Below are 133,244 nucleotides of genomic sequence, written 5' to 3'. Positions count from 1 at the left end.
TAGTTTGCTTCGATTTGGAGAAACTGCTTTGCTGAGGCCGTAGCAGCTGGAATTGACAAGAAAAATCCATAAAGCAGTACTTAGATTCAGAAATGGACCGTGGATCTTTACAGATCACATTCCCATACTCTAAGAGGGTTGCATATGGTAATGTATTGGTATTGCAGAAAATGCTAGCAAATGCTTTAATTCAGATTTAAAATCGTCCCCCGCTACGGAGTGTCATTTACTATCACAGCAGTGCAGTATTTCGTAAGCTCTTTCACATTTTCTAATGCTGGAATATTATAAAGAAGACAAAAAATAGCAAACGACATCCAATTTACAATTCTTTAAAAAAAAAATTTAATGTTTATTCATCGTTGAGACACAGACAGAGACAGAGTGTGAGTGGCGGTGGGGGCGGGGGCGCAGAGAGAGAAGGAAATGGAATCCGAAGCAGGCTCCAGGCTCTGAGCTGTCAGCACAGAGCCCGATGCAGGGGCTTGAACTCCTGAACCGTGAGATCGTGACCTGAGCTGAAATTGGACGCTCAACTGACTGAGCCTCCCAGGGCACCCCTATTTACAACTCTTCTTGGTAGGTATAGTTTCATCTATAACAATCAGAAAATCATTTCTACTAAAATTACATTTGGGCTTATTTTTGTGAGAATGTTCTCCTTCGTGGTCATGCAAACATTTTTGTTTCTCGTTTCCATCTCACATATTTATGGGAATGTAACTCTTGTGTGTTTCATGTTCTGTTTCTGTCAGTTTAGAAAAACACTTTCTCTAAAAGTAAACAATCCATTTTAAAATTACGTTTGAAAGTGGAATTATCAACCTTAGCTCTCTTTAGGGTTCAGTCAGCTTTACAAATATCAGAAACAACCAATAACAGTTCATATCAAATCGCTGAGGCAGCACGAATTCAAAACTGATCTTCTTTTCTAGGAAAGACAGTAGGTTCTTGTGAGCACCTTTTGTGTGCCTTCTCTCTTAGAGCTTCCACATCTGTTCAACGCCAAACCTAATTCCTTTAGTGTTTAGCCCCAGATCCCGGGATGTGTCTTAGGCAGGGAGAGATTCAAGGTCAAAATCGATCCATATTTCATCAAGCTGTTCTATCTCTGGGCCAGATCAAAAAACACCCTGATTTTGAGTTATTTTAAGGAGCATTAACAGTTAGCACGACTGAGGCCACACCTCAAGCACAGATAAAACGATGCTCCACAGATGACACAGTAATACATCTAGTTTTCCAGCCTAAGTTCTGGCTGGTTCACCTTTTTCTCTACTAACCATTTTAGTTCCATTTTCTTAGGTTTGCCTTCAACAATCTTTTAAATCCGTGCATATGACTCAAGGTTTTTTATTTTTATTTTTATTTTTTTTAACATTTATTTTTGAGAAACAGAGAGCATGAGTGGGGGAAGAACAGAGAGAAAGGGAGATAGAGACTCTGAAGCAGGCTCCAGGCTCTGAGCTGTCAGCACAGAGTCCAACGTGGGGCTCGAACCCGTGAACCCTGAGATCAGGACCTGAGCTGAAGTCAGATGTTTGACTGAGCCCCAGGTGCCCCCAAATTCAAGGTTTAAAAAAAAAAAAAAAAGCTTTTCACTTAAGTCAAAACCTGAGCCACTTCAAAATGAGTAAAATCAGTGAAATACTTATCAAGTTTTCATTTTCATTTTTGGAAGTTCATCATTATAGATAATACACATTGGTTGTTGGGGTGTCTGGGTGGCTCAGTTGGTTAAGTGTCAGACTCTTGATTTCAGCTCAGGTCATGATCTTACAGTTTGTGAGTTTGAGTCCCGAGTTGGGCTCTATGCTGACAGCATGGAGACTGCTTGGATTCTCTCTCTCCCTCTCTCTCTGCCCCTCCCCTGCTTGCTGTCTCTCTCTCTCTCTCTCTCTCTCTAAAATAAAAAAAAAAAAACAAAAAAATTTTGAAGAGCAGGATATCTGTGGGTTGTACAGGGGAAGTTGAATGGTGGAGGCACTTTGGTAAGAAAAAAGGTAAACTAGCGAGTCAGATCTTTCTTGCTTTCCTTCCTGTTCCAATCTGGGGTTTTAAGAGTACCCAGAAATTAATGCAGGATTTGCAATAGTGGCTGAGGAATATTTTGCAACTCATATTTCATATTCATATTGCATATTGCATATGCAACTCATATTTCAATTCATATTTCTCTTAAATCTGCATATATGTACGCATAGATGAAACACGCATTTGACTTAAGGAAAGGACTGGGAACAAGCAAAATACGGTTTTAGGGATTGATTTAAAAAATTATTGAGGGCAAGTAGATACCACTGGCACCGATATGGTTGGAGAAAATAAAAGTGAACAAGCCAGAAATTTTGACCAAAAAAGCAGGAGCATTTTTTGTGCGACATGTCATGTCACAGGGAGACCTGATTTTAACTGTACTGATCATGATGACATTCTCTAGATCAAACACAGTATTTTCTGGATCTGCCCAAAGCTGAAACGTCTTGGAAAACCACATCACATTTGACCTTGTCATCAGCCTTGGACATGTGATAGGAGTGCTGACTATGGGCTTCACATATATTTAATTTAGATACTGGAAGGCTGAAGACCTAAGCAAGACAGCGGAAGGTTCCCAAAGAGCAAATCATGGTCCCAAGTGGCAAACAGAGTTACTTTTTTTTTTTTTTTACTTTTTTTTTATGTTTATTTCTGAGACAGAGCATTAGCGGGGGAGGGGCAGAGACAGAGGGAGACACAGAATCGGAAGCAGGCTCCAGGCTCTGAGCTGTCAGCACAGAGCCCGACACGGGGCTTGAACTCAGGAACAGTGAGATTGTGGCCGAGGCCGAAGTCAGACGTGCGACCAGCTGAGCCACCCAGGCACCCCAATCTTGTCCATGTTTTAAGAGAGGCAGTTCTGTCTCCACTCAGGCATCTGTAAGAGGCCTTGTCCTCCAGGAAGCTTTCCTTGCCTTGCTGAGGGGGCCCAGGGGCACAGCCCCTTTTCCAACTTCTGATTGTTACAATTCCCTGTGAGTCCTCTGCTCCCTGCATCTCACCCCTTGTGAATATCGTCCTTCCTCAACTTCCTTCAGATTTTCTTTTGCTTCCAAACCCTTGCTCTGGCTGGGCTATAATGATAGTCATCACAACCCAGACGTGGGCTTAGGGTCCACCTTGCAATGCAGGGAGGGGCAGCTGCCAGCCGCTAAGCAGAGGGTGGGTCTCTGAGGCAGTGTGACTGGTCCCCTTCCATGGCGTTTCTCATCTGCCACTAAGTTCTCATGGCAACAAGGGCTCTGCAGCCAGACTCCAGCATCAGAGAGCTAGTCTGGGGGGGGAGGGGGGAACGGCAACAGGAATTAACTCCCGCAGGAGCCTGGTGAGCAGAGGCGGGTGGCCCTCCCACAGTGCTAACCCCCCAGGCATCCTCACAGTGTCCTTCCTGGGAGCCGGGCCTGTAAGAGAAGCCATGCAACCCCAGCGAGGTTTTGGATGGAATTGAGATTAAGCATATGCTGTTTCTTGGGCGCCTGTGCTGGGTGAAGGTGGCATTTCTGGAGGCCTCAGCCAGGACAGCCCCCACCGCCCCTGCAGATCCAGGAAAGGCTCTATTCCCAGCCAGCCCCCCTCTCCTCTGCGGGGAGCCCAGGGTCCCACTGACCAGCCCTGCTTCACGGGTCCCCCAGGCCTGTGCTGAAGGTTGGGAGAGGTCTGGCTCTGCTCTGACCCCTTAGCTTCAACATCATCCTATTTCTAAGTCTCTTTGAATTCTTTTGAAGTCATCTCTACCCCCAGCGTGGAGCTAGAACTCATGACCCTGAGATCGAGAGCCACATTCTCTATAGAGCAAGCCGGCCAGCCAGGCGCTCCCTAAATCTTTTTTTCTTTGTTTGTTTTTAAGTTTATTTATTTTGAGAGGGAGGGAGAGAGTTTCAAGCAGGCTCCTTGCTGTCAGCACAGCGCCCAGTGTAGGGGTTGAACCCACGAACTGTGAGATCATGACCTGAGCCGAAATGAGGAGTCAGATGCTGAACTGACTGAGCCACACAGGCACGCCCCCGCCAAGTCTCAAATAGGGATGGGGGGGTTCTGTGCAGTCCTGCTTTGCTGGCCAGCTGACAACCTGCATCGCGTGATTACATTGTGTGTAACCTCCTATGTATCATGAGGCCATCGCTTCAAAGTTTACTCATACACCACTCACTGTGGCTGCAACACTCATTTCTTTTCTTTCTTTCTTTCTTTCTTTTTTTTTTTTTTTTTTTTTGAGAGAGAGAGAGTGCGTGGGGGGAGGGCAAGGGGAGAGAGAGAATTCCATGCGAGCTCCGTGCTCCGCGCAGACCAGGATGTGGGGCTTGATCTCATGACCACAAGGTCGTCACCTGAGCTGAAATCAAGGGTCGGAAGCCCAACCGACTGAGCCCCCCCCCCAGGCACCCGTCGTGTCTTTTCAATACAATTACTCTCAAGACACTTTTCTCCGACAGGACACTGTGTACAAGGGCGGGGTGTTTAACTCGCTTTATGGGGATACTGGCTCACCATATGGAAAAGAATCAGATTCCAACATCTCATAATATTCAGAAATAAATTCCAGATGGCTGGAAGACCTAAGCATGGAAAGTAAAAGCGTTAAACCTCCCTGAGAAAAGGGACACCCAGCCAGCTCAGTCAGTGGAGCCAGCGACTCTTGACCTTGGGCTGTAAGTTCGAGCCCCACGTGTGTGTAGAGTACTTAAAAATCTTAAAAAACAAAAACTCTCTCTGAGAGGAACGGACAGTGAACATCACAAAGGAAAAGAGACCCCAGGGCACCAGGGTTAGTGAAGGGCACACAGAACTGTGGAGAAATAAAGGCAATATGTTTGCAGTACACGTAGCAGGCAAATGATTTGTATCCACCCTAAAAAGCTCCTAGTCGCAAGGAAAGAGACAAGCTCAGTGGAAAAGCGGGCCAAGGTCATTTTAGTCCGTTAACAAGAGGCTCAAATGGCTAATAAGCACGAAGGATTGGCCTGACTAGCAAATCAGTCGGTTCACTGAAGCAGCTGGAGGGGTGAGACCTGGGGGGAGGAGTGCAGGGGAGCATTGGGAGGATGGAGATGTTCTGTCTGGATCGTGGAAGTCACGTAGGAGGATACATTTGGCAGAGCTATTTATCACATGTATTCATTAAAAACAAATGCATCTGCTGCTAAGTTAGGTCTCACTGAATTTGAGAACAAAAACCAGGATGCTGCTTTTCACCCCTTAGATCGGCCAATTTCAGGCCAGATAAGGGTTGGTGAAGCTGCAGGGAACGGAGTCTCCCACTGCGATAGACAGACCGAAAGTTAGGACAGCCACTGAAAAGCCAATGTGGCAACACGCTAACACTAAAATCTGCACATTTGGATCCCGTTTCTAGACCTGTCGCCTAGAGAAATCCTTGCTCAGACACGGAAATACCGTACGCGGATGTGCTCTCTTCCATCACTCGCAACAGAGAAGAGTAGAAAACACACGGAACGTTCATCAATAAGGAGGGGTGGGGAGCAGTGTAGACACACGGCGGAATGCAGTGGGAGTGGGTGGACCAGACCCACTGTGTGTTAACATGGGGTGATTCTAAAACAATGCCGAGTAAAAGCAGCCAACTGCACAATGACTGGCACGCCTGTTCCGTGAGTGCTCAAAACGCACGCACATAGCGATACCAACAACTGTGCTCCTGCCGCGCCTGCCCACACTTTCCAGCGGCTCCCGGGACTGGCAGGAGATATGCTCCTGGCTCCTGCGCGCTCCTAACGCTGTGCTCCATTCGCTACCAGGGGTCCTCTGCACCCCCTGCAGGCGGGGCAGGAGCGCCCGCGGCACCGCCGTGGCTTCGGTAGTTCCCGACCGGCCCGCCGCCGCCACGTGGCCCGGCCCGGCCGTTCGACACCGGCTCTTCCGGGGGGGAGTTGCGGGGGCCGATTCCGCGGGACCGTGTCCGGAGCCTACTTGTGCCCCCGCAGCACGAGCCGCACAGCCAGGTAAGAGCGCGGCCCCGGCTGCTGCGGCTTCCGTCTCCACCGGTAAGGGCCTTGCGGCGCCGCGGCCGTCGGCTCTCACCACCACCGGCTGCCCCGGAGCGGCCGCGAAGAGAGGCCCCGGGCTCCGCCCGCTGGAGGCGGGACCCGCGCTCCACCCGGCGCCGACGCCAGCGTCTACAGCTCGCCGGCAACGAAATCCCTCGCGCGCATCTACGCTCGGGAACGGGCGGCACTAGGGGTGCGGGAGCGCGAGGGCCGGACACCGGCCTCGTCTCGGCGGCGACGCGCGCGCACACGCGCCCGGGCGGAAGTGCGCACCAGCGAGAGTCCGTCAGCCCCGCTGCACCTAGAGCGGCCCCGGAAGTTCTCGGGGCTGGGCCTCGGCCAACTTCCGGCCGCGGCGTGCGGGCGGCGCTGCGGGCTTTGTCGGCGGGCCGTGCTTTTACCGCTGGTCGCCGGGTGAGTGGGTCATGTCCGGCGGGGGACGGGCGCGGGGGCAGTGGGGTCCGCCAGGCCGGCAGGTGTCGTGGGTGCCGCGCTCGGCTCTGGGCGCGGCCCGCCCCGCGCGGGAGTCCCGGAGCCGGGGCTTCGGTGAGCCCGCCTCCGAGCAGCCGTCGCGGCCTCCCCCGCGCGGCTGCCGGGGCCGCACCTTCTCTCCCTGGGGGCCGTCATGGGAGCAGATATTCGGGTCCCAGGCCGTGGAGCCTCCAGCTTAAGCGCCTTGCGCCGCAGTGCTCAAGTCGGCTAGCTCCTCCGGGGTGACCTGGGGGAGGAGGTGAGGGCTGCAGGTAGCGCTGCTGTTGCGCTCTCAGCCTGTCCCCTCTCTCTGGGGCCTCTGTGCTGGTGGGGGTGCAGAGCCAGCACCCCGTGCCCTGGCGGGGGTAGGGTGCAAAGGGAATTGGGCCTGAAGAATTCTCTGGCGTGGAGAAGTGGTTGGCTGCGCTGTTCTAGCTCTTTCCTAAGGGTTCCCATCCCTCTAGAAGTCTTTATCAATCCCAGTGGCTGACTGCTGATGTCAGGAACGGTTTACCCTCGCCCCCTCCGTCCCCCCCCCTCAGAGACTGGTTACTTCATGGTGTCGGGATCCTCGGCCGGGGGCACTCCTGAGGTTTCCCAGGAATGTTAGCGGGAGGCAGGCTTGGAACTCAGCGAGTTTGTGTGTAGAGGTTGTGCTCATAATCGCTCTTTGGCATGTCTTTTTTCCCCGTGAGCCAGTCCCAGTGAATGATAGAGATAAGTGTCTCTTGCCCGCATGGGATCCGAGATCCTCATCTAACCTAGTCTTCAGGTGATAGCTTGCTCTCTGTCCACAGATACGGAACCTTTGACCCTGTTAGAGATGTAGTATTGTAACTGTGTTCACGACGCCAAGAACCACAGAATCTCTCTTATGGGAAACGTGGAGAAAAATTAGGGGGAGGGATTGCTCTGTTTTTTCACAAGCCTGCACACGCAGCCCCAGCCTCTCCTGAAGTGCTGGGGATGGATGGCTGACTCCTGGAAAGGTCTTGGGGGTGATGTGGAGACAGGACGGAGCTGAAAAGGCCCAGACAACAATCGTGAGCCACAGATGGAAGGGGCGGTGGGGGAAGCAGCTGACCCAGAGGGGGGCAGTGCCATCAAAGCGGTTCAGGGAGCCGTCAGGCATGTCCACTGCCGCCTCAGGTCGTGGAAGGTGACCGGTGGAAGGTCACTGGACTTGTCAGGAGAGGAGAAGGCCATCAGTATCCTCGGGCAGAGCCCGGGGAGCAGGAACCAGAGGACTGTGGGGTGGGGAGGAGGGGACAGCAGCTAGTTTGGCCTGAAGCCAGTCACCTGCCTGGACCTCCTGGGTAGTTGTGAGGCGAACACGAGGAAACTAGAAACAAGACATCTTGCGGAGTGACCGGCATGTACCAGCTTCTCCGTTTCCTTCCTAATTACAGAGGTGCAGGCTCTCCAGGAGCTGTGCTTCGTGTCTCAGTCAGCTAGCTCGGACAGCGTAGTGCTTCCTTTCTTCAGGCTGCAGACAGCGACTCTGGGAGCCTGTGAGCCCAGGGCCACGGTACCCTTGACCAGTGCCTGCCTCAGTGCCCCTCTCTTTCCACCCCAGGGCCGTTTGGGATTGCTCACAGGTTCCTGCTCCAGGTTAAGATCCCACTTCTTTTCCAACTCCAAGGATTTTCCCTTCTCTCTCAACGTCAAGTGTGTATTTACACGTGTTACATTTTACCCAGCAGATTCTATGTGTTCTCACAGAAGGGTGGGCCATGTTAGCTCAGTGTGTTGTGGGGTCAAAAGCATGCTGTATTTTTACTTCCTTTTGTTCATTTCACTCAGGTTTCTTTAAGTGAAAGTGTATCAGTGTAATTTTGCTTGAATTCACAGAGGAAAACAGCTAAGCAGAAACCGAAAGAAGGCTGATTTTCAGATAAATGTTTATTCAAAGCAAGGTTTAGCTCTCTGATGTTAAGAAAAAAATATGAGGGGCACCTGGGTGGCTCAGGTCATGATCTCACGGTTTGTGAGTTTGAGCCCCTTGTCAGGCTCTATGCTGACAGCTCAGAGCCTGCTTGGGATTATCTCTTTCCCTCCCTCTCTCTCTGCCCTCCCCCCTGGCATGCACACGCGTGCTCGCACTCTCTTAAAAATAAACGTTAAAAAAATTCTGAAGACCATTAAAAATCATTTTTTTTTTTAATTTTTTTTTTCCAACGTTTATTTATTTTTGGGACAGAGAGAGACAGAGCATGAACAGGGGAGGGGCAGAGAGAGAGGGAGACACAGAATCGGAAACAGGCTCCAGGCTCCGAACCATCAGCCCAGAGCCCGACGCGGGGCTCGAACTCACGGACCGCGAGATCGTGACCTGGCTGAAGTCGGACGCTTAACCGACTGCGCCACCCAGGCGCCCCAAAAATCACTTTTTTTTTTAATGTTTATTTCTGAGACAGAGACAGAGCATGAGTGGGGAAGGGGCAGAGAGAGAGGGAGACACAGAATCCGAAGCAGGCTTCAGGCTCGGAGCTGTCAGCACACAGCCTGATGCAGGGCTCGAACTCACAAACTGTGAGATAACCTGAGCCAAAGTCGGACGCTTAACCAACTGAGCCACCCAGGTGCCCCCCCCTTTTTTTTTTAATAAAAAAAATTTTTTTTTTTGAAACGTTTTTATTTTTGAGAGAGAGAGAGCTTGAGCGTGGGAGGGGCACAGAGAGAGGGAGGGACAGATCCGAAGTGGTTCCAAGCTCTCAGCTGTCATCACAGGGTCCCAGGCAAGGCAAAAAACACATTTTTAAAGCTATTTTCTTGTAGACAGATGAAAGCGTGTTTGCAAGGAGTTCAACAGTCCTTTTAAGCATAAAAATCAGAGGACGTTACTTTCAAGACAAACAAAACCCCAACATTTTACTGCCACCTTTGTTAATTAGGATAAGTAAGACTTAATCTATAAGCTTACTTCTGTAATACTCATTCTACGTGATCTAAGCAAAGCATCCCGTAACGGCGACAGATAACACTTGGGAAAAAAAATCTTTTGCGTTAGGGACATGGGCCCTGGAGGAAGACAGATCGAGATTTGAACCTCAATGCTGCCTCTTACTAGTTTAGTGACCTTGGGCAATGGACTTTCTCCCTTAGCCTCTGTTTCCTCATCTGTAAACTAGAGTAAATACCCAGGGAACCCCTGCCTCATAAGGCTTAGAGGAGCGCGTGAGACAGTGGGAGTCAGGTGCTCGGCACTGTGCCTGGTGGGGCTCGAGGGGCCCTAATAAATAGTGCCCCTCCTCCCCTTCTGAGCTCTGAACCAATGAGGCATTTGAGCCCACTGCCGCCTTCCCACTGGCAGAGGCTGGGCCAGAGCAACAGTCAGACTGTGGCGCCCTTTGCCGGGAAGCCCTGGCGGCTCAGAGGGGAGGGGCCGGCCAGGCCGAGCGAGCCCGCCTGCTCTTCCCCAGCCCTCGGATCCTGCTGACTCCCTCCATCTCCGGGGGGCAGACAGCCCCAGGCAGGTGGGCAGAATACCTCAGGGAACGTGCTTCCTCAGGACACCAGGGGCGCAGCTTGGCACCCCAGGGGCATGGGGATGGATGTGCCTTTCGTGTCTGATCCGAATAGGGATTTGGTCACTACCTACGGTGGTGAAACCCTTCAGAGAACGAGGTGACATCTGTGTGGATGGACTGGAGCGTCGCAGGATATGTTGTAAATGGGACGGTTGCAGATGGTGAATGTGGTGTGATTCCGTTCTTATTTTTGAAAATCGTGTGTGCCTGAGTAAGTGGATATGTTTTTGCACAAATGCACGGCATTTGTGCAAGCAAAGTGTGAGCGAATGCGTATAACCAGAACAGCTAACGGGGGCAGTCGGTTGAATTGGTGGGGGTTTTTACTGTGTCTATATCGTCTACACTTTATTATTTGAAATACTCTTACAGTGTGTATCTTATGTTTGCAGTGGCTAAGAATTAAAAGGATGCAAAAGTAGAACAGGATGAAAAACTGAGCCGTATGGTCCTGATTTCATAAAAATACTAGTGCAGAAAAAATACCAGAGAGAAAATGCTAACTGGTAATCTTAGGTTTAAAGGTCATTTTATTTTTCTGTGTTCAGTCTTTGCATTGTCTCCATTTTCTCAGTTGGCATAATTTATCTCATACCTTTAAAAACTGACTAGTTGAAAGTAATTTTTGTAAGCAGGAGCAAGATATTTTTAAATCATGTTAGTGAGTTGGCTCAGGAGAACACGGTCAGTGAGCACCAGCAGGCCGGCCTCGCGTGGCCCAGGTCCGCGCTGTGCCGAGCGGCGCTGCTCCGGGGAACCGTGTTGGCAGACCTCACGCAGACATAGTGCCTGACACAGACTTGTGCGCAGCTCCTTGTCCTCAGCGCCAGTTACTGGTATGTGGGCTCAGTTTCTTTTTCATCATTGGGAGCATCGCGTCTGAGTTCGGGTTGTTTATTAGCGTTACTTAGGCATTATTCAAGGTGCCATAACAGAAATTCAAAACACTTGACTTCTCGTTCCGTTTCACCTACCTAGGCGGCTCTGGCCCTCAAGGCCTCTGGGAGCCTGGCTGCTTTGCCACATCCACATGTCACCATGGGTGGAGGTAGGGACCCCGCACACATCCGTTCCCTTCCCGTGTCATTGGCTGGAACCTGACCTCGGGACTCTACTGAGTGCAGTCGTTTGCTGGGCTGTCACGTGCCCGCTCAGATGTTAGGTGGGAAGCAGGGGTGCTGGGCAGTCTTCGGTCGGCCATAGCTTACCCTCTCCCCCACTGCTCTTTGTCCCACACACCAGTCACTTCCTCTGGCCCAGATGGGCGGGCGTGGCTTTCTTCACCAGGCGCCAGTGCGGTCGTTTGTACTCAAAACTCACGTGAGTCCTGGCCTCCCTGAATGCTACGCCTGCACGGGTTCCCAATGGAATCTGCCAACGTGTCCTGAACAGGCGGCCACTGAAGCAGTTCTAGGACCCGTGAGCCAGCAGTCCCACTCCTGGGTGTATACCCGGCAGAAGCGACCTGCATCTACGGGAGTGTTTACCGCAGCTTTAATTGTCGTCCAGACCACAGACACCTGAGGCGTTCGTGAGAAGTGGAGAAGTGAATGGTGACCTGTTCGTGCAGCGGTATGCTGCGTGTCACTGGAGAGCGTGAGCTGTCGTTGCCTGCCGTGGTGATGACTTTCACGGGCGTGGTACTGAGCCAAAGCAGATAGGTTTCTGGGGGAGCGATGGAAATGTTCTGGAAGTAGACAGTGGTGGTGGTTTTGCCATCTGAGGAATATTCTAAAAAACACTTGCTTGTGCACTTCAGGATGGTGAGTTTAGGGGTGCATAGGTGGCCCAGTCAGTTAAGTGTCCAACTCTGGATTTCCCCTCAGTCGTGATTTCATGGTTCGTGGGATCGAACCCTGCATCAGGCTCTGCGCTGACAGCAAAGAGCCCGCTTGGGCTTCTGTCTCCTCCCCAACTTGTGCACATGCGCACTCTTGTGCTGTTTCTCAAAATAACACATGTATAAGATTGTGAGTTATAACTCAAAAAAATGGGTGTGTGTCGAATAAAAAGCAGACACAAACACGTATGATTCCATTTAAATGAAATGTCGTGTTTGTATTTTTTCATTTTTAAGTAAACTCTGTGCCCAGCATCAGGCTTGAACTCACGTGCCCAAGGTCAAGAGTTGCAGGCTCTGCTGACTGAGCCATTAAATGGGCAGAGTTCTTTACTTACGGAAGTGGTTGCCCTTGGAGGGAGAGCCTTTGGGAAGACAGAAATGTTCTGCGTTGGCCTGGTGTTGTTAAACAGGTGTCACAGGGAGTTCGTCGAGATGTGTGCGCTTTGTACAAGTTGCGGTTCGCATCAAAGAGAAAATCGTGTTGAGAGGACGCCCTTCCTGGGCCAGAGAGCACGTGTTGCCTGGTCGCTCACTCTCCTTCTGCTCCTGTTCCACCCTGCCCCCAGCTTCGCCCTCAGAGGCAGGTCCTTGTCCTTGATGGCCACGTTGAAAATGGGTCTGGAGGGCATCCCTCACAGGTTTGCGCAGCAAGGTCTGCTTCCCACTGGTGCAGATTTGGGACAAGAAGTGATTGTTTGGGGTCACCTTGGATGGAGCTCCCTGGAAGTGGACTTACTGTGTAGACTTCTCAGGTGATACATCCGTGAGAGGGCTGGATCAGGCGGTGGCGTTGAAACTGAGGCTGCGGCCATTCCCAGTGGAGCTGTGGGGTTGGGACCACACTTCAGGTGCCCCAGATGGAGACAAGGACACACACTCTGGGTTCCTGTGATTGGCCAAGCATTGGCTGTGGTGTGGTAGGCATCTGAGACGGCCGTCCAAGATCCCTGGCCCCTAAGGTACACACACCTCCTCCCAGCTGCCTCGGAGGGATTTTGCGGTTGTATTTAAGGTCCTGAGTCAGCTGGTGTAAGGTGGGGAGGCTCTCAAGGTGGACTGGCCTAGTCATGCATGCCCTTGGAAAGTAGTTTTCTACAGCTGGTGGCAGAAAAGAAGTCAGGGGTTCTATGCACTGTTCCTGCCTGAAAGATTCAGGTGTCCCTGGGGGCTGACAGCAGCTTCCAGCTGACAGTTGGCAAGGACTCAGGGAAAGTCCTGTGGTTGTAAGGAACTGATTTCTATTGGCATCTGAATGAGTTTGGAAACAGGTTTCCCAGCACTTCGAGATGTGACCTCAGCCTGGCTGACACCTTGTGTGGCCCTGAACCGGGGTCTCAGTCACTCTGGGCTGCGCTCTGACCTTCAGAGGTGTGAGATGTCAGATGTGCCGTCTTGTGCTGTGTTTGTGGTGCATTGTCACAAGTGACGGACAACTAAGAGTGGGCCTTCAAAGGGAGGGTCGTGACCTTGTGGGGAGGCAGAGTCCTGCCTACAGTTGGTTCCCAGTGTGAGAATTTCAAAGCTGGGGATGGGAGTGGGCATGGCACCCTGGCACCCCTGACTGCACAAGCTTTCCCACAGCAACAGGCCAGCGGGATGCAGAGCTCCATGTAGGCCATCAGCACCCTGTGCCCCTGCATCCCCTTCCAGTTCTTACCCTCTCCCTAAAGGTCATCAGGGTCTTAGTTCTCCCACACGGATCACTTTTGTCTGTTGTTTTTTTTTAACTTGGTATAAACAGGACCCTACAGTACGAACTCTCTTGTGACTAGCTCCTTCTGCTGAACGTTGCGTCTTGAGATTCATCTTTGCTTTTGTATTTAGCAGGTTTCTTTCATTGCTGCGTATTATTCCCTTGTGGGAGTACTCCTCAGTCTATCCATCTCTGTTGGTTATTTTGGAGGTTATGAATGGTGCTGCTGTGAACATTCCAGCTCTAGACTTGGGCAGGGGAGGCTTGATGTCATTGAGTGGATGAGAGGGGTGGGTTTTAGTGCCCAGGTGGTGCCCAGGTAGTGCCCAGGATCAAGGGCAGTGTGACCGTATAAGAAGGGAGGGCCTGATGTGGGTATAGACAGGTAGGCTGGTAGATGCAGTAGGAGAAAGTTGACATTCTCATCTCATTGCTTCTGTCTTACTGAAATAAGCAAGGGCATCAGCTGAGAGGGAGGAGGGGGAGTATTGGACATTTGAGAAGAGAGGACAAAAGGGGTGGTCTTGTAGGAGGATGAGGAAAGTAGAGATTGCTGGTGGCTCTCAGGACCCTGGTAGGCAAGGGGTTGTAGATGTACAGAGAGCTCAGTTGGTGTAGATGCAGACGCAGAACGGGAAGCAAGTGGAATTTAACCCACATCGGGATTTTCCCACGAACGTGTGGTAGAGGAGGGGCAGGGAGAGTTAGGACTAATATGCAAGAAGATGGTTATAAAATATGACCAAAGATAAACACGGTACCATAGACCATGTGATCTAAGCTGGGTACAGAGGAAAGGGAGGACAGTGAAGGGGTGGCAAGGTCGATACATTTGTTTCTTTGGAAATATGTCTTAATTTTTTAATGGATCCAAGCCACATCCCTCCCCATTAGTCTGTCCCCAGAGTTGGGTGTTGGAGGTGGAACCCCAGAGAAGCTTTCTCACGTGGGTGAGGCAGGTGGCTGAGATGCATGCTGGGATGTCCGCATGTTGGGTGGGGAGTGTGAGCGGGGGAAACATTCCTCCCTCCCACTCTTTGGATGTGTGTTATCGTCCACTGCTCCAGCAGATTCCTGTCTGTTGATAAAGGGAAAAGATGATCTTTTCTCCTTTATTTCAGATTCTGACCTAGGAGCTTGTGACAAAGAAGGTGACTCTGGAGCCCGAATTTCTGAGGATGGAAATCTGCCTAAGACAATGTCAGAAACACTCACAGTGATGGATTCCCCTGCCACTGAGTCTCAGACACTCCCCGAACCCGGATTAGGGGAGCTGTTAGGAAACCCAGAAGGGCAGAACCTGCGGAGCTGTCCCCCTCAGGAGGGAGGTTTCAGGCAGGTGACAGTTACCCACTGGAAGATCCAAGCAGGAGAGGCAGCTCGGGTGGGCAGTAAATCAGGAGAAAGCCCAGTTCTGAGCTCAAACCTCCTCCTCCTCCAGAGAGAGCTTGTGGAACAGGAAGCCCACCAGTGTGAGACTTGTGGCCAGACCTTCCCATTTAACTCAGACCTTGTAGGACATCAGATTGCTCATTCTGGGGAGAAATCTTGCAGGTGTGAGGAGTGTGGGAAAAGCTTCAGCCAGAGCTCCCACCTTGCTGAGCATCAGAGAGCTCACACTGGAGAAAGACTCTATGTGTGCAACATGTGTGGGAAGGACTTCACTCACTACGCAGAACTGGCTGAGCACCAGAGGGCACATGTGGGAGGAAAGCCGTTCCGATGCGTGCAGTGTGGGAGAGCCTTCCATCACAGCTCAGACCTGGTTCGGCACCAGCGAGTTCACACCCGGGAGAGGCCTTTCGAATGTAAGGAGTGTGGGAAAGGCTTCAGTCAGAGCTCCTTGCTTATTCGCCATCAGAGAATTCACACAGGAGAAAGACCCTATGAATGTAACGAATGTGGAAAGTCCTTCATTAGGAGCTCAAGCCTTATTCGACATTATCAGATCCACACAGAGGTGAAACAGTATGAATGTAAGGAGTGTGGGAAGGCTTTCCGTCATCGCTCAGACCTCATTGAACATCAGAGAATTCACACTGGAGAGAGGCCCTTTGAATGTAACGAGTGTGGGAAAGCCTTCATTCGAAGCTCAAAGCTTATTCAGCATCAGCGAATCCATACTGGGGAAAGGCCTTATGTATGCAATGAGTGTGGGAAGCGTTTCAGCCAGACGTCAAACTTTACTCAGCATCAGAGAATTCACACTGGAGAGAAACTCTATGAATGTAATGAATGTGGGAAAGCTTTCTTTCTGAGTTCGTACCTTATTCGACACCAGAAAATCCACACTGGAGAGAGAGTGTATGAATGTAAGGAATGTGGGAAAGCCTTTCTCCAGAAAGCCCATCTCACTGAACATCAGAAAATCCACACTGGGGATAGGCCCTTTGAATGTAAGGACTGTGGGAAAGCTTTCATTCAGAGCTCCAAACTGCTTCTACATCAGATTATTCATACTGGAGAGAAGCCCTATGTATGTAGTTATTGTGGGAAAGGCTTTATTCAGAGGTCAAACTTCCTTCAACACCAGAAAATTCATACTGAAGAGAAACTCTATGAATGTAGTCAGTATGGGAAAGATTTCAGCTCGACCCCAAACTTTAAAAATAATCAAAGTGTTCACCAGGAGGGACTTCCCTTGAATAAGACCACCATACATTTGGGTGAGAAGTCTGCAGGTCACGGGGAATGTACAGCTGACTTATAAAATAGTCATTCTCCAACTCAGTGGGTGATGTTTAGAAGGGAGCGGCACGAGTTCACATGATTCCGTTCATGTGACTTGGGATGTGTCGGCGTTTTCCAAAGTCTTAGGCAGGGCTGCTTTCAGAGTGGGCTGTCCCCTACTGCCATGCAGCGGTGCTGGGCTGCTGTCCTCAGCTAGGAATGTGTGACCTCAGGAGAGCCACGAGACTGCACAAGTGACTCTGGGCTGGAACAGTGCTGGGGGAGGAGCTAGGTCTCAGAGAAGGTTCTGTATTTTATTGCACAACTACAGGTCACCCCCGAGTTAAAGCCTTTTTAAGGCAGAATTCTGAATCTAATCTCAGTACTTAAGAGAATATTACACAGTAAATTTTGATCTATTAAAGAGGCAAGTTGAGAAAGATCTTTCTTCTTTACAACCACAAATTGGCTCCCTGTTGTCCTTAGGATACTTCCCAAGCTCCCACTCCTGCTTTCTAAGACCTTTTTGCTTCCTGAAGTGGCATCCACTGCATAACCACCTGCCACGTGATTGGTGTTGTGGCAACGCTAACTGGTCGACGCTCCCACTTAGCCAAGCTGCTCCTCGTCTTTGTCCTTGTTTGAATGCTCCCTGCCCCACACCCGACTGACTCCTCAGGTATCGTGTCAGGCTCAGCCAGCTACTCTCCCTCTGTGCTTGTGTTGCTGGGAGCACTTCTGTTACTGCTCTTTGTTCTGTCAAAGTTACGTTGTTTATCTACTATCTGTTTCATCCTTACCCTATTGGTTCCTTAAGGACGTGACCATAGCTGACTGACTTATGTGTCCCTGTATCTGGTGCAGGACAATAAAGAGCACACCCCACATCTGTGTGTGATTGGCACCTCTCTTGCTTTGTCCTTTCTATACTGCTATGTTCGAAATTTTTGGTTCTTGTTTCGTAACAGCATCATTTACTGGTCTACAGGAAGTATCTTGTCTCTCAGCCCTGTTGATATCTTCTGCTTGTACTTAGAAGTTGTAAGCAACAGCTAGTGTAAGACTAGCACACCTCATATTTATTGCCTTTAGAGCTCACCCTTGACTTGTCCACTTGGTTTTGGGGAGTGCTGTCTTCGCTTGGTTGCCTGTGTATCTTTCTGATCCACTCTGATCCACTCTGATCCAGCACGCTGCACGAGGTTTTGTCTCGGTTCCATGATTGACCTCATCGCTTCTGGTCTCCCCACCTGCTTTCTGGCTCACTTTGTCATTTATTTGAAAATGTAGTGATTTAGAAGGACCAGTGCTGAACCCTAGGAAAACAGATGAAGCTGTTCAGTCTGCTGGGGAAGACAGATCACACACAGCGTTAAGTGCTGAAGTAGAAGTCCCCGGTTGTGTGGGACACAGGTAAGGAGGGGACTAGTTGGGCATGGAGGGTCTGGGACAGCTTCACAGAAGAGGTGATGCCGGGACTGAAAGAACCGTGACAGCTCGAGAAAGAGAGTGACCTGGAGAGGACCCTGCAGGACAGGGAGGTGGCGGACTCCTCTTTTGGCAGCTTTCATGGCACAGTAGTTAACAGCGCAGAACTTGACGGTTGTTTGCCTCTGAATTTCTTTTCTCTGACATGAACCAAAACGACCGGTTTTGAAATGACATAAACCAATTTTGTTTTGCCTGTGAGGGCAGATTTTGAGTTCTTAAATTCCAGCAACCCTAGAAGCCTCCAGGGGTAAGTGATCAAGAGGGGCATACAGCGCTGCATCTTCTGGAAAACTCCTCATCACTAGAGATGTTTCACGTGGTACAGAAGAGAGAGTACCGGACCACTCAAGTAACCTTTGGTGAGGTCCAGTTTGCATACAGTAAAACGCCTATTTAAAGTGTACAGAGTTTTGAGAAACCGTATACCTGTGTAACCACCGTTAGAATAAAGAAAAATAACATTTTTATCACACGGCATTGTTCCCTCTGGCCCTTTCCCAGTTAATCCTACCCTAGTCCCAAGTAACCGCTTTCCGTCAGCGTGGATTAGTTTTGCTTGTTGTAGGGCTTCACGTTAAATGGACCCGAACAGTGTATAATACCGCGTGTCTTCACTTCTTTTGCTTTAGCATGTTTTAAGGACTCAACCGAGTAGTTATGTGTTTCGGTATCTCTCTGCTGAGTAGTGTTCCGTGGTATGGACAAACCATTTGTTCTCATCCACGTGTTGATAGAAATTTGGGTTTCCAGATTTCTTACGAATAAAACTGCTATGAGCATTTGTGTAAAAGTATTTATTTGGAAGTGCCTTTTTATTTCTCTTCAGTGAATGCCTAGGAATTTACTTTCTGAGTTATAAGTGTGTTTTTAACTTTATTTATTTTTATTATTTATTTATTTAATGTGTATTTTTGAGAGAGAGAGAGAGAGAGAGACAGAGCGTGAGTGGGGGAGGGGCAGAGAGAGGGAGACACAGCTCCAAGCGGGCTCCAGGCCCTGAGCTGTCAGCACAGAGCCCGACTCGGGGCTCAAACTCATGAACCGTGAGATCATGACCTGAGCCAAAGTCGGACGCTTAACCGACTGAGCCACCCAGAAGCTCCAGTGTGTTTTTAACTTTATGAGAAATTGCCAAAAAGTTCTCAATAGTGGTTGTACCATTTCGTACTCCTGCCACACTCCTCTGAAACGTAATCCATTCCTAGTTGTGTGTGATGGTGTATTTGCGTTTCTAATTTGTATTTGTCCGCCCAGTGATAGCATTGAGCATCTTTTCGTGTACGTGTTGCCATTACCTGTCGTCTTTTGTGATGTGTCTACACACCTTTTGTCCATTTTTAAAAACTTCTTTTAATGTTTTATTTATTTTTGAGGGGGGGAGGGAGGGGCAGAGAGAGAGGAAGACACAGCGTCCAAAGTGGCCTCCAGGCTCTGAACTGTCAGCACGGAGCTGGACACGGGACTCAAACTCACCATGCGATCGTGACCTGAACTGAAGTCACGTGCTTAACCGACTGAGCCACCCAGGTGCCCCACCTCTTGCCCATTTTTTAAATTGGGTAGTTTGTCTTATTACTGACTTGTAAGAGTCTTTTCTATATTGTAGACAAGACTCTTTTTTTCCAAATATATATTCATTACAAATACTTTTAATCTTTGGCTTGCCTTTTCATTTTCTTAATGGTATCTTTTTTTCTTTTCCTTCAAATTTGTATTTAAATTCTAGTTAACATGTAGCGTAACAATTGGTTTCAGGAGTAGAATTTAGTGATTCATTACTTACATATAACACCCAGTGCTCAAAACAAGTGCCCTCCTTAATAGCCATCACCCATTTAGCCCAAGTGGTATCTTTTAAAGATCAGATTTAAAAACCATTTTATTAAGTCTACAGTTTACCAAACTTTTCTAGTTTGTGCTTTTTTTTTTTTTTTTGAGGAGGAGGAGGAGGAGGAGCTTGCTTTATTGGGGGGGAGCACCGCACGTGGCCAACACGTGAAGGCAGCCCAGTAGGCACCCTACACATCAGCTCAGAAAGGGACACGGGAAGTTCTGCTAAGAAAGATTGACTGGAACGTGGGTTCCTCCAGGCGGCTTCCCAGCCTCATCCTTCTGAGGAGTCAGGACGCTCCTGGCTGTTTCCTTGAAGGCAAATGTGGTCACTACAGGTAGAGCCCCTCGGGGGCCTTTTTTTTTTCCTGATTCTCTTTTTAAAATTTTTTTTAATGTTTATTTCTGAGAGAGAGATAGAGCACGAGCATGGGAGGGGCAAAGAGAGAGGCAGACACAGAATCTGAAACAGGCTCCAGGCTCTGAGCTGTCAGCCCAGAGCCCGACGCGTGGGGCTCGAACTCACAAACCATGAGATCATGACCTGAGCTGAAGTTGGACGCTTAACCGACTGAGCCACCTGGGCGCCCCGGCCTTCTTGTTTTTTATAAAGAGCATTTTCTTTAGCCTTTTGAAGTCTTCCATTTGTTACTTTCATTCTGCATTCTCTCTAGGCCATCAGACCACCCTCCGTACAGATTGCCTTGATGTCAACCCTGGAGAGGTCATCTTTAGCCATGATCAAGTCGTCCAGGGTCACATCATCGGCCGGCGTCCTCCTGCTCATGTGGATCTGAAAGATGCACTTCATAGTCTTTTCATGAGGCGAGGGGAACTCAGTTTTCCTGTCAGTGCGGCCTGGTCTGATAAGTGCTGGATCCAAAGTTTTTATTTGCTCTGTGGCCATGATCACTCATGTGACCCCTTGAATCAAATGCACCCAATTGGTTCAACAGTTCCAACATTGTTCATTGAATTTCTCTTTCGCCACCGGAATTTTGAGTCCTGTCTTTTTGTTCCAATGGCGTCAATTTCATCAATAAACACGATGGATGATGCGTGTTGTTCTGCGACTCAAAACAATTCCCGAACGAGTTTGGGCCCATCACCCAGGTACTTCTGAATAAGTTCAGGGCCAACCACTCTGAGGAAAGTGGCTGAGGTTTGGTTTGCTACTGCTTTGGCCGGTAAGGTTTTACCTGTGCCGGGTGGTCCATAGAGAATGACCCCCTTTGGGGGCTTTATACCCATCCCTCCATAATATTCAGGATGAGTGAGAGGAAGCTCCACAGATTCCTTAATTTCCTGAGTTTGGTTGTCCAACCTCCCAGTGTCAGCACAGGTTTCCTGGGGGGCCTTTGCTACCTTCATCACTGTGACCAAGGGATCTGTGTCATCGATGACCTGTACCTTGTGGTTGAGCAGGACTGAGCAGCCTGGTTCCAGGAGGTCCTTGTCTACAAAGGAAAGAATACTGACGCAGTGTTCTGAGCCCGCAGATGTGGACACGATGGCACGATTGCCCTTGATGATCTCTTCCAATGTTCCTACTGACATTGGGGTCCCCCTCAGATCGTCCACCTTTGATCTTTTCTCCTCTTGCTTTTCTTCTAAAGGCTTCGTTTGTTCCTGATCTCTAATGAACTCGTTCTCCCTGAGAAGAGAGTCTTTCATTCTCTCTCTAACCTCGGTAGTTTTAAGCAGCACTGAGTGTGATGTGTCACCGGTGGCAGCTTGCTGGCAGCATCTGGTCCCTTCTTTTTCCCCACTCTAGTTGGCACAGGAGGTCTGTATTTCTTTTTCTTGTCCCTGTCATCCTTCTTGCCACCTCCAGGGCCATGACCACCACTCTGACTGACCTATCTTGCTTTGGCCACTCGAACCTCCACTATGGAAAATGCATCTCTTGTTTATGTTTCTTGAGTTCTGTCTAGGTTTTGAAAAATCTATTTTCCAATTGTTCTTGTTAGTGTGTGGAAATACATTTGATTTTGCTATGCTGACCTTGCATCCTGGAACCCAGGTGGATTCACGTACTGGTTCCTTAATGATTTTCTAGATTCTCTGGCATTTCTTATGCAGATAATCAAAGAATTTTCCTTCCTCCTTTATAATTTTTTTTAATTATTTATTTTTTTTTTTTCAACGTTTATTTTTATTTTTGGGACAGAGAGAGACAGAGCATGAACGGGGGAGGGGCAGAGAGAGAGGGAGACACAGAATCGGAAAAGGCTCCAGGCTCTGAACCATCAGCCCAGAGCCTGACGCGGGGCTCGAACTCACGGACCGCGAGATCGTGACCTGGCTGAAGTCGGATGCTTAACCGACTGCGCCACCCAGGCGCCCAAAAAAAAATTTTTTTTAACGTTTATTTATTTTTGAGACAGAGACAGAGCATGAACGGGGGAGGGGCAGAGAGAGAGGGAGACACAGAATCGGAAGCAGGCTCCAGGCTCTGAGCCATCAGCCCAGAGCCCGACGCGGGGCTCAAACTCACAGACCGCGAGATCGTGACCTGAGCTGCAGTCAGACGCTTAACCGACTGAGCCACCCAGGGACCCCCCTCCTTTATAATTTTTATAGACCTTATCCCCCCTGCTTTATTTCGCTGACTACAGCGTCTTGTACGATTTGTGTTAGAAGTGATGAGAAGACATCCTTGTTTTGTCTTGTCTTGATATCAGGATAAGGTTGCTTTCCAAGAGTGGTGAAGCATCCTACCCACATCTGTTTTCTGAAGTCGTTTGCATAGTAATTTATTTTTTCCTTAAATGTGTGATAGGTTTCACCAGTGAAACCCTGGGGATTTCTTTCTGAGAAAATTAGAAATTCAATTTTTTTTTTTTTTTTTTTGAGAGAGAGTGCATGAGCAGGGGAGAGGGGCAGAGGGAGAGAGAATTAGTTACATTTTAAATGATTTCCCTCCTTCCTGGTATTGGTGATTGGTATCTTCTACTTTTTGACCAATGTGGCTAGATATTTACCAATGTTATTGCTGCTTTCAAAGAAACAGCTTTTGTTTTCCTTGATTTTTCTCTATCGTTTGTCCGTTTTCTGTGTCATCGAAATAGAATCGTTAATTGGTTTCCTTCCGCTTTGAACTAATTTCCCCTTTTCTAGCTTATGGAAGTGGAAGCTTACATCATTCATTGTAGATCGTTCTTCTTTTCTCACGTAAACACTGAGAGCAGTTTTCCTCTAAATACCGTACCAGCGGCACTCTGTAAATTTTGATATGTTGTTTTCGTCGTCATTCCTAGTTTCCTATTTCTCTTGGGAGTTTTTCTTTGACTATGACTTACGTAGAAGTCTGTTTAATTTCCAAATATTTGGGGCATTTTCCAGTTATTTTTATTACTGATTTCTAGTTTAATTCCGTTGTCTAATCAGACAACATGTTCCATGTATTAACTCTTTTCGATTTAATACTTGTGTTACAGCCCAGATGGTGGCTTATCTTGCTGAGTGCCCCACGTGCCCCTGTGACACACTTGCATCCTGCTGGTGTCAGGTGTTAGGATTCTGTGCACGTCAGGTCTGATAGGCTTGTTCATGTGTTCTGTATCTTTCCTGATTTTCTTTCTACTTTTCTGTCACTGAGAGAGGTATGTTGGACTCACCAATTATAATTGCAGATTTGTCTTTCTCCTTTGATGTTGTCAAATTTTATGTATTTTGCACCTCTCGTTTCAGTTACATAAACATTTAGATTTGCTGAGTTTTTAAAAAATTTTTAAATCTTTATTTTAGAGAGAGAGAGAGAGAGAGAGAGAGAGAGAGAAAGACAGAGTGTGAACGGGGGAGGGGCAAGGGGAGAGGGAGACACAGAATCTGAAGCAGGCTCCAGGCTCTGAGCTGTCAGCACAGAGCCCGATGTAGGGCGCAAATTCAAGAACTGTGAGATCATGACCTGAGCCGAAGTCGGCCGCTTAACTGACTGAGCCACCCACGCGCTCTGATTTGCTGGTTTTTTGATGACCCTTTTGTCATTTAAAAGTATCCATCTTTGGGGCACCTGGGTGGCTCAGTCGGTTAAGCGGCCGACTTCGGCTCAGGTCATGATCTCGCGGTCGGTGAGTTCGAGCCCCGCGTCGGGCTCTGTGCTGACAGCTCAGAGCCTGGAGCCTGTTTCCGATTCTGTGTCTCCCTCTCTCTCTCTGACCCTCCCCCGTTCATGCCCTGTCTCAAAAATAAATAAACGTTAAAAAAAATTTTTTTTTAAATAAAAAATAAAAATAAAAGTATCTATCTTTGGTGTTTTTTAAAGACCCAAAATTTGATGCTAATGCAGCTGTTATAGGCTTATGATTAGTGCTTCTAGGATATAGTTGTACTTTTTTCTTTTAATCTATGTATGTCAGTGTATTTAAAGTGTATTTCTTGGAGGGACGCCTGAGTGGCTCAGTTGGTTAAGTGTCCAATGCTTGGTTTTGGCTCAGGTTATGATCTCATGGTTTGTGACTTTGATCCCTGCATTGGGTTCTGCACTGACAGTACAGAGCCTGCTTGGGTTTCTCTCTCTCTGTCTGCCCCTCCCACATGTGCGCGCGCGCTCTCTCTCTCTCTCTCTCTTTCAATAAAGTGATAAACATTTTTTAAAAATAAAGTGTATGAAAAATTTTTTTAATGTTTATTTATTTTTGAGACAGAGACAGAGCATGAGTGAGGGAGGGGAAGAGAGAGAGGGAGACACAGAATCCGAGGCAGGCTCCAGGCTCCTAGCTGTCAGCACAGAGCCCAACACGGGTCTCGAACTCACAGACCATGAGGTCATGCCCTGAGCCGAAGTCAGACACTCTACCAGCTGAGCCCCCAGGCGCCCCGGGCTTGCATTATTTCTGATGAAAATGTTGCAGTCCTTCTGCCTTTGTTCTTTTCATAATGTCTTTTTTGCCTCTAAGTGCTTTTAAGTTTTTATCAACGAGGGGCGCCTGGGTGGTTCGGGTGGTTAACTGTCTGACTTTGGCTCAGGTCATGATCTCATGGTTCGTGGGTTCAAGCCCTGGGTCGGGCTCTGCGCTGACTGTGCCTTGCCTGCTTGGGATTCCCTCTCTCTCCCTGTCACTCTGCCCTTCCCCAGCTTGTGCTTCTTTCTCAGAATAAATAAAAAAGGAAAAAAAAAAGGTTTCATCAGTGGCTTTCAGCCATCTTGGTTATGATGTGCCTTGCTGTGTTTTTGTTATTATCCAGATTGGAGTTTATTGGTTTCGAATTTGTTGGCTTTGGATTTATTATCGTCAAATTTGGAATGTTTTCCGTTACAGGCTCCGTGTGGTGGTGGGTGGGGTTGGGTGGTACAGCAACTTAGTCTTTCCTGCACTGGGGGGTGGTGGTGGTGGGCACGTGCCATGGACCAAGTTGTTGGGAAGTGGCAGAAGGGGGGAGCTGAGCACATGTAGTCCTAGGTGGGGAAAGAGGGGGTTGGGGCTAGAGTCTACGGACCCCAGGGTATACAGGGACTTTGATCAGGACTTGGGCTAAGAGGTCTCCCACTGCGCTGGACCGCTGGAATCCAGTCATTCCTTATGCCACTGTCCCCGCACCAAGGGAAGGAGCCAACGGCATGTGCCTGAGCGTGTGCCCTCCTGGGTAGGGTCTCCCGTCTGTGAACCGGGTCTGCTGTGCTTTCTGTGTGGGGTCTGTACCCTCTCCCAGCTCTTCCTGGGGTGGCTCTAGCCCTCTAGGTCAGCCCTCTGGGGGTCCCCCACTCCCACTTGGTGGGCTAGGTCTCCCCAGCTGCCTGACATTTGGCAAGTACCGGGATAACGGCAGCTGTGTCCCGTGCAGAGGGAACGAGGTAGAGACCTCAGGAGAAATAAGATTGGCCCTGGCTATGGTTCAGCATCACCTGGGGGGTTTTAACAGCCCCTGGGGTGGCCCTACTGGAGCCCAGGCTGATGTAATTAGCTCAGGCACCCTCCACAGTCACGTTTTTAATCTACTTTTTGCGATAACGATAGATTCATGCTCGTGTGTAAGACGTAATACAGAGTTTCCGTGTTCTGTTTACCCCAATGGCAATGGCAGCATCTTGAAGACCACAGTGCAACAGTACAGCCAGGAGATTGACATGGACATCTTCAAGATCCAGAAGATTTGCTTTCCAGGAAGAACTCACTATTTTATATCCGTACTCACTTCCTTTCTGCCTTCAACCCCTCCTTCTCAGCTAGCAACCATTAAGGTTTTCTGTGTCTATGATTTTGTCATTGCAACAATGTTATATAAATGGAACCATACAGTATTATGGACTTGACCTGTTGGGGCCAGGTTACCTCCAGCTTCCATGGGTATAAAATCTGGTGTAGGTAGTAGCATAAACAGACATTTATTGGAGTAGAGCAAAGCCCAGAAATAAACTCTTCTATATATAGTCAGATGATTTTTACCATGGGTGCCAAGAACATTCCGTGGGGAAAGGACAGTCTTTTCAACAAATGGTGCTGGGAGTACTGGACATCCACATGCCAAAGAAGGGACATTGGGCCCTTATCTAACACTATGTAAAAGTTAACTGCGGGTGGGGGCAAAAGCAACGGCTGGCTCGGAGCAGTAGCCTCGCAGTGGCCGTCGAGGGGTCCTCCAGACAGTGTTGCCCCCGCCCCAGTCTCCAGCATGGGAAGTATCTTTGCAAACCTCTTCGAGGGCCTTTTTGGCAAGGAGAGAGACGTGCATTCTCATGGTGGGCTTGGACGCTGCAGGGAAGACCACCATCCTGTACAAACTGAAGCTGGGTGAGACGGGGGCCACCATTCCCATCACAGGCTTCCACGTGGAGACCGTGCAGTACGAGAATATCAGCTTCACCGTGCGCGACGTGGGCGGCCAGGACAAGATCAGCCCCTGTGGCGACACTTCTTCCGGAACACACGAGGCCTCATCCTCCTGGTGGACAGCAAGGTCAGAGAGGGCATGAAGGAGGCCCGTGAGGAGCTCGTGACGATGCTGGCGGGGACGAGCTCAGGGATGCCGTCCGACTGGTGTTCGCCAGCAAGCAGATGTGTGCGCCCGTGCGCCCCGGCCATGCGGGGTGGGAGGCAGGGAGGGGTGGTCCCCGTGGACCGCTGACCGGAGGTCGCCGGGCCTCGCCCACCAGGACCTCCCTGAGGCCATGAAGGCGGCCGAGTCTATGGACAAGCTGGGCCTGCACTCGCTGCGCCACAGGAACCGGTACGTTCGGGCCACCTGTGCCACCAGCGGGGACAGGCTCTATGAGGGACTGGACTGGCTATCCAATCAGCTCCAGAACCAGAAGGCAGCCCCCCCCCCGCCCCCACCTCCGTCCACATGTGCTTTCACTCCCTCAGCCTGCAAGGGTCAGGTTTGCCAACGAAACAACGACCTCTACTTTTTTCTCTCTTATTTTGATAAACACTGAAGAAGCTGGAGCCGTTCAACTTTATCTTGGGGAAATCCTCAGAACTGGTTTATTTGGTGTCGTGGAACCTCTTACTGCTTTCAAGACACGATTGGTAATCAACTGTTTTGTATACTTATTTCCAGTTTTCATTTCAACAAACAAGCACTGTAATTATAGCTACTAAAGCCTCTTAACTAGTAAAATAAATAATAAAAATAAACATCAAAATTAATTGCAAATGAATCAAAGACCTAAACTTAAGAGCTAAAGCCATAAAACTCCTGGAAGACATAGGGGAGAAGCTTGACGACACTGAATCTGGTGATGATGTCTTGGATACGACACCAAAAAGCACAGGCAACAAAAACAAAAATAGATATATGGTACTTCATCAAAAATAAAAACTTGTGCATCAAAGGGCACTATCAACAAATAAAAAGGCAACCGAATGGGAGAAAAATATTTGCACATCACATATCTAAGAAAAGATTAATACCCAGAATATATAAGGAACTCCTAAAAACAGCAACAACAAAAAAGAATTTGAAAATGGGCAAAGGACTTCAATAAACATCTCTCCAAAGAAGATATTTGTGGGGCTTTTTTTAAAGTGTATTTATTTATTTTGAGAAAGCGTGAGTGCCAGCAGAGGAGGGGCAGAGAAAGGGAGAGAAGAAAATCCCTAGCGGGCTCTGCGCCGTCAGCACCAGAAGCCAATATGGGGCTCAAACTCAAGAAGCCGTGAGATCTTACCGCTTCTCAACCTTTTGGCCAAGATCAAGTGAAGAAGCCGTGAGATCTTGACCTGAGCTGAAATCAAGAGTTGGACACTTACCCAAATGAGCCACCCAAGAGCCCCTCAAAGAAGATACTTGAACGGCCAATAATCACACGAGAAGACATTTGATATCCTTAATCACTATGTGAACGAACATCAAAATCACAATGAGATGCTACCTCACACCCACTGGGATGGCTAGTGTGAAAAATAAGTAACAAGGCTGGCGAGGATATGGAGAAACCGGAACCCTCGCGCACTGCTGGGGGGAATATAAAGGTGCGGCCCCTTTGGAAAACAGTATGGCTGGTCCTCAAAAATGTTTAAATAGAATTACCATTCGACCCAGCAGTCCCACCTCTGCGTACATAAGGAAGCGAAAGGAGGGACGTGCAGAGATGCCTGCACACCCAAGTCCACAGCACCGTTATTCACCACAGCCGAACGGTGGAAGCCATCCAGCTGTCCTCAAGGGATGAGTGGATAAACAAAAGGTGGCTTATCCATACAATGGAATACTACTCAATCTTAACAAAATTCCGGGCACAGGCTGCAACATGAGAGGGGAGGACTTCTGCCAGGTGAAATAAGCCAGTCACGCAGAGCCCAATATTGTACGATTCTACTTAATGTGAGGCATTTACCCATTAAGACCAGAGGGCGAATAATGGTTGCCAGGGACTGAGTGGGGGGTAGTGGCTGTTTTATGGATACAGAGTTCCTCTCTTGCGAGATCCGGAGTTTGGAGCTTAAATGCAAAACACTGTGACGTACCTAATACTAGCGCACTGTGCAGTCAAAACTAGTTAAGACGGTCAATTCTAAGTTACGTGTGTTTCAGTTAAAAATAAGAAGGCATAGGGGCGCCTGGGTGGCGCAGTCGGTTAAGCGTCCGACTTCAGCCAGGTCACGATCTCGCGGTCCGTGAGTTCGAGCCCCGCGTTGGGCTCTGGGCGATGGCTCAGAGCCTAGAGCCTGTTTCCAATTCTGTGTCTCCCTCTCTGCCCCTCCCCCGTTCATGCTCTCTCTCTGTCCCAAAAATAAATAAACGTTGAAAAAAAAAATTTTTAAAAAAAAAAAAATAAGAAGGCATAACTGGCCGGGCGGGTTGGGAGCGCGCACCGGAGGGCGCGGTGGGCGGCGGAGCGGGCGTCCAGATGGCCCCAAGGGAGGCGGCCACCTGCCCACCACGAGGGTCCCGGAGGGACTGCGGGCTCTGGAGACGGGCCCCGGGCTCCAGTGGGTGACTGATGGACACTGCAGGACCCAGGGGGAAGGACGCGGCCTGAGCGGCTGGACATGGGCGGGGGGCGCCGGGTACTGAAAGCTTCGAGAAGCGGCGCCATGGCTGTATTAGTCGCGGGTCCACGCACCGCCACGCACACCTGGCGAAGGGGCCGCAGACGCCGGAGCGCCAGCCACTGTAGAGACGCGGCGGAGGGCTGCGGCGGGGAGCGAGGCTGGAAGGTGGAGGGGCTCCGCCGGGGGGTGGGGACAGCTGGGGGACGGGGAGGGGGCCCGGGGGACGGTCGCGGCGGCCGACTGAGCGGCCACCTCGCCCCCCTGGCCGCCCGCACGCACCACCGAGACGTGCTTCCGGGCGGGGCGGGAGCGCCGCTTCCGGCGGCGGGAGGAGCACTTCCGCTGGGGAAGTGGGCGGTGGCCTCGGCGGGGCGGGGCGCTCCTCGGGCGCGGACAGAGGGCGTGCCCGAACGGCTCCGCCGGGACCGCGACTGTCGCGCCAAGGGCGCAGTGTCCCAAGTCCCCGGCTCTCCACGCCCAGCTCTCTGCTCCTCCCCGGCGGCCCCACCGGGAAGGTGGCTGTCCCCAGGTGGGAGCCCTTTCCTCCCGCCCGCGCTCCGCCACCGCAGACGCCTAGTGTCCTCGCGGCTGGCGCGCCCCGTTCCCGCCCTCGGGATCGGCGGCCGGCGCCTCACTGTCTTCCCCACCCGACCAGCTGCCCTCAGAGTTGTCCACCCCGAGGGACCTTTCCAAAATGGAACTTCTCTCGGTGCTCTCCGGGGCTCCTCCCTCTCCGCGCTCCTCGCCAGGCCGCGGCCTGGACGGCTGCGGTGCGGGGGGCCTTGGCTGCGGTTCCGGCCGTCGTTCGTGCGGTGCATCCCCTTCCCCTCTGTTTTCAGCTCACGGGGTCTCACCGGTGGTGGCGCGCCCTGGGCGCCCTGTTGGTGGGGCTGCGCTCAGTACTTGGCGGGGATGGTCATTAAGCCCCGGGGGAGCTCAGTGTCTCCTCTAAGCTCTTGGGGACGCGGGCTTGATGCTCTGTGTCGGGCGTTTAGAGACCGTCGTGGGTCTTTTAGTGAAACCTTCAAATATTTTGCTCATTTTAAGCTTTCTTTTTATTTCTGTTACTCATTTGTAGGATTTCTAGTTCTGGATAGGAGCCTTTTCTAAGATACGTGTATTGAGACTTCTCCGGCTGCGACTTGCTTTTTCATTGAAATGACTTTTGATAGGCAGAAAATTAAAAAATTTCTTTGTTTATTTATTTTTGAGAGAGAGTGCGAACAGGGGACGGGCAGAGAGAGGGAGACACAGAATCCGAAGCAGGCTCCAGGCTCTGAGCTGTCAGCACAGAGTCGGACGTGGGGCTCAGACTCACAGACCACAAGATCATGGCCTGAGCTGAAGTTGGAGGCTTAATCGATTGAGCCACCCAGGCACCCCAAATGTTGTGTTTTTAAGGGAACTTGTTGGCATACTTTTACTCCTCGTGGCTCTTTATGATACTGTTAATGTCTGTACGATCTATAGTGAGATCTCTTCCTTTCATCCCTGATGGGTAACTAGGCATTTTCCTCCAGGTGGTTTGTCTTTTCTCAGGGCATCTTTGGGACTGGCCTCTCCTGCATCTTGGGGCTCTGTCCTTTACTTGGCAAAGACACAGGTGCGCACGGCAGCAGGAAACTCGGTGACTCCGAGGAGGATGGCTCTCAACAGAGCTGGGGGCAGAGGCTGGCACTGAGCAGACCCTGGCTGTACAGTTTAGGGGAGGCTGTGGCTGAGTCCCAAATCCAGTGAGCAACAGACAAGTTCTAGAGGAAGAATAGTGAAGAGTGACAGGCTGCCCCACCCCTGCTTTGGGAGAAGGCAGTGACGGGTCCCTGTCTGTGGGAAGGTGCGTGAGAACATTCACATGTGCAGGGCGCAGGGTTCGGGCTGTCCTGGTCCTGTCTCCGTGTGAGGACAGGGCATCCCATCTGGTGCCCACGCCGGCCACGCGTCCCCATCCGTGTCATAGAACCCCGTGCTGACGGTGCCGTCGTGCCATTCAACCTCCCCAACTGAATTCACTCATGGGCACCGCGTCGTGCCTTCACTCGTCTACAGTCACACTGTGTGCGCTTTGGGAACGTTTGTTCCCAGTGTTATGTGGCCAGACGCTGGCAGGTGGTCAGAGAGGCCTGTGTGGGCAGGCTCCTGGGTGGCTCAGGCGGGTAAACCTCCAAGTCTTGATCTCAGTTCGTGAGTTCAAACCCCACATTGGGCTCCATGCTGGGTGTGGAGCCTACCTAAAAAAAAAAAAAAAATCCGTATTAGGGACGCATTTGTATGTTGACCTATTTGTGGGTGAAATGACAAGGTGTCGGGGATTTGATTTAAAATTCTAATAAAAAGAAGACAGACAAAACCATATTGGCAGAATGAGCTGTTGAAACTAGTTGTGTCTGAAAAGTTTCTTCTTTTTTTCTTATTTTACCAGATGTTTATATTTTCAGGTCATTAGTATGTACTGAAGATGATTGAAAACAGCCGTTAAGTCCTTAAGTGACAGTGCTGGGCCATTCGGCTTGGTCAGCGGCCTGAACACAGCACCACAGACTGGGTGCTGTAAGCCACACGTTTGTTTCTCGCGGCTCTGGAGGCTGGGAGTCTGAGAGCGAGGCGTCGGCCCGGTCGGGTGCGGGGGAGGCCCCCTTCCTGGCGTGCAGACAGCCACCTCCCCGCTGTGGGCTCAGGGGGTGGGGGGAGCTCTAGTGTCTGATCTTATAAGGGCACTTAGCCTGTTGGGGGGGCACTTAGCCTGTTGGGGGGGCCCCACCCTCATGACCTCGTCTAATCTAATCACCCCCAAAGCCCCACCTCCAAGTACCATCCCATTGGGGTTAGGGCTTCAGTGTAGGAATTTGGTGGTGGGGGGGGGGGCAACTCATTCCATATCAGAATCTTCCCTGGGTCAGTCCTGGCCCACAGACCAGCTGGGGAAGGCCTTGCTTCTGCAGGACAGGCGCAGCATGGCTACTGAAGCATAGGGCCTGGGTCCTGAGGCCCCCAGAATGAATGGAAATCCGCCCAGCGGAGTGCGTGGGTGTCTCTTATTCATAGAATCCAAACGTTTGTAGCAGCGTTTGTGTTTCTTTTCCAGTTCAGCGCAGTCGGGCAGGGGAGTGCCTGGTTTCTTGCCCCCGACCTGTGGAGCTGTGAGGGCCTTCACGGGACATCCAAGTGCAGGTTCCACCGGCCCGTTCCCCATCTTTGGGCAGTAATCGCTAAGGCAGGCGTGCTACGGACTTGAGCCGTATTCTGCAGAAACCGGCTGGCTGTGTGTCGGGGTCACCGGTTTCTGGTTTTTGGTCTTTCACTTCATGATGCGATGGTGTGGAATTAAGTATGAACAATGCAGAATTATGCGATTAGCTACATTCCTTCTGATGACAGCTATGGACCGATCCCAGTGGGCCACCTTGGTGCTTCGTGGCAGTGGGACGGTGGGAGCGTCAGGCTCCCAGTGGCCCCTCACTCACCTGTGCCGGCTGCCGAGGCCGCAGCTGTGGGGCGAGTCCCAGTCTGTCGTCTGTGCTCCGCTTTGGGGCTGTGGCTGGAGAGGCCCTTGAGGGAGCAGTAACGGGCACGTTGGGGGCTCAGGAGGCTGGTGCTCCTGTGCATATCCGCGCGTGACTTCCTGAGCAAACCACCCTTCAGCACAGCTTGGGGAGGGAACCGCGGCGGTGAAGCAACAGAAAAGCACCGTGAGGTCTGCATGTCAACATCCCGTCACCGGAACCGCTAACGGTAAAGGGGCGCAAGTCCAGACGGACACAGGAGTGCTTAAACTGAACAAATTTGGGGGGCACCTGGGGGGCTCAGTCAGTTGAGCGTCCGGCTCTGGATTTCAGCTCGGGTCATGATCTCGCAGTTTGTGGGATCGCGCCCCTCCTGGGGCTGTGCGCTGACAGTGCGGAGCCTGCTTCGGATTCTCTCTCTCCCTCTCTGCCTCTCCGTCTCAAAATAAACATTTATAGTAAAGCGAACAAATGTTTCTCTTCTTTTTCCTGAAGCCTCCCCCACTCTTCACTTGTTTTCCCGTGGAACCCTGTGTTCCAGGACCTTGGCATTGATACTTGGTAGGGAGACCCCACCACGGACCCAGCACCGGTCACGACCACCTTGAAGACAGGACGGAGGCAGCTGGCGGGGCCTACCAGAGGCCCGTGGAAATGTGTAAGACCCCTCAGCCACCTACGCCGGGCAGGTGTGAGGGTTCGAAGGCATCGGCCTGTTGCAGCAAAGTCACAAAACTGTCATTCCTCTTTGTCCCCAAAGTCTGTTGTTCGGGTTGTATTTCGGCTCCGGAGCACAGAGGTCGGTTTTCGATGATCACCACGTCCAGAGTGACGGGGTTCTGGAGGCAGGTGGCCCGTAAGGTGAGCCTGGCCAGCAACATGCCCCTCCCCCACCACACTGCCCCTTCTGCCTGTGCTCGTCTAGGGCAGAGGACACGAGTCCACTCGGGCAGGATAGGTGTGCCACTGGGGGCTGGCGGGTGAGCCATGGCCTTCCCTCTCCGTGGGGGCCACATTCAGAGCCGCCTGTAGGTTGTCCATATGGAGCACAGGCTTCCCTCTGCACGTGATTCTGTCCTTGGCCCCCTTGGGCAGCGGGCCCGCAGAGCCTAGCACCCCAGACCCCCCATTTGGGTCCCAGAAGGCCCAGGCTGGTGTGTTGGGTCTCCTTCATCCCTGTCCTTTGTGACACTTGGAAATCCCTTCAGCCGGAGGCCCCTGGGATCTGACTGTCCGATGTGAAGGTGCAGACGTTCACCCGTCGGGGAGGGTGGAGTGAGCTTCTGGGTCCCTCGACCAACAAATCAGGCAACTTTTGTCTAGAAAGGAGAGCCAAGTGCATGTTGCTTTAGTGAAGTTTATTCCAAGTTACAGTTCAACATCAGCCTCACCCGATAAAGTATCTCTGTGGGAACCGGACAAAAAGCCAGAGCCCCCACCACCACCCGGCTCCGGCCCGACGGCTATTTGGTTAGCGGTTCAGCCTGACCCTAGCGCTCATCCCGTGCCAGGTAAGTAACACATGACCTTGGTTTGTTTTCCTCGCGGTGGTGGACTCGTGCGGCCCATGTCCTTCTCCATGGTTTTGTCTCCATTCTTTGAACAGCCCTCCTTGTCCCCATTCTTTGAGCAGCTTCATGGGGTTCCAGGACACGCGTCCTGCTGGAGGACATCTCCTGGGAGCCTCCTGTATGCACGTGGGTCGTGTCAGTTTCCTGGGGTGGCTGAAACAACAGAAATGTGTCGTCTCCTTCCGCAGTCACAAGCCCGAGGTCGAGGCATCGGCAGGGCCACGCTGCCTCAGAAACCTCGAGGGGAGGGTCCTCCCTGCCTCTTCCTGCCTCTGGTGTTCCTTGGCTCATGGACGCACGGCTTCGGTCTCTGCCTCCGTTGCCATGGGTGTTTCCCTGCATGTCTGTGTCTTCACGTGGCCATCTTCTTATAAGGACACCGATGCTGTTGGGTTAGGGCCACCTTATCCGGGGGACTGCATCTGCCAGAGCCCTATTTCCAAATCAGCTCACATCCTGAAGCTAGGACTTTGGGGGACACAGTTCAATCCACACCCTCCATGCAGAATAGGGTCCCAGAATACTGCCGGCTCAGAGTAGGTCTGCTTTAATCTAGTAGATCCAAAGTTTAGATCCACCGCAATCTCTGGCCCAGCGGCCATGGCCGCCCTCCCCATCCGGGATGAGGACTTTTGTCCTTTGGGCTTCAATGTCACCTGCCTCCCTGACACCTGGCCGGTGCCGCGGTGTTCCTTCCTTATTCTGTTGAGTGGTCGGCCCTTTTCTTTCAGCTCTTCGTAAAGTTATCCTTTTTCTACTTTACTTGTTGTAAACATTGCTGTCTCCTAATCGATGGTGTGTCTTAGCATAATGTCTTTCACGTTAATGTTCCATATCTTTGCGTGGCGATACTTTATGCCTTGAGGTTTTCTTTCTTGTCGAAAAATGCTTCCTAATCTTCAAGATTACGGAATGCTTGCACTACTTTGTTTTTGCTTTTTGAAAAGAGTTAATGGATTTCCTATTTTTAGAGCATTTTTAGGTTTGCTGAAAAAACTGATCAGAAAGTAGTTCCCATATCCCCCCACCCCAGTTCCTCCTGTTACTAACATCTTGCATTAGTGTGGTTTACTTGTTATAACTGATGAGCCAATACTGATACGTTCCATAGTTAACCTCAGGGCTCACTCTAGGCCCGCACATTCTGCAGGTTTGGACAGACGTGTAATCCGTGTGCCCGATACTGAGAGTGTCACACGGAGTAGTTTCACTGCCCTGAACCCTCTGTGCTGACTGTCCCTCCCGTCCCCCCGACCCCTGGCCCCCACTCGTCTTTTACCGTCTCCACAGTTTTGCCTTTTCCAGAATGTCACAGACTTGCAATCGTACCGTGCGTAGCCTTTTCGGACTGGTTTCTTTTACCTCGTAATATACATTTAGGGTCCCTCCAGGTCTTTTCACGGCTCGACAGCCCATTCCTACTTAGTGCCGACCCACATCCCGTTGTCTGGATGGACCACAGGTTGTCCGTTCACCTGCTGACGGACACCTCGGCTGTTCCAGGGTTTGGGGGCTCTGAATGAAGCCGCTGTGAACACCCATGTGCAGGTTGTCGTGTGGACACAAGTTTTCAACTCTTTAGGTAAATACCAAGGAACTTGATTCCAGGATCACGTGGTAAGAGTGTTTAGTTTGTAAGAAACCGCCAAACTGGTCTTCCGAAGTGGCTGCCACATTTTGTGTCCCCTCCAGCCACGAGTGAGTGTTGTTGCTGCTTTATAACCTCACCTGCATGTGGTGGTGTTAGTGTTTTGGATTTTAGCCATTCTAACAAATGTGTGTTTACTTTTTTTTAATGTTTGGATCTTTAGTTACAAAGAACTGCTTTCTAGACTAGCTGAAGCAGCCACATCAATAACAGACAGGCTGTAGGCAGAGGCAAGGAAGAACACAGCAAGGAAGGCAGGCTGATAAAAGGTTCCGTTTACGGGGAAGAGCTAGTGATCTAAACTTGTACGCAATTAATAATTGCTTCAAAAATACATAAAATAAAAATGACAGAACTACAAAGAGAAATAGACAAATGCCTACTCTGATGTGTCTCATTATTTCATGGAAATCAGTGGGCTAGAGGGTCTTGAGGACGGGGTGTCTGGGCAGAAGAGACATTGGAACTTCAGTTGCCAGAAGGAATGCCCAGGACGAGGAAGTGTGGGGCATGCCACTGCTTGTTAGCTTCATAATTGCCAAGAAACTCTATCTTGATGTAACACTTCAAACTAGAATAGGGGTTTGAACAAGGTCTATATGTTGCATTTAGTGGAAATGTGTCTTAAGTCTGCTAATCCATATCAATGTCCCCTTCCTCTTTAAAAAAAGAATTACTTCCCACTTATTTCTTGGGAAAAAGCAGTCATTTGCCCTATGGGGGTTTGGATGACTACATCCCTACTCTCTCTTTTAATATGTTCCTCTTTCCCCTGTATTTTGTATGCATTAGTAGTCACATCCAGAAACTTGATCAGATCAGTTTGTTTCTCATCAAGAGTGCTCTGTGTTGCATTGTGCAGGATTCAATGGCTTCATACCAGAAGGCACTTAATATCTTCTAGCAAAGTTTGGGTCACTCATGGGTTCAGAGGGTCAGCTGAATCCTCCATTATTTTCATCAGTCTTCTACCAATTGGCTTTCACTACCATTATGATATTGCCGATTATTTCTTCTGCATTTATTAGATGGAATTCGATACATAACTTCCCTCCACCAATTTGTTTATCCTGAAATACAGTTCATAGGGGAAAGGCAGAATGGATGTATTTTTAGAATAATGGGTTATTGTACTAGCAACCTTCAAGATGACCCATGGAATGGGTGTTAATACTGTTTTAAGCTCGTGCATTTTATTATATTTGATATGTTTCTATTCAGTGCAGCCATTATTCTTTTTGATGTTGAAATTGTTGACTTGTTGGCCATTCAGAGCCTTTCACTTTTGTCACCCTGTCCCTCTGGCAGGTGTCTCTCTGGGAGCAGCCTTGCTTTGTGGCACAGGAAATCCTAAACTCATTTTGTATTACCTACTTCCCCAAATCTTAAAGGAGCCCTAGTTCCTTTTAAACAGAAATGGTGTACTCTTCCAAGAGTGTGTTTACTGCTGGGAGGGGCCCAAGAGCACTGCCCACCCAGGTCCAGAACACTTAAAGTTTCATGGCGGGGGTGGGGGGTGGGGGGTGGGAGAGCTGGCCAAAGCATACAGCTGGACGAGGACGGGGTTTCCGCCCGCTTCCTCCGAGTGGTTCACCCTCATCGTGCACTGCCCGCGACGACTGAGAACTCCGTTTTAAAACCTGTGATCTGAACTCCTGCCTCCACCGGGCCCAGGTCCAGCCTGCTTCCACCCGCCCTCTCCATCCCTAGGGCCCTCCCATGCGGGCTGTGAAAATTCACAAAGGGAAACCTCGTTTCGAACGGAGTCGAATGGAGCCGGGAGGCCAGCAGGGGGAGCTCCAGCTGCCCCACCATCTTGTCAATTGCAGACCCAAGTGGGACCTGGCCGGTCACTACTTCCCAGCCCACCAGGGGCCGCCCTACCGGGGGCTCAGCCAAAGCGCAGCCACTACGCTTTCAGCTCTGTTTACTCCAAAGGACTTTGTGTTTACGACAGCACCGCCCAGCTCCCCCTTTCCTCTATAAAAGAGTGTTCAGCTCCTTTGTTCTGAGGCCGCACCTGTGGTCTAGCCCTCCCCTGCTTGTGTTGGATTGCAATTCTCTGCTATTCCTGAACAAACCTATTTCTGCTGGTAACCTTAATTTTTAAGGTTAACAAGGCAATCAGGGGCTGCTGTTCGGACCCGTGGTCCGTGGGCCACCGTGGGGAGGCTGCTCTGCAGTGCCCCAAAGGCCCCACCGTGTCTGCACCCTCCTGCCAGAAGTGCACCAGCCACCCTAGCCACGGCCACCTCCTGTTTGGGCCTCTCCAACACTGGGCACCAATGTGCAACCAAAGACCCAGAAATTTCAAGAACCTTCCCTCGGTGCTGAGGATGAAGCCCCTAGCCCTTGGGCCAGTACTGAGGGTGTGCAGGGCTTGGGCTCTCCCAAGAGCTGCTGGACAGCCCCCCCCCCCCAACATGGCTGTGGATGAATATAAACCACAACTGTGGGACGTCTTAATAACCAGCCCCTGCACGTTGAGACTGACAACTAAATGCGGTGTGTGGCCCTGGCAGAGGGGGTGGCTGCAAAGGACACCGTGGGGACAACTGACACCATTTCAGTGGGGTCTGTGGCTCAGCTAATACTGTTTTCTCTGTACTAAGTTTCCGGGTTTGGATCATTGTTCTGGGGTAGCAGAACATCCTGTGCTCAGGAACACGAAAGGACTTAAAAGTGAAGGGACACGGCATCTTGAGCCTGATGTCAAGTGGTTTAGGGGAAAATGCAAACTCGGCTGCAGGGACTGGAAGCAGACTGCTGGTGAGTAATGGTGACCCGGGAGTTCTCTGTGCTCTGCAGCTTTTCTCCAAGTTGGAAATCATGTTCAAATTAAAAATTACCCCCAAACCTCCAACAGGTTCAACATAAACCCCCTATGGTCCGGTGGCGCTGGAGACACCCCTCCCCCTCGCAAGCGGGCCCTCCTGACCACAGCGCACCCCACGCTGGCCCTCCTGGCTGGTGCGACTCCTTTCCTGCTCTTACACCTTTTGTCCGCGCCGGCGACCTCCGTCTCCGTCAGCCCTGGTGGGAGGATACTGGTGCGGCCGACTTCTCTGTCCTTGCGGAGCAGCTGCGGTCAGCTGCGGACTAGAGGCATGCCGAATCCCCGCTGACATACAGGGCGAGGGGCGCATCAGGCTACTCTGAGGCTTGGAAGCCGGAACGAGCGGCCCCTGTGCCGCCGGAAACGCTGCAGCGGGAAAGCAGGCCGTGCCAGAGCCCGGTGAGCGGGTCACACCTTTATTAACATTGCATTCACCAAACACCTGAGCACCGCGCGCCCTCGCCTCCGCACGCCCTCCACCGCCGCCAGCAGATTCCGGCTCCCCTTGGGGCGGCTTCCCCTGCAGCGTCAGTGTCCACGGTCTCCTGCGTCTGGGGGACGGGAAGAGCCTGGCCCCGGGACAGACTTGGCAGAGGGAGCGGTATTCTCTGAGGCCCCGTATAACGAGGCCCGCGAAGAGACCCGGGAGCGTGGGCGCGACGGGACCAAGGATGGGACCCGGGATCCCGGGCGGGATGGGGTCGAGGACGCTACCCGAGAGCCGGGGTGGGACGGGGTCGAGGACAGGAAGTGGGAGCCCGCGCGCAACGGGGCCTGGAATGAAGCCCCTGAACCCTCCTTCGAAGGGGCCTGTGATGGGGCCCTGGAGCCCACCCGCGGGAGCCATGTCGGGGTCTGGGAGGCCCCGCGCGATGGGGCTGTGGAGGCGGCCAAGGACCCTTGATGCGAGGCGGGCCGCGCTGGTGGCGGTGGCGGCGGCGGTGGCGGCGGCGGCCGCCAGAGCGGCGGGCCCCCTGGGCCCCGGCGCAGCCAGCCATGCACACGCGCCAGGTCCCAAGTGTCCTCGTGCTCGCGCCGCAGCTGTTCACGCTGCTCCAGCAGCTGGCGCCGCGTGTCATGCAGCAGCTGGGCCCAGCGAAGCAGCCGCAGCAGCTCCTGCCGCAGGCGCGCGTTGTCAGCCTTGATGGCCTGCGTGTGCGCGACGAGCGCGCGCGCCGCCTCTCGCTCCGCGCGCCGCCCCAAGAACTGCACGCGCTGACGCGCCTCGCGCTCGAAGGCCGCCTTGTCCTCCAGGAAGCGCCTTTTCACACGGTGAAGCAGCTGGGTGTGATCCACGCGCATGTGCAGCAGCTCGCGCTCCAGCGCCCGGATCCGGGCCAACTGCTCCAGCTGCAGCTCCTGCGGCGGGGGCGCGGGTCAGCGCCCGGGCGCCGCGCACCCCCACCCCTCCCGCCGGGCACGTCCGCGGGCGCGCGCGCACTGGCCTTGTAGGGCTGCAGCTCCTGCACCTGCCGCGCTATCCGCGCCGCGCGCGCCTCCATCTCCAGCAGCTGCGCGCGCACTCCGTTCTCGCGCCCGCGGTAGAGCGCCTCCAGCTCGGCCCGCTGCCCGTGGATCTGGGTCAGGTCCACGCGGTTCTGCTCTTCCAGCCGGACGACGGCGTGGGCGCAGCGCTGCGCGCGCGCGCTCATGTAGCTGGCGTAGAGCCGGTTCTCCTCGCGCAAGCGCAGCGCCTCGCGGTCCAGGAAGGCGTTCTCCTGCAGCACCTGGTCCACGCGCGCCTCGCAGGCGTCCAGCTGCTCCGAGAGCAGCGTGTACTCGCGCTGCAGGTACTGCGCGCGCTCCGACAGCGGCGGCTCGGCCCCGTCTCCCGCCGCGCCCGGCCGGCGCCCCGCGCTGGTCCCGAGCTTCTTCTTGGGAGCCATGGGCTGGGGCCTGGGGCACCGGCACGCGTGAGAGCGCGGCCCCCAGGCCGCTGCTCCAGCTTAGCCCTTCCCTCCCACCCCCTCCCCGCCCGCCCGAAAATTCTAGCGGGGAGGGACGCGTCTCAGGGACATGAGATCGGGGGAGGCAGAGTCAGGGGCATGGGGGTCCGGGCATCGTCTCCAACTTTTACTCTTGGGCCTTTTCCGGGCCGTGGCCGTCGGTCCGTCGGGGTGTGCCCACCTTCAGTAACTTTGGCGTTCATCCTGCACGGTCTCCGTGGAGACAGAACTTAGTCGCCCTCCCCCACTCCCACCCTGTCGCTTGGGCAACGGCCCGGCTTCCCCTTCCGGCTTCTCCCCACCCCCACCGCCCGCCACTCCCTCGCCCCAAGTGCGTGACAAGCCCGTGTGCGCGCCCTGCAGAGGTCCGATCTCAGATGGGCAGGATTTTGGCTTCCGGAGGAGGACGCAGGACTTGCTTCCGAATCCGACCTAGCAGCAGCCCAAGTAGTCCCCACTGTTGGCGTGCTGGGAGACTTGGGCCCTTCGCCCAGGAACCCTCACCGCCGGCGCCCCCATATGGGGAAATGGCGCCACAAGTTTCCGACCTCCAGCCGTGGGCAAGCCCCCCACCCCCACCCCGTGTGAAATGTCCATATCTTGTGGGAACAGAGCTTCCCCACAGCTTATCATCTCTCTGGAGATCCTAGTTTTCTTCGAAGCACTTCGTGATTCTTTTCCCTCTTCCTGGGGGCCTCGGTGGGAGTTAGGGTTACCGGGAAGATCGTGTCCATTCGGATGTCATCCGTTGTCCACTGTATTTCTCCCTGGGACTACTTCTGTGGGGTTCCTAAGCCCACACGTGTGCACCTGTTCAACTCATCCCACTCACTCTTTTTTATTTATTTATTTTAATGTTTACTTATTTTTGAGAGAGAGAGAGAGAGCATGAGCAGGGGAGGGGCAGAGAGAGAAGGAGACACAGACTCCAAGGCAGGCTCCAGGCTCTGAGCTGTCAGCACAAAGCCTGACACGGGCTTGAAATCACGGACTGCGAGATCATGACCTGGGCCGAAGTCGGACGCCCAACCAACTGAGCCACCCAAGCGCCCCAGATACGGTGTTTTTAATAGGAAATTGGTATCTAACTTTACAGGAGTGTAAGAAAAGACCAAGGAGAATCGGGGGGAAAGCACCCGGGACCCTGCAGTGGGGGCTCCACGGAGCCAGTGAGGATGTCTGTTCTATCTCCAGGACCTGGCGCTTCCAACCAGGGGCTCTGCTCCCGGGGCAGACGCCTGCGCTCCTCTCCCTGGCCACCCTCGAGGCCGCGCCGGGGCCACCGCGCCCATTTGCCAGATTGCTACACAGGCCGCGAGGAGCGGAGGCCTGCTCCCCACCCCACCCCCCCGCCCCAGCCCCTCCCGGGCGTGTGTGTGTGTGTTTGTGTGTGTCTGGTTGGCCTCGGTCTTTTAATTTCTGGTGCGAGGCGAGGGACTCCATGCGCAGAGGATTTTAAGTCGTCCCAGCCCCCGGACTTCCCGCGGATTTGTCCCCGCTTTACGGCTGACAAATGCCTCCTCCCAGGACAGGTCCGCCGAGCGTTTTGTTCTCTTCTGCCTCCGCGTTCCTCGAGACTCGCTTCTTCCCAATTCTGCAATGTCCACGGAATAGTCTGGAGAGCCGCGGTGGCGGCCGCCCCCGCCCGCGTGCAGCCGGATCACCCCCATTCTGGGCGCAGCCCGGGCCTCGCCCGCAGCCCGCGTCCCGCTCTCCCCGCCCTCAAGCCACGCCCAACCCCGGATCCGCTCCGGCTCCGGCCCCGCCCCTCCCCCGCGCCGGCCCCTCCCCCGCGGCTCCCCCACTTCCGTCCCCGCCGGAGTCTCGGCCGCGGGGCGCTGGGCTTCGCCGCCCACCCGCGCCGTTTAGCGGAAAGCGAGGACCCCGTTTCCTCTGCTGCCTGGCGCTTGCTCCGCGCCGCAGGCCTCGGGGCGCATGGATGGTTCCAGGCACAGTGCCTGGCCTGGAGGCAGGCCGAGATGTACCCCCAACCAGGGGCCTTTCCTGTGTTGGCGCAGGGGTGCCTCTGGCGTCCACCGGGTCCCAGCGCCGCGCACAGAGACAGCTAACCTCCGAGGGCTCAGAGTCAAAGTCAGGCTTTACCCATGATATTTCTCCCCCCTCCTTGGGGTTCTTCCCCCCTCCCTCCGTGAATAGGGTGGTGGGGCCAAGACTGTGTCTCCCTCAGACTCAGGCTGAGGAGGGTGTGGGGTGAGGGGTCACTCACCTCTTGGGAGAACACCGAGCTGGAAAGACACTGGGAGAGAGGGGGGTGAGCTAGCTGTCCGCTCAGCTTCCGCCCAGGCTGCCCCTGCCCCAGCTCTCTGCTGGGGGCTTGCCCCGGACCCCCAAGGCAGTTTCTTGGGTTGAAGCTCACACGACTAGGCAGGGTACTCAGTACCCACCGCACACGCGGCCACACCCCCCACCCGCAGGCGAGCTTCTCAAGGGCCCACTCACCTGCCCCCGTCTTGCTGTGGCTTCTGCCTTGGACGCCCTCCCTACTCAGCTTCTGAGACTTGGGGTGAGCCCCCTTCCTCAGGAGTAGCCGGTGGGGTTGGGCTGTGCTTGACCCCCGGGGTGAGCGCTGCCGGCAGCCTCCGCCCCTGTTTCACAGATGGAGAAACTGAGGCACAAGGTGATTTTTGTCCCAGGACCCCTGGAGTCACGAGGGCTGTGACTTGGGCATTGGTGGCCTCTTCCCGCCGTATTACCACCTCTTGCCAAGGCTTTCCCCCACCCCTGCCCTGTGTCCTGGTGCAAGGGACAGAGCCAGCCACGTCGCTGGACCCACCCCACAGCAGCCTGAGGCCAGCACATACCAGCCCACGACCCTTCCACCTGCCAATGCCAGCTGGACCTGTAGAATGGGCCGGTTCTGGAAGCTCAGCTGTGGGTGGGAGGCTGACACTCAGGACAGCCAGATGCTGAACAGTGGTCAGAGGAGGGGACTCTGGGAGCCCGGTGGCAGGGATGCTCCAGCCCCACCCCAGCAGTACCTCCTCTCTTGACCAGAAGCACGGGGTGGGGGGTGGGGCGCTGATGGCGATCACCACCACAAAGGGGATGGTGGGCAGGAGTAAAGTCCAGCAGGAGAATCTGTCTACCCAGTGTGTCCTCCGGCTGGGGTCAAGCCCTGGGGAGCCCAGGCCTGGCTGTTCTCTGGGCCCTGGGGGGGACCAAATCTGTCCCCTCGCCTGTGTCCTAATTTGGGTACCACCTGCGGGCCTGCCCCTCCACCCCCAGCCCCGGGAATTGGCTTTAGGCTGGGCACCAGGCAGAGACCCTTCTTCCTCAAGTGGCCTCCCCTTCACCCCAGGTACCTTGCAACCGGTGCCAGACCCACACCAGCCTCACAGCCCCAGGTGGAAAGCCCAGATCCGGGCCACGAGGTGCGTTGGCTCCCACAGCCACGGCTGCCCCTGGAGGAAGCGCTCTGCCCTCCCGACACACGGCACAGGTGCCGTGAGGGCCCTGGCCGGCCTGCCACAGCTTCACGGGGGCCAAAACAGGCCCGGGCCCGCAGGAGTCGCTGGTGGGTGCAGGGAGCCCACGAAGGCCAGGTGGGGCTTGTGGTGCTGCTGCTGTGGTGAGCCTTGGGTCTGGCCTGCTCAAGGTCAGCGGGGTCACAGCTTCGGGGCAGGCTAATGAGCTTTGAAAGGCCTCTCTGGGACCCAGGGAGGGCCTGTGGGCTTGGCCCCCTCCCCTCCACACACTGAGGGGGTCAAGCCAGGTAGGCTGGGGCTTGGGGTGTGGCCTAGGTCAGCCGGCATGTCCCCCCTCCCCAGGAATGCCCACTACCTCTGTTTGTGAGGAAAAGGATGACAGACAGAAGGATGCCCAGTGTCCGGAGCCCCCCCTCAGGCCCCAGTGGCGATGCCCACACCCACGTCTGCAGGCTGGCTCAGAGATGCCCCTGAGAGACAGCTCTGAGGGGGAGCCCAGCCAAGGGCACACCTCCTCCGGGACCCTCATTCCCGAGTCGGGACTCGTGATCTCAGAGACAACCACATCTATACCCTCAACGTGGCTTCCTGGAGTGACCTGGAGTACCTGAGTCCATAGCCCATGCCAGGACCACAAGAGAGGACAGGATGGCTTTGGAGACCCAGGTGCTGGAGGACTGTACCAGGCCCATTCCAGCAGCGTGGGAGAGGCTGTGCATGGGACAGTGGCTACAGCTGTGACGCAGGTGTGGACACAGCTGTGCTATGTCTCAGACTTTGACCCTGAGGGGTGGGGGTGGGGCGCACGCACATGGACTATGAGAGGACGCGGCCTGGGAGGTGGGGACCGAGTGAGTTTGGTCTCCTGAGCTACAAGGAGGCCGGCAATGGATGAAGCAGGAAGTTCCCGCCACATCCTTTCACCCTGGGGACTTTGACCTGCCACACGCCCGCTCCCTGCTGGCTCTGGGCCTTCTGGACAAGGCCTCCCCAAGCTGCCATGATTCTCTCACGTGTCAGCTAAAAACGAACTACACAGTCCACTTTTTAGCTAATTCCTAATAAATACTCCAATTGATGACGCACTCCAAACGAAGCCGAGGGTTACGACCGCGTGCAACAAAATTGGTTGTCGGCTAACAATCGATGAGAAAGTAAACTCTTTTGCCCAAATTTACATCCTCAGGGGTAATGTTTGAACAAGGCACCGTGGGGCTTTGCAGACATGCGGCCCCATGAGAATACACGTAACAGCAGCTTTAAAAGATACCAACTAATGGATGAATCAAATGCCCATTGAAAAACTGTCTTAATAATTACATGTAATGAAGTTCACTCAGCAGAATTCTTCATGCTGAAGCTCCCTGATGTCGGTCTGATTTTGCTTAGTGACTACACTCTCAGTGGCCAAATGGCAGGGTCAGGAACGCCTCTAGCTTGGGGTTCGTGGGGGAAGGCAAGGAAAAGAGGGACCGGCCTGTCAGTTGTCACATATCTTTGGTGCTCTGATGCCAGCCGCCCTCAGCAGGTGCACAGGACTGGGAAGAGGCTCCCGCTAACCCAGCTCATGAAGGATCCTGCTGCCCTCTCCGGGCCTTGGGCTCTTCATCAGTGGGACCGGGTCTAATTTCCTGCAGGCTGGGCAACTAGCTATCAGCCCTCCCTCCGTGCCCATCCCTGTGCCTTCTCCTCTCCCCTCAGTCCTGGTGGCCTTATAGCTTTTCCATCCGTATTTATGTTTGTTCTTGAGTATATCTGGGGAATGCTCCCACTTGTTCAGTAGATTTGCCATTTCAGCTAAGTTACCAAATCAATTGATGTGAGGTTGTTCATAATAAACTCTTGTTATCTTCCTAACGTTTGAAGAATTTGTAGGAATGTACTGTCTTTCATTCCTGACATTGGTAATTTCTTAGCTCTAATGAGTCTCCTTAGATTGTATTCAATTTACTCAAAGAATCAACTTTTAATTGTATTGTTTTTTTTTTCTCATGCTTATACACTGCATTTCAATGATTCTTACTCTTATCATTACTTCATTCTTTCTACCTATTTGGGGTTTAATTTTGTTGTCTTTTTCTAGCCTTTTAAGGTGGAAACTAAAATTTTTGTCTTTTCTAACATGAGCATTTACAACTATAAATTCCCCTCTAAGTGCAGCTTTAGCTGCACCCAGCACATTCTCACTTCATGTTCTCATTATCTTCCAGCTCAAAATAGTTTCTAACTTCCCTTGTGATTTCTTCTTTGACCCACTGTTTATTTAGATGTGTTGTTTAACCTGCAAATTTTTGGGTGGATTTTCCAAATATATTTTGTTATCTATTTCTAATTCTGTGAGATCAGAGAACATACTTTGTGTTATTTCAACAATTTTAAATTTGTTGACCTTTGTTTTATGGTACTTAGAATATGGTTTATCTTGGTGACTATTTCATACACAATGGAAAACAGTGTGTATTCTGTTGTTGGTAGATTGTTCTATAAATGCCAACTAGATCAAGTGGGACAGTCATATTGTTCAGGTCTACTATATCTTTATTTTCTGCTTGCTTGCTCTACTAATTATTGAAAAAGGAGTGTACAATCTCCCAACTGACTTGATTATTTCTTCTTTCAGTTCTGTCAGGTTTTACTTTAATGTATTTGAGAATGTATTATTAGGTTCATACATTCTCAGGATTATATTATCTATTTGACAGGTTGACACTTGTATCATGATGAAGTATCCCTCTTTCTCCTGGTAATATTCCACGTTCTGAAGTCTACTTGGTCCGATATTAATATAGCCACTAAAGCTTTCTTATGATAAGTATTTGTATGATCTATCTTTTTCCATCCGTCTTAGTCTATTCAGGCTGCTGTAACAAAATACCACAGACTGGGTGGCTTATAAACCACAGAAATTTGTTTTTCATGGTTCTGGAGGCTGGAAAGTCCAAGATTGGGGCACCAGCCTGGCTGGCTCAGTCAGTGGAGCCTGTGACTCTTGATCTCGGGGTCATGGGTTTGAGCTACACATTGGAGAGTAGAGCTTACTTAAAAAAAAAAAAGAAGTCCAAGATCAAGGGGCCAGAATGGTTGCAATCTAGTGAGGGCCCTCTTCATGGTTCATGGCCAGCACCTCTCTGTGTTCTCACATAGTGGAAGGGGTTAGGGAATTCTCTGGTGCCTGTTTTATAAGAGCACAAATTCCAGCATGAGGCTTTATTATCATGACCTGAGCACCTCCTAAAAGCACCACTTCCTGATATTACCACAATGTCTCAACATATGAGTCCTGGGGTGAGGGGCACCAATACTCAGACCACAGCATCATTCATTTAACTTCTCTATGTCTGTATACTTAAGGTGCTTTCTTGTAGATTGCATATTCTTGGATTCTGATAAAAAAAAAAAAAAGGTTGTGGGGTGCCTGGGTAGCTCAGTCGGTTGAGCATCTAACTTTGGCTCAGGTTATGATTGCGGTGGTCTGTGGGTTGGAGCCCCTTATCGGGCTCTGTGCTGACAGCTCGGAGCCTGGAGCCTGCTTCGGATTCTGTGTCTTCCTCGCTCTCTGCCCCTCCCCCGCTCATGCTCTGTCTCTCAAAAAAGAATAAACGTCAAGAAAAAAATTTAAACAAAAATAAGGTTATGCAACTGCTGCCTTAAAATTTTATCTATTTACTTAAGTAATCTCTAAACCCAATGTGGGGCTTAAAGTCATGACCCCAGATCAAGAGTCGTGCATTCTTCCTACTGAGCCAACCAGCTGGCCCCAATTGCTGCCTTTTTGTTGGAGCATTGAGACCATTTACATTTAATGTAATCATTTATATGGTTGGGTTTAAGTATACCATCTCAGTATTTGTTTTCTATTTGTCTTATCTGTTTCCTCTTACTCCTTTTTCTACCTTCTTTCTGATTGAGTAATTTTTTTTTAAATTTTTTTTTCCAACGTTTATTTATTTTTGGGACAGAGAGAGACAGAGCATGAACAGGGGAGGGGCAGAGAGAGAGGGAGACACAGAATCGGAAACAGGCTCCAGGCTCTGAGCCATCAGCCCAGAGCCCGACGCGGGGCTCGAACTCACGGACCGCGAGATTGTGACCTGGTTGAAGTCGGACGCTTAACCAACTGCGCCACCCAGGCGCCCCTGATTGAGTAATTTTTAATATTTCATTTTATCTAGACTATGGGCTTATTAGCTATGTCTCTTTAGGTATGTTTTTATTTTATTTATTTTTAATTTACTTTTATTTTATTTTATCTATCTTTAAATAATATTGTAATTCTTCACATGTAATTTAAGAACCTTACAATAGTATATTTCCATTTTCCTCCTTTGCATATTGATGTAATACATTTTACTTTTACAGGTTATAGATCTCACAATATGTTGTTATTCTATCTACTTTAAACAGTTAACTATCTTTTTAATGTTTTATTTGTTTATTTTTAGAAAGATAGTGCACATGCAAGAGACATGGAGGGTAGAGAGAGATAATCCCAAGCAGGCCCTACTCTGCTACTGAGAGCCTGTCGTGGGGCTTGATCCCACAAACTGAGATCATGACCTGAGCCAAAATCAAGAGTTGGACATTTAACTGACCGAGCCACCCAGGCACCCTGGTTAACTATCTTTTAAAAAATTATTTTTAGTTGTGGTAAAGAAAAACACAACATAAAAGTTACTACCTTAACTATTTTAAGTGTAAAGTTCAGTAGTGTTAAATGTATTTATATTAAGTATATTCACATGTTCACAGATCTCCAGAATTTTTTAATCTTGCAATCTGAAGCTTGATACGCATTAAACAATGACTCCCCATTCTCTCTTCCCCACAGCCCCTGTTAATCACCATCCTACTTTCTGTTTCTATGAGTTTGACTACTTATTTATTTTGAGAAAGAGGGAGAGAGAGGGAGAGAGAGAGAGAGAGAGAGAGAGAACCCAAGCAGGCTCTGTGCTGGCAGTTCGAAGCATGGCGCAGGGCTTGAGCCCACGAACCCATGAGATCACAACCTGAACAGAAATTAAGAGTCAGACACTCAGCTGACTGAAGCACTCAGGCGCCCCACACAGTGTGTGTCTTTTTGTGATTGGTTTATTTCACTCAGCATAACGTCCATGTTCACTCATGTTGTAGCATATAACAAGATTTCCTTCCTTTTTGAGGGTGAATAATATTCAATTGTATGTATAGCCACATTTTGTTTATCCATCCACCAACGGACATTTGGGCTGTCTCTACCTCTTGGTTATTGTGAATAATGTTATGAAGAAGGATGTGCTAATATCTCCCTGAGACTCTGCCTTTAATTCTTTTGGATATATACTCACTTTTGGAAGTGAGATTGCTAACTCATAGAGTGGTTCTAATTTTAATTCTTTTAGGAATAATCATACTGTTTTCCATATTGGTTACACCACTTTATAATCCCACCAACAGTGTCCAAGGGTTCCAGGTCCACATCCTCACCACCAATTTTACCATTTTCATTTTTTGTTTGCTTTGCTTTGCTTTCCTTTGGCTTGGTTTGTTGTTTTTGTTTTTGTTCTTTGCCATCCTAATAGGCATGAGCTGGTATCTCATTATGGTTGTAATTTGATTCGAGAAAGACTTTTGATTATATCGTTGAGTTATCAGATCTAAGTGGGGCAGTCAACTATCCTTTAATGAAATTTAGTAGATGAGAAAAATGTCTTTTATATTTACCCACCTATATCCCATTTCCAGGGCTGTTGTTTTTTTTTTTTTTTATGTCAATCCAGATTTTCATCTAGAATTATTTTTCTTCATCCAAGAAAACTTTATTTTATTTTATTTTGTAGTGTGGGTCTGCAGGTGTTATATACTTCCAATTTTTTTTCTTTGACAAAACTATTGTCTTCATTTTTGAAGGATATTTTCTCTGAGTATATAACTCTGGATTGGCAGTGTTTTTGTTTTGTTTTGTTTATTTTTCTTTTTGTTTTTAGTGCACTAATGATGTTCTTGCTTTGTCTTCTGGCTTAAAATTATTTTCTGACAAGAACTCTGCAGTCATAGTTACTTTTGTTTCTCTGTATTTTTTTTTTTTTGATAATTGTAGTACTTTTATCACTTTTTCAGCAATTTAGTTATCATGTGCTTATTATGGCTTCCTTTGCGTTTTTCCTACTTAGGTTTCATTGAAATTCCTAGATTTGTGACTGTATGATTTTTCCTTCAAATCTGCAAAAATTTCAGCCATTGCTCTCAATGATACTTTCTGCATCGCTCTCTTTTGTTGATATGATCCCACAGGTTCTTCGGTTTAGTTTTTTTTTTTTTTTTCCCCTCTGTTTCAACGTGGATAGTTCCTATTGCTGTGTCTTCAAGTTCACTGATATCTCTTCTGCTGTTAAGTTCACCCAATGAATTTTCGCTTCAGAGATTTTATTTTTCAACTCTAGCAAGTTCTTTTTTATAACTTCTCATCTCATCATATTCATGTCTTTCTTTAAATCCCTGGGCATGTTTATAACAGCTATTTCTTAAGTCATTGCCAATTCCGTCATCTCTGTCACTTATGGGTCTAGTTCTGTCAACTGGCTTTTCTCCTGGGTCTGGGTCATGTGTTCCTCCTTCCTCATAAGCTTTGTAACTTTTTTATTGAGGTGAAATTCACATAAAATTACCTACATTAAAGTATACATTTCAGTGGCATTTGGTACATTCACAGTGTTAAGTAACCACTACCTCGGTCTAGTTACAAAACGTTTTCATCATCCTAAAGGGAACCTGTATCCATTAAGTAGTCACTACCCATTCCTCTTCCCAACCCCTTCTCCCCCCGGGAAACCACCTATCTGCTCTCTGTCCCTATACACGTACTTATTCTGAATATTTCATATATGTGGCATTGTATGTGTGACTTTTTGAATCTAACCTCTTTCACTTAGCACAATGTTTCTGAGACTCACCACATTGTAACATGTAGCCAAACTTCAGTCCTTTTTTCTAAAATTTTTTAAATGTTTATTATTTTTGAGAGAGAGAGAAAGCATGAGTGGGGGAGGGCAGAGAGAGAGAGAGAGAGAGAGAGAGAGACATGGAATCTGAGGCAGGCTCCGGGCTCTGAGCTGTCAGCACTGAGCCTGACGCGGATCTGGAACTCACAAACTGAGAGATCATGACCTGAGCCGAAGTTGGAAGCTCAACTGATTGAGCCACCCAGGCACCCCTTTGATGTTTCCCTTTAAAGAGTGTTGAGGTTTTTTGGCAAGCATTTAAGCTATGTTTGTATAATCTTGTTCCTTTCAAGGCTTGTTCTCCACACTCATGATGGGTGTGGAGTAGGCTTTAGTCTAGAGCTGGTTCAGTCACTTTACTGAGATGTGACCTGTCTCGGCTCTCTCCTGAATGCTCTGGTGTCCAACGTGGCTTCTTGGCAGTTAACGACCTCCCTACCTAAGTGAAACCTGAGAATTGTTCAGCAACTCCCACACCTCCAGGCCCCACCCCCTGCCGCCAAGTTGTTCTTTGCCTGGACTTGATGGCAGTAGGCCAGGTTCGAGGACCCAGGGGATCCTATAGGACCAGCCAGGACTCTCCTTGGCTTCATGAAGGATACAGGACGGAAATCAAACATGAGTCAACAGGAAGTGAGAGCAGACATTATTGAAGATACAGGGAGACCAGATACAGACAGAGCATCTGGGAGACTCAGAAAGGAAAGGACCATGAGTCTCATCTTTGTCTGGGGTTTGGGTTGTCTTTTGTTTTATTTAAAAAAAAAAAAAGATTTTTTGTTGAATGCTCAGCTGACTGAGCGCCTATTTTTGTCTCATTTAAAATAATATTTTTTTAATGTTTACTTATTTCTGAGAGTGGAAGAGAAACAAAGCACAATTGGGGAAGGGGCAGAGAGAGAGGGAGACACAGAATCTGAAGCAAGCTCCAGCCTCTGCACTGACAGCAGAGAGCCTGATACGGGGCTCAAACTCATGAACCGTGAGATCGTGACCCAAGCTGAAGTCAGATGCTTAACCGACTGAGCCACCTGGGCACCCTGTTTTATTTTTAAGTAAACTCTACACCCAACGTGGGGCTCAAACTCACAACCCCAAGATCAAGAGTCACATGCTCTAACGACTGAGCCAACCAGGTGCCCCTGGGTCTGGGGTTTCACTGAGGATGGTGGTCTGGTGTAGGTGTCCTCTCCGGCATCCAGGAACTGGTCAGAACAAACACCAGGGCATAGGGGTTATTCCTGAGAGCCAGGAGGTCTTGGCCTGGAGGTCTGACTTGTAGGTCTGGCTTGGAGGTCTTCGTTTGGAGGTCTTGGCATGGAGGTCTGGCTTGGTGGTCTGACTTGGAGGTCTGACTTGGAGGTCTGGCTTGGAGGTCTTGGCATGGAGGTCTTGGCATGGAGGTCTTCGCATGGAGATCTGGCTTGGTGGTCTGGTTTGGTGGTCTTGGCATGGAGGTCTTGGCATGGAGGTCTGGCTTGGAGGTCTTGGCTTGGAGGTCTTGGCATGGAGGTCTCGTTTGGTGGTCTGGTTTGGTGGTCTTGGCATGAAGGTCTGGCTTGGTGGTCTGGCTTGGAGGTATGGCTTGGAGGTCTTGGCTTGGAGGTCTTGGCATGGAGGTCTTGGCATGGAGGCCTGGCTTGGTGGTCTGGTTTGGTGGTCTTGGCATGGAGGTCTTGGCTTGGAGGTCTTGGCATGGAGGTCTGGCTTGGAGGTCTGGCTTGGTGGTCTGGCTTGGAGGTCTGGCTTGGTGGTCTGGCTTGGAGATCTTGGCATGGAGGTCTGGCTTGGAGGTATGGCTTGGAGGTCTTGGGTTGGAGGTCTTGGCTTGGAGGTCTTGGCATGGAGGTCTTGGCATGGAGGTCTGGCTTGGTGGTCTGGTTTGGTGGTCTTGGCATGAAGGTCTGGCTTGGTGGTCTGGCTTGGAGGTCTTGGCATGGGGGTCTTGGCATGGAGATCTGGCTTGGTGGTCTGGTTTGGTGGTCTTGGCATGGAGGTCTTGGCATGGAGGTCTGGCTTGGTGGTCTGGCTTGGAGGTCTGGCTTGGAGGTCTTGGCATGGAGGTCTGGCTTGGTGGTCTTGGCATGGAGGTCTTGGCTTGGAGGTCTTGGAATGGAGGTCGTGGCATGGAGGTCTTGGAATGGAGATCTGGCTTGGTGGTCTTGGCATGGAGGTCTTGGCATGGAGGTCTGGCATGAAGGTCTGGCTTGGAGGTCTGGCTTGGAGGTCTTGGCTTGGAGGTCTTGGCATGGAGGTCTTGGCTTGGAGGTCTGGCTTGGAGGTCTGGCTTGGTAGTCTGGCTTGCAGGTCTTGGCCTGGAGGTCTTGGCATGGAGGTCTTGGCATGGAGATCTGGCTTGGTGATCTGGTTTGGTGGTCTTGGCATGGAGGTCTTGGCATGGAGGTCTGGCTTGGTGGTCTGGCTTGGAGGTCTTGGCATGGAGGTCTTGGCATGGAGATCTGGCTTGGTGGTCTGGCTTGGAGGTCTGGCTTGGAGGTCTTGGCTTGGAGGTCTTGGCATGAGGTCTGGCATGGAGGTCTGGCATGGAGATATGGCTTGGTGGTCTGGTTTGGTGGTCTTGGCATGGAGGTCTTGGCATGGAGGTCTGGCTTGGTGGTCTGGCTTGGAGGTCTTGGCTTGGAGGTCTTGGCATGGAGGTCTGGCTTGGTCTGGTTTGGTGGTCTTGGCATGGAGTCTTGGCATGGAGGTCTGGCTTGGTGGTCTGGTTTGGTGGTCTTGGCATGAAGGTCTGGCTTGGTGGTCTTGGCATGGAGGTCTGGCTTGGTCTGGCTTGGTGGTCTTGGCATGGAGTCTTGGCATGGAGGTCTGGCTTGGTGGTCTCACTTGGAGGTCTGACTTGGAGGTCTGGCATGGAGGTCTGGCTTGGAGGTCTTGCTTGGAGGTCTTGGCTTGGAGGTCTGGCTTGGTGATCTGACATTGATATTTGGAATACACATGTAATGACTTCGTCAGGTCATTCTCACCCAGTCCTTCCTTAGACATTCTCTGTTCTAGAGAAATCATGAACTCCTTGTCCCTTACAAGGAGGATGTACCTGTTTGCATTCTGAGGCATGTGTAGAGTGGGGTGCGGGCCCTACCAAGAACAGAAGCAGCGGGGCGCCTGGGTGGCTCCATCGGTTAGAGGCCTGACTTCAACAGGGGTCATGATCTCAAGGTTCTGGAGGTTCCAGTCCCACCTTAAGCTCTGTGCTGACAGCTTAGGATTCTGTGTCTCCCCTCTCTCTGCTCCCTCTCTATTCGTGCTCTCTCTCTCTCTCTCTCTCTCTCTCTCTCATGTCTCTCAAAAATAAATAAACGTTAAGAGAAAAAAAAAAAAAAAAAAAAAGAAGGGAAGCAGGAAAAGGAGCAAAAAGCAGATTTGTATGGAGTCCTTCAGCTTCCCCGTCTCAGCCTGGGGGGACCTTCTCCCACTCCTCCCCAGACACAGGCCGGCCCTGGAATCGCAGGACCTTGTTTGTTCCTGTTTTGCCAAGATCGCGGTCCTGCGCCGCTGGGTGCCCAACCTACAGACAGTTGTTTCACATGTTTTGTCCAGTTTTCCAGCTGTTTCCCGGGGGAGGGCGCGTCCAGTGCTGGTGACTCGGTCGGAACGGAAGAGCGGCCTCTCTTGGTCCTTCCGGGTTTCTTTCCCCTGTTTGCTCTCCGCGCCCTCCAACTTCATACCGTGTTACGACTGAAGTGGCACACACTGCAGGTACACGACTGAGACACTTCAGACCTAAGTGTGCACCCTGAGCGCGTCCGCACAACCCAGCGCTTCTGAGGCCTTGGGAAGCTATGGGGGGCTCGCAACCGCGCCCCTCGGCTCCCCCCGCCGCTCCACGCTGTGCGAAGCATTTTCTGCAGCTCTGGAAAAACGGAATCACACAGCGGGGCTCGCGAGAAGTCTGGCCTAGTGGGCCGACCGCCTCCGAGGTCCAGCGTGTGTGTTCGCAGGCGCTTCTCCCTTGTTTGCTGAGCCCCGCGCCACCGTAGGCGCAGCGGCCTGTTGTTTATCCACTCCTGTCTCAAATTCGGGTCGTTTCCAGTCTGGGGCTGCTACGAACATTCGTGCGTGATTCTCCGTGTGGACCCAGGTTTTCATTTCTCTTGGGCAAGCACCCAGGGAAGAACGCCGGGGTCACGGTGAACTTACGCTCAAGGAACTGCAAGGAGGCGGTCGGGAGGGAGAGAGCATGCCTGGCTCCGCAGTCCGGCTTCAGAGGCCCCAGGGCCCAGCCGGGGTGGGGGGCGCAAAGGGGCAGCGGGACCAGGGAGGGGGAGAGGGACGCCGCGGGGCGGCGGGGCCCGGGGGGGGGGTGGGGGGAGAGGGGGGCGTGGGGAGCGCAGCGGGGGCGGGGTTACGGGGTGGGAGGAGGGTCGGGGGTGCTGCGGAGGCGGGGTTACGGGGTACGGGTAGAGGCGTGGGGACCGCAGCGGGGGCCTGAGAGGGAACGGGGTGCGGAAGTGGGGGTGGGAGCGCGGCGGGGGCGGAGCCAGGAGGCAGTAAGGCGGGCGGGGGCGGGGCGGCCGGGAGGGGCTCTGGGCCTATCCGGATCGGGCGGGGCTTGGGCCGTAGATCCCGCCCCACGCCAGCGCCGCGGAGGCGCAAGGGAGGGGTATCACCACGCCCTCCCCCCCCCCCCCCCCCAGTTTCCAAGGCAACCGGCTTCAACAGTTTCTGCGCTGCCGGCGTCTGGAGGCCCCCGGGCGCCCACCTGTCGGCATGTGCGCCGCGGAGGTGGACCATCAAGTTGCCCAAAGATACCTGCTCAAGCGGCGGCTGGGGAAGGGGGTGAGCCCGGCACCTGCAGGGAGGGGGAAGGTCCCGTCGGAGGTCTGTTCCCTCCGACGCGGCCAGGGATCCCTGGGCTCACGTCCTGTTTCCTCGGTGGACTGGAGGGTGGCTTGGGCAAGCCACCGAGCCCCTCGGGCCTCAGTTTCCTGTAGGGGGGCTCTAACAGCGCCCACTGCAAGTGAAACTGTCGCCTGGCTCTAGGTCCACAGCGGCCTCAGGTCAGAGGGATCGTGGACAAACCCTTTCCCCCGCCCACGTCCCCTGCTCCCAGCTGCCTCTCCTGGGGCCCATAGAACACTAAGGAGGCCGGGCCCACCCACTCCAATCACTAAAGGCGATGGGTGGGTCCCAAGCCTGGCCCAGGAAGGGCCTGAGCGGGTAAATGGGCATGGAGTGAACCACACATGAGCGATTGTGCGTTTGTGTGTGACAGTATGTGGGATTGTGTACAAGAGTGTTTGGGAAGGTGTGTGGCTGGGTGGGTGGTACTGGGGAGAAGAGAAAGCACGGTCCAAACAGCCCAGACAGCAGGTGCAAAGGCCCTGAGGTAAGAACCTGCTGGTTGTGGGGAAACAGCAGAGTTGATGTGAACTGGTTAAGAGTAACTATGGGAGGGCTGGGATCACCTGTGGCTTTGGGGAACTGCAGAGATTTCTGGGCATGACACGGAGTGGTAGCCGCTTTACAAGGCTCACCCTGCCTGCTGTGTAGAGGACAGACTGTAGTGTGGGCTAGGGAGGCCAGTTAAGAGGTTAGTGTAGCGATCCAGACAAGAGATGGGGGAGAGGCGAGAGTCCCAGCTTGGGGGAGTCCCCCAGATGGGGGAGAGGCAAGAGGTCAGATTCTGATGAAGTTTGGAAGTGGAACAGGATTTGCTGATAGGCTGGATGCAGGGTGTGAAAGAGGGGAGAGGTGCCCGGAACAGGCTTTGGCTTCCACCCTGAATCTCCCTTTTGTAACCTTATTTCTTCCTGGAGCCTTGCTTCTCATCACCATCTTCTGGAAAACCGGGGGGGGGGGGGGGGAGCGGGGGGGGGGGCTGCTGCAGCAGCCTTAGCAGCCCACAGCTGTGGGGACCTTGCCCGGAGCCATAGGCCCTCACCACACCCTCACTCCCTCCCCGGAGCCTCAGGCAGCCTGCTGGGCAGGGGAGGGCTGGACAGGAGGCTGGCCCCGTGCCCAGCAAGCTTACCACTGTCCTCGCAGGCCTACGGCATTGTGTGGAAGGCAGTGGATAGGAGGACTGGCGAAGTCGTGGCCATCAAGAAAATCTTCGATGCCTTTAGGGATAAGACGGACGCCCAGGTGAGTGGAGAGGAGGCATGAGGACAAGGGCAGGGGTGCAGGGTGGGGGGACCCCTTCTGCCTTGGTGCCTGGAAGCTCCAGTGTATTTCTGAAGCCGATTCACAGCAGGTCTCTGTAATAGCTCAGACATGACCTGAACCTGTGGTCCAGCAGGTGTGGGTGACGTCTGTCAATCCCTGTGGATCCTTTCGAGAAATGAGCTTCCGGGGAGCCTGGGTGGCTCAGTTAGTTAAGCGTCTGACTCGTGATTCCCGCTCTGGTCATGATCTCACGATTTGTGAGACTGAGCCCAGCATAGGGCTCTGCTAGCCTTGGAGACTGCTTACGATTGTCTTCCTCTGCACCTCTCCTGCTCACACAGGTGCTCTCTTTTTGTCTTTCCAAAAAAAAAAAAAAAAAAGGAGGCGGGCTTCCTTCTCGCCCCATACTTATGCTCAAATTTCTGTCTCATTCCAGAGAACGTTCCGGGAAATCATGCTGCTCCAGGTGAGCAGCCCGGGCCACCTGGCAGCCCCTCCAGGTGCAGGTTCTCCCAGCAAGGTGGGGGGGAAACCCAGATCTGCGTCTCCCCCAAAGCACACAGCCCCTGGCTCTCTCCTCAGCAACTTGGGGACCATCCTAACATCATCCGCCTCCTGGATGTGATCCGGGCAGAGAACGACAGGGACATTTACCTGGTGTTTGAGTCTATGGGTAAGTGAGGCCTTCTCACCCTCCAGCCTCACCTCAGTCCTGGTCCAGGACCCTCCAATGGCCTGGATCCCTTTACATGTCCCTCTGCGGTCGGGTCACCACAGTGGTCAGTTGTCACCCAGAACAGTTTCTTGGTGTGGCTGGTGCATGGTCAGCGCCTGGGCCTGGCAGTGACCCCTCGAGCCTACCTCCATGAGGCTCCTGCTTTTTCCACTGTTTGCAACTGTTTTTCCTTTTTCTACCCATGTTATAAAACAAAGCAACATGAAATAAAGTATTAAAAATCACCCCAGAAACTGTTATTGCTGTGCTGACAAAGACAGAGCAGGCTTGAAGAAGCCTGCTAGAGCCACTGGGAACCGTGCGTACCCAGGACGGGGTTAGGAACAGGGCTCTGAGGGTGGCCGGTGCCACCTGGGGACCGCGACCGGGGGAGGGCTGAGCACCCCACAAGGGTCAAAGGTGGGGCAGACTTGTCCACTGTCCCCAGGGCCCCCAGACTGACCTGCGTGCTCCCTCAGACACTGACCTGAACGCCGTCATCTGTAAGGGCCGGCTGCTGAAGGACGTCCACAAACGCTTCATCATGTACCAGCTGCTGCGGGCCACCAAGTTCATCCACTCAGGAGGCGTCATCCACCGGGACCAGAAGGTGCCACCCACGGTCCAGTCACGGCTGCCCCCCAGCGTGTGTACCCACCATTAGCCCTCAGCCCACCTCCTCTCCTGCAGCCGTCCAACATTCTCCTGGACGCCAGCTGCTTGGTGAAACTCTGTGACTTTGGTCTCGCCCGCCCTCTCGGGGGCCTCCCTGAGGGGCCTGACGGCCCGGCCCTGACAGATTACGTGGCCACACGCTGGTACCGGGCTCCAGAGGTGCTGCTGTCCTCGAGCTGGTAACAGCGTCGCCCCCTCCCCCTGCAGTACCCCCTATGTCTTCTCACCCAGCCAAGGCCCCAAGGCCTTCCTGTGCCCTCACTTTGTGCCCTCACCGGCCCCTCCTAGCACCCCAGGCCCTGCCCCTTTGAGTGTCTCTCCTCCTCCCTCCACATCTACCTCTGGGGCCCCCCCCCAAGCCTCCACCCCTTCCTGCCCCAGGTACACCCCTGGGGTGGACATGTGGAGTCTGGGCTGCGTCCTGGGGGAGATGCTTCGGGGGAGACCCCTGTTCCCAGGCACATCTACACTCCACCAGCTGGAGCTGATCCTGGAGACCATCCCGCCTCCATCCAAGGAGGGTGAGTATGTGTACAGGGGCCTGCTGGGCACCGGGGATCCCAAGGGTCAGAGCACACAGCTCTGGGGGCACAGCACATGATGGGCCAGGACTAGTAGGGAGGAGTCTGGGGAAGAGGGGTGGGGAAGGTCCAAAGTTTCAGGAAAACCGGAAAGGGCAGGCCCCCCCCACACATGGTAGGCCCAGGGAGGAGCTGCTGGGGGCTTTGGGATAGCAACTGGACAGGTCTGCAAGGCGGGCAGGGCCTGGCCACAGGTCCTTGAGGGCCAAGCGGTGCTCATGAAGGGTCCAGCTGAGCGGCTGAGGGATGGGGGCCGGGCAGGGGAGGTTGGGGGTTGGGGGAAGATGTGGAGGAAGGTAGGCTGCAGCAGAGGTAGGTAACTTAGGTGGGGGGGTGGGGGGGTGGGGGGGTGAGGGTCTGTCCTTGTTCCTGGGGGAGGGAGCAGAGCAAGAGAGGGGAAGGACCAGGTGGGGAAGTCAGGGAAGGGGTTCTTCCATGGAGGTGGGAGTGCCTGGATGTGGAGTGCACGCGTGGGGGTGTAAGTGTGCAAGGGCCAGCACACAGGTGGGGCACGAATCCAGGTACTGAAGGTTTCAGTCCTGGCAGACTGCTGCAGCCCTGCAGAGAGGCCACTCCATGGGGCGGGAAGAACGACTGGCCCCAGACCTCCCTGAGCCACCCGCCCCCCTGGCCAGGCCCCCCTGACCACACACCACCTCTGTCCACTCTCCCTGCAGACCTCCTGGCTCTCAGCTCAAGCTTCAGCGTCTCAGTCCTGCCCTGCCTGGGGTCCCGGTGAGCGGGGCTGCTGAGGAGCCTGGCTCGCACTCCTCATGTAAATTTGCTGGCCAGTCTGGCCGCCCAGACCCGGGCCCTGGCCTTAGGATGGCAGGCCCAAACCCAGCGAGCTGGAATTTCCAGCACCGCCCGGCTTGGCCTGGGGGCATGGGCAGTCCCGCGGGAATTGCGCGGGGCATGGAGAGCAAGGGACCAGAGGAGGAGGCAGGGAGGGGTCGGCCATCAGTGCCATGCTGCCTGGGGGTGTCATGTGGGGAGGGGAGATGCACGGAGGCAGTTAAGTGGCGCTGGGCGGAGGATGGGGAGGGGCCCGCCCTGGAAAGGGGACAATATGCAGGCACCTACAGGCCACGGCAGACGCTGGACGCCCTCCTGCCGCCAGACACCCCCCCGGAGGCCCTGGATCTCCTCAAGGGACTCCTGGTATTTGCCCCGGGCAAGCGGCTTAGCGCAGCGCAGGCGCTGCGGCACCCCTACGTGCAGAGGTAGGGGCGGGGTCCCCTGGCCCAGCTCCTGCTTTGCCGGTCTTGTCTTGGGTGTTGGGTCCCGGACCTGGGCTCGGCCTGAGAGGCCGTCTTGACGGCAGCCCGAGGCTGGCTCCCCGCAGGTTCTACTGCCCAGCTCGGGAGCAGACCCTGGATGCGGCTGTGCGGCTCCCTGTGCTCGAAGGAGTTCAGCTGTCAGCCCCTGAGTACCGCAGCCGCGTCTATCAGGTGCTCCGGTCCGCGACCACGATCTTCCCACACCCACGCTCACCCTCGGGTCCCCCCCCCCGCCTCAGCGACCCCCAGAACCCTCTACACCCACGCCGTCCACCTCTGAGCGCTCCTCGCCTCCCGCAGATGATCCTGGAGCGCAGGGGCGGCGGCCCCGTCCCGAGAGGGAAGGGCCCGGGGGGCACGCCCTCGGGGACAGAGCCCAGCGCCCCCCGGGCCCAGGCGCGCCTGCGCTCACCCAGAACCGTCCCTCAGCTGTCCCCGGGCTCGCCCTCGCAGAAGCCTGGTGCCGTCGCCCAGAGCAGCCTGGGTCAGCAGTCCGCACACGGTGTGTGCCCCGCCCCCCCGAAGCGCGGCCCCTGACCCTTCTGGGTGGAGCCACCAAGGGTCCGCAGCGCCGGACTAACCCCGGGGGGGTGGTCTTCAGACCCCACAGACGTTCCCTGCGGAGCCGAGAACCTTCCCCGGCCGGACGTGGTGCCCCTGCTCCAGCCCCCGCCCCCAGGGGGTCTCGGGAGGGCGGAAAGGCCCCCTGGGGTGACGGCACAGGCCCCCTCGGGCCACTCGTGGGTAGGTTGACCGGGGAGGGCCCCTCTCACTGTACTTCCGAGGGCGGCGCCCGGTTGGGCGGTGACCCTGTGACGCGCCCCCTCCCAGGTGAAGCCCAGCGTGAAGGGGGCGGCGCCCTCCCTGGCCTCTCAGGCCGCCGCCCGGGTGGCCGTCCAGGCCCTGATCCGGAGCGACTGGAATCCGGGCCGTGGGGTGAGGGCGAGCGGCGCGCGACGGGTGAGCCCGCCCGGCCCCCCGACCGCTCCCCCAGCCCCCCGGCCCCGCCCCCTCGCGCGGCCCCCAGACTGTGTGCGGGTCCCTCGCGGGCTTCCTGCAGATGCGCGGCCCGAGCCCCGGCCGGGCCGAAGGATGTTCGGCGCCTCGGCCTGGCAGGGGGCGCAGGGCGCCGCGAGGGCCGCGCTCGGGGGCTATTCTCAAGCCTACGGTACCGTCTGCCATTCGGCGCTGGGCCGCCTGCTCCTGCTCCCGGGCCCCGCGCGTAAGCCGCCCTGCCAGCCCACAACTTAGCTCCTGTGCTCAGCCCGCGTCCCTCGCCCAGCCCTGGATCTGCCCCCGAGTGCCCCGTGCTACCCACCCCCTCCTACCAGCTCCCCCTTTTGCCTGCCCACACCCTTGAGTTCCAGGGAGCTTGTCCAGCCGTCTCTGGGGGAGTGGGAGAGGTCCCCACCCGCCCCCAGCCACTTCCTCCAATAAAGTCGTGTTTGGCCACAGTCTCCCCGTTCATCTTTTGTCCTCAGTGAGGGACTCCCTCCGAGGCCACGGAATCCACCCCCTTCCGAGGACCCAGATGTCTAGTATAGAGTCTATGAGAAGCTGCGTGGCCCCCCTCTGCCCAGTGCCCAGTGCTTTCCCTCTAGGCTCACGTCACCAAAGGCTGGCCCCGGGGTGGGGGTGGGGGGCTCCTTGGGTCCAGCTTCCCGTCCTCTGTCCACAAATGCTCTGGGGACTGCGTGGTGCCCATCAGAGGGACCACGCTGTCCCCAGGGGTTCCTGGAAGGGCAGGGGCTTGTGCACCTGCTGCCTGGATGCAAGCCATCACACGACTGCATTTGTGACCCTGAGCCAGAGTAAAAGTGGAAGAGATGTTGGGGTGGTGCCCCGGGGTACAGCTCCTGACTGGCTGTTGTTGCTGACCCCAGCCACCTCTGTCACCAACAGTGACTGGCAGCTGGTTTGTCCTGGCGGGGGGTGGGTCCAGGGTGTGGGAGCTGAAGAGATCCAAGGGGCCTGGTGGGCACCTGTCTCATGGCTCCAGGGTGCCTGGCACCACACCTGACCCTGGGCAGGGGTTGGAACACAGGGGAGGCTGTTTTCCGGCTGCCTGGTGGCAGCTCCCTGTCTAAAGGGTGCGTGCAGCCTTTGCTGTGCTGGGGGCGGGGCTGCTCGCAGCAGGAGCTGTGAGCTCCTGGAAAAGCTGGGGGCCGCTGGGGGAGGCACAGGAGGGATGGGCCAGGAGAGCTGGCCAGGCCGGGGGCGGGGGGGGGGGTCACGAGAGAGAGAGAGAGAGAGAGAGAGAGAGAGAGAGAAAGCAGAACAGGATTTGGGAGGAGGCCAAGAGGGGCGGCAAGGATGAATGCTCCGGTCCAGGCTCGGAGGTAAGCCAGCCACGGAGGGGGCAGCGTGTCGGGGTCCTAGAGCCCCCGGCTGATGGACAGGGGGGCAGATGAGGCCCTGGGAAGTGGCACGGCAGCCCAGAAAGGAGCAGGCGAGGCCCCAGGAAGCCCACCCCTGCGAACACAGACCTGGGGGCCCTGAGAGGTCCAGACATCTGGGCACCCAGCGCAGGGGAGGCTGGGAAGTGTGTGTGGGCTCGGTGACCCGGATCCCCCCAGGGGCGCACCAGTGAGGGGCGCAGGGCTGGTGGAAGTGGGGAGCGGGAGTAGTGGGCTAAAGCAGTTTAGCCCTGAAGGGGAGCCGGTCACGATCACGGTCACGGGAGAGGGCTGAGGTGGAAGGAGTCTTTCTTCGAGGTTAGGGGATGTGGCGAGAGGTGTTTGCGGTACAGGTGGGCAGGTGGGGTCTTCCGTGGTCCCCACAGGGATGGGCGGTGGAGTCCAGAGGGACATCTAACAAGTTCACAGGACTAAAGTTTGCAACGTACAACTGGGCGGTCATAGGTATTTAGGAATGTGTTGGAAAATCTTGTGTTTTATTGTTAACACCGAAATGTGCAGGGTCACATTTGAGATGTTATTCGGCACGACGCAGAGGACGCACACAGGAGGCTGCCAGGGCTCCCCCTTGGCAACAGGCCAGCACCAGGAGGGTGCAAGCGGACTTATCAGCAAGTGCGGCCAGGCCAAGGGCACTGCAGCGCATCTGGCTCCTGGGGGACCTTTTCCACCTGGCCCAAAGTCCCTGCTGTCACCTCACCTGGCTTGTGGCTTTGGTAACCAGACTGAGCTGCTGAGGAGCAACTGTCCCCCCAGCCTCCCTCTCCTGCCACGTGGAGTCACAGTACTGCCTTTGCTCAGTGACCTCGTGTGTCCAGTCCTTCCCCGGTCCGAGTGACTGCCATTTCTTACACTTAAACCCCCAAAACTGTTGCACAAACACTAATTGCACAATGTTAAAACTTACAGCAGGGGTCTTCCTCAGCATTTGGTGCCAAAATGTGTCATTCCAAACGAAAGTCACTCTCCACAGGTGAAAAAGACACAAGAAAGGTCGGCAGGGAAACTCCGATCTCGTGGGTTGGTGACAAAGAAGAAAGGAGCCAGAACAGGGAGGACTTGGGGTCGGCTGGGACCTGAACCAGAGCCCTCACCCGTGAGTACTGGCCCAGCATTCCACATCCAGCCCTTCTCGGGCCGGCCTCATCCACCTGAAGGGTTTTGTGGTGCAAAACTCGGAGCTCTTACCCCTCACCAGGTGCTGGCTGGAGCACGGCCAGGATGTGGCCAGGCCTGCCTCAGTTCTCTTGGCAGGGCAGTCTCTCAGGTCCTCTGTGTCCCCATCTGCCAGTGGCCCAGCAGACAGGACAGCGCCTCCTGAGGGACCGCCTTTGGGTCTGGCTCCACCCCCATCACGCGTCACCCACAAGCAGCTCTGTCCCCACAGGGAGAGGATGGGCGGCTACAAAAGGTACCAGGAGGCAGAGAGGGAGGCAGTGAGGAGAGCAAGCAGGGCAGGAAGTGAGACCTGAGCCACCTGTCTTGGTGAGGGGGGGGGGGGGACACACACCGGGCTCTGGGGAGGGGGGAGGCTGAGGGAGAGGGGCAGGGGCTGCCGGGAGCCGGGAAAGAAGGACCAAGCAGCAGCAGAGCGGGGAGGCAGTGAGCAGAGGGGAACCCTGAGACACGGAAGCCCTGAGACGTGAGGCCCCCAAAGAATGGGGGGCTGAGGTGCATAGATGGCCCCCCAAGAAGATGGGGGCCGAGGCAGAAAGAGGTGGGCCCCCCAAAAGGTGGGGGCCTAAGGCACAAAGAGATGAAGCCCTGAGGCAAATGAAGGTCTATATGGGACCTGAAGCTCAACCAGGTGGTGGAGGCAGAGGAATCTGAAGGGGGAGGCTCAGGGCACAGGGGCGGGCATGGAGCCAGAGGCGCAGGGCAGTGAGGGGCTGGAGCCCCAGAGGGGAGAGGCCAGAGGCAAAAGGCAGGCCCCCCGCTGGGTGAGCTCGGGGCGGAGCCAGGCTCAGGCTGTGCTCCGCGGGCGGCCCTGCCCACCCCCCCCCCACCCCCTCGCCCCGTGAGAGCAGGTGCTCTGCCTCGTGGGTGGCAGTGACGCAGGCACCTGGACCTGGGCTGCTGCTGGGCCAGGAGACTCACTTCTTGCTTTTGAAGGTGCCCAGGATCTTGGGCATGAACTTGCCCACCTTGCTGTCCCTGGTGTCCTCCTCTGCAGGGGCCTCCCCTGCCCCCGTGCCCCCGGCCTCTTCCTTTTTGCAGAAGACCTCGAATCGGCTGTAGACGCGTTTCTCTTTGCGCATGCTCTCCATGCGACGCAGCAGCCGGTCGCGCTCCTCCGCGCTGGCGGGCATCGTGCGGCTCAGCCTGCCCTGTGTCCCCGGGCTGTCCGAGCGGAAGATGGCAGAACATTTGTCCTTGTCGGACATGTCCGGGGCCAGGCCGCCGGCAGCTGGTGAGCGGCCTAGTTCGGGACTGCTGTGAGCCAGGCCTGGGGCCGGGGCCCCGCGGTGCTTCTGGCCGTGGGCGCTGATCTGCTCCAGAATGGCTTTCGTGTCATCCCGCAGGTTGCTGCTGTACAAGGCATTGGCCGTGGCGGAGGTCATGCGCGCCCGCGGGCTCCTCTCGTCACCGGCGGCAGCCTCAGCGCTATCACCCCTGCCCAGCGACGGCCGCCGGGGGCTCTCTGGCTGCCCGTTCTCCTGTGGCGCTGGGAAGCCGCCCTCATCCTCCGTGCGCCGCTCACCCTTGGGGCTCAGCAGCTGACGGAGGCGCAGGGAGCCCTTGCGCAGGACTTCCATGGGGCCGCCGGAGGGCTCCTCCGCGGTCCCCGTCTTGGGAGACTCCCCGGAGAAGGTAAGGGTGAGGCTGCCTCTGCGCTCCGGCACGGGGGGCACGGGGGGCACGGGGCTGCCCCTGCGCTCCGGCAAGGGGGGCACGGGGCTGCCCCTGCGCTCTGGCACAGGAGGCACGGGGCTACCCCTGCGCTCGGGATAGGCCGAGGTGGGGCTCCCTTTCGGCTCAGGGTAGGCAGAGGTGGGGCTCCCTTTTGGCTCAGCGTGGGGCGCCTGGCGGGCGCCTCCCTCCAGCGGGGGGCTGTCCCGCCCTTGTGGGGAGGAGGAACGGCCCTGGGCAGAAAGGTAGCGAGAGGGCAGCCGGTCGGTGCCGCTCCGGCCCAGCGTGTCTAGCAGCTGGGTGGCAGTGAGCGTGGCCGCTCCGGGCTGCCTCTCGGCCTCCTGATGCAGCCGCTGTGCGAAGGAGTCGCGCAGGTCCAGCAGGCAGCTCTCGAGGCTGCGGCGCTCGCTTCCTGCGCCACCCGGCGCCACCACCTCCTCCCGCCACGCCTGGGACACGACAGCCTTGCTGTGGCTGGCGACTGTGACCGGAGCCCCGGCCCCTCCGGCATCACGCGCCGGGCCCTTGTATTTCTCCAGGAGCTCGGCCACCTTGGCGGAGGTGGCGGAGCGCACGGCCTCGCCGCCGGGACCCAGTGTCTCGCTGACCGTCTGCTCCTTGTGCAGCAGCTGCACCTTCTCAGCGGTGGCCGTCGTGGCCCCACCCGCGCCCTCGGCCTGCGAAGCGCTGAAGATCAGCGAGGAGCGCAGGCGCGAGCTGCGCTGCACCAGCGGGTTCAGGCGCGAGCGGAAGGAATCCTGCTTGGCCAGGCCCGCCTCCTCCGGGCCCTCGCGCTCCAGGCCGTCGCCACCGCCCTTGGCCGGGAAGAGTGCGGGCCCGCGGGAGGCCGAGGAGAGCAGGTCCCCGGGGGCCACTCGTCCCCCGGGCACCAGAACATCGTCTTCGTAGGCCTCGGCCTCCATGGGTACCGGCAGGCCCTCGTCGGCCGCGTCCTCGCCATGGCAGCCGCTCAGGTAGGAGGCCAAGCGCCAGTGCCGCAGCCCGGCCCGCCCCTCAGGGCCGCCCCTGCGCTCGGGCTCCGCGTCGGGCGCGGCCTCCGGGCCCAGCCTCGCCACCGCCTGGCACGGGAAGCGCTGGCCAAGGTTGGGGCGCGGGGCCCCGCCGGGTTCCAGGCCGCGGGGCCCGGGGCCCAAGGCGGGGTCCGAGCCGTGGCGCACCTCGCGCGACGCGCTGGACGGCACGTAGTCCAGCCGCTGGTGTCCGTCCGGACCGAGCTCGGGGAAGCGTGGCCCGCCCCCCAGCGCGAGGTCGTCGTGGTCGCCGAAGCCGGGGCGGCCGGCGCGCAGCTTCTCGAACAGGCCCTGAGGGCGCGCCGGCGCCAGCTGCGGGTCCCACTGGTAATGCTGCTGGTAGAGCTGGTCGCGGTGGAAGTGACTGGTCTGGAAGCGGAAGTCGTCACCGTGGCTGAGGAACGTCTGCCGCGACACCTGCCGCGCGGCCGCGAAGTTCTCCACTGCGCCCGCGCCGTCGGCGGCCGCGTAGCTGTGCCGCTTGAAGGCGTCCATCTCCAGATGCCGGGCCTGGAAGAAGCCCCGCGGGCCCGCGAGCTCCCCGCCCGGTCCCGCCTCGGCGTCCAGCCGCCGCGACAGCGGCCGCAGCCCCGCGTGCGGCTCCAGGGCTCCCGCGGGCATCCGCGTGGGCTCCTCCCGGCGGAAGGCCGACAAGAAGTGGCGGTCGGGGTCGAGGAAGGAGGGGAAGCCCAAGCCCTCTTCCCGGGGCGGTGGGAACAGGAGGTGCGCTCGCTTAGAGAAGGAGAAAGGGGTCGGCGCCCCGGTCACCTGGCCGCCCATAAGGGGCCCAGCCCCCGCGTACGGAGCCAGGGCGTAAGCGTCCAGGCGGGCCAGCGCCCCGGCCGAGGGCACCAGCGGCTCGGACTGCGCGAAAAGGATGCGGAACTCCTCATCGAAGCTGGAGACCAGCTCGCCTTGGAACACGTGCGCCAGGCTTCGGTGGATCTTCTCGAAGGACCACATAAAGCTGCGGGCGGGGCGGGGCGGGTCAGGGGCGGGGCCAAGCAGCCGCGAGGGCCGCAGAGCCCTCACCTGCGGCCCGCCCCGGAAGCGTGAAGCCTACCAGAACCCCGGGGCGGAGGCGCGTCAGGGGCTGCGGGACCCGGGCTTCTGCAGGGGAGGCCCTTAGGTGGGGAGGTGCAGGGGCTGCGGGGCCGGGCGCACCTGTAGCTCCCACTCATGACCACGGCGCAGTCCACCAGCAGGAACTTCTCCTTCACGTGGCCCTTGAAGGACTTCCCAGTGCGGCAGTAGTAGGTGGGGCCCGCCACAGTGCGCACACGCAAGAACTGGGGAGCGAGAGGCGTTAGGTCTGTGCGCGGGAGTCTCCCACCTCCCTCCCCGCCCCCTCTCTGTCACTCACATCCACGTGGTGCAGGTTGACACGGCACTTGTCAGCCATGTCTAGGAAGTGCTGCGCGTTCATCTCATCCAGGAGGATGTAGACCGGGACGCGGCGTGCCGCTGCCTCCAGCACTTCCCCAAGCAGGTCCACGTCGGTGAACATGTCCATCACCACGGCCACCACCTGCAGGGGTCGAGTTAGGGACAGAGGAGAGACCCCTCTGCTGTCCCCACCATTCTCTGGCCATACCTGCATGGCCCGCACGGGGGCCTCTGGATCGCCCACAAACACTGCAAATTGTCCTCTAGCCCGTCCCAGAGGAGAGGAGGGACCCTGTCGGGGAACAGGGCTCGGGAGGAAAAGGCCTATCATGGGGGGCTGTGGGGCTGCTGGCGGGTGGGTGGCCCATGATGGCCGGACAGGGCCTTCTAGGCAGGCACAGAGGGTCCACCTCCTTCTGGGAAGGGGCAAAGGCAAACGAAAGCCCTGCGACAGCCCCCGCCACCCCACCCCATAGATGGCGGAGCCCAGGCTCTAGTGCTGCCCGGGGTGCAGAGGGCAGTTGGGGTCTTTAGCTGCAGGACCTGTGGCCCCCACCTCCAAGATTTACCAGGCTTCCTTTGCTGCTTGCCACCTGTTTGGTGGGGGTAAGAAGCCCTCAGCTGGGTCAAAGTTAAAACTAGAGAGACTTTTCTGAACCATAAATCCAACCAGGAGACGTGCGCAGCCATCCCAGAGCCCCTGAGTTTCTGGACACTGGCCAGGACCACCGGCAAGCAAGCCTGTGCAGCATGCAGCCTGCAATAACCAGACCCTTGGTGACCCCAAAAGTTGTCAGCCAGGGAGCCCTCGCTGGTGCTTGAAGGCTGGAAAGGCGCGGCCAGCCACCCTGGCCTCACCCTTGCCCCCGAAGCTGGGCATGCTCATATTTCTTCCACCTGCACACTCCTACTCATGCTTCAGGGTCCAGCTCGGGCTGCCCTTCCCCCACGGTCCACCCAGCCCATGACAGCGCACCTGCTGGGCTGAGCGGATCATCCTTCGAGCCTCATCCTTGATGCTGGGGCTGTCAGGTGGTGGTGGCTGCACCAGGGTGGTAACCTCAGTGCCCTGGAAGCCGAAGGTCAGGGGCCAGCCTAGGTCGAGTTCAGGCACTGCCTGGTCTGAGTTCATGGGCCAGTAGGTGCCTGAGGAGCCATCCATGTCCACATTGGGAGGACTGCCTTCAGGGGGCTCTCGAGCAACATGCTGTGGGGGCCGCAGGTGACGGCTCACATGCTCCAGCTCCTCGGGGCACAGGAAGGCAGGTGCCCCCTCGGACGCCAGGAAGCGGCTGTAGGCCTCTGGCCCGCCCTCAGCCAGGGCGTCCACCGCCAGGCGGTAGTACTCTTTGTAGTGAGGCGGCAGGTACCCAGGCGCCAGTGGGTTGTCCCCCTGCGAGGAGCTCTGGGAGCGACGGGCCATGTCGGGGCCAGCGGCCTGGGAGGGGCGGGGAGACACGTTACTGGGGCAGGGGCTCCGTGCCCACCCCACCCTCCCAGCAGACACACCCTTTGTAGAAAAGGGCTGGTGGAGTGCAGGCCATACCTGCAGGCCTTCCAGACTGCCCCCCAGCTGGGGCAGGCCAGCTAAGCGCCCAAGCACAGGCCCGCCCCCGGCCCTGTCTCATGTTGTTCCGTGCTGGCTGGGCCCTTGCTCCGGCCAGGACCTCAGGAGTGCTTGCAGCCAGGTTTCCCCGCAGGGGTTCCGGCTGCACGCAGACCCCGCTCGGGGTTATTTTAGGAACTCCGTGACCCAGGCACCTCTTTGTGGGCCCTTCCTCCATAGAAGAAAATCAGTATTTTATGATTGTTGTTATAAGGAAAACACGATCCAGACCGGATTCTTTATTATAGTCACTTTTTCCTTCTGCCTTTGGCATCAATGTATTTTCGTGGGCCTCTGGCATTGTGTGTACCGAGCAGTCGGGTGGCCCCCCGCCTGTGTCTGTCCGCAGTGCAGGGGGCTGAGAGGGGACCCAGGGCCACTCACTGCCTCTCTGGCTCATTATCTCCATTGGAAAATGCAGCTGTCAGGGTCGACCTGATACCACACCTGGCCCAACATGAGCTCAGCACACAAACCTGTCACTACTTTTGTCCCAGGACTCGGCGTGAAGCTCAAGAACTTCCTATGGGGGACCCCATCCTATGGGTCACCGTGAGCCCCACAGCCCATTCACGGACTTCACAGCCCTTCCAACTCTGACCCCTGCCCACCGGGACCACTTGCTTCCCTCTGGCCCACCCCTCCACTGTTTTTAGCCACTATTTATTTCCAGATAAAATCTCCCGAGCGCCCCCCCAACCCCCAGCAGACGTGGGCAGCGGTGGTCTTCCCAAGTCTCCGGTCATGCCCTGCTTCTCACTGTGTTCCAGGTGAAATCAGAGCCTTTTGCTGTGGCCGTCAGGCTCATCCTGGGCTCCAAATGTGCCTCCCTGTCCTCACCACTTGCCCCAACCTCACACTGACACCCAAGCCAGGCGTGGCCCGCTCCAGTCCACCTGTTCCCCGAGGGCCCGTGGGGACCTAGGCTGGGAGGAGCTACCATTAGCTCCGGAAGACACGTGGGGGCCGCTTTTGGATCCACAATCGCCAGAACTGCCTGGATACCCTGGAAGGAGAGCCCCACGCACTGCCCACCCCACCGAGGCTGCAACTTGGGGCTGGGACTGAGCTGGATTTCAGATCCAGCCCGGCTCACGGGTTCCTGGATGCCGGTCCTGCAAGACTCCCCAGTGTGCCCTGCTCAGCAGGAGCGGCGGGTGACGCCGACTGGATGGGGTCACTGGGCAGCCAGGGAACATTGGGACCAAGACTGTTGTGTGCGGTGACCTGAGGAAACTTTCCTGTCCACCTTCGGTGACAGGCTGAGCATGATGTGAAGGTTAGGTAGGGGGGCCTGTCCACCTTCTGGGGTGGGGGACAAGCTAACCCGAAGATGGGAGGGGGGGTACTTCTCTGTGCCATCCCGTCCACATCCAGCAGATGCTACCTGGTGTATTAAGGAAAAGTTCTTCGGACACTCCCTCATGGGGGCACCACCCTCTGGTGTGGTTCCATACAGGATCCCCATGCTGTCCTCATAGCAGGACCACGTTAAGGAACAAGGTGCAGGCCTGTCTGTAGTGGGGCCTCCCACTGTGCCTGACCCCGGGGCTGGGGAGGGGGGGGGTGGTGCGTGTCTCACACAGTATCTGACAGAGGGTGGTTCTGGGCAGACACTGTGGACCTGGCTGTATGGGGTCAGTGTCGGGCCAGGCAGGGCTTGGGGGCACTTTCCTGCTCACTACATTTGAGAGGGAGCACTTCCCAAGGTGGGGAACCACAGAAGGGACCCCGCCCCCTGCACTTTACTCAGAAGGGGATTCAACACAACCTGTCCAGGCTGCCTGCAATGGGGGTGGGGTGGGGGGGGGGGGTGGGGGGTGGAAATCCCATGATGAACAAGGCGCCAGCTCATCCCCCGGGGCCCACCAGGAAGGGGGTGCCCATCCTGACTGACCACACCGGTGACCCTGCATGGCCTCACGCCATAATACATCCATAATCCAATGACCTTAGTCCTTTCACTTTGCACACCCCTGAACTGTGGACCGGGCAGAGGCCGCTCTCCAGCCCCCTCTGGGGAACCCGTGGTCCTCCGCAGGCCTGCCCTAAGGGAGGGAGGGGCACTATCCCACCCAAGCCCATGACTCAGCAGGGATCTGCACCTCCGCTGCTGACCTCTGACCTCTGACCCAAGGCCGACAAATCCTCCAAGGCCCTGAGGGCTCTAGGAGCTTTCAGAGCGTGGGTCCTTCCCACCTGGGCAGGAGGTGGGTTTTCTAAGTGACGGGAAGGAGGGAAGGCTCTGGGGCTATTGCACAGGAGGTGACCCCGGGCTCCGTGCGGACGTGTGCGGGAGGCTCACCGCAGGAAGCATGTGGAAGCGTTAGGCATATGGAGGCGGGGGCGCGGGAGGGGGACGGGGGTCGGCCCGATGGGACTCACAGACTGGAAGTTGGCGAGTCGTAGTTTTCGGGGTGTGCCCCGCAGGACCGAAAGGGATTACTGCACCCAAGGAGTCAGCGACCGCCCAGGCCTGGCGTCCCCTCCACCCGCCCCAGTTCGGGACTCCGGGCGCGAGGGGACGCGGGCCTCCCGCTCTCCCTACGCTCCACGCAGGAAACCAGACCGCCTGGGCCACCCCAGCCGTCCCCAGGCCCAGACGCCCCCAGGGAAGGGGTCAGGCCGGGCCCGGCACTCTCCCCAGGCTCCAGCTAGGCCGCGAGGGAGGGAGCGAGCGCGGATGGCCTCGGCAACCCCCCCACCCCCACCCGGCCCCTTCCCACTCGGCCCCTGCCGGGCCGGCGTCGTGCGAGGGCGCGCCCGTCCACCCCGGCACACGCGGCCTCGGCGCCCTCCGCTCCCCGCCCGGGCCCACCTGGCCGGGCCCCCGCGCTCCCGCGACCCCGCTGCCGGCCTCGCGGCCCCGGCCCAGGTGCGGGTGGGAGCGCCGCCCAGGTGAGGCCGCGCCGAGGGGCGCCGAGCGCGCCGACCCCGCCCCGCGGGCCCGGCCGCGGCCTCCCCCTCCCCCCCCTCCCCTCCGGCGCGCCCCGCCCCGCTCGAGCCGGGGGAGGGGGCCCTACCTGGCCAGGTGCGCGGGGTCTCGGGACAAGGGCAGCAGGAGCCGACCGCCGCCCAGCGGCCTCGCGGTCCGGTCGGTCCGGCAGCCACTCCCTGTCGCGGCCCGCCCGCCGCGCGGCCTGATTCACGCGCCCGCCCCCGCCCCGCCCGCCGCTCCCGCCGCCGGCCTGCCCGGGCAGCACCTGGGGGCGGGGCGGCCCCACCCGCGGCGCGCCCGCATTCCGCCGCCCGCCGCCGCCGCCCGCGCGCCCCCGGCCCCCGGCCCCCGCCGCGCCCCCCGGCCCTGCGCCCCCGGCCGCCCCGCCCCCCGCGGCCCGCCGCCCCCGGGGCCCATCCGCCCGCCCCAGCTCCGGGTCCCTACGCCTGACCCCTGACCCTCGCCCCGGAAGTCGAGGTGACTCGGAAGTTCCGGCTCGGTCGCTAGGAAACGGGTCGGCCCGACGTGCGGGGCGGGGCTTCTCGCCCGGGTCTGCGAGTTGGGGGAGGCAGGTGAGGCAGGTGAGGTCGCGGGGGCGGTGTCGAGCCCGGGGCGGGCCCGGGCCCGGGGACCCTGCGAGCGCCTGGGGTCCCCCGCCACGCTCGAGCGCCCGCTAACCTGATACCCTCACGGAGGACCCACCGCCGCCGCCCCGCACACAACACTCCCAAGTACCTGGGCCCCCACTGGCACGCAGGGACGCTGCGGTCATAGACACCCCCGCCACCACCACACACACACATACACCGACCCTCTCCCCACACCTATAGACCCTCCCAGGCCAACGCCCCCCTATGTAGGTTGGACCCCCCAAGAACAGAGGGACCCGCGTAGGGACCCTGCGGGCACAGGGGCCTCTGCACACACCCACCTCCACAAGGATGAGGGACTCTACAGGCACATGGGGTCCACACACGCTTACCTCCCTCCGCACCAATGGGGACCCACCACGGGGACCCCTGCACGCTTAGGGGACCCTACATGCACACCACCTCCACATGCCTGTTACCCAGGCACACACCAACGTCCACCCACACACGTAAGAGACACCCGTGCACTTGGGAAGCCCTCACACACTGCCCCACACGCAGACAGGGGACCCCGCCTCCCCTGATCCCCCAGGCACACAATTTCACAAGCATCAGGACCCTCCCCCACAGACCCGCGCCCGTGTTCAGGACCCCACACGAACACCGGGAGTCTTCCGCCCAGCAGGCACCTGCTAGTACTATTCCACATGGACGGGGGCCCTGGATGCACGCACTGACACCCTCAAAGCAGCCCTCGGCCCCCCCCCAAACACTGCAGATCTTTGCCCCAGTCCCCCATCAGACTCCACTGAAGTCCCCTCACCCCCTTAGGCCCTGCCCTGTGGTCAGCCATGTGTCTGAGCCAGGTCCCCTGTCCAACTGTCCAAGGCTTCCCCCTTTCCCCAGTCCCCCCCTTCCCCTCCCTCTTCCTGCCGGTCTCTGCTCACCTTCCTCCGTGTCCCTCTTGCCACACGACCCTGTTTTCTGGGTCAGTTTCACTAATTCCTTCCCCAAACACTGTGAGACACCAGCAGCGCAAGTGGCACGCACACAGGCCTGGGGTCACACCAGGGCCCATGCAATGCTACAGTGAGTCACCTGTCCATGGGGGGAGGCAAGGGGACCCGACCCAGCCTGGGCCAAGGAGACCTCCCGGGGGGAAATAAACTCTGGGGTCAGCCGCCTGGACTAGGGAGAAAGGCATTGCTTCCAGGCCCTGACAGGAACACCTGCCAGGGCGGAAACAAGAGCGGGTTGGGGTCACAGAAGTGTCAGTGTTTTGGGGGGGCTGGGGGCAGTGGGGGGAGCACGGAGGCTTTAGCGGAGCAGGACTGAGCTGTGCGTTAGGAGGAAGCTTGTCCAGCTGGCCGCCCAGTGGTTTGGAGCAGGGACGTAGGTTCTGGACACCCAGCACTGGGGGTGCCGGTCAGGGCCTGGGAACCAAGGATGGATGAGCCAGGGGGTGGAGACAGCAGGTGAACAAGGGCACGGGGGTGAGCTGTGGCTGGATGTTCTTGTCGCGCACTCCCCCTCAGCTGCTGGGCGCACAGAAGCCAGTGGCCAGGGGCAGGCAGGTGGGCCAGGAAGCCGGATGGAAGTTGTGTTTGGGGCGGGCGGGGGGGGCGGGGGGGGAGGGGTCCACACAGGCCCAAGTCCGTGCGCGAGGCTGGTCCTTGCTGCCGCTGCCACTCTAAGCACACACTCCCTGACCTTTCCTCCCCGCCCCCCGCCTCAGGAAAATGAGCAGCAAGAAGGGGGGTGCCAAAGCTGCACCATCAGGGAAGCGGCAGACATCCATCCCTGGAGCCAGGCCGGGAGCCCCGAGAGCCATTGCCGGTATGTGAGTCTGATCTCCGGGCACCTCCACTCAGACACCGGCTTGTGAGACCCTCTGCGCAGCCACCGGGGATGGTCTGAGAAGACCCTTCCCCCTGAGAGTGGCTTTCAGGGGACCTCTGAGATGGGCTTGGGTATGACAGACTGAGGGTTCAGGGCTCAGCAGTCCGTTCCAGGCCCTGACCCTGAGACTTGCACCCCTGGGCTGGGACTGGGGAGCAGTGCGTGGAGGAGCACAGCTTGACACAGAGCTCGGTGACAATTCGCGCTGGGGATCCTCAGGCTAAGTGTGTGGTCCGCTCTGACCCTCTGTTCCACCTGGGCCATCGCTGCTTTTCCCTGCCTGCTGCTGCTCTCTCGGGCCACCCTCTCCATAGCCACTTCCAGGCTGAATGGTGACCGCTTGCCCTTGGCTCAGCCCTGCCAGGGGTCGGGAGGGGCACCTCCCCCCAGCCCTCGTCCTTCCCTTCTCTGAGTCCCACGTCTTCTCTGTCGTCTTCTCTGTCGTGGCGTTCGTCTGAGTTGTCTACTTAGCCGCCAGCCTTCCCGGCGGCGGTTCTGGGTCCCTCCAGCTCCCAGCCTGCACCAGGGGTCTGTGGTGGATAATGGAGCACCCACCCTATTCCCCAGATGCGGCCCCTCTGCTTGGAGGGGGGCGGTCCAAGTCCCTGGACCCCAGAGGGCTCACAGAGCGCATGACCTGCTGGGACGGTTGGGACGGTGGTGACTACTCTTCATGTCAAGCCGGGGTCAGACCCTAGTTTCCCAAAATAGCCCCAGCGGCGTCTGAGGAAGCAGCCTTTCTGGAATGAGGATGACAGGCTGAGGGCCGCACGCTGCCTCTGTGATCTCAAGCCCTGGGAGCACACACTGCAGTAAACAGTGGAGGCAGGGCCAGCAGGCCTGGAGGCCGCATTGGGGGCGTGGGGGCAGGCATGTCCTCGCTTCCGCTGCCTGCTGACTGTCCACCCGGGTCCCTGCTGCAGGTGACCCTGTGTACCCCGCCACTGCCCCAGATGGCTCCTGCAGCCACCTGTCCTGGCCCAGCTGGCCAGGACACCCGGGTCCTCTGTAGGAACACCTCTGCCTCAATTTCCCTGAACAAATGTCCCGGGACGGCTTGCCGTCGCACGGTCTTTGTAGCGCCCTGTGCCGTGGGCACCAGCCTCGACTTGCAAATACGAAAACGGGCCCACGGTTAGCCCGCAGCCACCCCGGCCGCAGCACACACAACAGCAGGCAGCTGGCCCTTGGCGGGTACCTGTGAGCTGCCTGCACGGTCACCATACCCCCACACGTCGTCCGGAGCCCCCCCTCCGCCCCCTTACCTGGCCTTGGGTCTGCAGCACCTCAAGGCCCTCGCTCCGGAGTTGCTCCAGGGCCATGGCCAGCTCCAGCCCCTCCACGCGAACCCAGGCCTGCTGCTCCTGCAGCTGCTCCCTCCACAGCTGCTCCTCCTGCCACAGCTGCTCCCTCCACAGCTGCTCCTCCTGCCACAGCTGCTCCCTCCACAGCTGCTCCTCCTGCCACAGCTGCATCTGCAGCTGCACCTGCCGCCGCCGGTCCTCCAGCAGCAGCTGCTCCTGGGCCAGGCACAGCTGGACCTCGTGGAGCCTCAGCAGCTCGGGACCCAGGCCCGGGGCCAGGCCCCCCGCTCCACAGCCTTCCATGTCCGCAGGGGGGACTAACACCAGCTCGGACCCCAGAGCGGTGGCCTGCACTGGCCGCTCGGCTACTTGTGGCCGCTCTGGCTCGGCCACCCTGGGGTGTCCCTGGGCAGCTGGCTTGTTGCTGGTCACGTGCCCTGCAGGGGCCACCCCCACCTCGTCCGGAGGGCCCCCTGCGGCAGGGGGCGGGGGCTTGGCCTCAGGGCCCTGCTGACCCGAGGCCTGCTGTGCCTTGCCCGCCCTCCTGGCTCGGGCTCTTCGAGCCCGACTTCGTCTCCCCGACATGGCCCGCGATCCGGCGCCTTTTACCAGGTGTCTGCTGCCCCGGGGCCCTAGCTCATTGCTGGCCAGCCTTGATCAGGCGGGCTCAGGGGCCATCCCCGGGAGGCCACAGTGGGTCCTCCGCTCCTGCCCTGCCCCTTGGCTGGTGTCTATGATGCGGCGGCTCCGGGCCCTGGCTCTGCCTGTGGGGCTCACAGGCCCCGCTCGTTGGGCTGGGCCACGCTGGGGAGTTTATAGGGACTCCGGCGGCGTGGTGGCTCACCCAGGCGCGAGGGCTGACTAACGTGCTGACACAGGGTGCAGGACTTTACAGGCCACAGGCCTCGTTGGCCAGACTGGGAGGGAGACTGAGAAACTGGCGGAGGTGACTCGGCAACCAGATCGCAGGCTGTGTGTAGCGAGTCTGGTCCTGCCCTGGGCGGGCAACAGTGCCTCCGCCCCCCACCGCCCACCCCTGCCCCCGCCCCACCCCTGGTCCAGCTCAGGGCCGGCCATGCCGGGCCGGGAGCTGCATCCCAGCCTGACCACAGAGAGTCCCAACCCAACTGGCATGGGAGGCTCCAGATCACACTGAGCACCCTGGGACCCCCCCACCCCCCAGCCGGCCAGAGGGGCACCCTGGCACCCCCCCACCCCCCAGCCGGCCAGAGGGGCCCCACGGGGGCCCACGCTTGCCTGGGGTGCTCTGTGGAGGTGACAGAGCTGTTCGCCCAGAGTGGTGGCCTCTTGGTGGGGGGGGGGGTGCTGGCACTCAGTGGGGGCTGACGGGAGAGGTGGGGCCTTGAAAGGCATTTTGTGGACTGACATGGGGTAGTAAGCAACAGTCCATTCTGCCCTGGGGTGGGGCCGTGGCTCTGGAAGCCTCGTGCTTGGGGGTCCAGCTGCCCTGCCCACAGAAGCAAAGGCCTTTGGATCCCCAGGGACGGACCTTGGCTGGTAGGGGGGTGCACAGGGCCGGACGAGTGCTGGCGTCCCCCGGGGGGCTTCCTGTTGGGAGGAGGCTCCAGACGGCCTCCTCCCCAGCCCTCCTCCCCAGCGTTTCCCCAGCCTGGGGCCGCTGACTCACACCCACGCCCAGGGCCCCATCCCAGCCGGCTCTGCCACACTGGCTTGACCGGTTTGCCTCGCCCAGCCCTGCTGGGAGCACCCTCTTCGTCCTCCCGCTCGGCCCTCGCCCCTGAAGCTTCAGGGGAGCACAGGCGGACACACAGGGAGCAGGGCCTGCGCGACCGACGCGGCATCAGATGCGGGCGGCCCTAGGGGTGGAGCAAAGAGCGGCTCCTCCTCCCGGAGGCTTCTCAGCACCTGGGCTCGCGGGAGCTGGGGCCTCGGGACCCAGGTGCAGGGGCGGCCCTGCCTGCCGGGCTCACCGGCGCCCCCGCGCGGCAACCCCAGGGCGATGCTCTGCTTTCCGTGGAGGGCTGGCCCCCGGGGTGGGCGCTCCTTAACGGCGGGAGGCAACTTGCTTAGCCAGGAGGTGACTCTGCACTCGGTGCAGAGTCGCCTCCCGAGGTTGAGGGGAGGGGGAGCGCCCACGTCTCGACCGCGCTGACCGCCCCCTCCCCCAGGGAAGCCGGGAGCGCACCGCCAGCCGCCAGGGCAGAGGGAGACCGGCCCGCAGGCCGAGGCCCCCGCAGGTGAGAGCCTGGGGGCCGGTGGGGAGGGGGAGGAGTGGGGGGGTGGGCTGGCGGGGAAGGGGCTGCCCTGGGCCGGGACGCGCGTGGCCAGCATGCACAGGAGTGCGCGCGTGTGTGCGAGTGTGAGCGTGCATGCGCGCGGGGGCTCGTGCAGCCGCGCGGCCCTCCCGGGAGCAGGCGGCGCGCGAACCCGGGCCCTCCCTCCCTCTGATGCCTCCGGCCTCCTGCTTTCCCTGGGAGGTGAGGGCTGGGCGGGGTTGGCTCCCTGCCCGCCTCCCAGGGGCGCGGCCTCTCGGGAGTCCCTCTCCCTCCTGCCTTTAACTCCCTGGGGTCGTGTCCGTCCCTCCTCGGCTCCAGCGGCCGGCGCGTGTCCCGGGGCCTGGAGGGAGGCACCGCCTTAGTGTCCCACCGGGCCTCTCCTGCTCACTCTTGGGCGCCTGCGCCTGGGGCCCCGTCCCAGGCCGTCTTCCCTCGCACAGCCTCCGCTGCCGTCTATGGGCACTGACTTCCAGGGCTATGTCTTTACCAAACCGTCCTCCTGTGCGCGATCCCCTATTCGGCTCAGGCCCCCAGCCCTCTCCTGGGTGTCCTCCAACTCACCAGCGCATCCAAGGGTAGACCCTTCCTCTCTGCTGTCCAGTCTCCCAAGACTGCTCCCTGGTGACCTGAGCCAGAGCCCTCCTGCCCACGGAGAGCTCTTCGTGTTCTCGGTTTCTTTCCCTCCCCTGGCCCTGGTCTTTTTGCCTCCTGAGTCCCATTTTACTTCTAGTCTAGTCCCCGGAGGGCGAGTGGGCTCACACCCCACACAGATCCGGTCTTGTGCGGGTGGTGCTGGCCTGGCTCCAGGATGAACTCCCAGCACCCCACCCACACACCAAGGGCCAGGACAAGGAGCCTGACCTTGTCCTGAGGACAGGGGCGGACCACAGAAGGTTTGTGAAAGCTAATGGTTTTATAAAAGCTATATATGCCCGATGTATTCGTCATGGTTCTGGATTACGTACAGAAGGAACATATTCTATGCAGTTTAAGTAGAAATGGAATGTACTGGAAGGATATTCATTAGCTGGGGATTTGGGCTGGGAAAGAGGCAGAAGTGATCGGGAGTACAGGACGCAGGCAAGGTCAGACCCTGGACGAAGGCTGTGTAGGATGTCCCTTCTGTCACTGGAAGCCAGTGCTGGCTGGACTGGACTCTGGAGCTCCATGGAGAACTGTCTCTGCTGAGCCCGTGGCCTGGTGTGACTTTTCCAAGACTCCTGGGGAGAAGCTGTCCACACTTAGGTCACACTCTCAGTGTCAGGGGAAGGAGGAACAGACGTCATTCCCTGCCTTCTGTTTCGGTTTCCGGAGCGGGCAGCGGGCTCCCACCGAATTCTCCGGAACAGCACCCAGTCTGACAGAGTGGGAGTCCTGAGCCTCCAGCAGGCCCTGCCACTCGTGTCTGAGGCCAGCTGTTCTGGGGCGCGGGATGAGACCTGATGGGCCCCTGCACTGTGTCTTTCTGCTGTGAGCCGGGGGTTGGGACTGGCACTGGGGGTTAGCAGGTCTGCACACATGGCACCGTGAGCAGAGCAGGCGGCCCAGCAGGAGCCTCCCCGTGGGAACCCACGTCAGCCAGAATAAATGGTGTCCCCTTTGCATGGAAGTGTGTTCGGGCCTGGGCACCCGGAGAGGGAGGGTGTGCGTGGCCCTGCCCTGCTGCCGGGGGCATGTGGCTCCTGAGCCCTGGGACAGTCTCCGTGTCCGTTTGCTAAGCCAGAGCCACCTCTGCAGTTGGGGGGGGGGGGCGGCCACAGGGGGGAACACAGGAGTGTTCTCATGCTCTGGGTTTATTCTGAGAAGTCCCTTTGGAGGGAGTCCTCCCCAGGCTCCTTGCCGCCCCCCAAGTCCCGGACGTGAGCTGCTATGGAGAAGGCCATCGGGCGGGACAGCATCTGATCTGGGTCAGCCTCGATGAGAGGGGCTCATGCTGTTGGGTCCGAGTGTCACTGGCGTCCCCGCCACTGCGGCCACTCCGCTCAGCGCAGGCCTGCACGTGAGCACTGGACGGCCGAGCAGGGAGGCCGGCCGATACCCACGGGTCCCTTGTGCTGTCCACCTGGGTGTTTGTCGTCTCCTCCGCAGCAGGCTGTGTCTGGGCGTGTCACAGTGAGATGCAGAGCCAGCCACCCTTGTCTGGTGTCCCCAGCCTGCTCCTGCCGCGTGCCCATCCTCGTGCCTTTCCAGACCTGCGTGTCTCTGTCATCCCAGTCCTGCTCAGTGTGTGTTCCTGAGGAGCCAGCCAAGCCTTTCACCAGTGTCCTGGGGTCCCGTTTTCTGCACACTCCCGGCCACTCTTCCCACCCATAGGGAGGGGTGACCGGGTGCCCCGGGGGAGCCCCTCCACCGCCGTCTTTTAGGGTCCCCCTGACAGAGGAGCGTAACAGGCGGCGATCACATGGCTGAGCCTCCTGTGTGTCAAGGCGCGACTTTGCTCCGCCTCCTGTCCTCCCAGGTGGCGAGGCTGTGATCCTGCTGGAGAGAGGACAGGACGGCAGGACTGTGTGGGTCACGGAATGTACTGTGCCTCCTCGGTGGCTCGTTGTTGTCACGCAGTGGATTGCCGCTGCGTGTGCCCCGTGCCGGGGGTCCACGGGCGAGGACCCCAGGCGGCGATTGACCGCCCAGTTTGCACGTCCTCCGGTGCCCCAGCCGGACCCCCGCCTCCCCAGGGGCCAAACCACGAATGGTGTTCTGTCCCGGAAGGCAGAGCCTTACTCTAGAGCCTGCGGCCGTCCCCCGGCCTTGCTGACGGCATCCTTCTCCCCACAGACCCTCCGGCAGGGCCGGCCTCGCCTCCTGCCTCTGCCACAACCTCCGGGCCCTGCTGGAGCCCGTAGCCTTTTCTGGGTCTCTCAGTAAGCGGGGTGGGCCGTACTCCCAGGTATGGCTTGTGCTGCTCTCAAGTCCTCACGGGCCATTTCTCCTTTACCTTGAGATGTCCCAACGCGCCCCGGATTCATGAACCCTCAAGACTTCACCGGCGTGGTTTTGTCTCCGCTGTCTGGAGCTCCCTGGACCGGGGAGGTTCCAGGAGCATCTGGGTTCCCGTGTCCACTGTCTGCAGTTGCTGTGACAGCCAGCACTGTAGCTTAGAAGTCCGACACGGGCCTCGGCGGGTGACAGAAAGGCCATGGCAAGACCGAGATCCTTCCTGGGGCTCCAGAGGGAAATCTGTGTCCTCCCTCCTGGAGGTGCCCGCGTTCCCGGCTCCTGGCCCTTCCTCACCTTCCGGGTCAGCAGTGTGGCATCTGTTTGACCTTCTTTTGAGTCACAGCTCCCTATGGGCTCTTCTGTCTTTCTTCCACTTTTTTTTTTTTTTTTTAAGCTTGTATATTTTGAGAGAGAGCACATGAGCAGGGGTGGGGCAGAGAGAAAATCCCCAGCAGGCTCCGCACTGTCATCACAGAGCCCGACGTGGGGCTGGAACTCACGAACCGTGAGCTCATGACCTGGGTCAAAATCAAGAGTCAGGCGCTCAATGGACTGAGCCGCCCAGGCGCCCCCTGTCTCTTCTACTTGTAAGAAGCCTTGTGATTGCATTGCGTCTACCTGCATAACCCAGGGTGATCATCCTATTTTAAGGTCAGCTGATTAGTGCCTTAATTCCATCTTCGATCTTAATTCCTTCCTGCATGTAACACAGCACATTCGCAGGCTCCAGGGACCAGCACATGGGCATCTTTGGCAGGGGCATCGTTCTGTGTCCCACGGTCCCCATGAGCCATAGCAGAGTAGAAGGCAGAGTGTAGCCGGGGTCTTGAGAAGAGATGGTGAAGGGAGACTGCCGCCCTGGCCAGGCCCTCCCGGTGATGGCTGTTGAGGGGAAAGCATGTGCCAAATCAGTCGCCACATACGATCGGCCAGAGGCGGATCGGCTCCCTCGAAGGCGCCACTTCCGGACGGCAGACCCGACCGGCCCTGCCACCCATTCAAGGTCACCATGCTCGTGCTCCGTTATCTTCCGCCATTACTCACTTTCTGCAAAGGCCGGATTGGTGAATTCGATGGAGATATTCTGGGGGCCCCACTCCCGCTCTCCTCGAGCCTTCCTGCCTTCTTGTCTAAATTAAGGCTTTATTTTTTAGAGCACTTTCAGGTTCCCAGCAGCAGGGAGGGGAAAGTACACACACTTCACATATACCCCCTGCCCCCACTCGTGTGCGATCTCCCCAGCTGTCAGCATCCCCGCCAGAGTGGTACCTGCGTCCCAGTCAGTGAACGGACACGGGTACCTGATCGTGATGCCTCGTCAGCAGCCGGCATCCACGGTTTACCTCAGGGCTCACTCTAGGCCCGCACATTCTGCGGGTTCGGACAGACGTGTAATCCGTGTCTGAGAGTGTCACACGGAGTAGCTTCACTGCCCTGAATCCTCTGTCCCTCCCGTCCCCCCGGCCCCTGGCCCCCACTCATCTTTTACCGTCTCCACAGTTTTGCCTTTTCCAGAATGTCACAGACTTGGAATAATACCGTGTGTAGCCTTTTCAGACTGGCTTCTTTTACCTCATAATATACATTTAGGGTCCCTCCAGGTCTTTTCACGGCTCGACGGCCCGTTCCTACTTAGTGCTGACCCACATCCCGTTGTCTGGATGGACCACAGGTTGTCGGTTCACCTGCTGACAGACACCTCGGCTGTTCCAGGGTTTGGGGGCTCTGAATGAAGCCGCTGTAAACACCCGTGTGCAGGTTCTCGTGTGGACACAAGTTCTCATCTCCTTTAGGTAAACAGCAAGGAGCGTGACTCCAGGATCACGTGGCCAGAGCATGTTTAATTTTATAAGAACTCTCCAGACTGTCTTCCAAAGTGGCTGCCCCATTCCGTTTTCCCACCAGCCACGAGCGAACGTTGCTGTGGCTCCGCGTCCTCACCAGCATCGGGTGTTGTCGGTGCTCTGGATTTTGGCCGTTCTAGTAGGTGTGTGGGCGGATCTCGTTGTCTTAATTTGCATTTCCCAGATAACATGTGATGTGGAGCATCTTTTATGTAATTATTTGCCATCTATTTATCTTCTTTGGGGGACTTGTCTGTTAAGGACTCTGGCCTGTTTTTTAACTGTGTTGTTTGTTTCCTTACTGCTGAGTTTCAAGAGTTCTTTGCATACTCTGGATAATGTGGGTTTTTTTTCTTTTTTTTAAGTTTATTTATGTATTTGAAGAGGGAGAGAGCAAAAAAGGGAGAGTGAGAGAGCATCCCAAGCAGGCTCCTTACCGTCAGTGCCAAACCTGATGCAGGACTCAAACTCAAGAACCACGAGAAACTGACCTGCGCCGAAATCAAGAGTGGGCGCCCCGTGTGACATGCTTTTACCAGATGTGTCTTTTGCAAATATTTTCTCCCGTCTGTGGCTTGTCTTCTCACTCTCTGACACTGTCTTTCACAGAGCAGGAATTTTTTAAGTTAATGAGGTCCAGCGTATCAATGATTTCCTTCTGGATGGTGCCTTTGAATTGCATCTAAAGATGGTCAGCATACCCACGGCCATCCAGGTTTTGTCCCGTGTCATCTTCCAAGAGCTTTATAGTTTTGAATTTTACGTTCGGGGCTGTGATCCATTTTTTTTTTTTTTAAGATTTTAGTTTTTTAAGTAATCTCTCCACCCAGTGTGGGGCTTGAACCCACAACCCTGGGATCAGGAATCGCACACCTCACCAGCTGAGCCGGTCGGTCGCCCCCGGTCTGTGATCCACTGAGTGAATTTCTGTAAAGTGTGTGCAGCTGTGAGCCTACGTTCTCTCCCCCTTTGCACGTGGGTGACCAGCTGTCCCTGCCCGTTCGTTGGAAAGGCGGCCTTTGCTTCTTGGTAAAGATCAGTTGACTATTTACGTGGGTCCCTCCAGTCCTTGGTGTCGCTGCTGATCTCTATGAGTCCTCCAGGAAAGCACTGTTTCTATCTTGTCCACCGTCTTGGTCGGGAGGAAGTTTCCTGGGGGCCCGCTTGGTTCTTCCTGCCGTAATGGCCCCGCTGGTCAAGGCGCCGAGGTGAGCATCCCGCCAGTGGTTAAGCAGATCCATCCCAACGTACAGGTCGGATCCGTGGACCTGCCGGACCCGGGGGAGACCACTCAAGCCACGGTGCCTTCCTCGCGGACGCCCCTTCTGCGAGCAGAGGACCCTGACACTGCTGCAAAGCTGTGGGTGGCGGTGGCGGTGGCGGTTTAGATACCACCCCCGGGGGTCCTCTGAAGGTCTACACCCCACCCCCCTTTGCCCAGTGTGCGCTTCATTCAGCTACAGGGCCACGGACCCCTCTGAGGAAGGACTGGGAGAGTATTCGGTGTCGGGACAGAGCTTGTGGCTGGGTCCTCCTCCGAGAGCGGCTCTGCCTTTGACTTTGGCGCAGGTCTGGGACCGCGGGCGACTGTGATGGCTGACGTCAGATATCTGCTCGGCAGAGCCTGGGGTTATTCTGACTTTACAGATTGAACAGTGCCCCGCACACTGCCCACGTGTCCCATCGCACGTCAGAGCGCCCTGACCACCACTCTGCCTTCTGCCTGTCACGACGCCGTCCTGCAGCCACTTAACCTCTTCTCTTCCAGAAACTGGTCATTCCCCTCAGAGTCGCCACTGAGCTCCGCAGTCACTCACAAGTGTCGTTCTTCCTTTTGTCTTTTTAAAGTAATTTTTAAAATGAACTTGTTTATTTTTTGAGTGAGAGAGCGGGGGAGGGAGAGAGAGAGAGAGAGAGAGAGAGAGAGAGAGAGAGAATCCCAGGCAGGCTCCAAGCCGCCAGCACAGAGGGCGATGCGGGGCCCAAACCCATGAACTGCAAGATCACCACCCGAGCCGAAGTCAAGAGTCGGAAGCTCAGCTGAGCCACCCAGACACCCCTCTTTTTTCTTTTTTCTTTTCGAGTGTATTTATTTTGAGAGAGAGAGAGAGCACGAGTGGGGGAGGGGCCGAGAGCGAGAGAATCCCAGGCAGGCTTAACTGACCGAGCCGCCCAGGCATCCCCACAAGTGTCCTTCTTACTGTTTTAGCGCAGGGGGTGCCCCAGGATCCCAGTCAGGCGGAGGCTTTACAGACTCGCATCGACCGTTTCCTGCAAAAAAGAGTTTTTTGAAAGCCGGCTATTTCTTCCTGGAGCCGGCTTGCACTTCCCCGCCCGTCTGCTCGGACCCCTGGCTCTGATTATGGGCCGGGTGCGGTGAGAGGTCACGGGGGCCTCGCCTCTCAGGGCGGCTGCTTCAGCGGAGGCCACCACCTGGTTCAGAAGACCGGCCTCCTCTGACTCGGAAGCCGCTGCGGGGCCGGGGCGGTGTGAGAACGCGCAGCAGACGGGGGAGAGCAAGCCCCTTCTCCCTCCTCTTGCCTTCGGCCCCCCTCTTGCGCCCCAGTTCCGCCATCTCCTGTCCACGAGAAGCCCCCGCTGTCACTAGAGGACCACGGTGGTGTTTTGGGGCCCCGGTGCTTGGTCCGAATTCTGGCGCCCGCCCTTCCTCCGGGGCCGAGTCCCCCTCGCAAACGGGGCCGTTGGGGAGCTTGGAGGCGGGTTGACTGCGATGGGCTGCAGGGTCCCCCCCGAAGGCATCCAGGCCTCCTGTTCGAGCACAGGTGCCGGTCTGGTTCGTTGCGACGGTCTGGTTCGCTGCTTCTTGCCACGGATCACGGGCATCTCCCTTCCTGCTGGCCGGGAGCTCGGTACCATGGTCAAAGATGAGAGCGGGACCAAACTGATTGTGTGATTGTATCTTTTAGGGTCCGTTCTGGTACCAGGTACTGTCCCCATCAGAATGCCCTCCAGGAAACAGAAACTTGCTAAAATCAAAAGACAGACTTTAACAGGACAGTTGGTTGAACAGCTGTTGGGAGTCCAAAAAATCAGGAAGGGACCACGGAAGCTCACAGAAATAAACCTCAGAAGTGGCCATCTTCCCTGGGCGGGCAAGGGGCTGTCGAGGGGACGGCCTGAGCTCAGGAGCTTGTGGGAGGCCGGTACCTGGGCGGCTGTGCAGGCCAGGAGCCCAGCGGCGGGCCCCCAAGAGCTAGGCTTCCGCCTCTGAGTGGGCAGCGGAGGCCCGGCCTCGGGGCACCTGCAGGCTGCCGAGGGCCGCCTAGATTTCGGAAGCGTGGCCGTCCAGACCCCACACTCAGGACGCGTGCAAGACTCACTTCAGTTGTCACCTCCCCAGAAGTCAGAGCCTGGAACGCCTTCGCTGCACCCGCATGGAGGCAGGGGTGGGGTGGGGGGACCCGGGATGATGGGCCCCTGCAGGGGCGTCCCTGCCTGCGTCTCTGGTTACTTCATCAGGCTCCTTTTCCAAGGCCTGCGGCAGGGGCGGGAGAGATGCTGGGCTCATTGGCTAGTCTCATGCGAATTCTTTTTCACTACCCTTCTGCTTGCTCGCACCACTTGTGTATTTATGTTCTGTGATCGTACCTCCGAATTTTGAAATATGTCTGTCGCTTTGAACAGTTGTGTGCTAAAAGTAACAGTACTGACAACCCAGAAGAACTTTTTTTATTTTTTTCATTTTTTATTGTTTAAAATTGTTTTAATGTTTGTTTATTTTTGAGAGAGAGAGATAGAGTGTGAGCAGGGGAGGGGCAGAGGGAGAGGGAGACACAGAATCCAAAGGAGGCTCCAGGCTCTGAGCTGTCAGCACAGAGCCCGACGCGGGGGCTCGAACCTACAAACCACGAGATCGTGACCTGAGCCGAAGTCGGACGTCCAACTGACTGAGCCACCCAGGCGCCCCGAATGTTTTCTTTTTAAAGTTTATTTAAGTAATCTTTACATCCAGGGTGGGGCTCGAACTCATGACCCCGGGATCAAGAGCCACACGCTCCACTGACTGAGCCCACCAGGTGCCCCCGGACAACTGGGTTTTTGTCACTGCACTGAAGTAGCCACTTGTGGCCGATGTTTCCTGGGCTAGGACAGACATTGACCAGGTTAATAGTTGCAGCCATGACAGGTGCTAAGTGCTGCCTTGATTGGTTCCATTAATGGGAAGGCGCGTCTGGAGCAGCAGGTGCGATTGAAGTGAGCTTCTGATTAAGCCCACCATCACTTAGTCACTGTCCACAAACAGTCCGTCCGCTGCGGTACGAAAACTGAAGAACTTAGTTCCTCCACTGTGCCGTGAATCTATACATCCTCTTAATTTTGCTATCTTTTCTTTGATTTGCTCTTCTGGTAGGAAGTTCACGGCTCTCCCACTTGGCTTTTCGTACAAGAACAGTGACGATGAGGACACTGATTGTCACACTTATCGCATGCTCACCGCGGGTGAGACCCTGCCCTAAGTATTTTGTATCCGACTAACAAATACAAAGAACCAAAGCCCAAACCCTGTGAAGCAGGTGGGGACGGTGGTGGTGGTTTTCCGACGCACACGACCGAGCCTGCAGTTGGTGCTTATCTGCCTGTCCTGCGTCTGTGAGATACAAGAGGTCGTTTTAACAAGGTCTCAGACAGCCCCTGAGGCCTCCATCTGGGAACTTAGGGGTGTTCATAGCGCGTCGCTCTCTCTCGAGGACCCCGTAATTCTTGAAGCGTCCGTGTTCTTCTGATTGGACCTTCTGGCGATGGGAGGATAGAGAGAGAAGCACCAGCCGTCCGGGGGCGCCGGCCGGAGGGACCTCCACAGCCGATGGTCCCAGCCGTGCAGGACAGGTGCACGACTATGAGATAGCACCCCCAAGCCCACGCACTCATACAAATTTGAAGCCGTGCCAGAAAATCAAAGGAAAAAGCAACAAATCACCCACGCGCCCCGCCGTTCGGAACGAGGCAGCGTGGACACGTGTGATGTCGGTTTTCTGCCCCTTTGCCCCGGCCCTCTGTGCGGCTCCAGACGACTTCGCGCGCCGGGAGCCCTGGCCGGCGGGGTCCGTCTCCCTGTCTCGCCTCCCCTCACTGTCTTTCATCCCTGTCGTTAATCGTGGCTGCCTGGAGTTTACCGGGGCCGATGGGAGGGTCGTGCCCAGTCACAGGAGAGGACTCCCCAGTCCCGGCCCTGCCCGTGGCTCTGTCCTCGACGCGGGGCTGAGTTCTCACTGCGCGTGTCCCTCAAACGTCCCCTCAATTTTACCCCGCGCTATTTGGGATTTGGAAGAGTTACCGTTTCCATCCAGGTGGTTGGTCCTCGAAGCGTGGACTTGCCCGCTTTCCCCTTCTACTTGCAAAACAGCCCCTCGTGCTCTGAGCTCGTCTTTGTCAAAAGCAGCCAGGGGCGCGCTGCCATCGTGTGCTCCCGCCTGGCCCCCTGGCGCCACAAGTTCACGCGGTGCCTCGTGTGTCCCTGAGGGCGTCCTCTGCGCACGTCCCCCCCCCCCCCCCCCCACCTCAGCCCGAAGCCCGGGCCACACGGTTCAGTCTGAACGTCTGCCGCCTGCTTCTGAATCGGTCAGGATGGGCCGGACCTTCAGGAACAAGTTTCTTGGTTTCAAGTGGCAAAAGCTTACTCCCCGCTCGGGCTCTGCGCACGGCCCGACCCACGGAGGAGGCATCGCCCTCGGATAGCGCTCTGCGCCCTCTGACCGCGCGGCGGGACGCACGCGCGCCGTGAACATTTGCTTCCACGTACTTTATCGTTTTCCTCGTGTTTTGTCCTCTGACACGCGGCTCATTGTAAAACGTACTTCAGAATTTCTAAATATATGGGTATCCCTACTTGATTTTTCCTTATTTGATCTTAACCTTAACCGTGGTGACAGGTGATGAGGTTTGGGGGTGACGGTGGGGGGTCCGGAGCCCACCGCCGAGAAGGAATCCTCGAAGTCGTCTTTGGTGCAAGAAGGTGATTTCAGTAAAGCCCGGGGCCAGGACCCGAGGGCAGGAAGAGCTGCCCTGGGGTCGTGCAGAGTGACTGCTCGTATACTGTGCGGTCGGTCGGGGGATGACCTCCAGAGGAAGTTTCTTGAAGGGATTTCCACATGCTAAAGAGGATTCGAGATTCCTGGAGGCCCAGCTAGTGTCGAGCTGAGGTGGTTTTTCCCTCTAGCAAAGCATTAGCCCTGAGGCAGGAGGGAGTTTCTGGAGATGAGGCCATTGAGAAGACTGCCTTTTTCCTGGAATTTACTTGGAGACTCAGGCCCTGCAGGACTGTGATCTCTATCGGTTAAGCCTTGGTTTCCTTTCCTCTCCTTTGTCCTTGGGCGGCCGGAGGGCCTGAGGAATGTCCCACATAACCCACGATGTGGGGGGAGGTACTAGCTTGTGCTGGGCCCCGGCCTGCCCCGTGCTCCCTGTCAACAGGGTTCAGTGGTGACAGAGTCCCGCGGTGATGGGGTTCGGTGGTGACTGGGTGCTGCATTTTCAACATGTCGGCCAGGCAGTGTTAGCCGTAAAACAGACGTTTCCTGTGTCGTTACACACGTTATGGTTTTATTTATTAACGTTTATTCAGTTTTTTTTTTTTTTCAGCGTTTATTTATTTTTGGGACAGAGAGAGACAGAGCATGAACGGGGGAGGGGCAGAGAGAGAGGGAGACACAGAATCGGAAACAGGCTCCAGGCTCTGAGCAGTCAGCACAGAGCCCGACGCGGGGCTCGAACTTCCGGACTGTGAGATCGTGACCTGGCTGAAGTCGGACGTTCAACCGACTGCGCCACCCAGGTGCCCCTACGTTTATTCAGTTTTGAGAGACAGAGAGTGAGCGGGGGAGGAGCAGAGAGAGGGAGACACAGAATCCGAAGGAGGTTCCAGACTGAGCCGTCAGCACAGAGCCCGACGCGGGGCTCGAACCCGTGAACCGCGAGATCATGACCTGAGCCGAAGTTGGACTGAGCCCCCGGGCGCCCCCCTAGTGCCATTTTAGATTCGTCGGCTGCTCTTCATAGTTTTGCTCGGTGCATTTTGAGGCCTTGTCAGCAGAGGTGGACGTCTTTGTAAGAGCCATACTGCCTGGCAGACTGCTCCCTCCCCTTCTGGAATGTTCTTTAGCTCTAGAGACGCCTGTTGCCTTAGACTTTACTTGCCACTCGCAGTTGGGCATAACTTTGTGTTTTCTGTTGCTGCCTTGACAAATGGCCACAAACTCAGTAGCGGAAGACAGCTCGCGTGTGCCGTGTTGCACTCCTGCGGCCCGGGCGTGTGCGTGTGCCTCCCCGTGGCCTTCTCGCGGGGCCCACAACAGCGATCCCCGTCTGCCAAGGGGGAGCCCTGTAGAGCGTGGGGGTAGCCACGGGGCGCAGTGCCCACCGCCTGTGCCACACGGACGGCACCCCTGTTCCAGGAGGGGGCCGACACGGGGCCCAAACTGCTGGGCGCCACCTCAGGCGTGCCTGCCAGTGTTTCTATACTAATCCTGCCGCGGTCACCTGTCCTGGAGTCTTCAAGTCCGGTGGGACTGTCCCCCGTCCTGACATGGTGCGGACCTCGGCACTTTGAACTACCCCTGCCCTCCTCTGGGCACATGCCCCGGTGTTGTGCGTGTCCTAACTCAGCTGTGTTTGCGACGGCAGCGCTGTCTGGGGAGCATCTCCCCCGCACATGCGTTCTCTCCGTGGACCCTGCCCCTGCCCCTGCCTGCACCCGCACCCCTGCTGGGCTGCTCTGCAGCTGCTGAGGCCCTTTTGTGTGTCCAAAGGTGTGTTTGTTTTGCCTTATTTTTTTTTTTTTTTATCCCTTTGAAGGTAATTGACCTTTTTTCCTTTAATTTGAAGACTTTTCTGGGTGTCTTTAGTTTTTAGCGGTTTTACCGTGGCGTGCTGTGGGTGTGAGCCCCTGCTTGTTTTCCACGTCTTTTGTTAGTTTTGCAAAGTTTTCTCTGAATGTTGCTACCTCATCCCTGTCCCTTAAGCTTGCAACTTGAGTTACGCGCGTGCTAGACCTTTCCTCTGGCCTCTGCACCTTTAACCTGGTGTCTCCGTGTGTCTTGCTTCCAGTTTTGTTCTGTTTTCAGCCGTGTCTAATATCCCATTGAGCTTGCTCATTGAACTCTCAACTTCAGGTTTTATATCTTTACCTTCTCAGATTTCCATTTAGTTCTTTATTATTATCGTATCCAGTTCTCTGCCCCAATTTTTTAAATTAAGTTTATTTATTTATTTATTTATTTATTTTTTTTTTTCAACGTTTATTTATTTTTGGGACAGAGAGAGACAGAGCATGAACAGGGGAGGGGCAGAGAGAGAGGAAGACACAGAATCGGAAACAGGCTCCAGGCTCTGAGCCATCAGCCCAGAGCCTGACGCGGGGCTCGAACTCACGGACTGCGAGATCGTGACCTGGCTGAAGTCGGACGCTTAACCGACTGCGCCACCCAGGCGCCCCAAGTTTATTTATTTTGAGAGAGAGGGAGAAAGCGTGAGCAGGGGAGGCGCAGAGAGGGAAAGAGAGAGAACTCCAAATAGGCTCTGCCCTGTCAGCACAGAGCCCCACACGAGGCTGGAACCTACGAACCGTGAGATCATGACCTGAGCGGAAGTCGGACGCTTAACCGACTGAGCCACCCAGGTGCCCCCCATTTTTTTTTAATGTTTAAAAAAATTGTTTTTTAATGTTATTTATTTTTGAGAGAGGGAGTGAGACTGGGGGAGGGGCAGAGAGAGGGAGACACGGAATCTGGAGCAGGCTCCAGGCTCCGAGCTGTCGGCACAGAGCTGGACGCGGGGCTCATGACCTGAGCCAAAGTCGGACGCTGAACAGACTGAGCCACCCAGGTGTCCCAAAGCTTTTTGATTTGTCTTTAATTCTGAGAATGTGTCACTCAGACATGAGGTCCGCGTGCAAGAACTCCTTATTTGCTCTATCTGGGTTTATTTCTGTTGTTCATCATTTTCTTTTTCAGTAAGATGGTGTTTCTTCATTTGCCTGATGATTTTGGTACGTGGCACACAAAACATTCTGGAATGTGCCAAAGCCCTGGGCAGCACCATCCTCCTGCAGGGCCCATGTGTTTGGACTCGGGCAGGCATCAGGTGTGGGGGTGTGGGGGTGTGGGAGTGTGGGCAGGGGCGGCTCCAGATCTGGATCCCGTCAAGGACTGATTGATTTGCTGGGGCTTCTGTTCCGCGTCCCAAAGACTGGCTCCTTCAGGGTTCCCGCCCAGCGTGGTGCCACGTGAGATGAGGGCGCTCACTGACATCTGCGTTTCAGGGAAGCAGCGGGTCCTTTTCTTCCTGTGCGGCTCCCAAATCGCCTTCTGTATTTCCATTAGCTGAGCCTCAGCCCAAAGCCTTACGGGCGCGCTCCGGATCACATGCAGGTTTTGTTCCCCTGGCGCCGTGAGTTGCCCGACGCCCTGCTGGGTCTGCGGCCCCCTTCCTGGGGCCGGCCGCTCCCCCTCCCCCCTTCCACTCGTACCTGAGAGGCAGTCATGCTGTCCTCCTGTCTGTCGGTCTGAACGCCCCGCTCTGCCACTGGGAGAAGAGTCCCTGTGGATCTTCAGCTCCTCTTTTCCCTTCAGTTTTGTGGACACCAAGTCCCTGACCCGTGACCTTTCCTGTGGCCGGGAAGTGTGTTAGGAGAAGCCCAAGTCGGCTTCTCTTTCGATCCGGAGGCTCGAAGAACTTTCTGGCTGTTGTTTGAAGGTTCAACGACCTAGTTGCGGTGCGCCTGATGCCAGAGGTCCATTTCCCGGTACGTCTTTCTCGTCACCCGTAAGACTCAAGTCAGGAGATCTGTTGGTGTTTTATCTCTGGAACGCGGAGACCACAACGGGGAGACCTCCAGAGACTCGAATAATCCTCACGTTTCATTGTTCTCGCCTCCCTTTCTACGCTGTCTCCGCTTGTCCACTTTCTGCCGCACCAGCTTTCTGGCCGCCCGGCCTCACTCACTGTCCCCGCCCCTCGACTCCTTGTCGCACCGAGTCCCTCTCAGGCTCTTCTGCGGCTCTGGGTGCTTTGGGTGAGTGGCCTTTGTGGCCCGACGCCGCGAGGTCGCGCTGCGGTGGCCCTGCCACACTCAGGTGTGGCTACCGCCCTGCCGCTCTGGCGCACGACTCCAGGAGCACGTGCCGAGCACTGAGTAACTTTTGGGAGCCCGCAGGGGCCCCGTGGGGTGTCACCGTCATGGTTACCCCGTTTTGCAGAAAGGGACGTGGAGGCCCAGAGGGGTGAGCCCACCCGACCTCAGGTGGGCAGGGGGCCAGGGCACAGGGTGCGGACCCTCGTCCAGTGCGGGTCGGGTTCCCGTGCTCCCTGCAGGGTGCATAGCCCCCCACGGAGGCTGCGTGGGGCCTGGAGCTCGGGCCGCAGCCACCTTGGGGGCCCCCTCTTCCGAGTCCCCGTGGGCTTGTGCCCGCCCTGCCCAGCCCTTGCATGCCAGGCGGGGCCTGTGGGGGGCACGTGGGGGCTTCTCTGCCTGAGGCCACGTTTCTCACCATTCCTCCGGTGCCTCCTAGCTTCTCCGGCTGGTCTTCTGCAGCGGGGGTCTCGGGGGGTCCCAGCTGTGTCTGGGGTGGGGCAGGTCAGGAGTTGGGGGCCTAACTCTACTCTTGCCTGTGGGTCCTCCTCCACCTTTGCTCTCTGCCGGTGGATTATTCCCGAGCGGCCACATTTGCCAATTTTAAAGATTTTATTTTGAAGTGACCTCTACACCCCACGTGTGGCTGGGACTTACAACCCTGAGATGGAGAGTCACTGCTCTACCAACCAAGCCTGCGGCCAGGTGCCCCTGTGTTTGCAGATTTTAGAACATTTCTGTCCTTTGGTGGGGTGAACCTGGAGGTCTGGCACGCCTGGTGTTGGGGTCCCAGCGGCTGCGTGACCGCGGCTTGGAGGGGACCAGGACCCCGAGCCCTCTCTTCCACCCCCAGGGCCCGCCGTGGAGGATCGAGCGGCCACGATCATCCAGTGTGCGTTCCGGCAGCTCCTGGCCCAAAGGGCCCTGGCCCGCCGCCGGCAGGAGCACCGCAACTACCTGCAGCGCGTTGAACGGCTGGAGAGGGAGGTGAGGCGGCCGGGCTGGCTGGGCCCGGAGGTCCGATCCCAGTGGCGGGAACTCTGCACAGCCGGGGTGTGACCGCGGGCCGGCCGGTGACCCGGGGCGCGCGACTCCTCGGTGCGGGTCTGCCCGCAGGCCTTCGTGGCCCTGGTGCGGAGGGAGCAGGAGGCGGCGCGAAGGCGGCGGGAGGCGGAGGAGGCGGCTGAGCGGCGGAGGCAGGAGGATCGACAGCGCGGGGCGCGGCTGCGGGAGGCGGCCTTCGCCGGGGACCTGGGCGAGATCAAGGCGGTCCTGCGGGAGGTGGGAGGCGGGAGGCGGGGGGCGGGGCGAGGGCCGGGGTCGGGGCGCCCCCAGGGCCCGCGCGGTGACCGCGGGCCCGCGCGCAGGTGGACGAGCTGCTGACTCGCGAGGGCGTGGGCCACGACGAGGCGGGGTTGGCGCTGCGGCGGCGGGGGCGCGTGGCCCTGGTGGAGAGCGAGGACCGCAGCGGGAACACGCCGCTGTCGGAGGCGGCGGCCGGCGGGCAGGCCCTGGCCATCCGGCTGCTGGCCGAGCAGGGAGCCAGCCCCAACAGCAAGGTGGTCGCGGGGGCCCGGGGCGGGGCGGTGGGGGGGGGGCGCCCGCGGCCCCCGGGCCTCGCTCAGGAGCCCTTCGCGCAGGGCGCCTACGGCCGGACGCCGCTGTACCGGGCGGCCTTCGGGGGGCACCTGGAGGCTGTGGAGGCGCTTCTGGAGCTCGGAGCGGACCCCCGGGTGTACGCAGAAGACGGTAGCACCCCCGAGCAGGTGTGTGAGCGTGGCTGGAGCACCGCCTGGCACCGCCCTCCTCGGTCGTCGGGGGGTGGGGGTGGGGGTGTGGCCTTGGCCCCTGGAGGGGTGGAGGCTTGAGAGGAGGGGGGCGCGGGCGGTGTCCTGCGGACAGCCAAGAACGGAACCGAGGGCTGGAACCGTCAGTGCCAAGGGTGACCCGGGCAGTGGACGCCTGCGTCTGCAGGGGGCCTGGGGAGGGAGGAGGGACTGGGGGTGGGGGTGGGAAAAGGAGACCTGCTTGGTCTTGGGAGGGAGTCCCGGAGGACCCTCGGCGGTCCCAGTCTGTGGGGGGAGCTGCACCATGACGGTCAGGGCTTCGGGGGCCCTCGGAGGGTGAGCTGTGACAGCTGCACCCTTTTCTCTAAACGGGAGAGTAACCGAGCCTCCTCCCAGGCCAGGCACAACACAGGACACACGTGCTGAGCTCCTCACCGGCGTCGTCTGTCACTAGGTGGCCTCCCTGGACGCCGTGGTTAGTGTGCTGAGGTCCTGGGACCTAGGCCTCACTGAGGCCATGCTGCAGAGCATGGAGGCCGAGCGGCAGCGCCGGGCCCGGGAGGCCGAGCGACAGGAGGAGGCACAGGCCAAGCGGTGCGGCCGGGGGAGGGTGGGGGTGGCAGCAAGGGGCGGCTCTGAGCGGGCTGTCCCCTCCCCCACCAGCCTGAAGTCCCGAGTGCAGCAGCTGGCTAAGGAAGGGCAGCGGCGCCACAGAGAGGTGAGGGGGAGCCTGGCCGATGGGAAGCCGGGGGGGGGGGGGGGGGGGGGGGGGGGGGGGGGGGGCCGGGCGGGCAGGGAGGCGCCCTGCAGGCTGCTGGCCCCTGGAGGCGCTGGGAGGCGCTGAGCCGGTTTGCAGGGCTCCAGGCCAGCCTCCCGGGGGCCCTCCCGCCCAGCTGCAGCAGGCCTACTGTGAGCTCAACCAGAGGATCACGGAGCACGACAAGTGTGAAGGGAGGCGCCTGGGCCGCACTGAGCTCACGCTGCAGGTGGGCTTTCTCCCTCTCCGGCCTGGGGCTCTGGGGCAGGGGTCTCCTCCCCCCCCCCCCCCCAAACGAGGGGTGTCACCTTCCAGCAGCGGCCTCCCCGGGGTGGAAGGGGGCCCGCTATCCCCTCCTTGGGTGTATGGGGCGCCCTGTGTGGAGGTGTAAAGCCTTGCTCTGAGCGGAGTGGGGCCCCTCCTCCAGGCCATCAAGGACGCGGAGGCCCAAGTGGACAGGCTACGTCTGGAGGCTCAGAAGGCGGAGGAGACGCTGGCCATGGCCAGGCTGGAGCTGCGGGAGCAGACCCAGGAGGGTGGGCGGGGCTGGGGGGCGGGGCCCACTCCTGGGCGAGTGGGGGTGGGGGCGTTGGGTCCTCCTGCCTCTCGGCCACCATCCTATAACCCCACAGGGGAGGAGGAGGAGGACGAGGATGCAGCGGCGGCGCCGGGGCTGAAATGCCAGGTCACTGAGCTGCACGACGTACTAATGAAGGATGTGGGCGACCGCATCCGCGCGGATGGCAGGTCAATAGCCTGGGTTGGGTGACGGCGAGCAGAGGGTTTGGGTGGACGTCGGTGACCCGGTGGCCGCTCCCAGGTGGCCTCTTGTCATCGACCCTTCGGGCCAGGCAGCCACCTTCCTGCGCTACCAGGACACCAACTACGTGGACGCGGTGAACCCGGACCACTTGCGGCCGGAGAGGATCCGGCTGGCGCTGCTGGGGGCACTCAGGTAAGGTGGGCGGAGGGCAGGGGCCCCTCCGCCGGCCCCTCACCCACCCGCCTGCCCCACAGGTATGGGAAGCCGCTGGTGTTCGACCTGCGCGACGTGGACCTGTTCCCCGCCGTGCGGCAGCAGCTGGAGGCGGTGCAGCCCGGCCTGGCGCAGGAGCTGCTGGGCCGCGGGCTCCTGGAGCGGGAGCGGTACCTGTCGCTGGTGCGGCCCGCCGACGGCCCCGAGTACGGCCCCGCCGGGTTCCGGGAGGCGCGCCTGCGGCACTTCCGCCTTCTCTTCGTCACCAGGGCTCAGCGGCCGTCGGAGGAGCAGCTGCGGGTGTTGCTCCCGGTGCGCGTGCAGCTGCCCCGCGGGGGCCTCTAGCGCCCGGCCCAATAAAGTCGGCCCCGGGATGCGGGGCCGTGACCCCCAGGACCGTACCTGCCTCCCACTGTGTGCACGCCACCCCGTGTGGGGAGTGGGGCGGGGTGTGCGTGGGGGCCCCGGATGGAGGGCACGCTGCTCCCGGGTGCACGGGATGGGGGAGGGCCTGGGGGTTCAGGGTTGTTTCCGGCCCCCCCCCCCCACCCAACCACCGTGAACCCCAGCCGTGGGGTGTGGGCAGGCAGACAGGAGGTAAAACGTAGTCAACTTTATTCTTCTTAAACCACAAAATAGAGTCTTTGGTTGTACAAACGTCACTAGTTACAGTCTTGCCAACAGGTCCCAACTGGGGAGGGGCCTCTTTAAAATGCTAACACCCAGGTTAAAAGACTCGGGGCAGGGGCGGTGGTGCTGCGGGCAGGGCCCCCACCCGAGTCAGGGGAGGTACCCAGGACCTCTAGGAGGGCACTGGGCCCAGGCCGCGGCGCCCTGGCCGGATCGGGCGGCGGCTGCTGCACAGCGTCACCTCCTCGGGGCCAGGCGAGGGCCTGCCCAGGAGCACCACGGCCACCTCTCCGTCCTCCTCCTGCAGGCCTGGTGGGCAGAGGCAGGGCAGTGAGCCGACAGGGGGTGGGGTGGCCTGGGGGCACCCCCGGGCCTCACCTGTCACTTACCAGGGCCAGGAGACGGTTCCAAGGACCTCAGCTCCTCAGCAAAATCTGGGGACTGTGATGGGGAGAAGGGTTGGGTCAGGACTGCAGCCAGGGGCTGCCTGCAACCACCCGAGAGCCGGGGTGGGGGGTCCCCGCGCCCAAGGAACAGGACTGGAGACAGGTAGAGAGGGCGGGACAGGCCTGGTGCAAAGGCGGCACGAGCCCATGCGGCTGTCCCGCGGAAGGGCCTGTACCTGCAGGTCATAGACAGGTCTGGAAGAAGGGAGGGCTGCAAACACCCTGTAGTCAAATTTCCTCCCAGACAAGGCCTTGAAAGGACAGCGTGAGGGAGAAAGGCAGAGAGCGTGAAAAGGGTGAGGGGAGAGGCAGAGTCTGGGGAGGGGGGTACGGGACAGGCATCGACTGCTGACTCCTCACCAGGCGTCCAGGAGAGGTGCTGGTCTGGGGGCCGAGGTCTGGGTGGGGGGGGACAAGAAGTGGGTGTTGGGGGAGGTGTGGGCTGCAGGGCAGGCCCGCCGCCTCCCCTACCAGGACACAGACCTTCCAATGGGGTGGGTGACGGGGTGGGCGCCGGTGAGGGGGCCTCCGCCAGCCGCTCCAGGGGCCCGCGCCTGCTTCGGCCCTCCTGGGACTTGCTGAGGACCATCTGTGCTCGGAGGGCGTCCTGTTCCAGGGACTTCATCCTGAGAGCAAACGGGAGGCGGAGCTGGGCAGGCGGTGCGGAGGCCGCAGGCAGCGGGGGCAGGGGAGGCCTCGCTGGGCCGCAGGGGCCTCACCTGGCCGCCCGCCACAGTGCGCGCTTCTCGGCCTCCAGGGCACGGCGCTCGGCAGGGGACAGAGCCCGATCGGGCGCAGGCAACTCGGGGCTCTGGACACGGAGTCGCTCCTGATGGCGCCGCTCCGCTTTGGCTGTGCGCACCGGGGCGCTGCCTCCCGGAGGCAGGGGGGACGAGGGTCCGAGCCTGGGACAGGAGATGGGACAGGAGATGGTACAGGAGGGCCGGGTGGGTGGAGTGCTGGGGGTACAGGGGCACCCGGGGAGACGCTGGGTGCTGCCCCCTCACCCTGTGGTGGGGCTGGTCGGGGGTGGCAGCTCCTCTGGCTCATCGGGGGGTTCCCCATCCAGGTCCAGGGGGGGCCCGGTGCCCTCTGCCTCCCGCATCATCTGCGCTCTCTTCTGCTGCAGCTTCCGGGCTGGGGGGGGAAGGGGGCGGGGGGGGGGGGGGCGACAGGTCAGGCCCTGGCCTGGCCCCAGCCTTCCCCGCTGCCCATCTGGCCGCTCACCTTCCTCCTCCTGCATCTTGCGCAGATCGTCGGCACCCACCAGGGACACGCGCTTGGGGGGCCCCTCGGCTTGGGGCAGCCGCACCTCCAGTTCAAAGTACTTTTGCCGCTCGCGGAAAGAGAGCTGCTCGGGGGAGGCCGCGGGCCCAGGTGTGGGGGGACTGGGGAGAGTGGGTCCTGAGGCCCGGCCCCTCCGGCACACGCCCCGCAAGCACATGCAGAGGAAGGGCGGGCTGCCCACCGTGTACCTGGGCGGGGGTGTCCTGCGGCGGGTGTGGGCCGGGCACGGCGGCAAAGGTCCTGTAGGCCTGCTTCACGTTGGTGGGCAGTGCGTCGGGGGAGGGCGGGGAGGGGAGCTGAGGGGTGGGGCGCACGTGAGTCGTGCAGAGACAGCCATCATCAGCCACCAGCTGTCCCCACCAGCTGCCCGAGACGCCCGCACACTGGAGGTCAGAGCGCTCACAAAACGGGGATCACCTCTATCCCTGGGGGCCACAGAGTCCCCTGGCCAGGCCTCAGCCGCTTTTGTCAGCAGAGGGAGGGATCGGGGTTCAGGAAAGGGGCGGGGGGGGGGGGGGAGTTGGTGCAGGAAAGAGACACGGAGCCAAGGTGAGTGGTCACGTTGGGTACCCAGGGGCACGGGGCCGACACTTACCTGTCTGCCGTCTGCTGGGCTGGGGCAGAGGCCGGGAGCTGGCCTCTGAGTTGGCATTGCCAGTGCCCACCCCCCGCTGCCCTCTCATGCAGCCGACCCAGGGAGCCTGAGTAGGGCTAAGCTGGCCCCCAGGGCCTCACAGACAAGAGGACAGGCAGAAGCGAGGCAGCCCTGACCCCGGGGGCCCCGGCGAGCCCTCACCCACACCACCAACCACCTCTGGCCAGGGAGGTGCCGGCAGGCTGTGCCCTCACAGTCCGAGTGGCAGCTGGGGGGAGGTGCTGTCCCCTCCGCCCCCCATCCACTAGGCACTCACCTGCTGGCAGCTGGGGGAGGGGGAGCAGGGAGCCTCGGCCATCTTCCCTCCGGCTGTTCCAGACAGGACCTGCAGGCGTCAGGCTGGAGTGAGGGTCAGGCAGGGGTGGGGCCTCGCAGGGGGTGGGGCGCTTGGCAGAAGCTGGTCTTGGGCTCCCGACCTGACCCCAGTCCAGGGGGCACCCCCAGGTGGACATAAACACCTGTTTGGCCAGTGTGAAGGGTCCCCCCGCAAAGGCCACAGCCTGGAGCCCCCCAGGATCCCCTCTGCACCCCACAATGCCAGGGGGACAGGAAGGAGGCTCTGACCACAGCGAGGCAGCTGTTCCGTGGGCAGCGCCCCCGGCTCCCCTCCCCGTGTTCTCTGAAGGGGCGTGAGCCAGGGAGGCCCGGACCCTCGCCTGCCACCCTGTGGCATAGTCCTCCTGGTCAGAGGACACGGGCCCCACCCCTGCCGTGGGGTTCCCGCTCTCAGCTGTTCACAGTTGAGGGAAGGTCTACAACCGAAGCCTCCGAGATGCCCCCCAGCACGACTCCCCTCTGCTCTCGGTCATGTTGGCGCCTCGGGCAGCCGCTGGGAGGGCTGCTCCCATCTCGTGGGGGAGGGCTGAGGACCCGACGTCCGTCCCGTCCAGCACAGCTGTCAGCAGCGGGCCACTTTCCTCCGGCCCAGCCTTCATCACGGCTGCTCAAAGCTGTCCTCCTCAATGGCAGACCCCCAGTGGCTCTGGAGGCCTCCAGCTGCCTCTGCCCGCCCCTCCCCAGCCCTCAGGCCAGGCTCAGGCTCTCCTCCGGTGGGTCTGAGGGGAGGGGGCTTCCTGGGATCCGGCCCCCAAGCCCCCTGTGCCTCTGCCTCAGGTGCCCCTGTGGGCCCTGCCTGGTCCCTGGGGTCTTGGGGGAGGAGGGGGGCTAAGGCAGGGGTGGGTCAGAGCCTAGAGGGCAGACGAGAGAGTGGGCCGGGCTGTGACCTGGACACTGACCCTCTGCGTGCTGCCAGCGCCGGGCGTGGTAGCCAGGGTGCGGTGGTCCAGCTTCAGGCCCTCCGGGCCCCGACCCTGGGGAGCAGAGTAGACAGTGGTGTGAAAGGCCGTGTCTGCACCTGAGTGTGGGACAGGTCGCCGCCAGGGGAAGGGAGGGCCTGGTGGGCATCTGGGCTGCTGCCTACTGTCCACCCTGGCACCCTGCGGCGCCCCAGGCCCGAGTGTGAAGGGAAGCCTAGCGTACAGGGCAGGGACACCTGGACACTCACCACAGCTTCCAGTCCCCACTGTGGGGTCTGTCCTGGTAGCTCCTTCTCCTATGAGCAGAGAAGGCACTAGTCAGGGACCACCGGCCTCAGGCTCCGCGCCCACCCCTCCCCCCACCCCGCCCCCTGGGGCTGAACTGCAGGTGGTTCTGACCTTGCCAGAGCCCTCGGGGCTCAGCTCCCGGTCGACCGAGGAGATGCTCTCCAGGCTGTTCCGGCGGCCGATTCCTGCCGCAAAGGGGTTGGCAATGACACCCGGGGACACCTAAGGAGAGACGTGGGCTAAGGGCGGGACCCCCGGTCTCGGGGTCCCCTCTGCAGGTAGGCTGAACCTGCCAGCAACCCATACGGCTGAGGCGGCCTCTGGGGTGGGCAGATCCGTGACCGGGTACCGTCGGCACCCCGGACGTTGTGCCGTCACTGCATCTGCCTCAGAACACGGATGCACATCACGAGCACCAGAGGCCATTGTGACACGTGGCAGGAGGCAGGGGAGGCTGACCGTGTACACTCAGCCCGGGAAGCAGGTGACACCGAGATGGGGTGGGGATGGGGGGCACCGGGCAGGGGTGCCTGGCGGCACAAAGCCTCTTCCGACTCACAGGCTGCTTCTGGAATCTGCAGCGCGAATGCCCAGAAAGCATTCTGAAACAAAGGACACAATGCAGGAGGAAGCCTGGCAGCTTGGGGTGGTAAGGGGGGCGGGCACCGTCTCTTGCCAGGTACCGGCCGGCAGAGCAGTGGGAGGAAGGAGGTTAAGAGCGTACGGTCTTGTCCCCAAACTGTGCTTTAACCGTGAGCCCCGAGGGTGAAAACAGGTGGGCGGAAACACGGGAAGGGCTCACTCCAACCCCACGAGAGACAAGAGGGGGAACTCAGCCGTGAGCAGCAGCAGGAACTGGAGGGGCGGCACGGGAGGCACGGAGACTCCCCTCGGTGTGAATGGCTCCCGCTGACCGGGGCGGCTGTCGGTGTGGGCCAAAACACCTATCCGGCTGCGGCTGACACTCAGAAAGCCCGAGTGAAGGGGTGAGCGAGGGGAGGGCAGAGAGGTGCCAGCCACATGGAAAGCGAGGACAGGGGGTACCCACAGCAGAGAAGAGGGGCTCAAGGATGGAAACAGTGGACAGACAGGGACGCTGTCATGACGAACGGAGCCATCCATTAGGCAGGTATGACAACACGAACTGGGCGCCGGACAGGCAAGAGGCTAGAGGGGGAGAGTGGAGTCTGCTAGGAACGCGGGCTCGACAGAAACCCTGCAGTGGGAGACCCCCAACTGGGACTGAGATTCTGACAACAGTGGAAGATGTAACAGATGCTAAGGAGCTCACCTTCTCAACTTCTGGAACACGGCAGTCAGAAGGCCGCAGGCGGGCCTGAGAGAGGCAGGGCCCTCAGACCAGGGAGCGCAGTCACGCACGGGGACTGAGCGGAAAGCACAAGCGGCAAGGCGGCCGGGTCCCTCGTGGCAGAGGAGGCCACGTGCACAGGGAGGGGCCGGCCTGGGAGGCCACTGGGATGGTGGATGACGACGGGAACTCCTGCTTTTCCACAGTCAGAGACACAAATGTCAACACGCACCCACTCATGGAAGAGCCCGGCCGCCGAGAGGCGCTGAGGCCACGAGCACACCTGGGGCCCAGATCTTGGCTTCTAAATACCACTTTCCACTACAAGGAACGAGCACTCCTTGGAGAAATGTGCCGCAGAGTCGGGCAGGAGAACATGAGATGAGCCCAGAGTGACCTGTTGTGCCGGAAACTAGGTTGCTCAAAGGATCGTGGGCCAGGTTAGGGGGGCTGGCGGGAAGCCCCTTCCATCGGCCAAGTCCAGGGCTACTGGAGCATGAAAGCAGCGGCCATGGCGACAAACCATCACCCGTGAAACAACGTGGAGGCCAGTGAGTCTGCGATCGGGGCAGGCGGGGGAGTATCTGTGGAGAAGGGAGAGCCCCTCCTGGCAGCACAAGGCTGACCGACAAACGCGGGAGGAGCAAGTTCAGAATGGCATCACTGGCAACGACCGCAACACTGACGCAAGAGATACCTGCAGGCGCTAGAGTTGGCGGCGGACACGGGACGAGTGACAGACATTCAGACACTCTCAACGTCCCCCCACAAGATACTAATTTCAAAGGGAAAAGAGTCACTTTGCAGTGAGGACACCTGGGGACAGCACCGTGGAGACCGCGGGTGACGGCCAGACCGCCATCTGTGCGCCCTGCCAGGAGGCTCTGGGGGGACAGGAGTCAGCCTGCGGAGAGTGGCCACGGGCCACGGTGCACAAGGTCAGGGTCGGGGAGACTGCAGAGACGCGGCCACCAGGTTCCCACCCGCGCACTCCCGCACTGAGCCCTCTGCGACGAGAGACGCCGGGGACCGTGGGGGAGGCGCACACACGGCCTCTGAGTGAAAGATTCTGTGGCCTGTTCTCGTTTTTTTCCAAATTTAAAATCATTTTATGGATTTGCTTATATTTTTCAAAAAGAAATCATGGCAGACTAACCCCAGACTGACACACCTGGTGGCCTGCAGGGACAGAAGTCCGACTCCTCAAAGTGCTGTTTGTAGTCTTGGCTTTGGGACCACGTAAAGACTCATACTAGCACAAAAAAGTGGTTTAAAACCATCCCTAAAAACTGAGAATGAGGAAGCCCAGCTGCCTACCAGGCTGGCAGCATAACAACATGACGAGTTATTCCAAGTCACTTAGAACACAGTATTGGGATCATACACCCTAGTAAGTAAATCTTTTTTTTTTTTTTTTTTTTTTAAATTTACTTTTGACAGAGAGAGAGAGACAGAGCATGAGCAGGGAAGGGGCAGAGAGGGAGAGAGACACAGAATCCGAAACACGCTCCAGGCTCTGAGCTGTCAGCACAGAGCCCGATGCAGGGCTTGAAATCACAGACCGCAAGATCGTGACCTGAGCCGAAGTCGGACGCTCAACCGACTGAGCCACTCAGGCGCCCCATAAATCTTAAGAACTCGGGGAAATCTTAACTTGCTCTCAACGACCTTGGTATTAACAGCTTCAGAACTATTGAACATAATAACAATACTTAAAGTTTTGATAGAAAACAGACACAAATATAAAATCAGAAGTAAAAACCCTGCAAACTTAATTACGAATCAAAAATAACAGTACGGTGGGACGCCTGGGTGGCTCAGTTAGGCATCTGATTCTTGGTTTCGGCTCAGAGCAGGATCTTATGGTTTGTGGGTTCGAGCCCCATGTTGGGCTCTGTGCTGACAGTGCAGAGCCTGCTTGGGATTCTCCCTCTCTGTCCCTCCCTTATACTTGCTCTCTATCTCAAAATAAGTAAGTAAACGTCAAAAAAACAAAAACAAAAAACAGTACAGTGACACCTGGCTGACTAATCAATGGAACACGTGACTCTCGATCTCAGGGTCACGAGTTCAGGCCCCATGTTCGGTGTGGAGCCTACATAAAAAAATAAAGAACAGTACAAACTCATGGCTTTCCTCTTTCTAGAAACATCCACATCCTGGGCCGCACGTGCTGCAGAGGCTGGGAAGCAATGAGCCCAGCACCATGAGTGCCACAGGCCAGTAAGGGGCAGGGCGGGGGGGGGGGGGGTGCCGAAGCGCCACTCGTGGCTGAGAGGTGCCAGGGTCCTCTCAGAAATGGCCGATTCCAGGGCTGGGGGAGGAAATACCTGGTCACTCAGGAGGGCAAGGAAGCTATCGAATGACAGGTGCCACACTAAACAGAAGCCACATGTCCAATGAGGGGACAGTGTGAGTGCAAAACACAATGGGTTCAAAGACATCAAGAACACACAGACCTGTGAATTCACAGTAACGCTAAAAACAAAAACAAAAAAGGGTTCGGTTGCTACCCTTGAAGCTTTCCAAGCCCCAGCTTGTTATTTAAAACCCCGTCAGGACAACGGGAGGGACCCGGCGTGCGGTCTTGCCTGTCCCGGGCAGCGCCTGGTCTCGGGCCCCGCGGCCGGGAGGGGCTCTCTTCCTAGAGGCACATGGAGGCATGCGGGGGGAGCCCTCCCTCACGGCAGAGACTAAGGGAGCGCCGGAAAGGAAAGGTACCCGTGGCCGAAGCCCGAACGCTGGCCCCTGGGAAAGCCAGTAAGAGACACGCTGGCAAATGTGAGCCGGAGGGCAAGATAACAGCTGCTCCGTTAGGAAGGGACGCGACCGCACAGGGGAAGGGCCATGGGCGCAGAGGGTGGGATGAAGGAGCCAGGTGGCCGTCCGTGTGGACGGGACGGTGGGTGTGTGCCGTGCCGTTCCCGCCGCCCGATCCTCCCTGGAAGCGGACGCTACACTACACAGGCGAAGACACTGAGGCCGGGAAGCCAGCACCTGCCCAAGGCTCCGCAGTAAGGAAGGGCTGTGCCCCGGGTTGCGCTGGAACAGAGGGAGCACTGGCCTCGCCGGTGGAGCCGGCTCCAGCAAGTTCTCATGAGCCCCGCCTCTAACGAGCTGCCAGGGGCGCTCGGGAGGAAGGCGGCCAGTGCACCAGCTGGCGCTGAGACTGGTTTTCAGGACCCGAAAGGGTTCAGGGGACACTCGGCAAGCCCGGACCCTACGGGGCTCAGACAGGCTCTCACACGAGCCTGGGGTACGACACGGGGGGGGGGGGGGGGGCAGTGAGGAGAGCATTCTGAGGGCCCTGCCCCGTGCCCTGGGGCACACAGAAGTGTGTGCAGTCCACTTCTCACTGCTGGCACGGGGGCAAGGCCACCAGAGCGGACCAGAGGGGCCTGACCAGGAAAGCGACACCCGCATACGCCGCTCAGGACGCAGGACCTCCACGCGAAGACAGTTAGCAAAAGCAGAGCGGTCCACATGTGGGCTTGGAAAAAAACACATTCTCGCGGTAGAAGAACTCCCGAGATCAAAGCTAATTCTCGAGTCCTAATCGACTTTTGTTACAGAACTTGACAGGTTTGTTTGGAACAGAAAACACAGAGAAATAGACTGAAGCTTTTCTGAAGTAGAAGCAAAAGGTGACGTGACCAATCAGGGATCCAAGTGCACCAGAAAGTGACCGTATTTAGGACCACGTGCAGCAGCTCTGGACACACTGAACTCTCACAAAGATGGCCCCAGGTCCTCAGACCCGTGGGGAGCGAGTCCCCCACTCCTGAGATGACGCATCGCCCACTCGGAAAACAATCCAGGGGGACTGCAGAGCTCTGTCTTTAAAAAGTTACATTAGTACAAGCAAGAAACACACAGCGACATTCTGACAATTCTTTGAAGCAAGGAAGATTTTCCTAAGCAAAACCCAAAATCCAAAGACACAAAGGAAAGATCAGAAAACTTAATTAACAAAGAACTTAGGTTTCTAAAACCTCAAAGAAATCACTCTTAAAAAGCAAAAGCGATAAAAACAATCGCGTCCCACATAACAAAAAGCTGACGCTCAAAACACGAAGAGCACAGGTCGGTCTGCGAGGACAGAAGGACGGTCCGAGTGCCCCCAGGCCTCCTTCCCGCACAAACGCCCCCAAAGCACAGAGACGGGCTCCCGAGCCTGCTGGCCAGCGTGCTGGAGGAAGGTGCAGACGTGGCGACCTGTGGAGGGACCACTAGGCACAGCCACGTGAAAGGGCTACCAGCAGAACCACGTGCCTGGACTGCAAAGCCAAGTGTGGGCACCCCCGTAACTCGGGGACACGCCAGCCCCACTCCCTCAGGGGTTTGAGCCCCTCACCACGTAGCTGTTCTTTTCTCTTCAACTAAAAGGCTTTCAAGTCAGCAAACTTGTAAACTTTTCTAAACGCACATGGGAAACGCACAAAAGGTAAAGCCTTCTCTGGGACCACCCGGTCTAGACCTCAAGTCCTAAGAGAAACCCCTCCCAGAAGCCACCACCAGGGTTCCCGTGAAGGCAAAGGGAGGTGCGGGCGCAGGGCATCCGGCCTGGCCTGGAGTGCAGAGCGTGAGCACGGCCTCCCTTCCACGCAGCAGATGATACACAGAACCAGGGATGAGCCCCCGTTGGCAGTGCAGGGACAGGGTGGCAGGGAGCCACTGTCCCCAGGATGCACTGCAGACGGCCGGTCTGAGGGGGCTGCCCCATCCCCAGGCAGGGTAGGCAGCCACTGTGGCAAAGGGTCCTCAGAGGCCTGTTTGGGGCGCAGGCACAGCCACGTCACCTTTTGCCCGGGGGCCCCGGGGACAGCAGTGGAGAAGGTGGGAGAGGGTGAGACAGGGGACCCTCCAGAGCAGAGGGGAAGCCGGGCTCAGAGGCCAGACTCGTTCAGACCGAGGGCCCCGCACATGCCCCACGTGGCTTCCGCTCTGAGGTAGGTCCTGGGAAGCAAGGTCCCCTGAGGGGTCCCCACGCGTGTCTGCAGGCAGAGTCCCGAGGGGCCCCGACTTCGCTGCGTGCGTGGCTCAAAGCCATGCTGTCGCGGCTCGTGGCCCTGCCCTGCAGATGCCGCCCACCCGAAGGCACCTGGCTTCTTCTAGGGCCCAGTCGTGCCGTCAGTTCACACGCCCTGCCCCACCCGGGACCGCGGCCCCCTCCCACGTGGACTCACAGTGGCCGAGGGCTTCCCCAGGCCTAGAGATGGAAAGACCAGCCTTCCCAGCCCACACAGGGTCACTCCTCACACGTCTAGGCTGTGCTGCAAACAGGACCCCATCCTTGTGGCAGGGCGCCGATGGGGGCGGGCACTGACCTCGGCAGGGGCGGCAGCGTCGGTGTCGAAGCCGTCACAGACGAGCACGGTGAGGGTGTCGCCCACGCCGCGCAGCAGCCGCACGGCCTCGCCATGTGTCAGGCCCAGCAAGCTCTGCTGGTTCACCTCCAGCAGCCGCAGCCCCACCCGCAGCCGGCCGTCACGCCCCGCTGCTCCCGTGGGGCTCACCTGCAGGGAGACCCGGACCTCGAGGTCTACGATGGTTCCTCTTCCCGAGGAACCCAGTGGGGCGGGGCCAGCCGAGGAGGGGCCCTCACCTTGGAAATGAAGATGCCCTCGTCTGTGGGGTCACAGGGGTTCCCCGCATGGCCCTTGGCGCCCCCTCGGATGCTGATGCCCAGCTTCTCGCCGGGAGCTTTCTGGATACAGAGTTCCCGCATGCCCGGGGGTGGCGGGTCCCTCCTCACAAGCAAGACCAGCTCCAGGCAGGGCCGAAGCAGGGCACTGACCGCCTCCTGGTGCGTGGCCTCCCGAATGTCCTGCCCGTTCACTGCCAGGATGCGGTCCCCAACCCGGAGGCCGCTGCGTGCAGCCAGGCCCCGTGGGAGCACCTGTCAGTGGGGGTAGGGGTGAGGTCCGGTGGGCTGCAGGCCTTGCTGCCCCCTGCCTGGGCCGGGCCCTCCTAGCAGAGACACACGCGGGGCCCACTCTACCTTGGAGATGAATACGCCAGGCTCCTGGATACCAAATGGGTGGCTGGAGTGATCAGAGCCCCCGACGATGCTGAGCCCCAGTGGGCCCCCGGCTCTCGGCAGGCAGATCTCCTGGGGATACCCAAGGGCGTGAGGAGCTGGTTGGAATGAGCCTGTTGGAGCAGCAAAGGGATGCTTCTCCAACCCAGAGGGTGTACGGGCCCAGGGTGGCTGCATGCAGACAGGTTGTTAGGGACGCCGGGCGGTGGCCCCGCCACGTCAGGACTGACAAAAAGACCACGTGGGGAGGTGGCCAAGAAACGAAGGCCCAGGGGCGCCTGGGTGGCGCAGTCAGTCGAGCTTTCCACTTCTGTCAGCTCACGATCTCACGGTTTTTGAGTTCGAGCACCGAGTTAGACAGCTCAGAGCCTGGAGCCTGTTTCGGATTCTATGTCTCCCTCTCTCTGCCCCTCCCCTGCTCACACTCTGTCCCTCTCAAGAATAAGCACCAAAAAAAATTTGTTTTTAAATAAAAAATAAAAAAAAGAAACGAATGCCCAGTGGCCTGGCACCAGAACGGAGAGGGCGGGGCGCTCCTCCCACCGGGTGTGAACCCTCTGGACGTGGAGGGGAGCAAGGGACAGGCAGGGAGAGGGCCACGGTCTCACCTCCACTGGGTATGGCCCCTCCAAGGTGGCAGCCGGTAGGCTGGGGGCCAGCCGCAGCGGCCCAGACTCCCCAGGGGTGGCAGCGGCCACGGCGGTGCTGGCCACACTGGGAGGTGTGGGGGGGGGTGGCGGAGGGCTGGGGGGAAGGGGCCCTCCGGCCCCACGCTCCAGCAGCAGGGCGATGGTGGGGGAAGCGGCGGTCAGCAGAGAGACGGCGTGGTCGTGCCTGGCTTCGGTCATGTCCACCCCATTGATCTGCAAGAGCGAGGCCCGTCAGGGAGCCCTGGAAGGCGGGTGGAGCAGATGTGGCGGTCAGCTGGCCCCACGACGCCCACTCACCGAGAGGACTCGGTCGCCGACCTGCAGAGTACCCGCCCGGTGGGCAGCGCCCCCCTCTGCGATGCGGGAAATGAAGATGCCCTGCAGGGGAAAGGAGAGCTGAGTGGCACGCGCACGACCCCGGCCCCGAACCCAGGCCCCGCCTCACCCCATCCCCGGCCCCCGCCTCACCCCATCCCCGGCCCTCGCCTCACTCCATCGCCCACTTCACCCCATCCCCGGCCCCCACCTCACCCCATCCTCGGTCCCCGCCTCACCCCATCCCCGGCCCCCGCCTCACCCCATCGCCCACCTCACCCCATCCCCGGTCCCCGCCTCACCCCATCCCCGGCCCCCGCCTCACCCCATCGCCCGCCTCACCCCATCCCCGGTCCCCGCCTCACCCCATCCCCGGTCCCCACCTCACCCCATCCCCGGTCCCCACCTCACCCCATCCCCGGCCCCCGCCTCACCCCATCGCCCACCTCACCCCATCCCCGGCCCCCGCCTCACCCCATCCCCGGCCCCTGCCTCACCCCATCGCCCGCCTCACCCCATCCCCGGCCGCCACCTCACCCCATCCCCGGCCCCCGCCTCACTCCATCGCCCACCTCACCCCATCCCCGGCCCCCGCCTCACCCCATCCCCGGCCCCTGCCTCACCCCATCGCCCGCCTCACCCCATCCCCGGCCGCCACCTCACCCCATCCCCGGCCCCCGCCTCACTCCATCGCCCACCTCACCCCATCCCCGGCCCCCGCCTCACCCCATCCCCGGCCCCTGCCTCACCCCATCGCCCGCCTCACCCCATCCCCGGCCGCCACCTCACCCCATCCCCGGCCCCCGCCTCACTCCATCGCCCACCTCACCCCATCCCCGGCCCCCGCCTCACTCCATCGCCCGCCTCACTCCATCCCTGGCCCCCGCCTCACCCCCTCACCCGCCTCACCCCATCCCCGGCCCGGTAAGGCGTGGAGCCTTTCCCGCCGGCGATGCTGAAGCCCAGCCCCTTCTCGCTGCGCACAAGGCAGGCCACGTGGCGCTGGCGGAGGGGCCCGACGGGGTCCGGCTGGAGCAGGGGCAGGCGCAGGGCAGCTCCCCGCCATTCCCGAGGGCTGTAGTCGTCCTCCGGCCGCAGGGGCGTGACGGTGACCGCGTTCTCCGGTTCCACCATGCGCTCCCGCCACAGCCGCATCTGCACGGTGCTGCCGGCCCCCCGCAGCGCCTCCACGGCCTGGTGGTGCTCGGCACCGTGCAAGGCCACGCCGTTCACCTGCGGGGCGGGACACCGGTCAGGCCAGGACCACGGCCGCGGGGAGACCCTGCGCACGCTCCCTCCACAGACGGGAGACGGAAAAAGAGCCAGCCCCGCGACTCGCACAAACCCGGGGTGAGGCTGCGGGTCGGCTGATGGACACGAGGGTGTCCTTCCTACTGGCCCGCGCCCGTCCCTCAGCCCAGCGGCCCGACTGAAGACGCCTGGGGTCGCCGGGTGTCTGATGCCATCCCTCCTCCCTGACCCCAGCCTGGTCGGGCTCCCTCTCCTCCGCTCTCCCTGCCGTACTGGCCACGGCACACACTCCTCCACAGAGCTGCAGCGTGGTCTCAGCCCTGCCTGGGCGAACACCAGCCTGGCCCATAGCCTCCGTTCCCGGCCCCTTCTGGGCCCTGCAGAAAGGGCACGTTGCCCTCAGACCTTGCCCCGGTGTGTCCCCCAAGAGCTCCCGGATGCCCCTGCCCAGGCTCGGGAGCAGGAAACCAAGCCAGCGACCCAGCCTGCCAGAGGTGTGACCACCTCCCCGACCAGCCTCCACCCCCAGCACGGCCAGTGCCCTGCACCACCCGGATTCCCTCCCTGACAGCAAGGGCTGTGTGCAGCCTGGGGGAGGGGGGGGGAGGGGGGGAGGGGGGGGAGGGGGGGAGGGGGGGAGGGGGGGCCCTGACCCACCTCGAGGAGCTTGTCACCCACCCGGACTCCCGCCCGGGCTGCAGGGCCCTCCTCTGACACTCGAGAGATGAATATACCCTGGAGAAGAAGCAGAGGCTGAGCGGAGAGACAGGACGGAGGCCGCGGAGGGGGTCCCATGCTGTCCCGTCCTGTCGGGGGAGCAGCTGGGCAATGCCTGGAAACCCTGCACCAGGCTCGCAAAGATGCCCGAGGGCGCAGGGCAGTCATGGGTGCTGGGCTCGCCGCCGGAAGTCCTGTGAGTCAGGGAGCTAGAAGGCCCAGGTCAATCTCTTGAGACGGTTTTCAATCCCAGACCCAACAGGGGTGACCCACGGAGGGAAAGCGGGATGCTGAGGAGAGCGTGGGCACCCGGCACTGCCCGGCTCTGTCCCCAGTCAGCCATCAGGGCCGGGCACCCGGGGCCAGGGGTCCCTGAGGGTGAGCAGGCACCAGAAGAAAGCACGCCGTGAGGTTGGAGAGTGCGGTGGAACAGCTTTCAAAACCACGAAAAACCTCGCAGAAAAAAGGCGGGGATGCAGGGAGAGGGGGCCTCGTGGGCCCTAGGTCCTCACCTCGTCATCCCCTTTGTAGGGCGTAGAACCCCTGCCACCAGCGATGCTGATACCCAGTCCCCCCGTCTGCCGCACGATGGTGAGCGTGAGCTGGAAACAGAACAGGCTGGCTGTCCGAGGGCCGCCTGGGGGCCTGCACGGCGACGGGCACTGACAGAGCAGAGCACAGCCTGGACCGTGCCCAAGGCCCTGCCCCCACCCGTAGATACTGCCTCAAAGCTCCAGGGTCCCCACAGCTGGGAAGGCAGGGGACGCCCCAGCACCCCTGCTGACACCGGCTGCCTGCCCCAGGCCCGCACCCATCTCTGTCCGTCTGGGTCAGAGAGCCGGCTGGCCCCGGCACCGGGGAGGTGGGCAGGATCTGCCCAGGCGTGTGGGGGCAGGGGGGCGGGGGAGGGGGGCAAGAGGCGTGAGAGCTCACAGCCCAGGAAGCAAGGCCAGCAGCCCGGGACACAGAGCACAGAGCAGAGCACAGAGCAGGTACAGACCTCTTCCTCCTCAATGCGTGCGGGCTCTATCAGCAGGTTATTGGCCTGGTCAAACGACACCCCCTGTTAGGACGGGACCAGCGAAGGCATGCAGGTGAGCCCCGACCCTGCCCTGCCACCGCCTTACCCGGCGCCGCAGAGAACAGAAAAGAGAGGAAAGACCACACCAAGCTCCCGCAGCCCGAGCACCGGCCCGTCTCCCGGGGCACGCGGTCCCCTCCGCTCCAGACGCAGGGCTACCACTGCCACCGCCAAAACAACAAATGGGGCGGGATCAGCGGGTCGGGGGCCCCCAGGGCAGGCTGAGCCCGTGTCTGGCTGTCCCAGAGTACGGCCACCTACGCCCCTCAGCTGCCACGGCATCGCACCCGCTCTCCACACACAACCTCGACGTCAGATGCACAGAAGTGCTGTGGCGCTGACGTGTTCCCAGGGAGCAGGCAGGACCTTGTGCGGGCCCACGAGAGCCCCCTGAGGGCCAGGGAGAGGACTGGGGCGTGGGTCCACAGTGGGGCCGGCAGGGCCTCGGGACCCAAGTCCGAACCCAGCCCAGGAAGATCTCGCGGTCAGCAGCCCTTGGGGAGGAGCCAAGAGCTGCCGTGAGTGCCCCGAGATACCAGTGTGGATGGAGGCCCGCTGAGGAGCAGTGTAGACCCTGCAGGGGCCAGCAGAGCCTGGGTCGACAGGGTATGTGAGCTGAGACCCACCTTGATGGAGGGTGCGGAGACCAGGGCCGCCTCCTCCGCCGCCTCCTTCTCAGCCTCCTCTTCGTCCGGAGGAGCCTCCTCCTCCGCCTCCTCTTCCTCCTCTTCCTTCTCACCTTCCTCTTCGTCCCGAGGAGCCCAGGCTGTGTGGAGGCCGCTGTGCCAGCCCCCAGGCCCTGCCGGGCCCTCCCTGTCCGGCTGTGCTCCCTGCAGCAGAGCCACAACGGCCTCGGGCTGGGGAAGCTTGGAAATCTTGAAGTGCTTCTTATAGTGAGGCGTGTCCTTGCGGATAAGGCGTTGTCTCCCACCGGGCAGGGGCCAGGGCGCCTCCGGCTGCCCCTCCTCACTCTCGCCGTCTTCCCTTGGGGGCAGCAGCAGCGTGTCCTCTGCGAAGCGCACTGTGGGCTGCGTGAAGCCGGGCGTGAGAACGGCGGCGTGGTCTGCACGGCCCCCTGCCCGGACGCGGCTCCCGGACGCTGGGCAGCACGCCGCTGCAGCCCTCCGCGGGGCAGAGGCCCGGCCTCACCTCCTCGTAAGTCTCCTCCGCAGGCTCCTCTGGGGTGCCCGGGCCGGCTTCCTGCTGGCTCGGCCCCTGCGTCTCGGTCAGCGGCCCCTCGGGGTCACCCTGGGAGGCCGTGCTAGCAGACGGCTGTGAGTCCTTGCTCAGGCCAGACTCGGTGCTCAGCCTCTTCTCCTGCGGCAGGGTCAGGCAGCTGGTCGGCCTGGGCGTTCTGCTGCCCCGACTGCAGAGCCCCCGGTGGGCTCACCCCCTGCCGGGTAGACGGAGCCGTCCCAGCCCCCAGGGAAGCCACGCCTCCATCAAGATGAACAGACGGTGTGCAAAGCCACAGATCCGTGGCGCAGCCCCTCGGGGGTCTTCCCACAAGACACAAGATAGGGACCAGGCAGGTTCCAGAAGACCACCAGACCAACAACTGCCAGGCGCCCAGACGTGAGCACGGTTCCGTACACGAGCCACGGCAGCTTCACAGAGCGGGTGGCCCAGCTCCACATCCCTCCAGGCTTCAGATACCCTGCTGCACCCGAAGCGTCCCCAAGCTTTCCCCGACCCCAACGCCAGGAACCTCCAAACGAGCACCACCGGGCCCACCTGACTCAGGTCCCCGCGTGCCATGCCAAAGCCGGTCGTGCCCCTTCCGGCTGTGTGAGGACCCGAGGCAGGTCTGACCCGCTTGCCTCACTCTCCGCCCCTACACCGCCTCTGGTTCCTACCCGGCGCGTCTACACCACAGGTCCCCCTGTACTCGCGCCAGCGGCCCTTGTGTGACAGGGCCCTGCTCCACTGGAGAGTGTGGCGGACTTGGCCCTGGACCCCTGCCCCTTGGGCTCATCTCCTCCCAGCCCCCGCGCCCACCCCTAGGCACCCAAAGCCCTACACCCATGATGAACAAGACACCCGGGGCCAGGGTCCCTTCTGTGCCAGGCAGGTTCCCATAAGCACCTCCTCCAAAGGCGAGGGTGGCCCAGACTCGGGCCTGCAGGCCAAGGCTTCGCCCCGACGTTCCTCGACACCCCTCTTCATCACCTTCAGCTCGCTGGGGTGAGGCGTGGCCCGACGTTGCAGGCCCTGCAGTGTGCAGGGGGGTGAGGGGGGGGGCGGGGAGGATGCGCCCCCTCCCCCCCGGGGCGCCCCCACCATACCCGCTTCTCAGCAGCAGCTTCCTCGGCATCGTCGCCACAAGCAGGGACCTCCAGAAACTGGATGACGCTGACGCGACCGAGCGGGGCGTCGCTCCAGCTCTCCAAAGGGCTCCGCTGCCCCGGCTCCTCTGAAGGACGCGGTCGTCAAGGGGATGCCCGGCCCTGCCCCTCAGACACAGCCACCCCGTGGCCCTGTGGCCGGTCACCTACCGAGGCTGGGTGGGGGCTGCTGCGGCAGCAGGTAGCAGGTGAGAACCTTTTCGCCGGTCTGGGCGTCGTCCTCCGTCTGGAACCGGAGCATAGGCTGTGCCTGGTTCTCAGCCAGCCATAGGGCCTTGAGGTTGAGGTGGGTGAGCGCAAACGGCAGACTCCGCAGCCTGGGGGCCGGGGGGGGCGGGTGGCACGGGAGGTTCAGCGGGGGCCGGCAGGCTCGGCTGGCTCAGCAGGGGCCGGGCAGGGCGAGCACTCACCGGTTTCCAGCCACGTCCAGCACGTGCAGCTCAGCCGTGTGGGCGAGCTCGGGCGGCAGGGCGGCCAGACGGTTGTCCCTCAAGGAAAGGACACTGAGAGCCACACAGCCTCCGATCTCGGGCGGCAGCACCTCCAGACGGTTGCGGTCCGCGTTGAGATTGGTCAGCTTGGTCAGCTTCCCCAGAGAGCGGGGCAGAGCCTGGTCGGGGCCGAGGGAGAGTCACAGGTTGGTGGGAAACCGCCCCGGTCCGGAAGGAGAAGAGGACCTTTCTGCGGGGTTCGGTCTGGCACCGCTCCCTGTCCCCCGCAGGGAACCGCTTCCAGCCATAGCCTCCCATCCAAGCAGACACCCGGGGCCTGCCACACGGTGCTCCTCTCTCCCTGCCTCAGTGTCCCCGGTCCCACCGGGCCGGAGCCTACCGTCAGCAGGTTCTCCGTGAGGATCAGTTCTGAGAGGTTCTCGCAGTCACCGATGGCCTCCGTCACCTCGCACAGACGGTTCTGGTCCACCTTCAGGATGGACAGCTGTTTCAGCTGACCTGGTATCGGGGAGACACGATGACACCGCTGTGTGGGGCAAGGGCCCGGCTGCCCGTGCGGGGCCCGGCTCAGAGCCCTGCCCTGCTGCAGACCCAGCCCCCATCACCCAACCCACCTGCCCTTGCAGCCCTTTGAGCTCCCTGCCCCGGAGCTGAACTGCCAGGCTCCCTCACCCACTCACCGGGCCCATCCCCACCCCAGTTTAATTCCCCTTCCCGGGGGCGTCTCTCGGAGTCCAGGTAAGTAGAGTCAGAGCCCTCCCCGAAAGGGCCCTCCTCCAGGCTGGGGTTCCCCGCCAGTCACGCCCCCCCCAGTGCCCCGGCCGGTGCTGACCGATGCCATCAGGGAGCCGCTGCAGCAGGTTCTGGGAGAGCAGCAAGTCCGTGAGCAGCAGCAGCCCGCCGAGCTCAGAGGGCAGCTCCTCCAGCCGGTTCTCCGACACGTCCAGGCACACCAGGCGCCGCAGGTTCCCGAGCTCCTGGAGGTGGGCACAGGGGGTCAGGGAGCAGCTGAGCACGGGCCAGGGGGTGCCGCACCCTCACTCACCGGGGGCAGTGTGGACAACTGGTTCCGGTCCAGCCACAGCTCTCGAAGATTGGGCAGAGCCCCCAGGGTATCGGGCTGCGAAAACAGATGGGGACAGGACGACAGGGTCAGAGCGAGAACCTGAGGTCCCTGGCCCTGCCTCGCCCGAGACAGCCCCGCCCTCTCCGCACCAGCACTTCCAGCTCATTGCCTCCCAGATCCAGCTGTTCCAGCTTGACCAGGAAGGACAGGGACCTGCGGAACAAACAGCAGGTGTCGCCTCAACTGCGTGGCCTAAAGCCCCGAGGGCCTCGGCCCAGGCAGGCACCGGATGAGGACCCGAGCCCACTCACGCAGGCAAAGACTTGAGCAGGTTCTCCCGGAGCTCCAGGGTCACCAGGTTGGCGAGGCTGAAAGAGAGATCAAGGTGGGGAGTGACGGAAACAGAGAGATGGTGGGGACAAGTGGAGAGGCAGGGCTGAGCCGAGTTCCCCTGCCCTGGAGGGCACTCACTTGCCCACGTCCCCGGGCAGCGCCTGCAGGGACACGTCATTCAGGGCCAGGTGAGCCAGGCTGCGCAGCTGAGTGAAGCCTTCCGGGAGCCTGCGCCAGAGGAAGGGGACCTCAGGTGTCCAGAACAGAGCTGCGTAACCTCCCGCACCCGCTACTGCCCCCCACCCCTGCCATGGCCATCACCCACCTAGACAAAGGGTTCCCGCTGAAGTCTGCAATCTCCAGGGCCTTGCAGAACTTGATGCTCTCGGGGATCTCCGGAATGTCTGTAGTAGGAGAGGGATCGCCATGGAGAGACACCCATGGTCTCTAAGGACTCCGAGTCCTCCTTGCCTCCCCTAGGCTCCACCCCAGACCTGCCCTGGGCCCCGCACCGTTCCGGGACACGTCCAGCTCCACCAGCTGCATAAAGTTGGCCACCTCGGGCGGCAACCGCTGGATCTCGTTGTCACTCAGGCCCAGCTTCCGCAAGTTCAGCAGACGAAAGAAGGGCTGTGGGCGGGGAGTGGGGTCAGGGGTGCCTGGACTCTAGCAGAGGGCCCCTCCAAGAGCAGACACGAATTCACAGCTCACAGATCCCATGGGCCCCTGCCTGCTGCAGGCCCCACAGAAACCCAGGGTCCTGCCACATCACCCCAGTCCGCAGCAGGAAAAGGAGAGAAAAACGCACACTCCCGTCTCTCTAAGCTTCTAAGTTCCTTTTGGTACCTGGTCCCTTCTCGTCAACTCAGACACGTTCCCTGCCGCTGTCTTTCCAAAGCGTTCTAAATCTTGGCTGGTGAGTACTCTCACGTCTAACTGGGTGATTCTCCATTCCTCACCCTGTGTGCTGCCTTAAGGACTCCACATGCAACCTGAAAGCCCTCTTCCCCCCGTCCAGTGGCGAGTCCTCCAGGGCCCCTGCTGGCTCTGCTGCTGCACCCAACCGACCCGGCCCAGATCTGCGGCAAGGACTGGGCAGTCACGAAGAAAAGTGACAAAATCAGCAAAGTACCCAAGTACAGTGGTTTCGTGTACAGGGGGGCCGAAGACTCCTGGAGGTGGTGAGGGACAGAGCCCTCCCATCCAAGCCCAGAACAGGGTCACCACACCCTTTGTGGCACACAGCCCCAAGCACTGGGGCGCTTAGCAGCCGGTCTCCAAAAAGGAAATCCTTTTATGACCTGCTTCCTTTAGTAACCTCTTCTCCAGAGCAGCCTTAGAAGGAAAGCAAGCTGACCGGGACGCACAACTGCAAGGAGAGGTAGACAGGCGGCAGACCTATCAGGGACAAGGACCTTGAGGACAGCTCCCCTACCCCGCCTCAGCCCCCAGGAGGAGAGCAGTCGGAGAACGCCGGGCTCCTCGCCTCCCCAGCAGTGTGAAAAAGTAGTCTTCACCTGCCAGACCAGGTTCGCCTACCCACCTCGACGGGCTCCATCCCATCCACCGCCCCCGTGCTTGCGCTCCGTTCGCTCCTAGACTGTGGCTATCCCTGTCACCCCCAGGCAGGCACCCGAGGAGCACTGCCACCTGGCGCCAGCACCCGAGGTGGGTGAGGAGGGTGGGGTTGGCCAGTAAGAACCAGCAGGGCCAGCTGGAGGCTGCGGTGCCCCGCCCGGGGCCAGCGCCTGCTGACCAGCCCTGGGCGAGCGGGAGCCGCCGCGGGGCCGATCCCGCCGACCGGTGCCGACCGGTGCCCACCGGTGCCCAGGGCCGGGCCGGGCGGCAGGTAGGTGCGGGCGGCCGCTCACCTTGGGCAGCTCGCGCAGCTGGTTGGCGTCGAGGAGCAGCTCCTCCAGGCTGCGGCTGTAGCGGTAGATCTCCTCGGGTACGGCCTGCAACGAGCAGTGCCGCTTGTCCACCGACTCCACGTGCCGGTTGCAGCGCCACAGCGGGATGCACTTGAGCATGGTGCGGGCTGGCGGGCGCGCGGCGCGGGCTCAGGCGCGGGCTCGGGCGGCGGGCTCGGCCGGGGGGCGGGGCCCGGTCCGCATGAGCGCCGGGCCGGCCGGCCGGGCGGGGGAGGGGCGGGGCGGCGGCGGCGGCGGCGGCGGCGGCGGCGGCGGCGCTGGGCCCGGGCCGCGCTCGGAACGCTCGGCCCGAGGCGGCCCGAGAGGGGAGGGGGTGGGGGGGGGCGCGCGGCCCGGCCGGCGCTCAGACTCTCAGGAGACGGCGGCGGCGGCCCCGCATCCCGCCCAGCCCGCTCGCCCGCCGCTGTGCCGCAGCCGGAACGGCCGCCGCTGCCCGCCGGACTGCCCCGCCGACAACCGCCGGCCGCCGCGCAGCCCGCCGGGAAGCCGAGGCCCGCCCTCGCCGCCCATCGCCGCCGGGAACTGCAACCCCCACAAGGCCCCGCGGTGTCGGCGCCTCCGAGAACCCGTAGCGGTCCCGCGCACAGCCTGTCGGGAAGCTCAGCTCCGGTGCCCGGGCGCGAAGCACGATGGGACTTGAAGTCCGCACAAGGACCGAGCTCCGCGACGCTGGCCAAAGGCTTCCGGAGGTTCCGCCCGGGCCCTTCCCTGGGATGGCCCTTCCCGCGACCACTTGCTCAGCCAGCCGCCCCTCCCACCGGGACCTGGGCTCTCTCGGGGCAAGGCGACCAGCGGAGCCGGCGCTCCACTTCCGGGCCGACTTCGTCCCGGGGCGTGAGGTGCTCCATGCCAGCCTTCCGGCACTAAACCTGCACAGGCGATGCCAGGACCGCGGAGCAGGAGAGCCCCACTCTGTACGGGGGCTGCTCAGGGCAGGATGTCACCAAGCAGGCCTTGATGAGCACTGCAAATGCCTTCCTCCCCTGTTTTCCAGCAGGCCTGAATTCAAGGCCCCCTCTGCCCATCCCTTCCCCCAGGCTGACTTCGGGAGACAATAAGCACAGGACCACTGTTACACAGGGACTGTCGGGGCCAACAGCATCTGCACCTTTATCCCCACGCTGGGTGGCTAGGCCTGAGACACCAACAAATCACTCTATAAAACCCAGAGGAAACAAGGAGCAAGTGCAAGTCCAGGGAAAAGGGCCAAGGTCACGCAGAAAGGTCACTGTTATCAAAACGCTCCTGGTCATACACTTCAGCCACCACCTTGCGGCCAGCAAACCAGCGCCCATTGAGGGCCTGGATGGCCTTGTGAGTCTCGGAGGCTATGGAAAACTCCACAAAAATCTTGACGATGATCTCTGCGTCCTCCTCCTCGCCCTGCTTCTCCTGGTATATGATGACACGGTTCACAGCACCAAACTTGCCACACTCCTCGGTCACCTCCCCCTCCAGGTCATCGTCGATGTCCTTGGGGTCCACCATGTTACGCAGAACCATCACCGTGGACTGTGCAGGGGAGGGGACAGCTGAGAGCTATGGCTGGCTGGGTCACCCTGCCCCACCCACCCCAGTGGCCCCAGATACCCACCTCCTGCTTTCGGAGCAGCTTCTGCATCACCATGTGGCGGGCGCTACTACCGGAGATGCTCATGTGCTCCTGCTCGCTGAGCATCTCTGGCCGCTCCGACTCAGGAAAGAGCTCCTCCTCCTCCTTCTCCTTCTTGGGCTCCAGGAGACCCAGCGTTGGGGGGCTGGCCAGGATGGGGTTCACCACTCCCACAGAGGGGATGGTGACCGGAATGGGAGGCCGGGCTGGGGTCACACCTGCAGCAAATCCACCAGGTCCACTGGTCACTCCCCCGTCTCTGCCCTTCCCAGGAAGGAGTGTAGCACCACCTACCCAGGTCTGAACCATGGCCTGTCCTGGCCACAGAGGGCTATGCGCAGAGGGGCAGGAGAAGAGGGGAGGCCCTGACCCACCCAGGCTCACCTGTGATGACTCCTGGCGCCTGGGCAGCCATGACAGCCTGGGGCAAAGCCCCCAGAGGCTGGGCCAGAGTCAGTGCAGGGGACACCAGTCCAGGAGTGGCCAGGGTACCCAGCACCGCTGCTCCAGCCACGGCTTCCTGCAACTCAGAAAGCCACCACACTCAGTCCCCGATCTGGCTACCTCCACTCAAGACCACCCAAAGAGCCAATCCCCAAAGGATGAGGGAGAGAGGAGCTGTCACCCACAAATGAACCACACAACTGCACCAGCCCTCACCTGAGCTGTGATCTTGGCTGTGGCTGCAGCTGCGGCCACGGCAGCAGCAGGTGGGAGGCCTCCGGGTGTGGCAGGTGTAAGCAGGGGCATGGGGGGTGTGACAGCCTTGCCCACCCGCAAGTACTGGCCACCCAGATCAAACAGGTTCATGGAAGACACGGCATCCTGGGATGACTGGGCCTTCTCATACTCTGCAGGGCAGAGGCAGCAGTGAGGGTTAGCCCCAGTGCCAGGTGGGCCCCACCCTCACCTCAGTCTCCTCAAACTCACCAATGAACCCATAACCCTTGTGCTTGCCAGTTGTGGGGTCCCGGGCCAGCGTGCAAGATTTGATCTTGCCAAAGGCCTCAAATACGCTCTTGATGTCATCGTCGGAAAGATCCTGGTGCACAGAAGCCACGTAGATGCGGTTGAAAGCTCGCGCCTCCTCAGCCAGCTGGTCTATGATAGGCTGGGCCTGCCCTATATTGCTGGGTCTGCCCACCTGGGAGAGAGGCAGGGGACAAAGAGTCCCCAGTCAGCCCAGGCCTGGCCACTTCGGGCTGCTCTGCGTCTCCCAGGGGACTGAAACTAGAGCACACCAGACGTCCCGGCCCCGAGGCCCACCTCCTTGGCCCCTACCTTGATGTTCCTGCCTCCTAGCATCACTGAGTTCATCTGCTCCAAGGCGAGCTGCGCAGCTTCTGGGACCTCGTACTCCACAAAGGCAAAGCCCTGGACACGTGAATGTTGTCTGTCGTTAGGCCAACAGGGCCCAGGGTGGGGGGTGGGGCGGGGTGGGGAGGGGCAGACTAAATCTCACCTTGTGCTTCATGGTGACGGAGTCCCAGGACATGTCAATGCTCTTGATGGGTCCGAAGGGAGCAAAAGCCTGGCGAATGGTGTCCTCCCCAAGCTCATAGTAGATGGAACCCACGTAGACCCGACACATGATGGCCAGCGCCCGCTGCCGCTGAGCTGCCATCTGGAGCAGGACACAAGGGGAGAGAGAGCCACTGGCTTGTGAGGGGGTTGCAAGAGGCTGGGCAGCCCACTCCCCTCCTGGCCCACCTACCCAGTTCCGCTGTGGGGAGGGCTCCCCACACGGCAACAAGGTGCAGGCTCAGCTCCTGCAGTCAGGGGAGCAGGGGTCAACAGGACCCTACCCCCCAGGAAGGAAGGCCAGGCCCAAAGGCAGGACACGGACGCACCCCGGCCCATCCAGGTCCTGGGCAGACTGGCAGCAAAGCTGACAAGCGGCTGGGAGGCAGGGCTGCACGCCCTCCCACCCTGCCCACCTTCCAGTCTGGGGGCCAGGTACCCCAAGCTGGGCTAGAAGATCCTCCCAGGGTCCTGGTCAAGTGCTCTAGCAGAAGAGGGAAGGGGAAGCCATCCAAGCTTCAGGGACCCACTGGTGTGGAGGCAAGAGAGGGGGCAGAAGACAGGGCAGCTACTGCCCAGAAGAGAGCCCAGGGGAGGAGGTCAGGAGCCCAGATGGGGGCTCCCTGCAGAGACAAAGGGCAGCTGCTCATGCAGGGCCAACTCAGGTGGGGGCTTAGCATTTGGCAAGCCCCCCAGTGTGTTGAACACCTGACAAAAAAGGGCTGGCTGGAGCTCACCCCTGCAGCCCCAAGGCCCCGCCCCCAGGAATGTCAGAAGGTGGCAGAGCTGCCAAAAAGAGAAGCCCCAGGGCTCCTTGGAGCAGGGAGGGAACAGGCCCAGCGGGCCCAGGACTCTGCTTGGGCAGACGCTGCCTCTGCGCCGGGGCAAGCTTGGGCCCAGGGACCTCCCCATGCCCCTCAGGGACGGGGTTCCCACCCCCGCCACCTCACACGTGACGTGCCAGGCAGGGGGGTTCCCAGAGCCATATGCAGTGGGCGGCCAGGAGGAGCTGGGCCCCAGGGAAGACATCAGAGGCCCAGGGCAGGCAAAGAAGATGGGATCCTGGCTCTAGTCCCTCCATAAACACGGGCTCCCCTTACCCTCAAAAGGCTCCCCATAACCAGAGGCTAGTTTCCCTCTTTAGACACCAACCGGCCTCTTATGTAGACCAGACCTCCCCCTCCCTCAAAGAGGAGCCTAAAAATCAGATCCGTGTGTTCCCCCAACTAGGAATTTCCCCCCAAATGGGACTGCCCTCCTCAAACTGGGCTCCTGACAAGTCGGCCTCAGGCCCCTACAGAGACCAAGGACCAGCAAAGGTGGAACTACGTCCCCTCTCGCACCAGACACCCCACACATACACCATCTACCCCTCAGGTCAAAACCCCCCAAGATAACAGCACGTCTCCTCTCCAGGGTGGGCTTCCCAACAGCAGGTGGGCCAAGAGCCCTCCTCCCTGACGTCTCCCCATAGACAGACACTCCTCAGTGAGGACGTCGGGTCTGTCTGGCCCTCAGACAGGGCCACATCTCCCCTGTGAGAGCAGCACACCCAGGGATGACCCCCAGGGGATGGAGCAGTGTCTCTTTCCCAGACTCCTCCGCCCACGGCAGCCAAGGCCACAGCCACCGCCTCTGCCTCCTCCCTGGCCCACTCTGGGCTCAGCCCCTGCCTGCTCCCTGGCTGCATGGCCTCTACCCCTTGCTGACAGCCAGGCCCAGAGGACCAAATTCTTGCCCTTCCCTCTCCTGCTTGCTTGGGACCCCCCAGCCCCCCGCCCCATCCATCCGTCCTCCCTCCAGGGTCTGATGGGGCCGGAAGTTAGGACTCGTCTCTCCTCGGGGGCCTGACCCCAACCCAGGAGCCCGGGCAGCCTGGAGACCGGCAGAGCTGAAGGCCCAGGCGCTGCGCCTCGTGCGTGCAGGCGACATGGGTGAAGGTGGGCCTGGCGTGGGCAGCTGCCCTCCTGGCCTGCTGCCCTCCGCAGTTACCTGGCCGGTTAGTTTTAAGGCGGGACCTCAGAGCAGATGGAGGCCTCCCCAGGGGCGGTCCCGGGTGGGTGCCCGCCCACACCACTGGCCCCGCCACGCCTGGCGCTCTGCTGCGCTCGTCCCGAGCTGGCGGGCAGGGCCGGCTAGGGGAGCAAGGTCCCCAGCACGCGGGCTGCACTGCCCCCCTCTAGCCCTGACTAAGGACATGAGCCCCGGAAGAAGTGAGCATTTCTATTGACCGATTGCAAAGGTGAGAGAGGATCTCCAAAGCCCATTGTCACTGCTGCCATCTGAAAGACAGTAAAGACAGAGTTCAGTCTGTTGGAGCCGAGCAGTCTCCCGCTCTTGTCACACCTCACGCAGACAGCGGCAAGGCCCGGAGTCCCCGCCCTGCCAGGGAGGCCCGCCTGCCTTCCCAAACTGCCGGCCAACTGGCCAGCCGCCGGCACCTGCCCAGGGGGGGCCTCAGAGCCCCAGGTGCCCCGCCCCGCAGCCTGGCCGGCGGGGCAGAAGGAAGGGAGGGGGGGGGGGAGGGGGAGGAGGAGAAGGAGGAGAAGGAAGAGGAGGAGGGTGCGGACGGAACAAGGTGAAGAGCCAGGGCATCTCCTGGCAGTGTGAATATATGAGGGCCGGGCAGGGGGGCAAGGGGCTCGAGGCCCAGGCACCAGTCAGCCTCTCCCTGGCCTCTTCCCCACAGCCACTGTGGCTTCCAGTCACAGGGCCAGAACAGGGCCCTGTTGGAAGTGCTCCCAGCCTGTCCTGTCCGTCCCAGACCCCAGTCCGGGTGGTCTGGGCTCACTGCAGGGGTCGAGGCCTGACACCTCTGATCCGAGGCCATGGGGGGTGGGGAGGAACGCCCCTACATGCTGCACCCTCAACTGGGCGCAGAGGCGACCTGAAGCAACGCTTTCAAGTCCAAGAGGAGGAGCCAACTCAGGGTGCGGGGCAGGGCTACAGAGAAGGGCGGGAAGGGGCCACGGGCACTCAGCAGATGGGTAAGGCTGGGCCACTCGTGCCTCACGGAGAAGCCTGGGCGTCCCAAGAACGAGTCCTTGAGAAAAAGAACCGCGACACCTCGCGGGGACGGCCACAGGCACAGGAGGAGGAAGAGAAGGAAGAGGAGGTGGGTGGCGGGGAGGGGCGGGCGGAGGCTCCCGGCCCGGGCGGGCGGGGCCGGCCTCAGGCGGAGCCGGCACCGAGGCCGGAGGGCGGGGCCCGGGCGGCTCACCTGCAGGTTGGTGAGCTGCTGTTGCTGGTGCGCGATGGTCTGCTTCACCAGCACGCTCTTGATGCTCTGCTCCATGGCGTACTTCTTGGCCTGCGGGAGAAGGCAGTGAGGAGCACTGGGGGGCCCGGCCTGCGGGAGATGCGCTTTCCTCCGCCATCTGCTCCCCGCCCCCGCTGTGCCCTGGTTCCCCAGCAGGTACACTCTCACCTTCTGGAGGGCCTCTTGCTGCTCGGGCGTCAGAGGAGGCAGTCCCAGCTTCGCGGTTGTGTTCTGCCCGTTCTCCATCTTGATGGAGTCCGTCCCCTGGTAGTGGGGAGCGGGAAATCATTAAGAATAAGCTCAAGGCCACCCCACGTGGCCCCAGGAACCCCACCCCACCTGCCTCCCCCTACACCTGCACGTGGCCTCGGGCCCAGTCCGTTCCCAGGGACAGACAGCTCCTAGTCACAGGCTGTCTCTGGCCTGGCCTAGATATGCGTCTGCCCCTCCGCCATCCCTGTGCCTGTCCCTAGTCAGACCTCTCCCAAGACTCCTGAGCAGGACACACGCTGAGGAAGGCAGGTACGTCGGGGCCCGTGGACAACTCTGAACAGTTTTGGAGCCCAGGCCACAATGGCCTCCTCACGAGATACCGAGACAGGCAGCGAGTAGTAAGAGGGGCCCATCCCTTGGAGCAAGCCTGACCCCAGAACCTCAGGCCCACACGGTGCAAGAAAGCTGGCCTTAGCCATCCCTTATAAGGAAGAGGGGCCATGGTTCTCCGGATGTGCTGGGACTCCTCATTCCCAGACTGCCTGTCACCCACCTCTGCCCTCCACACCGCCCCACAGATCCAGCCATGGTCACAGACTCAGCTTTCCTGATTGGGTGGAGTACCAGGGACTACTCAAGGAGCAAGTGTGAGAAAGGGCCTCCCTCCCAGCATACCTTCAGGCAGCGCCCCATCCCCTATCCCTGCACCCTGTTGAAAACCTGGACTTGTTCTCCCAGGCCACCACAGCCCCAAGGAGGACTCCAGTCCCCTGGGAAGAGAAGCCAGGAGCAGACCAGCCACAGAAGAAAAGTGGACCTGCCAGCACCCTAGCCAGGTGAGCATGGGGACCAGGAGACATTTTGGGGAGGTGTGGGGCGGGGGGAGCAGGCACAGCCTGCTGCAGACCAGAGCGAATGCAGCTAGGATTAAGGTTACATTCTTTCTGCCAAAATACATTTCTAAGCTGTGTGCAGGCAAAAGAATAGAGTTCTGTGAGCAAGAAAAAAACCACAGCCATCAGACCAAAGAGTATGTGTCTCAGGAGTCAGACCACACCTGCCTGCCCAGGAGCTCAGAGGGCCTGAGGCTACCCCAGCAACCGCAAGGATGGACCACCACCAGCCCCCTCCAGAGGGGATGCTCTGCAGCTCCCAGCACAGCCTTGGGAGGGACAGCAGAGGAGACAGACAGACCCCCAGCATAGGCATGATGAGCAAGGACATCAGAGGAGGCAGGAAGGGGCCAGCTGACCCAAACCCCAGGAATCCCCATCCTGACCAGCCCAAGAATTAGGTTTCCAGCACAGGATCAAAGGGCAGAAGGGGCCTGGAGGTCCCTACTCTGGCGACCCAGTCTGGCCCAGAGGCTTGTCCTCTCCACCCTCCCGGCTGGCCCCAAGCCAGGTTCTCCTTAGTGAGACAAAGGCAAGAGTGCCAGGGGCTGTGACTCTAGAGCAGGCTGTCACCATGGTAACCAATGCCAACCCCCTTTCAGCCCCTTAGAAACTTTTCAATCTCCTCTTTGTCTTGGTAAACAAAAGGCCCTTCTCTCATCAATCAGGGCAGGGGAGGGCTGGCTAGATGGACACCCTGGCCCCTCTGCCCATCTGCTTCAGCCCCCATAACTTCCCAGGATCCAAGCTGCATATCACGGCCAAACGTCCCCTGAGTGTGTGGGGGCCCGCAGGAGGGTCCCACTCCAGCAGGTCCCCAGGCCACTTTGTTGAGCCCCCACTGGAACCCGCTGGGGGCAGGCGCTGCCATGGAGAAGCACAAAGAACCCTACTGCCCAGGGACAAGGACTGGCTCCACCTCCTATAGGACAAGCTCCCAAGGACTAAGAAACTGGAGCAGGACGAGATCTGCCCAGACCCACTCTGTCTGCAGTCTGGCCCGAGTCCCATGCAGACCCCGTGCTCTGACTTACACATGTTCTGCTTCGCTGTTTTATCTAAATTCGAGGTCTGAAGTGAAAATCTCTGTTTCTGGCTCTTAACACCCATCACACTCTGAAACGGCACATCTGCCCTCTTCTAGGACACCCGTGGCGAAGGGCTTGCACTCGCTCTGGGTCAGCCCCCAGCTAACCATCATCACTATCTGCCCGACGTCTGAAGACACGAGGCTGTGACCCACCACAAAAGCAGGGCAGATGCTAAGGGGAGAGCCAGGCCTGAGGCCGGGTGGTGAGGGGACAAGACAGGCGCCTGCACCCAGAAGGTAGAGAAGAGTCCCTAGAGCTCCTCCCACCCCACCCCCACCTCTCTAGGCCCAGGGACACGCAGGCAGGCAGGCGGGCGGGCGGGCGGGCAGGCAGGCGGGCAGGCGGGCAGGCCTGAGGGCAAGGACGGTTAAGGTCAGTACCTGTGGAGGTTTCCATTTGTCTCCCGCTGCCACCACTGCCGCCGCCGCCGCTGCCGCCGCCGCCGCCGGCTCGGACCCCCCTCCTTGCTGGCCATTGACCTGCTGCAGGCAGGAAAGAGATGTTGTAACGGACAGTTATAAGACCCACCCACCCCGGCCCTCTCTCCCCTTCCCTAGCTAAAGGCCAAGTGTCCATGGACGAGAAAGAGAGGCAGCAGAGGCACAGGACAAGATCAGCTCTGGCTTGGCCCCTGAGCATCCGACAGCGTCCCACTCCACCCCACACTGCCCATTCCTCCAGGACACCTGCAGCTGATCAGGGTCCTGGCAAAAGGGGCTGGCCTGTCAGAGTCTAGGGCAGCCCGGAGTTGGCAATGAGTCACCAGGAAAGGACAGGACAGAGAATAAGAGCTCCTGCCCCATGTCGAGGAAAGGCATCCTTCCCTAGGTCTAAAACTGCCCTCTGGCCACACAGCTGAGGTCTTAAAGATCAGTTCCTTTCCTGCTGGCAGGCTGGGCCAGGCCACAAGGGATGAAAGGGGGCACAGCTGGCCATCCCCCACATCCCCCCCTGAGGGCAGACAGCGGAACCTCTCTAGCTGCCTGCACACACGTCTGGGCCGGCCCCATGGCTCAGCATCAGTCCCAGTGCCTTCCACAGGCTCTGGCCAAGCCCACACCCCAAACCCTTCCTGAAGACACCTCTGAGGAGGGCTGTTCTCCGAATAACAGGCTCTGGTACGTGGTCTGCACACACAAGCCTCCCTCCCCCAGCAGTCAAACTGTCCGGGGCTGTCTAACTGCAGGGAGGGCAGCTGAGAGCTTGGCCATACTCCACACCCAGAGGGGCATGGAGCCACTGCCATGCAGAGACAGCCCAAAGGAGAGAACAGCTCTCAACTCAGCTCAGCAGGAGCAAAGACAGGCCACGGGCAGGAGGCAGCAACGATGGGGGCTGGGGGACTTGGTGGAAGGGCCCGGAGACCTACTCCACCTTCTCAGGCCGCACAGCGGGAACTGAGAGCAGAACACACTTTCCCCACTCCCAGCTCACAAGACCCACAGACATCTAGGAACACAGGGGACAACCACGCTTACCCTGGGAGCCCTGTGCACAAAGCCAGAGGCTGGGCTGACTTGGTCAGAGCTCGTCTCAGGCCCTCTAGCCCCAAAGAAGACGGCAACACAAGCCTGTCTGTGCTGGACACACGGCCAGTGGGCACAGGAGCTGTGGCTAACCCAGCCCTGCGCCTTGCCCAGAGCTGCACCACTCAGTTGCTGAGCTCAGCACCACTGCTACTTAGAAACGATGCCCCACAGAGAGCCAAAGGATGGGGGACCCTTGTGGCATGGCCCCACTGACTGGGCGTATGGCAGCTGGGGTCAGGATCCATGTCTGGCTTGCCTCAAGCACCCTGGCACCCCCAGGAGCACATCTGGAGCCGAGGCTGCCCTCTCGAGGCTCACAGCAAGAGTTGACTTCAGGTCTGCGAAAGCAATCCAGCACCTAGGCCTGTGAACAGAGCCAACCCGAGGGCACATTTATCAACGACTTCTTGCTCTCCCAAACTAATATAATAGCCAACATAGGAAACAGGCCGTTGCTGAAGGTAGTACACGACTCAGAAGAGACTTCTCAGGAACAGTCAGGCCGGCAGGGGAGACCACAAGGAACATGCCACCACCTCCTCGGACACCAAGGCACTAGTTCCACAGAGCCCACGGTTCTGCTAAGAAAGCTTGGAGAAAACTGCTGTTTATGATCACAGATGGCCACATGCTGTCACCCTCTGGCAATGAAAACAGGAGGCTTTGCAGTCGCAAAGCTCCCTGTCATCAGGCAGCAGTGCCTCAAAGGGTGAGAAGTCCCCTCTGGAAGGCAGTGCAGCCCTGTGATTCTGGGCCCCAAACTCCAGCACTGCCACTGCTCACCGGCCTAGGCTCAAGACGAGTACTTCCATCAGAAATGCCAGAGAAGTTAAAGCAATTACTTAACGTGTCCAAGACTCGGCCTCTTCAGGCCTGTGTCCCGGGACTGGCAAGCAGGTTCAGTGAGTCACCCCGTGTAAAGTACTCAAGGCTCTCCCGGCACAGAGCAAGCAGCTCTAGGTCTTAGCCATTATCAGCACTGGTACAACACCCAGCGTCAAATCCCCAGAGCAGAGCCACTGCAGGACGCCCTCCGTCTGTTCAGTCCTCTTTACACGGTGCCACGTGGTCTACCAGACGGCTGGGCTCTGTGCTGGACACTTTGCAGCAAAAACAAGGCAAGTGGCACCTACATAAGAAGACTGCTGTGGTTCATGAGCACAAGAAAAAAACCACCAAGCGAGCGCAGGATGCGAAGAAAGGCACCGAGGGTGCTCCGCTGCGGCAGCCAGGGAAGGCCGACAAGGTAGGCGCGGACCATCTTCAGAAGGAGAAGAAAGCTCCGGTGCCTACAGGGAAGGGAGAGGGTCTGGCGCCCCTGCCACATAGATGGAAACCAAGAGGAATGGCTCCAAGTAGGAGTGAGCCCAGTGGTCACAGGTAGGGAAGAATGGAGTGATAAGTCACAGACACACGATGCCACCAGAAGACCACGCCCCTAACGAGAAGGGGCTGTGGCCTGTTTCTGCAGCCAACAGGTGGAAGGCACGGAAGGGACAAGCAGCACTTCCGCATCTTCCTGCGTCCTTCCCTAGTGATCGCTGTCAGCCAAATTCAGTGCCACTCTATCCCCACGTCCCACAAGAGCTGAAGCCACATCTCAGGACAGCACCTGTGTTGCTCAGCCTGCACGGACCACGGGACAGAACAGGCTCTCACTATGCCCGACCAAGACAGTCAGAACACAGGCTGTCTAGAGAGCCATCCACTGGAAAGGTTAGAAGAGGAACATGTCAGACCACAGCCTGGACCTCACTCCCGGAATCTGACGTAAGCCTGAGACTGTACGGTTTTCGGACACCCACCAACGTATGTACGTGTCAACCTCTTAAGAGAATTCGAATGAGCAACAAACGCCCCTACGGAAAACCTCGGTTTGCGGGACTCAGACTCACTGCCCGTGGCCACCTCTACTGTGAGGTCACCTCTGTCTGGCACCACGCCACAGCACAACTGAGCCCAACTCATCCCTCAGTGTCCGTGAGTGCAGGGCGCTGCCAGCTCCAGCCTCCGGCACCCACCGAGGCCAGCGCTCGGTGTCCATGCTGCCGCTGCAGGAGGCTTGAGGGAAACCAGGCACCCACTCTTCACTGGCTTCTCCTCCTCCACATTCCACACTTTCCCAGGAGTCTGGGTCCTCGTCTCCAAGCCTCCCTCTCCTTTGCTGTCCAATTCTAACCACTGTCCGGGACAGTCGCCAAGTCCTCTATCTCCGTCTCTTTTCTAACTTCCTCTCAGGCAGGTCGTTTGCTCCTGTGGTTTCAACAAGGAGCGGGACACGGTAGAAAGAGGACAGTCAAGTTAGCAAGGTCGGAGAATCACACGCTGGGCTCCCCTCACAAGCTGGGGCCTCCCCCCACCCCCCAGCCTGTTCCTGTCCCAGTGACTCCCAGTGACATAGGTCCAGCCTCCCTCATGGGTGTCGGCCCCCAGTAGAGGGCCTGGCCAAGATCTAGTTCTAACCTAAGTACACTCCCTGACCTCAGGTGTCTTCCCCATCAGTCCAGCCTCCAGCCACCTGCAACAGGTGCCTTCTCTGACAGACCTCACCATGTCACCGTGGGTATGGATTAGGGGCAGGGTGTAAGGTAAATAAAGCAACGGAATGATGTTGTGCAAGGTCCAGGAGAACAGTCATTTACACCGAATAGGAAGAAAAAAGGGTCAAGGGAGACTTCACCATTTAGTGTGGTGTATATAAGCGTTCTCCATCAATGCTAATCGCTCCAGGTGACTGAAAGGTAGGTGAGCACTGAGCAGGGGAGGGAGAGGCTCCTTCCGCTGGATGTCTACACCACCCTGAGCACAAGTCCCTCGAGCTCACAGTATACATGGGCCCCGTGGGTGGCAACTGGTCCTCAGGGTCCACCAGACCCCAGAACAGGGCCGGGACTACGTCTAGTTGCCCACTGTGCCCCCAAGTGCTCGGACAGAGCCTGGGGCAAAGAAACTGCTCAAGAAACGGGATGCGAGAGCACATTCTCTCCTTCCTGGATAAGGAAGCGGGGATGGAGTCCCTGTTAGTCGGTAACCACTTCCCGCGGAGCATCAGCGGAGAGCAGCAGAGTCGCAGCTGTGGATGCAAGGAGCCAAGGCCACCACCCTTCCCACCGGGCCAAGATGCCTTCCTACAGGCCCTGCACGCCTGGCGGCCCGTTCCCACGGACAGGAGGAGACGCCATCACGGCCAGGAGCCCCGCAGTCAAGCCCCGGCCACAGGCGCACCCGTCGGCAGAAGGGTACGACGGCCGCCCGGCTCCGCCCTGAGGCTGCGACTCGGCGGCGCGACCCGAGGCCGCTCGCGCAGGCCCGGCTGGCCGCCCCCCGACCGGGCCGCGCTGGGCGCGCCTCACGGCCCCCAGACTCCGACCGCCGGAAGCTGTAGCCCGCGAGCCGGAAGCTGCGGCCGCGGGCCCGGCCCCGCCTCGGGCCTGCCCCCGCCTCCGCCTCGCACAACCAAGAGCCGCGGGGGCCCGGGAGCTGCCGCTGCGTCCCCAAGAGGCCTTCGGCGCCCTGGCCCGGCCGACGACCCACTCCCGCCGACCGAGCGGCGGCCTGCGCTCACAGGCGGCTCACTTACGAGAGCTATGGTCGCCGTCGCCATCTTGCGTCCGTCGCGGCCGCCGCGCGCGCCACACGCTCCTGCTCCCTCCGCGGTCTCGCGCGATCTGGGTGCCAGCGGATGCGCCCGGAGAAGGAGGGAAGTCTCGCGACAAAAGGCCCCTTCGCCCTCGACGAGGGAAGACAGAGGAATGAGCTTCCGGTGTGGGGAGGGACCGTTAAGGGCCCGAAGAGGAGCCGGCGGACGGGGCGGGGCCGGGACCGTGTGGGCGGGGCCCGGCGGCGCGCACCTCTTTCCCGGTTGCCTCACGCATCTTGTCTTTCGCAGCGCTTACCCTTCTCCGGCGGAGGGCCGTCCAGGCTCAGTGTGTCTGTTAGCCCCTCGCTTCACCCTCCTGCCCCTCCTCCCGCCGCTGCTCCACTTTCCTGTCTCCTTAACAGAAAAACGGGTGATGTGTGTGTCTCCTGCGTCCCCGCTCTCACCCAAGAGGCAGGACAGAGGAAGTTTGGATCCCCTCCAGGGCTGAAGAAGT

The 133,244-nt window shown here is 58.7% G+C and overlaps 8 protein-coding genes, 2 long non-coding RNA genes and 2 pseudogenes across 38 annotated transcripts in view; 6 read left to right on the top strand and 6 right to left on the bottom strand.

Annotated features, from left to right (window-relative positions):
• GFUS (GDP-L-fucose synthase) overlaps positions 1–339 on the bottom strand; it is a 6,565-nt gene extending 6,226 nt beyond the window's left edge. Inside the window, exon 1 of the mRNA XM_045455650.1 lies at positions 1–339. This exon is cut by the window's left edge and continues 1,348 nt beyond it. The gene's annotated coding sequence lies outside the window, so the exon portion shown is untranslated.
• A 5,562-nt stretch (positions 340–5,901) lies between these two features.
• ZNF623 (zinc finger protein 623) lies at positions 5,902–18,535 on the top strand. Of its 2 annotated transcripts, none has more exons than XM_045455615.1 (2): positions 5,902–5,999; positions 14,703–18,535. In XM_045455615.1, exon 2 carries the CDS (start codon positions 14,780–14,782, stop codon positions 16,289–16,291), a length of 1,512 nt encoding a protein of 503 aa, XP_045311571.1. In that variant the 5' UTR covers positions 5,902–5,999; positions 14,703–14,779; the 3' UTR covers positions 16,292–18,535. The 2 variants fall into 2 exon arrangements, with proteins under 2 accessions (XP_045311571.1, XP_045311570.1); XM_045455614.1 differs by lacking the exon at positions 5,902–5,999 and adding an exon at positions 6,348–6,458.
• A 1,262-nt stretch (positions 18,536–19,797) lies between these two features.
• Positions 19,798–22,722, bottom strand: LOC123586600 (annotated as a pseudogene).
• A 2,268-nt stretch (positions 22,723–24,990) lies between these two features.
• On the top strand, positions 24,991–27,135 carry LOC123586433 (annotated as a pseudogene).
• An 11,832-nt stretch (positions 27,136–38,967) lies between these two features.
• Positions 38,968–41,088, bottom strand: CCDC166 (coiled-coil domain containing 166). The gene is made up of 2 exons (XM_045455663.1): positions 40,013–41,088; positions 38,968–39,926 (listed from the first exon to the last, which is right to left on the bottom strand). The coding sequence occupies exons 1-2, from the start codon at positions 40,451–40,453 to the stop codon at positions 39,096–39,098; spliced, it is 1,272 nt and encodes a 423-aa protein (XP_045311619.1). The 5' UTR covers positions 40,454–41,088; the 3' UTR covers positions 38,968–39,095.
• A 14,198-nt stretch (positions 41,089–55,286) lies between these two features.
• Positions 55,287–61,770, top strand: MAPK15 (mitogen-activated protein kinase 15). Of its 3 annotated transcripts, XM_045455544.1 has the most exons (13): positions 55,288–55,733; positions 56,943–57,041; positions 57,499–57,528; positions 57,645–57,735; positions 58,257–58,387; positions 58,468–58,631; positions 58,834–58,973; positions 59,711–59,768; positions 60,119–60,256; positions 60,379–60,484; positions 60,614–60,815; positions 60,915–61,057; positions 61,145–61,770. In XM_045455544.1, exons 1-13 carry the CDS (start codon positions 55,665–55,667, stop codon positions 61,562–61,564), a joined length of 1,791 nt encoding a protein of 596 aa, XP_045311500.1. In that variant the 5' UTR covers positions 55,288–55,664; the 3' UTR covers positions 61,565–61,770. The 3 variants fall into 3 exon arrangements, with proteins under 3 accessions (XP_045311498.1, XP_045311499.1, XP_045311500.1); XM_045455542.1 differs by lacking the exon at positions 58,468–58,631 and having other exon boundaries at positions 55,287–55,733; positions 59,711–60,256; XM_045455543.1 differs by lacking the exons at positions 58,468–58,631; positions 60,915–61,057 and having other exon boundaries at positions 55,287–55,733; positions 59,711–60,256.
• Positions 61,771–63,185: 1,415 nt separating this feature from the next.
• FAM83H (family with sequence similarity 83 member H) lies at positions 63,186–76,646 on the bottom strand. Of its 5 annotated transcripts, none has more exons than XM_045455488.1 (5): positions 76,296–76,646; positions 68,974–69,435; positions 67,975–68,139; positions 67,776–67,900; positions 63,186–67,578 (listed from the first exon to the last, which is right to left on the bottom strand). In XM_045455488.1, exons 1-5 carry the CDS (start codon positions 76,635–76,637, stop codon positions 64,824–64,826), a joined length of 3,849 nt encoding a protein of 1,282 aa, XP_045311444.1. In that variant the 5' UTR covers positions 76,638–76,646; the 3' UTR covers positions 63,186–64,823. The 5 variants fall into 5 exon arrangements, with proteins under 5 accessions (XP_045311444.1, XP_045311445.1, XP_045311447.1 ...); XM_045455489.1 differs by lacking the exon at positions 76,296–76,646 and adding an exon at positions 72,627–72,826; XM_045455491.1 differs by lacking the exon at positions 76,296–76,646 and adding an exon at positions 69,544–72,578 and having other exon boundaries at positions 68,974–69,460.
• IQANK1 (IQ motif and ankyrin repeat containing 1) lies at positions 72,962–97,381 on the top strand. Of its 3 annotated transcripts, none has more exons than XM_045455552.1 (14): positions 72,962–73,113; positions 74,867–74,967; positions 78,485–78,553; positions 94,314–94,447; positions 94,577–94,741; positions 94,828–95,019; positions 95,101–95,226; positions 95,702–95,841; positions 95,911–95,965; positions 96,141–96,233; positions 96,432–96,540; positions 96,637–96,751; positions 96,825–96,959; positions 97,022–97,381. In XM_045455552.1, the coding sequence occupies exons 2-14, from the start codon at positions 74,871–74,873 to the stop codon at positions 97,323–97,325; spliced, it is 1,734 nt and encodes a 577-aa protein (XP_045311508.1). In that variant the 5' UTR covers positions 72,962–73,113; positions 74,867–74,870; the 3' UTR covers positions 97,326–97,381. The 3 variants fall into 3 exon arrangements, with proteins under 3 accessions (XP_045311508.1, XP_045311509.1, XP_045311510.1); XM_045455553.1 differs by having other exon boundaries at positions 72,962–73,122; XM_045455554.1 differs by lacking the exon at positions 94,577–94,741.
• On the top strand, positions 87,243–90,798 carry LOC123586437. Its single transcript, XR_006706787.1, has 3 exons — positions 87,243–87,271; positions 89,806–89,811; positions 90,323–90,798. It is a non-coding gene; the product is annotated as an uncharacterized LOC123586437 (long non-coding RNA).
• A 197-nt stretch (positions 97,382–97,578) lies between the features above and the next one.
• On the bottom strand, positions 97,579–119,232 carry SCRIB (scribble planar cell polarity protein). Of its 5 annotated transcripts, XM_045455494.1 has the most exons (37): positions 118,973–119,232; positions 117,614–117,731; positions 117,427–117,505; positions 117,240–117,329; positions 117,080–117,136; positions 116,918–116,981; positions 116,748–116,822; positions 116,535–116,679; positions 116,082–116,200; positions 115,661–115,860; positions 115,401–115,567; positions 115,191–115,318; positions 114,991–115,116; positions 114,055–114,222; positions 113,532–113,933; positions 112,825–112,887; positions 112,337–112,426; positions 111,765–111,842; positions 110,766–111,089; positions 109,839–109,919; positions 109,500–109,754; positions 108,853–108,963; positions 108,457–108,750; positions 108,179–108,367; positions 101,654–101,764; positions 101,503–101,550; positions 101,234–101,308; positions 100,255–100,323; positions 99,525–99,639; positions 99,284–99,460; positions 99,064–99,193; positions 98,776–98,961; positions 98,540–98,682; positions 98,417–98,454; positions 98,233–98,307; positions 98,000–98,051; positions 97,579–97,919 (listed from the first exon to the last, which is right to left on the bottom strand). In XM_045455494.1, the coding sequence occupies exons 1-37, from the start codon at positions 119,129–119,131 to the stop codon at positions 97,783–97,785; spliced, it is 4,938 nt and encodes a 1,645-aa protein (XP_045311450.1). In that variant the 5' UTR covers positions 119,132–119,232; the 3' UTR covers positions 97,579–97,782. The 5 variants fall into 5 exon arrangements, 1 of the variants encoding a protein (XP_045311450.1); XR_006706774.1 differs by lacking the exons at positions 97,579–97,919; positions 98,000–98,051; positions 98,233–98,307; ... (1 more) ...; positions 98,540–98,682; positions 98,776–98,961 and having other exon boundaries at positions 99,077–99,193; positions 99,284–99,444; positions 99,532–99,639; positions 112,825–112,869; XR_006706773.1 differs by lacking the exons at positions 97,579–97,919; positions 98,000–98,051; positions 98,233–98,307; ... (1 more) ...; positions 98,540–98,682; positions 98,776–98,961 and having other exon boundaries at positions 99,077–99,193; positions 99,284–99,444; positions 99,532–99,639; positions 118,973–119,231.
• Positions 118,479–127,613, top strand: LOC123586438. 3 transcript variants are annotated; one of them, XR_006706789.1, is made up of 3 exons: positions 118,479–118,630; positions 126,376–126,473; positions 127,271–127,613. It is a non-coding gene; the product is annotated as an uncharacterized LOC123586438 (long non-coding RNA). The 3 variants fall into 3 exon arrangements; XR_006706788.1 differs by lacking the exon at positions 118,479–118,630 and adding an exon at positions 125,163–125,280; XR_006706790.1 differs by lacking the exon at positions 118,479–118,630 and adding an exon at positions 125,680–125,946.
• PUF60 (poly(U) binding splicing factor 60) lies at positions 120,119–132,875 on the bottom strand. 14 transcript variants are annotated; one of them, XM_045455529.1, is made up of 12 exons: positions 132,731–132,875; positions 128,002–128,103; positions 125,593–125,688; positions 125,386–125,475; positions 124,397–124,447; positions 122,107–122,268; positions 121,926–122,018; positions 121,575–121,788; positions 121,305–121,495; positions 121,029–121,164; positions 120,627–120,862; positions 120,119–120,544 (listed from the first exon to the last, which is right to left on the bottom strand). In XM_045455529.1, the coding sequence occupies exons 1-12, from the start codon at positions 132,752–132,754 to the stop codon at positions 120,245–120,247; spliced, it is 1,695 nt and encodes a 564-aa protein (XP_045311485.1). In that variant the 5' UTR covers positions 132,755–132,875; the 3' UTR covers positions 120,119–120,244. The 14 variants fall into 14 exon arrangements, with proteins under 14 accessions (XP_045311485.1, XP_045311486.1, XP_045311494.1 ...); XM_045455530.1 differs by having other exon boundaries at positions 128,002–128,100; positions 132,731–132,845; XM_045455538.1 differs by lacking the exon at positions 132,731–132,875 and adding an exon at positions 132,376–132,534.
• Positions 132,876–133,244: the final 369 nt, after the last annotated feature.

The sequence above is a fragment of the Leopardus geoffroyi genome, chromosome C3 (genome assembly GCF_018350155.1).
Source record: "Leopardus geoffroyi isolate Oge1 chromosome C3, O.geoffroyi_Oge1_pat1.0, whole genome shotgun sequence".
Lineage (NCBI taxonomy): Eukaryota > Metazoa > Chordata > Mammalia > Carnivora > Felidae > Leopardus > Leopardus geoffroyi.
Note: the sequence above shows the minus strand (reverse complement) of the source record. Positions and strands in the feature narration are given on the sequence as shown.

Coding starts and splice junctions, on each gene's coding strand:
- ZNF623 (XM_045455615.1), top strand. CDS start 14,780: ATGTCAGAAACACTCACAGTGATGGATTCCCCTGCCACTGAGTCTCAG.
- CCDC166 (XM_045455663.1), bottom strand. CDS start 40,453: ATGGCTCCCAAGAAGAAGCTCGGGACCAGCGCGGGGCGCCGGCCGGGC. Junction 39,927..40,012: donor AGGAGCTGCAGCCCTACAAG/GCCAGTGCGCGC, acceptor CCCCCGCCGCAG/GAGCTGCAGCTGGAGCAGTT.
- MAPK15 (XM_045455542.1), top strand. CDS start 55,665: ATGTGCGCCGCGGAGGTGGACCATCAAGTTGCCCAAAGATACCTGCTC. Junction 60,816..60,914: donor GGGTCAGCAGTCCGCACACG/GTGTGTGCCCCG, acceptor GGTGGTCTTCAG/ACCCCACAGACGTTCCCTGC. Junction 61,058..61,144: donor CCCCCTCGGGCCACTCGTGG/GTAGGTTGACCG, acceptor GCCCCCTCCCAG/GTGAAGCCCAGCGTGAAGGG.
- IQANK1 (XM_045455552.1), top strand. CDS start 74,871: ATGAGCAGCAAGAAGGGGGGTGCCAAAGCTGCACCATCAGGGAAGCGG. Junction 95,227..95,701: donor ACGGTAGCACCCCCGAGCAG/GTGTGTGAGCGT, acceptor GTCTGTCACTAG/GTGGCCTCCCTGGACGCCGT. Junction 96,541..96,636: donor GCGGGAGCAGACCCAGGAGG/GTGGGCGGGGCT, acceptor ATAACCCCACAG/GGGAGGAGGAGGAGGACGAG.
- FAM83H (XM_045455488.1), bottom strand. CDS start 76,637: ATGGAAGGCTGTGGAGCGGGGGGCCTGGCCCCGGGCCTGGGTCCCGAG. Junction 67,901..67,974: donor TCAACCTGCACCACGTGGAT/GTGAGTGACAGA, acceptor CTCGCTCCCCAG/TTCTTGCGTGTGCGCACTGT. Junction 67,579..67,775: donor GTCATGAGTGGGAGCTACAG/GTGCGCCCGGCC, acceptor CCCCGCCCGCAG/CTTTATGTGGTCCTTCGAGA.
- SCRIB (XM_045455494.1), bottom strand. CDS start 119,131: ATGCTCAAGTGCATCCCGCTGTGGCGCTGCAACCGGCACGTGGAGTCG. Junction 114,223..114,990: donor CACCCTCGCCTTTGGAGGAG/GTGCTTATGGGA, acceptor ACCCTGCCGCAG/GAGAAGAGGCTGAGCACCGA. Junction 98,683..98,775: donor GCACTGTGGCGGGCGGCCAG/GTGAGGCCCCTG, acceptor GTTTGCTCTCAG/GATGAAGTCCCTGGAACAGG.
- PUF60 (XM_045455541.1), bottom strand. CDS start 132,754: ATGGCGACGGCGACCATAGCTCTC. Junction 122,269..124,396: donor CTCTCTCACCTTTGCAATCG/GTCAATAGAAAT, acceptor GTCCTGCTCCAG/ATGGCAGCTCAGCGGCAGCG. Junction 121,496..121,574: donor CAAGGGTTATGGGTTCATTG/GTGAGTTTGAGG, acceptor TCTGCCCTGCAG/AGTATGAGAAGGCCCAGTCA.